Source organism: Rousettus aegyptiacus, unplaced genomic scaffold, assembly GCF_014176215.1.
Source record: "Rousettus aegyptiacus isolate mRouAeg1 unplaced genomic scaffold, mRouAeg1.p scaffold_m13_p_9, whole genome shotgun sequence".
Taxonomy (NCBI): Eukaryota; Metazoa; Chordata; class Mammalia; order Chiroptera; family Pteropodidae; genus Rousettus; species Rousettus aegyptiacus.
This window is the reverse complement of record NW_023416312.1, coordinates 87,332,171-87,476,349: the sequence shown is the minus strand read 5'-3', so window position 1 is coordinate 87,476,349 and position 144,179 is coordinate 87,332,171. Positions and strand designations below refer to the sequence as shown.

Below are 144,179 nucleotides of genomic sequence, written 5' to 3'. Positions count from 1 at the left end.
ACCTCCTATTCAGATGCTCCTACAATGTGTTTTACTATGGTTTACTTTTGAAAAAATAGAGATCATAGCTATCAAGAGTGGTCTGACAAGAGAAAGGAGGACATGAAGGCGATGGAAAAAAAATAACTTGATGACAAAATTGTCTTGGGTCAGTCCTGCAGATCATTAACAAAAATTAGAAATATATATAAGGTGGAGCTTATTTGTTTTGTGAATAAGGGATTAGGCTACTTGACTCCAACTAGCTACTGGAGATGTAGGTTTTGCTCAATCAGAATCCCATTTGGGGAAAATCTGGGAACCCTAGACCAATAGCCTGAGAGATGTTTCTTGGAAAAGAACCCTGCCCAGCCAAGGTCATCATAAGGGCACAGACTGCCTGAGAAAATTGAAAGAGGAAGGTGCTGAAGGAATGAGTGAGAGGGGCCACCCGTATACACTGCCAATGTCACCCACTGTTGTGGTTCAGGCAAGCCTTGGGTTTAGAGTGCTATGGGGGATTAGAAAGTGATTGCTGAGTCACCTACGTAGAGTTGCTCGAAGACAGAGGTGGGCAATTCTAAGTTTTGGTGGTCACAGAATGTGGCTTCTGGTGGGCCACAATCTAACTAGTCCGGAGTTCAACAACAAAGAGTGGAAAGAGAAAAGAAAAATACTTGGTGCACAGAAGTTTTAATTTTCAGCATCTTAATCTTCAACTTGCTGCTTCTATTTCGTCTATTTAGTAGCCTATCTATGGGCCAGTTTTTCTTCACTGGATGATTTCTTACTTGAATGAAGCAGTATAATAACTTACGTAGTGTTTTAAGTGCTTTACAAATAATAACTCATTTAATTCATTCAATGGATGAGGAAATGGAGGTACACAAAGGTGAAGTAACTTACCTAAGATTATAGCGCCAACAAGTTGTAGAGCCAAGATTAGAACCCAGGCAGTCTGCCTTCAGAGTTTATGCTCATCATGACTGCAACTTACCACTGCCTAGTCACTGTGATAAAAGAACAGTGGAAGGAAACAAGCCAAGCTATCTAGAAGCAACAGAGAAAAACTCTTTTAGAGGAGCCTATTTTCCACATAGGTGAAGGCCAGCACTTTATGTGTGGGAACTTACAAATTATAGTGTTGTTGGATAGAAATCTTTCTAAAGTGTTACTTCCCAAAAGAAGATTCTACACATATGGCCACATTTTCTAAAAGATTAAATGGCTTCATTATCAACATTATTCATGCATTCACTCCACATTTATTGAGTGCTTGTGTTGTTGTTGTAGCCATTGATGCCAATGAGGATTTTGTGGGACTATAGCTGAATGAGCTTTCTGGTCTGTGTAGAATGACAGATTCCCAATATTCTACCCAAATGCTGTAGTGTACTGGTTGGCACATCTTCAGCTGGAAACACAGATGCCTTAAGGTTGACTCTGGAATCAGATAGACCTAGGTGATTCATGTTTAAGTGTCTCTGCCACTTACTAGCTTGTGACCTTGGGCAAGTCAGTGAGCTTTATCTTCCTCATCTGTAAAAAGGGGATAAAGATTCCTTTTATTTTACACAGGAAACTAATCACTCTTAAGTACTGGGTATCGTCTCAGGGGTTCTGGTATTCCCCGCTCTGTTCATTTGTGGTTATATGTTCAAGTACAGCTTCTAGGCTGTCAGAGAAGTCTCTCCCAGTCCTAAGCTAAGAAAGCCCCAGATCTGTCTTGAATGGAGGAAATAGTATGGGTTATTGTTGACTTGGCTTAAGAATTATGTCTTGTTAAAAAAGCATTCAATGAGTGGCAACTTGAATAGAGAACACAATAGGCCAGGTAGTTGATTCACCTCGCCCCACCTTGTCTGTGCCTCACTTTCTCCACCTGCATATGGGCCTAATAATACTTGCCACCTACACACCTTATTGCTGCTGTGAGGGTTATTGTAGGCAAAAGCCATAGAGAGCGGGGGATCATTAGAAGATGTACATCTAACAAAGTGGAAACCTTTGAACTTTCAGAGCTGTGGGGTTGTCATGTGGAGACCTGTTATCTTCATCTTTCAAACTCCTCTTCAGCATTTCAATTCCGTTAGAAGTGAAGTGTTCCCTTCCGGCCTCAAGCTGATAGATACATATCCAGGAGAGTGTTCCAGCCTCTGGCAGCCCATGCTCCAACTTATCTCTTGCCAAAAGTCCCTTGAGTGATGACAGTGACAAAATAACTGGCGCTCCTTATCACTGCCACAGCCGTGTGCTCCTTACTGTACAAGGAGAATAGAGGGTAGTCTTATTTGCCCCATAAAAAATTATAGGGTCTAAATTATCAAAGGCTATAGAGAAGTGAACAATTTATTTTCAGGATAGCTTGCTTAAAAATCATTTCTATTCATTATTATTTCATTCTCTTTACACATATTTATTGAGCACCTATCATGTGGCAGACACTGTTCTTGGCCCTGAAGGATACAGGAGTGAACAAACCAGAAAAAGTCCTCGTCCTCATGTATATTACATTCTTGAGAAGGCAGGCAGACAATAGTCAAATAAAGAGATAAATTAACAAGATGATTTCAGATACTAATAAGGGTTATGAAGAATACAGAAAGGGGCAGTTGGTTAGATAATGATCAGGGTAGGAAAAATGGTTTGGTTAGGATAATTAAGAAAGGTCTCATCCAAACTAGCTCATCTTATTCTGGAGCTTGGAGACTAGAGGTCAAAGGGCTTATGTGTCCATCACTAAAGATTTCTTACCCTGACTGAGATTCCTTTCAAATTATAAATACTACATAAAGGGATTACACTCATGACTATCAATATCTTAATGTGAATTTGGTGGGTGTCAAATTCTTCCCTCCCCATCCAGAAGGATGAAGTATTTGTGGGCTGAGGAGACCGTGGGGCATAGGATGAGGTGGGGTAGAGAGAGAGCCCTTTGCAGCCTCTGTGTCATCGTTTCCGCCTTTACATCAAGGTGCTTTACCTCTCAGGAACAATCTTTAGATGACGAGTGACTAGAAATTGGTTTGGGAGGTTTCCAAACCAGTAGATATTGTGATCACTGTTGCCATACCTGCATTCTTCCCTTCCTATCAACAAACACTGGAAAAGCTCTGATTCATGGCATCGAGCTTGCCATGCGGGCTTCTTGTTCTGAGTCAGAATGGAAGAGCTCAGAGGCTTTCGGTTGGTAGGGCTTAGTAATGAGGAAGGAAACGGTTACTAGGAAATGAAGAGTTGCACTCATCAAAGTGATCAGTAACCAAAGAACGGTGACTTGGTTCTTTGTTACATGGTGGAATAGAAAAGAGTAGGTGTGTGACAGAACCAGACCCAGATGACCTCGCACTGCTCAAAGGGCCAATGCCAGCTTCCTAGGAAGTGGGCGGGGACGGCCCCAATTGTATCTCCATATTGTTTATTTTTGCTTTTCCCGAAATAAGCAATTTCAATCTTTAATTTCCATGTGGAAACACTCCCCACTCTCCTCTACCCCCAAAATGTGGGTGTGTAGAAGAACAAAACTTTGCAGGCGGTAATCAGTGACCTGAATTTGGAAGCTTTACTCACAGCAGCTTTTTTCTCACCTGCCTTTGAATTGCTCTGTCTTTAATGGCTGCTCACTAAACTAGCATAGCAGCCAAAGTCAGACGAACATTCTAGAAACATTTAGAACTCAGAAACGATAATACACGACACTTATCATGTGCATAGCTGTGTTGGAATTATTTTCTATATTATAATACATTGAACCTTACAATGACTCCATGAAGTAGCTGTCCTGTTATTATCCCCAGTCTACAGATTAGGAAACTGAGGCCCAAGGAGGTTAATTAACTTGCCCAGTTAATGAAATGGCATGACAGGATCTAAATCTGGGCAGCCTGCTTTTCCTGCCTGTCTCTTAATCATTATGTCATTCCTGTTTCTCCAGTGTTTCTGGCTGCTTGTGTTTGCTTAAAGTCTGCCTCTGCTCTCTGTGTTTCTGGCTGCTTGTGTTTACTTAAAGTCTGCCTCTGCCTCTGTTGCTCATTTGATGTATAATTTATCTCCTGCCCAACTACTGCCAGAAAAGATCGGAGGCAGTAACCTAGCCTCTAAGGATTCAACCCAATAAAAACAATACTTAACCAAATGTCTACCAGCTGGCTTATAATTGTTACCTACCCACACATTTCCCCCAAGTGTTTTTCATACCTGCTCCTTCCTCAGAGAATCAAGGCTGTAAACTTCTGAAGCCCAAATGAGCACTGTACTTTTATCTGGAAACTATGAGCTGGGTGGGCACCATGCCCAGAGATGGCCCTGGCAGACACTCTACTTTTCGGAGATGACTGATTAATTTCCATAAACTGAGCCAGAGCAAAATTTTGCTGAATACTGGGATGAGAGCCCAGAGCTTGGTTATTATATATAGCAAGAAATCCCGTCTGGTGCTCTTAGGGAGAGCAATCATGATGATGACGTGATTGGCTTAGTTGTATCTGGTTAGCTAGTTGAAGCAGTGTGCTTATAAAGATAGGATCATGAGTTTACTACTTGAGGAAAGGGCATAATGATTGGGGTGTAGTTTGTGTCTTGTCCCTAGGAATATATGCTAAGGGGGAGAATCTGAAATCTTCAAACCAAAGATCCATGCACACTCACAGAAGTACAGATCAAAAGTGAAAATAGGAACTGGAGAAGAACATCTGGATTGGCATTTGTAGCTTAATGAGACAAAATAATCTCAGAAAGGTAAGTGTCAAACTTGTACTTATTTACCATAATCCACAGGTCAATTTCAAGGTGCCCTCCCAAAAGAAAACACTAGTGCGACCTCAGATTCTATTTCCTCTTCCTCCACAGAGATCTCCTACCACTCAGGTCACCTGGCACAGTTATCTCTCCCTTCTTGACCACACTTTTCTTCTCAAACTCCTTTTTGAAATTCACTTATTCCATGTTAATAACCCATAAAAGAGTAATCTAGGAGAGGATTAAAACTTAACATTTTTTTCCCACTAAGAGAATAAGAGGAAATAAGCTTACATTTAAGAAAGGAGGATTTGTCTGATTACCACAGGCTCACTCCCAATGTCTCCTCTACTCATTAATTCAGTGCCATTTCAGTACTTGAATCTTTAATTTCCAGTTTACTACTTGACATGTGGCCATCCATTGCTTCATGGTAGCAGTGTCTGCTTTTTGTTTGCTTCAGTATTTATATTTCTTAACAAAGTCTTTTGAGGCTTCTCACAAACCTAAGTCAGGCTTGAAACTTTGAAAAAATTTGAACGATGCAAAATAAAAATCTAGAGGAGTTGTTTTAGAGTTTAAGTTAGAAAATGTTATGCAGTCCCATCTGAGGCGAAGTTGTGCCTAGTTTGTAGTAGCAGTGATTCTCCAGTCACATGGTAGCCTTTATAGTGAGGTTTTACACTGCTTTGTACTCCAAAACACAGAGAAGAGTCTAGAAAACCTGAGCTGCCTGAAGAGTGGCACTATCTAAAAGATATTCATCTTCACTGTGTAAGAACCACCCTCTTCACCAAATATTGAGGGCAAGGCTGTTCATTTGAGCACACCAAGAAGTCAAATGAAAGATGAAAATGGTCTCCATTTATTGATTACTTGCTGCTGTGTTCTAGGAACATCACGTGGATTATCTTGTTTTATCATCATAGCAACTCCATGAGGTAAAAAAAATGTTATAATCATCCTAATTTTATAGCAAACTGAGGATCGGAGAGATTTAAAAACTCTCCCAAGCTCACTTAGTTTCTAAGTGGCAAAGCTGGGGCCCAAATGCAAGTAATGAAAGGCCATTGTCTCTGCATTTTGCCACAGCTTCAACTTTCCCTCAAGCTTACCAATGCATGAAGATGAGACTGGAATTGGATTGTAGGCATAGTTTAACCAATACTTGGATTCCCTCAATTCTAAGGTGCCATTAGGTATCTTAAGAGGTACCACTGGTTTAGAAAAAGCTTTCGAGAAAGAACATAAATCCTGTGGTTGGGTAAATTGTATGAGAGTGTAATGGTTATAGTCATGACATTGCATACCTCTGCCCCTTGGAGAATTTACTTAACCTTTTTTATGCCTAATTTTCCTCATCTGTCAAAGAGGGGTTAATAACCACATTCAATTCATAAGATTACAAATGAGTTAATACAGATAAGGCATTTAGAATAACACCTAGCACACATGTTATATATACATTATAGTTATCATCATCATCATCGCCACCACCACCACCACCACCACCACCACCATCACAATACGAAATAATGAAATGTGAAAATGTGCTTTTTAAAAGTGAGGAAATAGAGTAACACTATTGATCTGATTCAATGACTGTGGTTATGGATTGTGTACGTTGTCTGATAATTTCATCGTTTATGTGACCCTAAGTATTAACCACGTCTGCCACTCTAAGGGTTACCTTCTTCTAAAATCCTGGGGAAGAAGACTTTTTTCCCCCACACTTACTCCTCAGTTAGATGTTCACTGGACAGCCGCTTCTCTGGGTTTGGATCCTTTCTGGCCACTTTAAGTGATACTTCTGCATAGGCCACTGCTCATTGCCAAGCTTATTACCATCTGGATCTCCTGGACAATGGCTGTTCCTGGTGTGCTGATGCTCCTCTGCCTGGGCCTCAGTTCCAAGTTGACTGTGGAGTGGGCTCTCCTTCCCTTGTTGTCCTTACAAACTTCATCATGCAGAGTTTTGTAGGAGTATCATACTTTATTAGAGAGCTAAAGGTAAGGGTGACTAGAGACTATTACAGTGGAGGAGAGAGGATGCAAAATTGTATACTAAAAGTGGCTTTTGCCTTTGTGTTGCACAACAGAAAAACATGAAAGAACTAACCCCTACGCAAGGGTTCTTCCTGGACATGTTTCAGTTCTAGCTTTGTTCTCCCCTCTTAAAGCTGCGGTATTCCTTTCTAAACAAGGCCTCCATTTTCAGGGTAGGAATTACTGTCCTCCTTTAGGAAAATCCCACCCCATTATAGCAAACTTTGAGCACTTGCTATATGCCAGGCCCTGCTCTAAGTACGATATCAGTATTAATTACTGTATTTCATCAATTAGGAAATGTGTACCTTTCACATTTTAACATTTCTGAAACCAGGATGTCACAAAATCAATAGTATATAGAGTTTAAGGGGTAATTCATTTTTTTTAGTGATACCTAAAATAATGGTCTATTCTACAACTGATAATGTCTTAGATTTGATGAGACATGGCAATCTAATCCTCAAGACAACTCCATCATATAGGGACTCTTGTTATCGACATTTTACAGATGATGTATTGAAGCTCGGAGAAGTTACACAACTAGTAATCTCAAGATTGCTCAAAGTCACACAGCTACTACAGTCATGTGCCTCTTAATAATGTTCTGAGAAATGCATCATTAGGTTATTTTACCATTATGCATTTATAGAACATACTTACACAAACCTAGATATGGTATAGCCTACTACACGCACCTGGGCTATATGGTATAGCCTATTGCTCTTAGGTACAAATCTATACAGCATGTTACTATACTGAATATTGTAGACAATTTTAACACAGTGGTGAGTATTTATATATTTAAACATATCTAAACATAGAAAAGGTATGGTTAAAATGTGGTATAATAGCTAAAAAGTGGTGCACCTGTTTAGGGCACTGTCCATGAATGGAGCTTACAGGCCTGGGATTTTCTCTGGGTGAGTCAGTGAGTGAGTAGTGAGTGATTGTGAAGGCCTAGGACATCACTGTACACTACTGCAGACTTTAGAAACACTGTATAATTAGGCTACACTAAATTTGTAAAATGAGAGAATCAAGCACAAGAGAAAACGATATGATAAACATGATATATAAGACTGCTGCCAATATAACATGGTATACTGTTTTACATCAAACTTTTCTATAAGTAGAAAGAATATATACTAAAATGACAATAAAAAGGATAGTGTAGTAAAATACATAAACCAGTGTCATAGGCGTTTATTATCAAGGTCATGTATTATGTACTGTACATAATTATATGTGCTATACTTTTAGATAACTGGCAATGCAGTAGGTTTGTTTACACAGTATCACCATGAACATATGAATAACACGTAAAAGCCACTATGTCACTAAGTCATAGAAATTATTCAGCTCTATTATAATCTTATGGGACCACAGTTATATATGTAGTCCATTATTAACCAAAACAACATTATGCAGTACATGACAGTCAGTAAGTAGTAAATGTGAAACTAGGCAGACTGACTCAAGAGCCTATACCCTTAGGAGATGATCTGATCCTCCTGGATCAATACGTCTCCCATGGGTCCCCTTTAATTATCAAGGAGGATCCAGTCCAATTCAAATTGATGAAGAGAAACATTTTACAAAGGTTCACAAACCTGCCCAGCAGGCCCTGTCACACTGTATAGTTATGCAAAGCAAGAGCCTGTGTTTTGTTTCTTCTGCTTTCAGACTGTGCCCTGGGTAGGTGGTGTGTGTGCTCCAAAGACATAATAAGCAAACCTATCACAGAGCTCACTACCACCAAGAGCTGGCAGAAGCTTTAAAATGGAAAGGGTTTTTTCTTTATTTTGGAGGCTAGGTCAAATGCCAGGCCAGGACTACCTCCTGCACTCTCTGAAAAGAGAATCTGGAGGAAGATTTACTATTTCTGTGCAAAGAGCATCTCTGGAGTAAAGAGGTGAGAGAAAGGGCAGTGGTAGTCCCTCCAGTTACATATATTTGTGATATTATTATTTATTTTTTCTTGTCTATTAAACGTACCTACTTCATCCACTCATTTCATATGAGCTTGTGACAGAAAGAGGAAAGTTTGACACCAGAGGCAGAGATTTATGTCTTTAAATGGTGTCTGCATTAAGCAAGCAAGAAGACAGAATACTTCAAAGTGAAGATTGGCCCATCTCAGCCTTATTTCTAAATATTAGGTGGAAAGAGCTGTAGAATATCAAATAATAAGTTTTAGAGCCATTTATTCTAAAAATTTCCAATGCTGTCAAATGTGTAGTTGGTATTCTTTTTTTTTTTTTTTTTTTTTTTTTTTGCGCTACACAGACCTTTGTAAAAAAAGATTTTCAGATCACCAGGCAACAAAAAGCAAGTTAAGGAATAAATGTAATACTACACCTGACATGGGGATAGTGGATCTTCATTCCTAATATAAGTGGGTGTCTTGGGAATTTTCTAAAGAGAACACCTCACTCTTCTTATTTTTAAATGTTTTATGATAAATATATTTAATACAAAACATAAATGTATATTGCTTTATCTTGTTATATGTTGTACTTTTTAGTGCTAATTAAAGTAATTTAATGTCTCTACTTTAAAATTCAGTAATAAAAGCTAAATCAGAATATGAATCTCATTTTGGTCATTTGTTTTTAGTACCAATTAGTTACTTTCTGCTATTTGCATAACTATCTGTGGGCCCATATTGATATGCTAGCAATAGGTTATAATTTTTAAAATATTTAATAGTTAAATATATTTGAAACTTCTAACAGAGATACTGAACTTTTAAATTGAGCACTGAGTAATATAAGATAGCCTCTCTGAAAGTCAGACTTGAAAAAGGTTGTCTTATGCTTAGTTCTTTCCTATATGACACATCCCTAAATTTCTTTTATACTATTAGCTTTGGAAACACAGCGCTGCTATGCTTACCTTTAAAAGTACTTTGACACAATATCCTGACGTTCCACAAAAGCAGCTGTGATATGGAAAATCACTCATCGGTCAGTCAAACAAGTTGGGCCACTCTCCGCTTTTCAAAATAAGTTCCGCCCTCCTGGCTGCCGCCTGTTCCACATCTAAATGTAACATTTCCCCCAAACAAAAGCAATTGCTCTCCTACTCTAACAACTCGTTGGCAAAGTCTAACACCATTATCCAAGCATATATCCTCTTTACTTTCATTCCTAAAACTAGTGTGGGAGAGTCGCGTCCTCTGAAATGGAATTTCACTACCACACTTGACTATCTTTTGCTGGGATTTGTATCTCTGTGTGTTTCATGAAGTTAAAATATCTAATATTTTTTCCTTCACTTGAACAATTTTTCAGTAGTCTAAGAAAAATTATTTTTGTAGTTCTGCCACTTTGAATTTTTTTAATTAAATTTATTGGAGTGACATTGATTAATAAAATTATATAGGTTTCAAGTATACAATTCAATAATACATCTTCTGTATATTGCATTGTGTTGTTAACCACCCAAAGTCAAATCTGCTTTCATCACCATATATTTGACCTCTTTACCCTTATCTATTTCCTCCGTCCCTGCTTTCCCTCTGATAACCATTAAACTGTTGTCTGTGTCTATGAGTTTTTGTTTGTCTTGTTCATTTTTTTGCTTTCAGTTTTATATCCCATATATGAGTGAAATCATATGGTTCTTAACTTTGTCTGACTCAAGATCCATCCATATTGTTGCAAATGGCAGTACAGAAGTGTTCTTTGATAGATGATTGGATAAAGAAGATGTGGTACATACATACAACGGAATATTACTCAGCCATAAGAAAAGATTAAATACTGCTACTTTGAGTTTTTGAGAGGTGTTTTTAGTATACTCACAGATATGTGCAACTATAACCACAGTTAATTTTAGAATTTTCATGACCTCAAAGAAAAACTCTGGACCCTTTAGCTATTACTTCCATACTCCCCACCCTACCCTCACCTTACAGCCTTAAGCAACCACTAATTTTTCTGTCTCTATAGATGTCTACATTCTAAAATTTCACATGAATGGGATCATTATAGTGTGTGGTCTTTTGTGATTAGCTTCTTTTTTTTCATTTATTTATTTTATTTATTGTTGACACTCAATATTATTTTATATTAATTTCAGGTGTATAACATAGTAGTTAGACATTTATATAACTTATGAAATGATCCCCCCAATTAGTCTCATACCCACCTGGCACTACACATAATTATTATGATACTATGGGCTATATCACCTATGCTGTACTTCATATCCCCTTAACTATTTCATAACTACCAATTTGTATTTCTTAATTCCTTCTCCTTTTTCACCTATCTTTCCACCCTCACTCCTATCCAGCAACCATCAGTTCGTTGTCTGTATTTATGAGTCTGTTTCTGTTTTGTTCATTCATTTATTTTGTTCTTTAGATTCCACATATGAGTAAAATTCATATGGTATATGTTTTTCTCTGTTTGGCTTATTTCACTAAGCATAATACCTCTCAAGTTCATCCATGTTGTCAGAAATGATAAGGTTTCATTCTTTTTTATGGCAAAGTAATACTCCATTGTATATATATACTTCTTTTTTATCCAATCATCTATTAATGGACACTTAGGTTACTTTCATATCTTGGCTACTGTAAATAGTGACTAGATTTTTTGGCCTTAGCATAATGTTTTCAAGGTTTCTCTCTGTTGTAGCATGAATCAGTGCTTCATTCTATTATATGGCTAAATAATAATCTATTGTGTGAATATACAACATTTTGTTTCAACAAAGGGACTTAAATAGAGGCAGTGGGGACCAGTGAAGAAGGGCTAGGACAGGAATCAGTAGGCATGATGAAGCTTAGGACCTGACAATTCTGGGAGTCTCCAAGGATACTTGGGGCACATGAATATTATGTAGGATTTGTAAGTCATCACAGGTGGGTAGAACCCTTTGGTCTAGGTTTTCATCTGACCAAAGTTTCCAGGCCTGCTGTAGTAGGAATGCTAATAATTTCCCTATCCACCCACAGGGAATCTGCCCTGCTCATTGTTCCTGTGACCCTAAATGTCCATGAGAGACACTACCCTTCCAAGTCTTGTCTAACTTCAGCAAGATTGGTGAGTATTTGGCCAATGATGACCCCTTTTTAGGTAGATTAGTGCCCTATGTAGTACTCCTGTGGCCTTGCCTAAGAAGATAAGCTTGAGCAATCAGATTCCTCTCTTGGGAATATGGTATTAGGAAGCTGAGAGCCTGATGCACCATCTAAGATGGGACTGAAAGGCTATAAGACAGACTAGAGGTTGAGTCAAATGTGAGATACTATCGAAAGTTAGGAAGAAACCAGTCAACAGAAAAAAGAGAATGGAGCAGATATGTAGAGAGGAGCAGAGATACCAAGAGAGGGATCTTGGGCCTCTGAAGGGAGAGGTAGAAATTGTAGCTGCCTCAATTCCTGTTCCAGGTCCCACCGTGATGACTTTCTTGGGACTGCCAAGATCTTGGTCTCCTTACAATAATCTGTGCCTTACCCTTCTGCTCCCTCACATATCTTGTGTTGAACCAGCTCGAGTGGGTCTCAGTTCCTCTCACATAAAGGAGCTCTGGCTGAAATACATGCAGAATAGGTACAGAGTCAGGAGCTGAAAGTGGGATGGAAAAGTGTTGAGGTAACAGAAGTTCAACAAGATAATGAATATTGGCCAGGCAGCACTGGCGTTATCTGGTGCCATGGGTTGAGTAAAAGAAGAGGTGCCTGTAACAGAGTAATATACAGGGAGTCGGAGGTACCTCATGAGCTTCCTGTCCAGAACTAGGAGGATGTGTATATACATATGTGTACACGTTTGTGTGTGCTAGGTGTGTGGGGGGCACTAAAAGCAAAATCTCAACCCAAAAGTGAGATATGCATGCAGATCCTGGAAGCCAGTGGCATGAGGGATGGTCACACTCATCTGGCAACATGAGCACTGCCTGGCCTTTTCGTCTTCTGCTTCAGCCACGTGGAGCTGCACCTTTCTTTTTAACTCATTGGTTTATATTGACAAGGACAAAATCACTCTGCTAAGAAATGCTTCTGTTGAGAGCAGCTGTTATAGGGCAGAGAAAAGAAGCTTGAGAAGATGGGTAAGATAAAAGTGTCTTATGAAAACATTTTTCTAGATTTTCTTCTTTAAATATATATCTATAGAGATGTACATAGACTATAGTTGTGAACTTGTTAAGGCTTCAAAACAACTCCAAACTCCTTAGCTAATACCTGGAAAATTCTTAGTAAACTGAACAGAGGTAATTCCACAACCTACTGACATTAGTAAGTTTGAATGCCTAGTTTATTGCCCCGAAGTTAGCTGAAGACATTTCTCTAGGGCTCTCCTGGGCTGGGCAATGCAGTAGAAAGGCCTTCTAAAATCTAGATCTGGAGCAGCATCCTTCCTGGGGAGGCAGGACTTGACACCTTTAAAAATGTTTCTTTTGAAAGATGAAATGCCTTTCTTTTCCCTATTCTACAAGTACTATATGTTCATCATGGAAAAAATAAAAATTACACAAAAGCGCAAAGAAGATTTAAAAAAAAATCTGTGGTAACCCCACGCCTAGATATAGCCACTGGTCACATCATGCTGTATGTTAATTGCAGCCTTTCTTTTTCTATATTCATCACTCTTGCTGGCATTCTGCCAGTGTGAGGCCAGCTTGCCTGTGGGCTCTAGTGCACACCAGCCTGGCAGAGAGAAGCAGAAGTTGAAACAACTATGCCACCTACTGCCCAACCCACTCTCCTAAGCAGATTTTTGTCTCTTTAAAGCTCTTTGTCTATTTAAAATCCCTATTTATATTTTTTCTAATTACAAAGCTAATGTGTGCTTTCTATAAAATGTCAAACAATAGACCTTTAACGATACCTCCAAGCATTCATTCTCCATTGAGGAGCCTCCCATTTAGGCAACTTATTTTGGAATTTCTATTGATCTTAGAATTGTTTAGGGTTCCATGGGAGTTCTGCTCTCAAGGATTCCAAATGGAGAGCCACACTCCCTGATGGTTTCATCATCACATGTACACAGGACCAAGAAGTAGAACAACATCGAGAAACCTCACAAAGACATCTGTGCAACTGGATGGATCTTCAGTGTCCCCTTCTGCTCTTGTATTCATATTGCTGGAATTGGAGTCACTCTCACATAATTTTCAACGTGTTTTCTCCAAAAATGAAGCAAAACTACAGGCTTTCTGAAGAATGTGGGGGGTGGCTGTTCAACTGCTATTGTGTTCTACTTGATTACATTTTGGAAAAGGTATCACGAAAACTTACACCCAAACTAAAATACGATGATGACTGAACTTAAAAAGAAGCAATGAGCGATGTGATGTTGAATTTAAGAGATGAACTTGAGGGTAGCATGTTCAGGTTTTGTTGATTAATCAGTTAGTGGATATTGTCAAAAGACGAAGAGGGAAGAGTTTAAAAAAAATCTTTTAAGGTTCCTTAGCCAGGTTGCCTGAGAATATAGTGATAATATCATCAGGCATAAGCTCTACATGAGTGAAATCAAGTTGTTAGGAATGAATACGCATGTGATTAGATATCCTGCTTTCAGATTAAACATATATTTTAAAAGTTTTGATTGTTCCCATTATTTTATTTTAAACATAAAATGACACTATTTTCCAAATAACTTTTTAAATCTATAAGAAATTTCACCAAAATCATTTTGACACTTTAGATCCAGGTTACATAATGAGTATCTATATAATTGATTTCATTAGAATTGTTGAATTTGCTAAGCCCAGATTTCTGCTTTTAAATGAATGTATCAATTGACTACATGATCCCTGGGGTGAGAAACAGCACAGTGGAAAGTAACAGCCACTATCTCAGGAGATAATATAGTATAGAGACTAAAAGCCCTGGCTCTTATATCAAACAAATCCAAGTTTAAGGCCCAACTGTGCCAAGTGGGTATGTTACTTAACTTCTCTCAGCTTTGTTTCCCCATATGTAAATTGGTGATGATGTATTGCTCACCTTATAAAATTGTTGTGAGAATATAATGTGATAATAATAGATTGAATCTTCTAAAATTCTCATTTCTTCAGGCAAAAATCAAATATAAGCATTTTTATGGTTCAACCTATATATGTGCATAGTGTACTTAATAAACACTAACAATGATTATTCAAGAAATATGGGTTCCAATTCCACAATGGACCAGTTGTGTGACTTTAGATAAAAGATGTCCCTCCTCTGGGTCCAAGATTTCATTAATCCACCGAGGAGGTTGAACCACTCTAGAGGCTCTTTAAAATTCATTCATGGTTTCACTTCCTGTGTTTTCACTGGAGGCTGATAATTTTCCCCAACACAGGGTGTGTATAAAGCTCTGGAGAGCAAAGATTTTTGTTTGTCTTGTTCATTGCTGTTTCCTCAGTGCCTAGAACAGTCAGGGCCCAGCACTTAGAAGGAGAACAATTAGTCATCGTAAGTAAAGGAATAAATGAAGGCACAGTCAAGGCCAGATAGTAAGTAACCAGTCCTGATAATCTGGATAACCCTTTTGCCTTTCCTCCTCTGAAGGCTGTCGAGACCAAGGTGAGGTGAAGTGGTCTAGATAGACTATCAACATGAACATTGGTTGGATTCATATAATTACTCCCCCTCCACTTCATTTTGTTTGAGGACATAGCTGGAGTTGTTAGTTACCCAGAAGAGTCAGGTACTCATTTTTTTCCCAGCTCAGTAAGTATTTAAAAGGAAAAAAAGGAAAAAGTTGAAATGGTGATTAGATCACTGTGTTGGAGAAGTGAAGGTGGTCTGCCATAAGTCTTATGGAAAAATCTGTATAAAAAACATTTCTTATAAAGATAGGAAAATAAATTTTCTATATATGAGGGAAAATGACAGTGTTATCAAGAATTAAATTACAGTTTAAATATAGTTTTTATAGTACTGTAATTTTAGGAAGGTTATAAAATATTTTGACAGGCATTAATTTTCTCCATGTCCCCAGAGAGGTTGATGGTAAAATATTGAATGCAAAATAATAAATGAGAATTCTTCCATAGCACAGACCCTTAAACCATTTTAAGGGGAGTCACTAAACTGTTATAAGCTTTTAAAGAAAACATGACAACTGTTTTGGGGTTTTTTTTAGAACAATACAAAGTGTGGTAGAAAATGTTCCAAGTGGGAGGGACTCAAGGTCAAGTATAATTCACTTAGAAATCTAACAGAAAACAAATTTGTTCTAGATCTATGACACTACTGCCATGGACTATTTCCTCTGTATCTTATTTCTTTCTATGACCAGCATGAGACAGGACAACTTTCTAAACCCAGATTGATTGAGATCAGATGTTAGAATGATGAGGTGAAGGAAGAAGGGAGACTGGAGAAGAACAAGGCTCTATCTATCCCATCCCACCTCTAGTACCCATCAACTATAAAATTAGATTAAAAAGAAAGTCAAGGTCAGCTTTAATAGAGGAGAAAACTTACAAAAGACCAGGGATAGGGAATGAGCCATGCTCAGGAGCTTGAGTCGACAGTGCATATGTTGACTGATGTATTTATATGTCTCAGGTTTTAGTTTTGTCTTTTAACTGCAGCTAGAGCCTTCTCTTCCATCTCACTGAGCAATGGCTCTGAGCAACTTGCTCATTTGTTGATAAGGAAATGAGGCCCAAGTCAGATACTGTTGAGTGCCTTCTCATTGGCTTCCCCACTCCATGTCATTCTTGATAGCTGAATGCCGATTGTGCCAGACTTTCAAGCCAAGAGCCCTTGATATCAGGGAAGGTATCCCCAGCTACTATCATTACTAGTCCAAGCCTAGCATGGTAATCCCGTTTCTCTTGTCACATTTACGGTGGTCATGTGGTTTAGTCTGGGTCAGTGAGACAAAGGGGAAATCCACTGGAGTCTTCTGGGAAAGATTTTTCTCTCTGATCAAAGGAGAGGCATATAGAGAGAAAGTCTCTTTCGTTTACTCATTTCCTGCTTTTGGAAGAGGTCAGGCAATCGTGTGATGCTTGGAACTGCTGAGTACACTGCTGAACAGGATTTGTTGCTTACTCACTGAATGAGGGATAGTAGAAAGAGAACTGGGAGCTTGAGCTGCAGTCCCTTCTCTGGAACTACCTATTTTCAAACTTCTTTTTAATGTGAGAAAATCAAATGTATTTGTTATTTAAACTAGTGTTAGTTACTCTGCTGCTTGAAGCCAAAAGCAACCTAACTGATACAAGACATAAACTAAATGACATGTCCAAGAGCACTTAGTTTATTGGAGTCAGTGTGAGGACTAGCTCTGGAATAAATAAGAAGTTTGGAATTAAATAGATTCATGTTCGAATCACTGATTCACTGTGTGTTCTTGAACAAGTTAATTTATCTATCTGGGCCTGTTTTCTTCCCTGTAAAATGAGGATAACACAAACATCTAACTCTGGGAGTTATTATGAGAATTAAATGAGATCATGTAATGTGGCTGATAGTCAATAAATGTTAGTTCTCTTCTGCTCTCTCCTTGACATTGAGTCTAGTGGAATATTTTTTAATTCAAAAATACATTTTAAAAAATTTAACTTTAAAAATTTTAATGCAGTAAAATTTTTAAAATTAATCTTATTATATTTACAAAATGCATTTGAAACAGCGCAATCTTTTGATTTTATCTTTTCTTTCCTTTAGAACTATATTAGCAGTTGGATTTTCATGATATTAGTTGTACACAATCTCAGACTACTTAGAAGATTAATTTTATTTCCTTGTAACATTTTTTTAATGCCTACAACACCTGGTATTCCTAGGTAGTCTCCCATTCAAATACTATCCAGGCCCAACCCTGCTTAGCTTCTGAGATCAGACAAGATTGGGCACATTCAGGGTGTCATGGCCATAGACTCACTGTAAACTTTTTAATATATTTACAACATGCCCCTTCTCTCAAAGTCCCCCAAACTGTAGATTACTTAGTACATTATCATAGACAAGAATTACTGCTGAAGATCTATATCTCTTTCTCTGAAAATAATAGACTTCCTGAAATTTGATGGATCATCTTGAAAAATCTTTAAGTGTTTTTAAAAAGTAACCCTTAAATCTGTTATTTTTAATGCTATTTTTAGACATCTATGACATAAGCAGATGAAAATAAAGACTGGCTCAGTTGTTCTTACCTATGAATATTGGAAAGAAAATTATATCTAAATAACAGTAATTTATAAAGTGGTCATAGTGTTTCTACAGCACAGATGCTAACATCCTCAAACATGAGCAAATGCACTATGCTAAATTCTTTCCAGTTATTATCTCATTAAATTGTGGCAACAACTCTATGTGGTTGATTCTATTACCCCATTTGAGAGATGAGAAGACTGAGACTTCAGAAGTTCGGTAATCTGTTTAAGGTCACATAGCTAGTTAAAGTGGTACAGCTGAGATTGAAGCCATGTCTTGTCATACTCGGGAACCCATGCTCTTAATTCCTACACTGTATTGCTATCTAAAATACCTGCTAAACTTTCTTGAGTTACCATACTTTCTTAAACAACTGAACATGAACATATGTCAGTCATTCATCAGAATACTAGTTAGCATTTATTGAGCACCTACTATATGCCAGGTAAATGATATTTCATTATGAGAACAACCCTGAAAGGCAGGTATTTTGTTATTATTTTAATAATTTTATTTATTATAATAAATATTTATATCAATGATAATAGCATTAACATCAATATTAGTATCAATAGTAATATCAGCTATTAATAATTAATAGTTACTATTAATTATTAACTGATTAATTATAGTAACATTTAATAATATTAACATCGATTTCTAAATGACCATATGAATTATTAATAATACTGATATTATTTATTAATCATATTATTAATAAATATATTATTTATTATAAAAACTTTACAGATGAGGAGAATGAGGAGCAGTGGTAACCTGTAACTTCTCCAGTAATGGTCATTCAATTCCACCACAGCCTGATTCGAAAGCCTGTGCTACTGCTGTTCTACCATGTAGCTTCCTATTATAACAAGAGTAAAATTCCATGGGGAAGCTGCTACAGGTTTAAAATGGAAAATATGTCTATAGCAATATATTTTAAGTGTGTCAGGGGCCTTATATTTTTTGTTCCCCCAAAACTAGAAAAATGATAAGTACCTGTGAGGTACTCAATAATTGATTGATCAATCAACTAATGGTAACAAACAATAATATCTTACTTGCACATTTTCTTTTGAAGAAATATCTACAGGCCTGATAATGATGTGAATCTCATCATGATTTCTGAAATACATGTTATATTTTCACAATGGCTGCAGGATAATTTTACAGCAATAGCAATTTCATCAGTTTGTGAAAGTCTTGAGGATACAATTGTCAAAATGAAAACTTGTCACATCATTTTTCACAGGCCAAATATAGCAGTAGTTTTCCAAGAGGAAAAACAAATAGACGAGAGACCTGATTCTTCATTAAACCTTCATGTCAAAGTTGAGAATTGGATATGAAATAAAATCGTTTGGAGAACTAAAAATTTAAGTGTCATAGCCATAACACTCCAGTAGCTGTATAATTTGGAATTTTGATGTTTTACATATTCATAAACTTGAAGAGATAGAATGAATGGGGGTAAAGGTTCTTGTGTATTTCATGAAGAAAATAAAATTTGTCATTTTTAAAAAATGCATTACAATTTTATTCAAATAATTTCAGATTAGGGGGAGGTCTGTGGAAAACTAGTGATGTGGAATAAATCAGGAAAACCAGAATCTTCTTCTGGCAGTGTTGCTAACTTACTGTGTGATGTTAGAAGCCTTGTCTCTTCCACTCTCTGGAGCTCCATTTCATCATCTGTACAATGAAGGTTTGACCGCGTGATCTATAAAAACCCTTTCATGTCCAAGTCAGCCCATTCTTATTTCTTTTACTTTATGGGTCATTGCCATAAGATGAAGAGTGGACATTCTTGATAAAAGCTTCTCTGATAAGCAGAAGTCAATTCTATTCCATCCTACAGTCTGTACTAGACCCTCCCATGTCTTATTTCTGTGTCATTACTAACCAAATTATGAATTTTAAGCTATAAATTAAAACTACTAATAAATATTGGTTGTATTTGTAAACTACTTAATTAATGTTTTCATAACTCAATAAATATACTTTTTAGAAAAAAAAAAGTTCCTCTGATAGAAAACACCATTTCATGAACCTAGCGGACATAATGCTAAGTGAAATAAGCCAGACACAGAAAGACAAATACTACATGATACTACTCATATAAAGAATCTAAAATAGTCAAATTCATAGAAGCAGAGAATACAATGGTGATTACTAAGGGAGGAGGAAATGGGGAGTTGCTACTCAGTGGGCTTAAAGTTTCAATTATGCAAGATGAATATGTTCTAGAGATCTGCTGTATATATTGTGCCTGTAGCTAACAGTACTGTATTGTACAATTATAAATCCACTAAGAGGGTAGACTTTCAGAGGTGATGGATATGTCTATGGAAGATTGTGTTCATAGTTTCAAAAGTGTATACTTATCTCCAAATTCATCAAGTTATATAGTTGGTATTTAATGTACAGCATTTTTGTCAATCATACCTTAATAAAGTAGTTTAAAAAAAGAAAAAAGAAAATACCCTGCCTTGAGCTGGAGATGCTTGGAGACTGTAAAGCTCTTCATTCATTTCTAGAGCTATTAGCAAATTTCATGTATATGTGAGTTTAGATTTTTGTGGTTGACAATGTCTTAAACCAAGCTAGAATTTTGATTATGCAATAAAGGGAGACTTATTGGTTCATGTAACCAAGCCATGGGAAAGGCACAGAGAACTGGAAAAAAGAACTTGAATACCTGACAGGATTCTCTCTGACTTCTTTTGCCTGCCCTACCTCTCCCTTTTTTTTTTTTTGCCAGTTCCCATCTCTGCCTCTTTTGAGTAGCAGCTTCCTTCTCTCAGACTAATTTCTTCCACACAGCTGGATGCATAGCGGCTGGCCAGTTCTGTACCCATCCTCCTAGAAATGCTGCCGGAGAAGAATTTCTACTTACTCTTTCCAATACTGAATACTAAAAGTCCCAGAAGTGATTTTGGTTGGCCAAGCTTGCATCAGGTGCATATGTCTATACCAATCACTGTTTCCAGACAACAGAGTTTTTTAAAGAAAATAACAGTAGTTCTTCAAATGCATGGGGTATGCTGCTGTGGGTAGACAACAAACTAGATAGCCACTGCAGGGAGGCTTCATTGTCTTTGATGGAAAACTGCGGAACAAAACCTAATAAAACACCCATAGATTCGATGACATTTTTGTAATAAAGAGATGCTATGGACTGAATGTTCATGTTCCCCTCAAAAACCATATGTTGAATTCCTAACCCTCAATGTGATGGTATTAGGAAGTGGGTCTTTGCAAGGTGATTAAGTCAAGAGAGTGAAGCTCTCATGAATGGCATTAGTGCCCTTATGAGAGAGACCCAAGATATCCCTTGCCCCCTTTGGCCACGTGAAGACACAGCTAGAAGACACTCTCTATGAACTAGGAAGTGAGCTCTTACCAGACATTGAATTTGCCAGTACCTTGATCTCAGACTTCCATCCTCTAGAACTGTGAGAAATAAATATCTATTGTTTATAAGTCACCCAGTGTATCATAATTTGTTATAGCAGCCCAAATGGACTAAGACAGCAGAATCTTGAAAAAGCAAATACATTGCTACATTGAATCTAAAGGACTGAGGAGTCGAATATATTGAATATGTTTTAACAATCTGAATATGTTCTACAATGTAGTTATGACCTGTGATTTGGTGACAGACATCCATTTTCTATAATTTCACTCAAGGAGTAAGCAACAGAAACTTCATCCATTTTTATTATTCATAACAATACTTGATACTTACATACTATGGCATTTTCATCAAAGGATCTCAGAACATACAATTAGCAGGTATTAGTCAATTTTCAGATGGGAAATCAGAGGTGCTGAGAAGGCAAAGCCAGGTATTGTGATTCTGCCTGGGACAGTGAACTTCTGGAAAGTACCTTTTCTAACCTTGGCCTAGTTGGCCAGTTCAAAGGTGACATGACCTCTACTTCAGAAGCACTATTTCAGTCAGAAGTAAAGAAAAGAGGAAGGTTTTGCTTTCATAGAATCAGAGACTTAGATTTAGAAGAGGACTTGGGGGCCAAGATACAGTCCAACTTCCCATCTGTGCATAACTTTTTTGTAGATCATCATCCATCATGAGTGAGCAAGTGATGTCAAGAGGCTGAACACTATTTATCTCACTAAGCAACACATTTTATCACTGGGATGAGAAGGTTATTCTTTACATTGAAATTCATCATCCCTAGGGTAGTCATTCTTTTTTTTTTTTTAATTCTCTCTTGAAGCCCTGTTCGGTGACTGGCACCCTTTTAGTGTAGGTGTTCAGAGGTGACTAAGAATTAGTCCCTGTACTCTAGGATTTCAGTGTCCAGTGGAGGAAACAGACATATCTGTCTATGGTATGCATTTGAAGATGTGAATGTGGAAGCGCAGAAGTGGAAATCCTTACCCCTCTCCAGACTGATCAGGGAAGTTTTCCTGGAGGGTTAACCCCACAGCTTATTTTTGAAAAGATGAGTAGAAATCTACCAGATGAACAAAATAAGAGGGGTGAGAAAAAGTATGATGACAAATTCCAGGAACAGAAAGGTCACTATCACTGGAGCCTAATGTGTAAAGAGAAGAAAGCTCAGAGATGAGGATGTAGACATAGGGTCAGATCTTAGAGTCTTACAGGCCAAATAAGGATCTCAGACTATATTGTAAGAGCAATGGGGAGTCATTGAAGGGTTTTAAGCAGGGGAATCAAGATGAATTAATACTTTAGAAGGGTCATTCTGACTGCAGAGTAAAAAATTGGATTTAAAAGCACCATGAGTGGCAACGAATAGACCAAGTTAGGAGGTTATTACAATAGTTCAATGAGAGATAATGATGGTTTGGACCAAGGTGGCAGTGGTGCAGGAGGAGAGAGCTAGATGGATTTGGGATATACTTTTCTTTAAAAACTAAGTTTATTGGGGTAACATTAGTTAATACAATTATATAATTTTCAGGTGAACATTATAATTTGACATCTGTATATTCTATTGTGTGCTTACCACCCAAAGTCCAGTTTTATTCAACTATCATATATTTCATCCCTTTTACCCACTTCACCTTCCCCTTATCTCCCTATATTTGACCCCCTTCACCGCGTCTACCTCCCCACTCCTCCTCTACCCCCTACCCTCTGGTAATCACTAGTCTATAGTCCATGTCCATGAGTCTCTATTTGTTTGTCCTGTTCACTTGTTGCTTTTAGTTTGATATCCCACATATAAGTGATATCATGTGATTTTCAATCTTTTCTATCTAACTTATTTCGCTTAGCGTGACTATTTCAAGGTCCATCCATGTTGTAGCAAATGGCAGTATTTCATCTCTTCTGGGATATACTTTTGAGTTAGAACCAATAGGACCTCCAGGTGGAGCTATTATGCAGGTATTTGGAAATATCTGTGAGTATCCCCTCTCTTTCCTGCTTCACCAATTTATCCCTTCCTGTTGCATCAAGGCCATCAGCATTTAAACATACTCATAATTTCTATCTTAAAACAAATTTTCTTTTGATCCTGTATACCTCTCCAGCTATTCTTTCCCAAAGAAAAATTCTTGCAAATTGTTGTCTGTACTCCCTCCACTTACTCAGTTCCCATTTACTTTTTTAAATAACAGCTTTATTAAATATATAATTCAAATAACATCATATAATTTATCCATTTTAAGTACAAAATTTAACATTTTTAGTATAGCCATAGTTAAAACATTTTCATCCTCAAAAAGAAACTCTGTACCCTTTTGCTATTACCCCCTTCACCCCTCTTCTTACCAAGAACTAAGCAGCCATTATTTTGTTTTCTGTCTTTATAGAATTGCCTAGTCTGGACAGTTTATATAAATAGAATCATATAATATGTAGTCTTTTGTTACTGGCTTCTTTCACTTAGCATAGTTTAAAGATTCATTCATGTTGTAGCATGTATCAGTACTTCATTCCCTTTTATAACTGAACAATATTCCATTGCCCAGATATGCCACATTTTATTTACCCATTCATCAGTTGACCCATTCACTCTTTAGTCTGCTCTAATTGGACTTTCATCCTCACTATTCTACTGAAAATATATTTGTCAAAATCACTAATGAGCTCTATATTGCTTACTTCAATAGTCACTTTTCTATTCTCATATTATTTGAACTCTTAAGAATTCAACATGATTGAACTTGCTTTCTTTCTTGAAATAATTTCTTCTCCTGATTTCAGTGACACCATATTTTTTTTTACCCAAGTGGTTGCTTCTTTCAGTTTTGTTTCTGGTTTTTCCCTTTATGCTTTAAATGTTGGAGTGTTCTAGATTTTGACCTTGGGCTCTCTCATCTGCCTACACTCTTTAAATAATTTCATCCAACCCCACGGCTTTATATGCTATCTATGTATGCTGATGACTCCAAAGTTTTTAATCGTCAGTCCAGACCTCTTTTCCAAGCTCTACATTTATATATCCTACCTTCTGTTCAGCTGCTTCCTTTATATGTCTAGCAGATATCGCAAATTTTACATGGCCAAAGCAGAACATTCGATTCCTTACCTTCTATTACATTCTCACAAACCTGATCCCCTCATAGTTTTCTCCATCTCAGTACATGGCACCATAGTTTAAAAGTTGCTCAAGCAGAAACCTAGGAGTCATTCTTTATTCACTTTTTTGTCATCCCTTACATTCAAACCATCGAAAATTCTGATGGACTATATATAAAATGGATATCAAAATTTGACCGCCTCTTATCACCTCCACCACTACCTACCTCCCTAGTTTAAGCATGGTCCAGAGAAACTAGTCATCCCTTTCTGGCCTACTGCAATAGCATCCTTATTGCTCTCCTTGATTCTTTTCTTAGGCCCATTCCAATTCATCTTTTCTATCACTACCAGAATGATCATTCTAAAATGTGAATTAGATTATGTCTTTTAAAATCCTTTTAAAGTCCTCCAATACCTTACTACCTATCTAAGTAAAATCCCTTAGAATAAAATCTAAAGTCCTGACTATGGCCTAACAAGCACCGTAGGACCAACTCCTCGCATTCTTTCTGCTTCCAACCCTTATTACTGGCCTTCTTTGCTCACACTGCTACAGCCACACTGATTTCCTTGTTGTTTCTCAAACACACTTAGCATGTTCCAATCTCAGAGCCTTTGCATTTCTATTTCCTTTGCCTTGGATGCTATTCCCCCAGGTTTTGGTATACTTAGATTCTCATTTCATCATCTCAGTTCAAAGGTTACCTTCTTTTGAGATGGCATTCCGTAACAACCTGATCTAAAATTGCACTCGCTATTTCATTTATAATAAAGAGCAAAGTAATTTTTTAAATGAGAATGGTATGGAAAAGTTATATAGGATTATTCCTCTTAGTCTATCAGAAAGATTGTCCTCTAAAATTCTTAGTTGAAGTGAAAATGTATTTGTTTACAGTAAATATTCCAGATGAACTGACATCATTTCATGAAAGCAACTGAGAGAAAACTGTTTTAGAGCAAACTCTGTAAGAAAATCTGTTAGTAAGAAAAAGGTATAAAGTATGCTGTTTAGGAAGGTATCATTTGCAACATAGACCAATTTTAAGTAGAAAGGATAAAATGTCACCATCAATCATTGTGAGAACATCTTCTTTAGTCAACATAATTTATCAAAATACTGGAAAATGAAGACAAATACAAAGTATTCAAAGCATCCAGAGAGAAACACAGGATTGTAGATAATACTATAGGGCCACCGATTTTAATGTCATTAGGTTTCTCATATGGCATGGAGGCCAAAAGGAAGTAACACATTTTTCAAGTGCTGAAAGAAAATACCTGCCAACCACAAATTCTGTGCCTAGTAAAACTATCCTTCAACAGTGAAGGGGAAATCAAGACATTCTCAGATGAAGGAAAACTAAGAAAATTTGCCACTAGTAAACCTACTCTGAAAGAACAGCTAAAGAAAGTTCTCTAAAGAGAAAGGAAATAACAGGTGAGAACCATCAGAAAGGAAGGAACATAGAATGTGTAAAAATAGATCTAAACATTATAGACCATCCTTCACCTCATGAGTTTTTTTCATTATATTTTGCAGCTGAAACAAATAATAAAGGACTATCTGATGTGGAGTTCAAAGTGTGTAGTGGAAATATTTAAGACAATTATATTCGAAAAGTGGAGAGGGTAAAGGAACCTAAATGGAATTAAGATTTTTATACTTTATTGGAAGTAATAAAATGTCAACATTAGTAGGCTGTGACAATTTATGTATGTGTATGGTAATACCTAGAGCAATCACTAAGAAAACTATACAGAACAATATACTCAAAAGCATTATAAATGAACAAAATGGAACTCTAGAAATGCCTCAAGTAACCCACAGAAAGGAAAGAAAATAGAAAAAGAGGAACAAGAAACAAAGAATAAACATAAAGCAAATATTAAAATGACAGACATAAGTCCTAAAAATTCAATAATAATTTTAAATGTAAGTGGTCTAAATTCACCAATTAAAAGATAGAGATTGGCAGAATAGATTTTAAAAATGACCTAAATGTATGTCGTCTATGAGAAATAAACTTTAAATACAACAATATAGTCAGTTTGAAAGTAAAAGGATGGGAAAAGATATACCATGCAAACATTAATCAAATTAAAACAGGAGAGGCAATAAGAATATCAGATGATGTAAACTTCAAAGTAAGAAAAATTACCATAGATAAAGAGGGATGTTACATAATGATAAAAGGGTCAATCCACTGAGAAGACCACCAAACAACAAAACTGCAAATACATGAGCAATACCTATAGATATGAAGGAAGAACAAATTCATGATAACAGTTGGAGACTATAATACCCCACTCTTAGCATTGATAAGACTGCTAGACATATAATTAACAAAGATATAGAAGATCTAAACACAATTAACCAACAGAATTGACATAATAGAACATTACACCTAACCACAACAGAATATGCATTTTTTTTTCAAGCACTCATGGAACATTCAACAAGATAACAACATCCTGGGTCATTTTTAAAAAATGTAAAAAAATTGAAATCTTACAGAGTATGTTCTTTGATAGAAGTCAAACTAGAAATCAGTAACAGAAAGATAAAATGGACACTTAATAACCCAGTCAAAGGAGCAGTCTCAAAGAAAAATTTAAAAATACATAAAACTGAATGAAACTGAAAATACCAACATATAACATATATTGGTTGCACCTAAAGCAGAGCTGAAAGCACTAAATGCTTACTTTAGAAAATTAAAAGGTCTCAAATCAATAATCTAATCTTTTGAAGAATCTAGAAAAAGAAGAACAAGATAAATCTAAAGAAAGCAAAAGGAAGGAAATAGTAATGATAAGAGCAAAAATCAATGACTTTTTTTTCAATTAGAGTTGACAACTAGTATTATTTGATATTAATTTCAGGTGTATGGCATAGTGACCAGACATTCATACAATTTATGAAGTGATCCCCCCAACCAGTCCAGCACCCACCTAGCACCCATAAATCAATGACATTGCAAAAAGGGACTCAATAGAGAAAACTAAACAAGAAGTTGGTTCTATAAAAAAAAACTCAATAAAATTGATGTCTCTAGCAAGTTTGAAAAAAGGAGAGAAGGTGCAAATTACCAACATAGGAATAAAATAAGGATATCACAGCACATCTTGTAGTCATTAAAAGGATAATAAGGGAATACTACAAAAAACTTTGTGGTCCCAAATTCACCTGTAGGAACTTATACATAAATGTTCATAGCATCTTTATTCATAGTAGCCCCAAACTGGAAACTATCTAAATATCCTTCAATAGGTGAATGGTTAAACAAGCTGTGGTACATCTATACTATAGAATATAACACAGAAATACAAAGGAATGCACCACTGATATATACAACTTGGATGAGTCTGAAGGGAATTACTTTGAGGGAGAAAAAGCCAATTCAAAATAATATATACTGTAGAAGTCCATTTATATAACATTTACATAACATTCTCAGAATGACAAAACTATAATGATGAAGCACAGACTAGTGGTTACCAGGGATGGGGGAGGGAATGAGTGTGGCTATAAAGGGGTAACACAAGAGAGTTTTGTGGACATGGTATAGTTGACTGTCTGAACTGTGGTGGTGGTTATACAAATCTTCACATGTGATAAAATTGTATGGAGCTACACACATACCCACGCACACACACATGAATGCATGTATATAACTGGTAGCATTTGAATAAGCTCTGTGGATTTTACCAATACCAATTTTTTGACTTTGATATTATACTATAGTTGTATAAAATATTAATACAGGAGTAAGCTAGTAAAAGTCTGCTCAGGACTTCCCTGTGTATTTCTTTGTAACCTCCTTTGAGTTTATAATTATTTCAACATAAAACATTCTAAAAAACATCTGGAGACCAAGTAAGATATTCCATATATGAAATCCTTTGTCAGCTGAGAAGGGCTGTATATATATATATATATATGCTCATTATTAGTGCTATTATTACTCACCTACCCTCCTGAGTCCAATTTTCCCCATTTATAACAGTCCCAAATAGTATTACCAAAGTGAGTAGCTTTGTCCATTGTAGTCACTCCAAAGAAAACCAAAATCCTTCTTTTAACCTTGCTAATGCATAGTCTTCTATCAGGCTGCTTCCTCCTAGTCCTTCTTCCTTGCTTCAAGACAGCAACATTTCTGGCTAGGTAATAATATGTATTTTTATTAGCACAGTAAGAAGTACTTATATAGGAGTGAGTATCACTTCTAGTCAGAACAAGAGTGAACAAGAGCACCAGCACTCTGAACTTTGGAGAGCATATGTGTATACGATTTGTATATAACTGGTGTGACATATATCATTAATTTACAGGAATCAGGACATAATAAGAACATTCTGTTCCTTTGTTTTGGAAATTGGCTTATTATTAGTTCAAGTATTTCTCAGTCTCCTCGACCTGGGTTAAGAACACAGTCACTGGCATAAGCTAAATGTGTGTTCATTTTCAGCTCTGACACAAGTTGTCAGAATGTGGGCTATCTGTGTAGACTTCTCTAAGCCTCATTTCTTCGTCTGTAAAGTGGGGTCATAATTACAACTATCTCAAAGGTTTGCTAGCATGAGCCAATGAAATTTTTATATACTTCTTTGTATATAGTAAAAGTTTAATACACGAAGATAGTAGTCATTATTGTTTTGTTATTATTGTTATCATTATTGTTATTTAACCATCCACCTCTAGTGGTAGCAAAGGTAGAAACCATAGTTTTAGATTTCACTCTTTATTATTCCAAGCGAGGATGGTCCTTTCTCTCTGTACCCTCTCAAAAACTTTTGAGAAAATCTTTAGTTTTCAAGTAAACCTTTTACTTCTTTGGGGTCTACACTGTGGTTTTAACTGAGTTTCACTTTTATATTTGGGTTCAGCCAAAAGTAGAGTTCAGCGTGAAATTTAAAGGGGATGGGCTATTTTATGCAACTATAACTGAAAACAGTTTCCGCAAAATGGAAAGTATTGAGTTTTGCACAAATCTTAGGTCAATTTGCTTTCTTAGGCCAGACAACTTTATCTGCACTGGTGGCGCTATAAACCTAGATGAGAGAAATGGCTATGGGAAGAGAAGAGGCCCCTTGTTCTACCCAATAGTTATCCCGGGTGTGACAGAGATGGTTGGAAGAAAGGTAAAGATGGGATACTGTCCAGTAGCTCAGTGTCTGTTGGATGTATCAAGTCACCTTAGGTGGTTGCTCTTAGAGGCTTATTTGATGAGGCTGTAGTGGCTGAGGATCAATGCAAATGCCTCCTCTCCAATTTCTCAGATAGGAAGTAACTGTGGATACATTATTGAACTGTCAAAAATATGTGATATCTGCTATGTAAAGTACGAAACACAAGTCAACAGTGTTACTAGTTCTACAGCACTATGAAAATAAATAGTTGTTGCAATAGACTGAATGTCTGTGGGTGCACACACATGTGCGCACGCGTGTGCGCATGTGCGCGCGTCACACACACACACACACACACACACACACACACACACACAGTTTATATGTTGAAACCTAACCCCCAATGTGATAGTATTTGGAGGTAGGTGTTTGGGAGGTGATTAGGTCATGAGGGTAGAGCCGACATCAATGGGATTAGTGCTCTCCTAATAAAAGAGGCCCCAGAGAGATCGATCCCTCACCCCTTCTACCATGTGAGAACACAGCTAGAACTCTGCAACCTGGGAAAGGGATCTCACCAGAACCAGACCATGCTGACACCCTAATCTTAGACTTCCAGTCTCCAGAACTGTGAGAAATAAATGTCTGTTGGTTATAAGCCACTCAGTCTGTGGTACTTTGTTATAACACCCCAAACAGACTAAGACAGCTGTTTGTGAAGATAGAGAATTAAAACTTTAAATTTAAATAACATTTTTAAATCATCAGCACTCCCAGAAATCATGCAGATTTTTTAATTCCCATGACTAAGGCCATACATTTACAAGTAAATTCCTTTCTGGGGTGCCTTTTGGGTATAAAGTTGTAGATGCACATATTTAATTATCATACTAAACAGCATTTTGTCAGTAGTAGCCAAGAAATACACCCCTGGGTGAATGAAAAATCAAGATCTGGGAACATAACTTAGCATTCTGGTTTAAGGATCCTTCTAATATAAAATAGATTAAATGGATTCTTTTTCTACCTTTTTTTTCTGAGTTTAAATTTTTCAATTTTAATGCAGATTTTGTAATTCATTACCTTAGGAAGAAAAACAAAGGTACCAAATATACCTCCCTCATCCTAGCTAAAAGACAAACTCCTGAGAGTTTTCAAGTATCACTTCTTTAGGGAAGTTTCTATTGTTAAGGGTAGAAAATTTTCAAATGACCAACTTCTGCTTCCATTGTTTAATGTTAAACAGGGTGTAGTTCTAGGAGATATTCTGTGCAAAGATATGCTAATGTTAAGGGTGTCGTTATCCTGTGTTAAGATATGTTAATGGCCAGCCTCTGCTTCTGTAAACCTGCTTGCTTGCTAGAGGGGGTTTTGGGGCTTTTTATGCTATTCCTTCTAGAGGCTCGGGGCTGATTCTCTTGTGGGGAGAGTCAGTCACAGGCCGACTAATAAAGGCTCATAATTAATCTCAATTGGCTCCGTGGGTCTTAAATTTGATCGCACCACAACACTATGACCTTCCTTCCAGCCCCACTAGGTTGGGACCCTATAGGATCCCACGGTCTCTCATTATTTACCCTCAGAATGCACATCATACTTAAAATAGCAAATTGTGTCATTGTGAGTTTAGGACTCGGTTTTTTTCTGCTACATGGTACACTAAAGGGGCTTGTATTCATCTTAGTCACTACTTATCAAAGACTCCTAGCTCAGAACCTGGCACATAGTAGATGCTCGGTAAACAGTGTATTTCTGAGTTAATTTAACTTCCCCACCCATCCTGTATCTAAACAAGCTAGATGGGTCTCTGCTCCTTGCAAACAAAAAAAAAAATTGAGTAGAATGCAAAGGAAATAATGAAAATGCAAAGTCTCTGAGAAAGCTTAGCCCAGGTTTCTTTTCAAGAGTTTATTTGCAAAGAGATTAATTCTGTTTGTAACAGGAAGGGCCTATATTTCACACTACGGTGCTTGGAGAGCTAGAGCTGCTTCCTTTTCTTAGTAGTGGGGTAAAATGTTATACTACTCCTTCTTTCCTCATCACCATTCTAGTTTCATTTTTAGATCACTAATCTGACCTTTAATTTTTTTTAAAGACACCGAATGCAAACAGAGTAGGTATTTTCCCCTATCACAAACATGAAACAACATCATTTTTTAGATTCTCTGTAGTTGGGGGCCCATTCACAGTTTAAGGTCCCTGTCCCTCACACATATATGCCAGAATGTAATCTGTCTTTATTCCAGGGCCAATTTTTCTTAAAAGCTAAGCTATAGTGTTATAAGAATGTATATTATTGAGGATAGAAGGGTGTGGTTTATTGTTTGTGCATGAAACTCAAGGGCTTAGCAAACGCCAACCTTTTGAATACAGAATGTAGTAATTACTCACCCAAAACAAGGGATTTGGTCAATTTAGTTCAGAATTTAATGAATGTACTCTCCCATCTCCCTATCCTCCCCACCCCACCCCCTCTGTATTCAGGCAGAATTTGCTTCTGGGCCTTCCTTCACCCCTAATCATCCTTCACAGCTTTGCTTAAGCCCTCTGTTATTTGTGAAACTTTCCTCACTGTTTTCCCACACTCCTCCACCCAGGACTGAAATTCTACAGCCATGTGGCCCACTGAATTTACTGTAATAACTATTTGCTAGTCTATGTCCAGTGATGTGCTGGTATATGCTTAATAGTTGGTTTTCTGGGGGAAAACATCCTCGTTTATAGTGATTGCTGATTTCTGTGGTATAAGCACTCCTATCGTGGCCAATTTCAAGCTGTTACTATGAGGTAACTCAATACCAAGTTGGGAAGAAATGCCCAGCAGCACAGCATTGTATAATATTTCTACTATACAGATACAGTAGATGTAGATAACCTCAAGAGTATAGACAGTGATAAAAAGCAGAATGATAATTAGAAAGTGATGTTTTGAGTTCGTATTATCTTTGTTTTAACTATATTTTATTTAATCGTAAGTTTATATAACAACGTTTAATCATTGTTTTGCAAAATTTCTGAATATTTATCAACTCTCATGAGCCAGTAGGAGCTGGTTTCAGCATATCACTGTCTTCCTGACTAGACTGTGAGTTATTCGAGGGCTGATACTGGGACTGTCTTTTTCTTCATTTTACCTGCAGCACCTAGCACAGAGGAGACGCTAATATTCACTGGTGGTAGCCAGGCAAATCTATTTTTTTGTCCTTCCTATAAAAGAAGTTAAGAGAGCTCAGGGTGTTGTTTAATCATAAAGGCCACTTGGCAAATCCTCTAGAGGAAGCCATACTGACCTCAGCTAAGAATAAGGTCAGATCTCTGTTATATATAGCACTTCATGACCAACTTCCTACACACTGAGCTAACGTGCCACTCCCTGTTGAGAAAATGAACAAGGCTCTGTCAAGGGTTTAAGAAACTCCAGCTTTCTTACTAAGGAAGCAAGTGAGGATAGTACAGTCTGATCTTAATGCAAATTCACACCAAATCTCAAACAGCAAAAGAGAACTCTTGCCTTTTCAAACCTCAAACACTGCTCTGTTTCAAGACCCATTATAGGGTTTACTGAATTCCAACCTAACAGGAGAATTTAGACATTTCCTTAAGGTTTCTTATAATGATTTTGACTACCCCAGAGCACCAGACTGGACACCGGCAGGACAGAACCACAGGAATAGTTACAGTGTGTTTGAGGCCAAATCCTAATCATAGTAAGCTTACTTTTCAGGTACTGGTGGAACCCCATGGAAATAAATAATCATAGCAATAGCTAACATGCAGTGAGTGCTTCCTACTTCTATGCCAAGCACCATGTGATGCCATAATCACAGAGAAATGAATGAAGCCTCACAAAAAGTCCTCAACCAGTGGTACCGTCATTTAAATTGTCAGTATGCTTGGGCTGTTGCCAATCCAGTAATATCAGACTGTGGTTGGGATCAAAGATTCTGCTTCATTAAGTGTCAGAGCAATGCTGTGTCTGTCTAAGAAATCACGGTTAGGGAAAAAGTCTCTCAGAGACTATTTCCCTTTTTGCCAAGATGGTGCCATTCAAACTGGCAGGAGATGTGGCTTCCTCAGTTAAGTGTGCCTAAATCACCTTCAATCACTCCTTTGAGAAGTATGGCAGGAAGATATCCCACTGGCTCAGCTTTGCACCTCTTTGACATCCGTTCAGAGAGTCGAAATTCGTTGGTTTTTCAGGGCAATGGGTGACTCTACCCACGGTCCCATATAGATCTTCAATAAGTTGACATTTCACATCATTTGAATAAATCAAAGTGACAGAGGTGTATTAAGCTGCTGAGTTGGAAAGATGATCATAGAGAAGTGAAAAAGACATTTTCATTTACTTGCTGATGAGTGAAATAAGTAAATTTTGAAAAGGAAGTGGGATGCTTTGTGGGAGGAACCTTCTCAGAGAGAGAGAGAGAGAGAGAGAGAGAGAGAGAGAGAGAAAGTGCTGCTATGGTACCTCTGTGTTGGCCAGTAAGACACTGATGGAGAAATATTTCAAAACCTTTCATCATGTGCACCCTAAAAACTCAATATGTAGTATGCACACTTTCTTTCCCTTAAGTTTTGACCTTGGAATACAAACTCTCAGTGTTACATGAAAATTAGATCCAGTTTCTTTTAAGTGAAACTTGAGCCTTGGTCCACCATGGCTGTTGATCTTTATCTTTTCCTACAAAAGAAAAAAGTAGTTTTTCTACCACTGGTACAAACACAAGCTTAGATTAGGTGCTCTTCTATTTGTGTGAAGAAACAGCCAAGCTCTTCTTTCAAGCTACTTTGTTCAAAAAGAGTTTCAAGAATTTGGTGAGTGGGGAAAAAAAGCAACCAAACAAACAAAAAACCCTCATTTGTTATGCAATTTGGGTCAGAAGTTGAAAAACAGTTGAGAGGCCTCATTCAGGAAAGATCTTTTTCATGCTAATTACTACTAATTATAAAATAGGTGATAGCAGGCACTGTGAGGAACTAAAAAAGAGGGGGTTGGGTGCTACTTCATAATTTAGTCACCTTTGATTGCAAAGTGGGCGTTGTAAGATTTGGCACCAAACCCCAGCGACTCACTCTGTAGCATGAGTTTCTCTCACTTTGGGCTTTCAGTTTGGACACCGAAAAAGTAAGCCAAAACTTAAAGCAGGAAGGGCTGATTTTAAAAGGCCACCTGCAAAGAAGAGAGAGTTTCAGTCTCCTTTGCAAACAGAGGTGGAATAATTGGAATAAACTCTCAAAGACCTGAGGGGAAGGAAATTCGTGGAGGTGGTAAGCTATCCTGCACAAATAATGCCTTTGAAGTAGCCTCTAAAATCCTGGCATAAAAGGAAGTCTGAGAGCGGGGACTAAAGCCATCTAAGACCAAGTCATAAAATTGCCAAGGTCAACTGCTCAGAAGTAAGTCATAGGAAATGTATTTGGGGCCTAGAAGTAAATCCAAGGCATGTGGTCTCAATGTTGCCTGAATATTAGAATCATCTGGAGAGCTTTAAAAACTCTTGATGTCTAGGCTGTACTCCAAATGAGAGAAATCAGAATCTCTGGGAATGACACTCAGGGATCAGTATGTATGTATGTATGTATGTATGTATGTATGTATGTATGTATGTATTTTATTAAGTAACTTTGTTGACTGATTTTCTTACATACAGTTATCAATATTTTTTAAAACTCCCTAGGTACAGCCAATATGCAGCCAATGTCAAGAATCATGAATTAAATAGCAATAAACCATTGCTAAAATAATAAAGTTTTTTTAATGTGTATATAGTTTTCTGTTTGTTCAAATGATGTGTTCTCTTATAGATGGCATGCAATATGGACACCAATCTTAATGTTAATGTCTTATTTATTTATTTTCATTATATAAATTTCAGGTGTATAACATTATAATTCAATGTCTGTATGTATACACTGCAAAGTGATCACCACCAAAAGTTTGCCTACTATCTAACACCATACAATTGCCTCTTCACCCCTTTTGCCCACCCTCCAACCCTCTTCCCCTCTGGTAACCACCAATCTGTTCTCTGTATCTATGAGTTTTATTTGTTTGTTTGTTTGTTTGGGTTTTTGTTGTTTTGGATTTCATATGTAAGTGAAATCATACTGTATTTATTTTTTCTCCTTCTGACCTATTTCATTAGCATTATACCCTCAAGGTCCATCCATGTTGCTACAAATGACAAAATTTTATTCCTTTTTACATTTGAACAGTATTCCATTGTATATATTGTATCTCATTTTAGTATTGAAATATATGTAAAGTAAATCCCTGATCAGGGGGCCAAGTCCGGGGCCTGATGTTGAGCAGACAGTAAACTGACAAAGCTGATGTCCTCTTCAGAGAGATGAACTTATAGGCTTGGCACTTGGTATGGTTGGCCAATCAGTTGCTACCAAGTAATCAAGGTGGAGCCAAGGTATAAGAGCCAGGCAGGCAGGTAGAGACAAGTAAGGGCAGACACGGTGTATCTGGGTTTCAAGGTTTAGACAGGTTGGGGAGGCATAAAAAAAAACATGGAAGCCCCAGATGGGATGGAACACTGAAATGAGCTCAGAGATGGAAGGCACTTACACCTGCTCCACACTAGAGTTCTTTATTCAGGCACAAGCAGTAGTTGCCCTCCTCTTTGGCAGGGGTTTTGAAGTTTTAGAGGAAGAACATGCTAAGGTATCTGCTTCATGGTAGGTCCTAGTTTGTTTTATGTTCGATGTGTTCTAGTCAAGAGCCACCTGTCTGGTTGAGAACAGAGTTCTGAGATGCCTCAGGTTCTCCTGGCTAGGGATGCTTTGTGCTGGGGTAGTGGGACTGGGTATATCAAGCCCATTCTCTATGGTTAAAATCCTTGTCTACTCTGGCCTAGTTGCCTTCAGGGTCTGATCATTAATATGGCACACAAAAAATATAGTATTGCAACTCATTCAAGGATATTCATTCATTTATTCACACAATAACTCTTTATAGAATGCATGATAAATTTCAGATGCTGGAGAGAGATGACTGAATCAGCTAAGGAGGGGGTTGGGCGGGGGTGGAGGTGTCCCAATCTTCTGGGGAAGACAATTCCAATAGAGCTCAAGGAGTACACAGAACAAGAGGAACGTGGTATAGAAAGAGGTCCTAGAGGTGCTGAATCTTAAAGAATGAGTAGGAACTTCCTGGGTGAAGAGAACCAGAAAGAAAATTCCAGGCAGAGGAGAGAGGGAAGGAAAAATATATTTCTGTTAGAAAACAATGTGCAGATCAGTATGGCTAGGGTGCTTAGTATGAGACAAAGAGAGGCAACAGATGCAAATGAAGAGGTGTGCAGGGGTCAGATGATGGACTTGTAGGCTATTAAGGAGCTCAAACTTTATCCTATGGGCAATATGAAGCCACTAAAGCAGTGTTTCTTCAATTTGGTTTCGTATTGGAATCACCTGGGGAAATTTAACACTACCGATGCCTAGATTTCACCCCTAGAGATTCTGATTTAATAAGCCTGGGGTGCAACCTGGGCATTGGGATATTTGAAAGCTGTCCTAGTGATTCTACCGTGGAGCCAGGGTTGAGAGCCACTGCATTAAAGGGGTTCAAGCGGCGAAATGACGTTGTCAGATGCCTGTTTTAGAAAGCTTATTCTGACAGCGGGTGGAGGAACAGTCAGAGGTAAGTGCCAGTTTGGAGGCTATTGCAATATTCCAAGTAAGAGATGACATGGGATTGACCAAAACAGTAGTAGTAGGACTAGAGAGCAAGGGACAGTTTTGAGAGATGTTTAGGATGTTAAATTGTCAAGACTTGGGTGATTGATCAGCTGTGTGAACTAAAGGAAGGAGGAGGAATCAAGAATGACTCCAAAAGAAATTTGATTATCATACATTGCTGGTGGGGTTCTAAAGTGGCATATTCATTTTGGAAAATAGTTTGGCAGTTCCTCAAAAGCTTAAACTAGATCACCATATAACCCAAATATTCTACTTCTAGGTATATACCCAAGAGAACTGAAAACTATATTCACACAAAAAGTTATATGTGGGTGTTCGTAGCAGCTGTATTTATAAATGCCAAAATTGGAAACAACCATTCAGCTGATGAATGGATAAATAAAATGTGGTACATTTATACAATGGAATGTTATTTAGCTATAAAACAGAATGAAGTTCTACTATATGCTACGACATGGATGAACCTTGAAAACATTATGCTGAGTGAAGCCAGTCACAAAAAACCACATATTGTATGACCTCATTCATATGAAATATCCAGAATAGGCAATTTTCATAGAGACAGAAAGTAGATTAGTTATTTCCAGGGGTGGGAGAAGTGACTGCTAAGGATACAAGAGATCTTCTGGGAGGTGATAAAATGTTCTGGAACCAGATTGTGGGATTGGTTGCACAACTCTGTGAATTTACTAAAAAAAACCCACGAAATTGTATACTTCAAAAGGGTGAATATGTTAATTATATCTCAGTAAAAAAGACCAACTTCCAAGTTCTTGGCTTGGCTGGCTGGCACAATGACAATGTCATTAAATGATGCAGAGAAAACAGGTGGCAGAGCACATTTAAGAGGGACTGGTGCCTGTGGGACCTCTGGGTACCCATGCCATGCCCAGTAGACAGGTAGATGATGAGTCCTGAGCTCCTAAGAGAGGTCTTGGTGGGAGATGGAGATTTTAAAGCAATCACTTTGGTCATCAATGGTTATTGATGTTATGGGAAAGGATGCAATCACTTAGAAAGCAAGTATAGTGTGTGAGGACTGCAGGCCAAGGAAAGATCTCTGGGGAACACTAACATTTAGGGGAATGTAGAGAAAGCAGAGCTCAGGAAGGAACCAAAAGAAGAGCCTCAGGAATGTTTGAGGAAAAACAGCAAAGTGGGAGGAAGGATTGTCATTGGGATCCCAGAGCACTGAGATAAAGATCCAATTGAAATACAATTATGTAATTAAATCTTAGTTCACATTCTCAGTACTAAATTATCTTCAAAAAGAGAATTTTTTCAACAAGAACATTAAACAATTTTCTTTTTTTGCTACAACACGCATTTATTTCTAACCAGATAAAATTCTCCAACTACATATATGGGTACATGTTATAAAGGTCCTTCTTTGATAAATGTCCCGTTAACAAGAGCTGTTTCTAATTATTAAAATATATGCCAAACAAACATCTTTGTTTCTTAAAATATAATTTAATTAAACTGCTAATAAGTAAACCATAAGTCTCATAATTGATATGGGCGTCGTGCGATTCTGCACTGATAAGTCCAGAGCAATATCGATAAGTCACTCCATAATGAGATTGTTTTTTACAGGAACATTTTAAACTTCTTTTTTACAAGTCCCTGTGTTCGGTTGCTCATGGGCACCATTACACCAGCGGGAAGACGGCTCAATACCTAAGATGGCCAACGTCTCACGACCAAAGTTATAGCAGAGACTTCTCAGGCGGCGAGATCAGCCAAACAGAAAAGTCTCTGCCCTGTAACCCCACCGACATCCTGAGATCAGCCAAACGGAAAAGTCCCCACCCTGTGACCCCGTTGACATCCTGGGCCAGAACCTTTAAAAGCCGCGCCTATACCGCAGACACGTGAGACTTCTCTGACCCCTTTCCTCAGGACCAGTGAGCCTCACCCGCAGATCCTAATAAAGCCTGTTTTATCCTAATAAAGCCTGTTTTATACTTCGCTTTGGCTCAATCACACCCTCATTTTCGTTTCCTCAGGTCAATCACCCTGTTGCTCTGACAATTTCCTCCCTTGCTCCCGACCCCTAGAAAGACAGATCACATCTTTGGGGAAGCATTAGTTCCTCCTCCACCCTCTGTAGCCCTGTTATTTCTGCAAGTACTCTTGGAGACAAGAGGAAGAGGTATTGTCCCTGGAAGACTGAAAAATTGAGCTATCAAAGTAGACTCTTCACACATGCCTGAAGTTGTCCGCCTCATGTGTTGATAGTAATATTAAGAGCTGATGTTTATTGTTTACTATATGACTGGCCTAAGCGTTTAGCTTATTTAGTTCTTAAAATAAACTTAGAAGTCAAATACTGTTATTTTTCTCATTTAAAAGATGGAGAAGATGAAGCAAAGAGGAGAAAAGTAATTTTCCTGACACCATATATAGCTAGAGAGTGGTTGAACTCTAGGAGCACTTGGCCTCAACCATTACTCTCAGTAGTGTTGTGCAGCAGTAATGGAAGTGGATTTGAAGTCAGACAGTCAAGTCCAAGCTCTGTAACCTAATAGCTAGTTTTGTTACATTTGGTAACTCATGCAACCTATCTGAGCCTCAGTTTCATAATCTATATCTTGGGGATATTAACATCTGCTTTGCATATCTCACAGGTTTGTTGTGATGACCAGTTGAGATATGTGTTAAGTGAATGCTTAAAACAATCAAGCTCTGTGCAAATGCAAATAGGAGGCATGTTTTGCCAGAACCTCACTTGGCAATTGACACAGAGTAGGAGCTCAGTACGGCTGACTGAGGGAACACTAGGATCCTGTTCCATGCTCTCTCAGGACACTAACTGCATTTTATTGTAATTCTCTGTTTGGGAATGTCTTCCTCATTAGACTGAGTTTGTCAAGGTGAAGGAACAAGACTTGTCATCTCTGTCTCCACCGCACCTATTTCAGTACCTCGCACAGGGAGGGTACTCGATACATGGTACTAGTTTGTGATGGTAATAGTTAGTGGTCATAGGAGAGACCCAGCAACAGCGCTTTGAATGAGTTACTTTCTCTGAAACTACAACACCAGCCTGTGGCCAGCAGAGAGCAGCAAAGACCCTCCCAAGCATAGACCTGTCTCCATGCAAGCCCGCGTAGCTGGGCCAGGTCTCCTTTCATCTCTAACTTTGCACAGCATTTGGCCTCTCCCCAAAGGGGTGGAAATTGTGCTCGGTTTGACTAAAATATTTCCCCAAACCTAAGCAGTTTGCAGATTTCAAACTGAAACTAGAACAACAGGAGCAGTTTTAGTCACCAAGGCCATTCCCAACGTTAACAAAGCCATGGGTATCCATGAGGTCTGAAACTTTCCAGGGAAAGATGACACTTACCACTTCCTTCACATAGAGCTCAAAGCATTTGACAAAAGGTCTTATCAAATTTGAAAAAGAATTCCTGGCTTTAGAAGATTAAGAACTGGAGGCTCCTGATTAAAACAAAAACAAAAACAACAAAAACAAACAAAAAACTGGAATTTCATCCTATTCTCTGTTTTTTTGTTTTTTGGGAGTTTTTTGGTTTTTTGTTTTGTTTTGTTTTGTTTGTTTGTTTTTTGTAAAGGCAATTAACTAGTCCCAGGAAGGATCCTTCAATTATATAAAATTTTGTTTTACGAAATGTCATAGCTCCATTTATAATTTTCTCCTATTCTTTCAACTGGTATATACAACTTTCAGAGCTCTTGTGTTTGGAAAGCTGAAAGGCCCCAGACATTGAAATAGTGTCTTGTTTTCACTGTTGTTTTTTGTTGTTGTTTGTTTGTTTTGTTTTGTTTTGTTATTAAACTAAAGCAATATAAAGCTTGCGGATTAAACAGAATAAATTTATAAATTAAAACAAAACAGTGATTTCAAAGGCCTTTAGAGAGAACTGCCTACTACATATTATTCTGATGTTCTACAGTTAAGTAGAAAACCAAATTAAAGCCCCATAAGTCCAGGTTGGAATTCATTAAAGTGATTAAATAGATGGTGAGGATTTTAGCTAGCAATAGGAAGAAGGGTCCAACATACTGGTAAAGTTGTCCCGCCCGCGGGACCGGTTATTTGGTGGGAGAACCGAGAACCCAACCTAAAGAAAAGAGGGGTAACACGGACGAGAGAAAAGAGTGGAGGCAAGACAGTGTTCTGATCAAGCCTCAAATTTTATTCTGAGCAGCAGTTGCTTTTATACAGGAAATAAGAGAAAGGGGTAGGGCTGATTAGGGAAAGAGGAGTATATGGCATGATCTGATTGGCCAGCTGGCATCAGCGTCGTTCTGTCCTGCGGGTATTGCGGCTTCCTGTTGCTTAGTTAGAAGGTGCTGAGTGACTTATGCAAAAAGAAGAACAAGTTCTTTCCGGCTACGTGACCTTCCTGGTAATTTATAATGGCGGACCTCTAGTCTTAAGATGGCTCCTGACATCTCCCCCTTTTTTATTTCTTAAAATGCCAAAGCCTTTTTTGCTGAGGCGCAGATAGACTGTGCCTGTCTTAGGCGACCCCTCACCAGTCTGGGCCTTACCCGTCATCGGCACATGAAAGTCATGCAATCATGCCCTGTCTTAGGTTGGTCCCAGCCCTGAGGGATTCTTACCCGTCTTTGACTACCAGCCTCTGCGTCTTGGGGGTGAGCTTTAACCGAGTGAGGGAGCAGTGGCCTGACTCCTCCCGAAGGCTGGGAGTGGCAGAGTGATGTCAGCTAACCTCTAGGTAGCCAGGCATGCTCTCAGGGAATTCTGGAGCAGGTCAGGTAAGGACCTTCCCTTGCACTATTAGACGTTGCACTCAGCTCGGTGCCCAGGCCTCTTGTTTTATATCGGAAGAGGCGGGCCTGTCTCCAGTTACCAGGCCGTCCCCGAAGGGCGGGAGCTAGGTCCTACGGATAAAGCGCCATATTCTGCTATACCAGGGAAGGTTTATTTCTTCATCGAGGAGGGAGAACTGCAGACCAGCAGGCGCGGTGGGCGGTTCTTGATTGTAGCTGTCAACCGGCTCCTGGGAGGCAAGGCGATGGTAATGGACTTCTAACGGTCTTTTGATTGCATTGTCAACCTGGTCTTTGATAAAGGTTGTAAGATGATTAAATGTCCAAGGCCCAAATGAGATTAGTAAGAAAATGCCTACAAGAGGTCCTAAAAGGCTAGGTAGCAAGGTGGTAAGCCAAGGGGAGGCAGAGAACCAGTTTTGGTACCAAGACTCTTGTTGTTCTCTAGCTCTTTTTCTATTTTCTAGACTCTTTTTTACCTTGTCAAGGCTATTTTGCACAAGGCCTGTCTTATCAGAATAAAAACAGCATTCTTCTCTGAGGGCCACGCAAAGGCCCCCTTCTTTGAGGAAGAGGAGATCAAGCCCTCTTCTGTTTTGCAAAACTACCTCTGAGAGGGACGCTACAGAGTCTTTTAAGTCTTGTATTCCTTCTCTGAGGTTATTAAGGTCTTTGTCAATAAGAGATTGAAGTTGTAAGTATTGGTTGTTGGAAGTGACTAAGGAAGCAATGCCAGTGCCTGCTCCTATGGCACTGACACCTAACAAGACAGAAAGGGTGATAGCAGTGAGAGGCTCACGCTTGTTACGAGACGTGGCATCTGGATCTATGAATTGAAGGAAAGTATTAGGGTCGTGGAAAAAAAATCGGGGGAATAAAACAACAACTACGCAGTAATCGCGAGAGGTCAAAAAGTGGGATGTAAAAACGTATGGGGTTAAGCCAGAGGAGCAAGCAAAATAAGTGCCACTAGCAGCAAGCACATATGAGAATGTGTGATTGATTGTCATGGTTTGGTTACATATGGGAATTAGGCTGGTCGGGGGACGCATTGCTGGTCCTATGAGACAGAGGCCTAAGCTGGAGATAGATGTTAGGGTGAGGGCTTTAAATCTCCGGTGGTCAACTTTAGATATGGGCGAAGCCAGTTGATATCACCTAACAGGCGTTGGAAATCATTGAGGGTCTGTAAAGAGTCTTTTCTCAATTCAACCTTTTGTGAAAGGACCTTAGAGGGGTGTAACTCGAAACCTAAGAAGAGGAAAGGGGGCTGTAATTGGACCTTTTCTGGGGAAATCTGTAGTCCTAAATCTTGAAGAGCATCAACTAATTTATGGCTGGTATCAAGCAAGATGGCAATATCAGAGCCTGCCAGGAGAATATCATCCATATAATGGACAATGTATAGGTCGGGATGTGTAAGGCGAAACGGATCAATGGCCTGGGCAACAAATTTTTGACAAAGGGTAGGACTGTTTGCCATACCCTGAGGCAAAACCTTCCATTGAAATCTTGGGGAGGGTCCTATGCAGTTAACAACTGGGAGGCTAAAGGCGAAACGTTTTCTGTCCTCCGGATGTAAAGGGATACAGAAAAAAACAGTCTTTTAGATCTATGACTATCTTATGATATCCTGCAGGTATTGCAACGGGGGACGGCAGCCCTGGTTGGAGCGCCCCCATGGGAACCATGGTCTTATTGATTTCTCTGAGATCTTGAAGAAGTCTCCATTTACCCCCTTTCTTTTGTATAACAAAGATGGGAGTGTTCCAAGGGGAGGTAGATGGTTCAATGTGGCCAGCATCTAACTGTTCCTGCACTGTGTGGCCGCTGAAAGTTTATGACGGGGCAAGGGCCATTGATCGATCCAGACAGGGTGGTTGCTCTTCCACGTGATTTTATCTGCCTGGAGTGCAGGGGGAGCAACGGCCCTCACGAAAAATTTTTGATGTCGTACCCTAAGCCTGTCCGTGGGGCCCTGTGTTCGGCCTCTATGGGAACGGTAATACCCTGATTATTTTTTCCAAGGCCCTTGCCCGGGATGAACCCTTGGTTTAGCATTTGGTGAGTAACGGTAGCTGAGGGACTGAACATTAAAACTCCCATCTGGCTCAATATGTCGCGACCCCACAGATTCACGGGAAGCCCAGGGACAATAAAGGGGCGGACCTGACCAGTGTTTCCATCAGGGTCTTCCCAGGTGAGGAGTTGAGAGCTTTGTAAGGTGTTTTGAGAGTGTCCTATGCCTTGAAGATGAGTAAGAGAGGGCTGGCAAGGCCAGGAGGAAGGCCAGGAGGCCTTTGCAAGCACTGTAGAGTCAGCGCCCGTGTCAAGGATGCCTTTGAATTTTTTGCCATTGATTTTGAGTGTGAGGTATGGGCGTTCTCGAGAAAGTTGTTGGATCCAAAAAATATCAGAGGAACCAGGCGTAGACGCCCCTCGGGAAGGCCCTAGGGAAGGATTAGATGTGTCGAGGGGTAGGGGTAGAGCCTGAGCAAGGCGTTGACCTTGGTGTATATAAAGTGGGCCTCTGGAGCTACTGGCTAATATCTTTATCTCCCCGGAATAATCACTGTCAACAATAGAGGGAAAAATGGTGATGCCCTGCAAGGTAGAGGAGGCCCTTCCAAGGATAAGAAAAAATGTTTTAGGGGGAGGGGGCCCAAAAACGCCTGTGGGGATCACCTGAGTCCCGCTATCGGGCTCTAATATGATGTCGGAGGAGGCACAGAGGTCCAGTCCTGCGCTTCCTGGGGTGGCCCTGTAAAGGGAATGGACTGATTTTGGGGAAAGGTGGGTAGGGGCTGAGTTTGTTCTATCTGGCTGTTCCCCGAGGCCCTGAGAAAAGGGATTGGCTGAGGGGCCCGGGGCTGGCCCCTCTGCCCGTTTCCCTGCTGGCGAGTGATGGGGTTACCGAGTATGTCGGTGGTGGAGCGGCAGTCTCTAGCCCAGTGTCGGCCCTTTTTGCAAATAGGGCAAGGTGTCGAGGGAGGAGAAGGTCCTTTATTATAAGGGCCCTGAACCCTGGGTTTGTCATGGGAACCGTGGCATTGACGGGCAAAGTGCCCTGGCTGACCGCATTTGAAACAATTTTTTTGTTGGCCAGGGTTGGCCTGGATTGCAGCACCAACCGCTAGATGAATGGCCTGAGATACCTTGGAAGTAAATGGATCAACGTCTCGGCACAAGCGAAGCATTTCATCGAGCGTCTTGTCCCGGGTCTTACCCCTGAGGACGGCCCGGCAGGAGGCGTTAGCATTTTCAAAAGCCAATTGTTTGACTAACCTGTCATTAGCGGCGTCGCTTCCTAGAGCGCGCTCAGCAGCCTCTAGAAGGCGACTGACAAATTCACTGTAATCTTCCTGGGGACCTTGGATAACCTTGGTGAGTGGTGTGGTGGGGGTGCCAGAACTAGGAAGAGTTCTCCAGGCCCCAAGAGCAGCATTATGTGTCTGAGAAAGGAGTCCAATAGGGAGATTTCGCTGTCGCTCTTCAGTGGCATATGTCCCCTGACCAGTAAGTTTTTCAAAGGTCCAAGAATGAGAGCGGGGATTTTTAAGATTATTAGCGGCTATAGTCTGGCAGCGGTCACAGAAATCAGCCCGCCAAGTTAGATATTGGCCACGGGTGAGGACAGCCTGGACTATGCGGAGCCATTCACAAGGGAGAAGGTGTCCCCCTCGAGACAGTGTTTCGAGGACAGATAAGGTGTAAGGAGCATTGGGTCCATAAGTCCTGACAGCTGTATTTAGTTCTTTTAAGTTTTTGAACTGTAATTTATGGAACTCTCTACGCTCCGGGGCGGGGGGAGGGAGTTCGTCGTCACTGCTTTCTTCTTCATCATTATTGTCAGCAGTGTCCTCTCCACCTTCAGGGGCATCAGGGGGATCAGCGGTGTTAGAGGTGGGAGATTCAGGTCGTTGGGATCGGGTGATGACAGGGAAGGTGAGGGTTTTTGGTTTGGGGTTTTTGGAGGGTTTTATGGGCAAGCGTTGGGCGGTAAGGACAGTCTCTTGTAAAGCAGCCTGAAGGGAGGCTAGTTTGTTCTCTATCTCGGCCATCTGTGCAGCAAGCTTATCTTTGGTTTGTGAAAGGTTGTTGCCGTTGGAGGCGGGGAATGGCAGAACAGGCGCACAGAACTGTGGATTGTAGGGTGGGAGCCAAGTAGAAGGCCAATCTGGGTTATGATATCGTACGGCCTCATCTCCTAAGGTGGCGGCATCACCAGGATCTAAGGGGTCATTGAGTGGTCTTTTAGTTAGTAAGGGATTGGTAAGAGGACTTTTAGGAGAAGGGGGATGTTCTGTGGGCAAAGAAGGGTATATACCTTTAGTTGGAGAGGGATCGCTCATGTCTATAACGACTGAGGGACATCTAGAGGGGGGCTTCTCAGTGGGAAGAGAAGCAACGGATGCTGAGCGAGACAGCGGTTTAAGGCAGTACTCCGCTACTGACAAGAGTTGTCGTTTTTCGGGGTCATCGGAGGCGGTTTCTACAATATCTCGAATTAGTCCCCAATAAGAGAAAGCAGAGATGGGGACGGCATCAGGGCCTTCCTTTTGTAACTTATCGTTTAAGTCTCTGCCTACCTTTTGCCATTTTTTTGGATGGATTTCGGGGCCATTTACTATGAACCAGGGACAGACTTCATCAATGAAGAGAAAAAATTTGACTAAATCCTTCTTTTTTACTCGGATTCCTCGTTCCTTGAATGAGCGTTTTAAGTCTTTTATGAATAGTGCTTCTCTGGACAAGGTTTGTCCCATCTTTTTGTTTTATTTATCTAAAAAGAAAGAGGGATAGGAACTGAGGAAGTGAACATAGGTATCAAGGCAAAAAGGAGGAGAAGGGAACTTAACTTCTCTTCCGCGTGGGCAGCCGGTTAGTACAATCCGCTAACACGGACCCCCTGGGGTGCGATGCCTACGGACGTCCCGCCGGCTGTGCCTTTGGGCATAGACAAGGCTCTTTTACAGAGGCGCCAGAGGAGGGATTATATCAGAGGTCTCGACGTGGGCAGTCGGTTGGTACAATCCGCCAACACGGCTTCTCAAGAGGCGAATCGCAGACCTACAGCTCTCTCCAGGGCGGAGGGAGAGGTCTACGACCGGGATGCCCTCTGAGTGGACGACTTCTGCCTTAAAGTCGACTGACACACTGTATTTTCCCAACTCAGAAAAAGCAGCCTCTAACCTCAGGGGTGGACGGCTTGTGCCGAGAAGCGGGCTAGAGAGAAAGGTCCCAAATCCTTTGAAAAAAAAGGAAAAGACAAGAGGACCTAGAGAAGACAGAGGGAGTTATGCTCAACTCTTTTCCCCGTTTAAAATTTGTTACTTATGATCCTAGCAGTCCGTGTTGAAACTAAATTAAGGCGGATGAACACTCACCGAAGACGGCGATCTCCGGTGAGCCGAAGACGAGGACCTTCCATGAGCGGTGAAAGGCAGTCTTCTCTGAAAAACTTCTCCTTAACGAGCTGCAGCCTCTGTTATTTCGTAGTCCGCCTGGGTAAGGGTTCTGCACTCGAGCCCCACGTTGGGCGCCACTTGTCCCGCCCGCGGGACCGGTTATTTGGTGGGAGAACCGAGGAGAACCCAACCTAAAGAAAAGAGGGGTAACACGGACGAGAGAAAAGAGTGGAGGCAAGACAGTGTTCTGATCAAGCCTCAAATTTTATTCTGAGCAGCAGTTGCTTTTATACAGGAAATAAGAGAAAGGGGTAGGGCTGATTAGGGAAAGAGGAGTATATGGCATGATCTGATTGGCCAGCTGGCATCAGCGTCGTTCTGTCCTGCGGGTATTGCGGCTTCCTGTTGCTTAGTTAGAAGGTGCTGAGTGACTTATGCAAAAAGAAGAACAAGTTCTTTCCGGCTACGTGACCTTCCTGGTAATTTATAATGGCGGACCTCTAGTCTTAAGATGGCTCCTGACATAAAGTGGCCAATCTTAATTGATGGGCCAATCTTATTATTTTTTCCATTTCACACCAAAAGGCTGCTAAAACTAATGATCTTTCAAGAGAAAGCAAAACCTTTCTATTTCTTTATCTCTGGCTTTTACAGGGTTACATTTTTAATACTCCTTAATTGCTCTACAGCAGTTGAGTGTAGGGGTTAAAGAATATGGGCTTTGGAGTCACACAAAACCAGGCTTGAATCCCAGCTCTACAACTCTTGAAAGACCATTAGTTTTAGCAGCCTTTCAGTGGTTCGGAAGTCATCGCTATTTCTTTCTGATATGTCTTATGTTTGTTTTCATGTACTTTTTTTATTATTTCTGCCCAGATGCCTCCTAAAAGTTCCATCCTGGAGCTTCCAACCCTGCATTTCCTCCTGAGACTTTGATTCTAAAATAGGAATCTGGCCATATGAACCTTAAAGATCAGAAAACAGTCATAATTCTGATTTTCCAATGAAATACAGCAGTGCTCTCTGATAGGTCTCTGGGTCATTTGGAAAAAACAACCACCATTAACTCAAACTGTGACTGTGATTCTGAACTTTCTCTCTAGGTGGAGTTTGGCCTTCCCACTTGGTAGGTTATCTAGAAACTTTTGTCCGAGGAAATGCTTTCAGCCTTCTGGTAATTTAGCCCTTTGCTAATGAATTTAATAGGTCTTAGAGATTAGCTCCTCTGTTTAGGGAGAACCCTGCAAAGCTTATCCACTTTGGAAAGCTTTAATGAACACCTTGCCTAGAATGACTGCACCAAACCACATCTTTCAGCTCTAGGCCAAGAAAGCTATCCCAATTTGCACTTCTCCTAGTTGTCTTAAATTCTTTCTGTTGTTCCTTGGGCAAGTTGAAGAATATACCCTCAATTTAATTTAATTTAATTTTTTAGGTGAGGCAACCCTTGGTTAACCTCACAGATTGCAAGGAACTTGTCATCTTACAATCTCTTCTTTTTTCTATTTTTTACACCTACAGCACCTGATCTTCTTAGGTGGTCTCCTATCCAAGTACTAACCAGGCCCAACACTGCTTAGCTTCCGTGATCAGACAGAATTGAGCTTGATCTGGGTAGCATGGCTGTAGGCTGAAGAATACACTTTCTAAAAGGACTTTGGTCCCCATTGACTGAGGCCGCCTGTCTCTTTCAGCTTTCTGCTGCTACAGTAGAGTGGAAATAATGCTGACTTAGGAGTCAGTCCATCCAGGGCTAGCATCATGACTCCACTACTTCTTAGCTGTGTGACCCTAGACAAGTGACTTAAACCCTCTGAGACCTCCATTTTATCCTCAGTGAAATGAAAATAATAATAGTACCTCCCTGATTGGGTTATTGTGAAGGGTAATGAGACAATGCATGTAAAGTGACATAAGGTGACCAACTGTCCTGGTTTGCCTGGGAATGAGGGGTTTCTTGGGACACTGAACTTTCAGCACTAAAACCAGGCAAGTCCTTGGCAAACCAGGATGGTCAGTCATTTGTGTGGTGAGGGCACTTATCAATTTCAAGTATGCAATACAATAGTATTAACTATAGTCACCATGTTGTGTGTTAGATCCTCAGAACGTATTCATTTTAACATTGATCAGTCCCACCCCATTTCCCTCAACCCTTAGCCCCTAGCAACTACTATTCTCTTCTCTGGCTCTATGAGTTCAGCTTTTTGAGATTCTACATATAAGTGATATCATTCAGTGTTTGTCTTACTGTGTCTGGCTTATTTCACTTAGGATAATGTCCTCCAAGTTCATTTATGCTGCTGAAAATGGCAGGATTTTTTTTTCTTTTTATGGCTAAATAATATTCTTGTGTGTGTGTATGTGTGTGTGTGTATCACATCTTCTTTATTCATTCACCTATTGATAGACACTTTTGATTGTTTCATGTCTTGTCTATTGTGAATAATGCTGCAGTGAACATGGGTGTGCAGATAGATAGCTTTTCAAGATCCTGATTTCATTCCCTTTGGATATACACCCAGAAGTGAGGTTTGCTTGATCATATGGTAGTTTTTAATTTTTTGAGTAACCTCCATACCGTTTTCCGTAGTGACTGTTCCAATTTACGTTCCTACCAACAGTGCACATGGGTTCTCTTTTCTTCACATCTTTGCCAACACTTGTTGTTTGTTGTTATTTTGATTATAGCCATTCTGAAAGGTGTAAGATGATATCTCATTGTGGTTTCGATTTGCATTTTTCTGATGGTTAGTGATGTTGAGCACCTTTTCATATTGTTGGCCAATTGTATGTCTTCTTTGGAGACACATCTATCCAGGTTCTTTGCCCATTTTTCAATTTGGTTATTTGGGGTTTGTTTGTTTTTGATGATTTTTTTGGGGGGTCACTATTGAGTTGTACAAGTTTTTCATATATTTTGGTTATTAGCCTCTTACTTTGTTTTATTGCACTCTGCTTTGTTGTGCTTTATAAATACTGTGTTTTTTACACATTGAAAGTTTGTGGCAACTCTGCATCGAGCAAGTCTATCAGCACCATTTCTAACAGCATTTATTCACTTAGTGTCTCTGTGTCACATTTCGGTAATTTTAGCAATATTTTAAACTTTTCATTATTATTATTATATTTGTTATGGTGATCTGTGACCAATGATTTTTGATGTTAGTATTGTAATTGTTTTGGGACGCCATGAACCTCACTCACATAAGACGGTGAACTTAATTGATAAATGTGTGTGTTCCATCAACCAGTTGTTCCCTCTCCCTGGGTCACAACAATATTGAAATTGAGCCAATTAATAACCCTACGATGGCCTCTAGATGTTCATGTGAAAGGAAGAGTAGCGCATCTCTCACTTTAAATCAAAAGGTAGAATTGTTTAAACTTAGTACAGAAGGCATGTTGAAAGCTGAGATAAGCTAAAAGCTAAGCCTCTTGCACCAGTTAGCCACATTGTGAATGAAAAAGAAAAGATCTTGAAGAAAATTAAAAGTGCTACTCCAGTGAACACAAGAGTGATAAGAAAGCAGTCTTATTTCTGATGTGGAGGGTAAAATGTTATCAAAAAGCATCGCATGCTACAAAGAAATTGTTCATGAAAGGAAGAGCAAATCGATGCAGCAAACTTCATCTCATCTTATTTTAAGAAGTAGCCACAGCTACCCAAAACTTCAGCAACCACCACCCTGATCAGCCAGCAGTCATCAACATCAAAGCAAGACCTTCTACCAGCAAAAAGATTATGACTTGCTGAAGGCTAAGAAGATGGTTAGCATATTTTAGGAATAAAGTATTTTTAATTAAGATATGTAAAATTTTTAGACCTGGTGCTATTATATATTTAATAGACTACAGTATGATGTAAACATAACTTATATGCAGTGGGAAAACAAAAAAAATCATTTGATTCTATTTGTTGCATTATTCACTTTATTGTGATGGTCTGGAGCCAGACCCATGATATCTCTGAGGTATGCCTGTATATGGTTTGCAAATATTTTCTCCCATTCCACTGTTTACTTTTCATTTTGCCGATTGTTTCCTTTGCTATGTGGCAGCTTTTTAGTTTGATATAGTCCTATTTGTTTATTTTTGATTTTGTTTCCTGTGCTTTAGGTGTCATACTCAAAAAGAACACTGCCAAGATCAAATCCAAGGAGCTTTTCTCCTATATTTTCTGATAAAAATTTTGAATAAAATTTAATGTACATATAGGAAAGGGCACAAATCTAAAGTGGCCAGCTCATTGAATTCTCAGAAAGTGAAAACATAAGAGTAATCAGCACCCAAATCAAACTATAGAACATTATTAGTACTATCAAGATACTTCTCCCTTATACTCGCTTTCAGCCTCTAAGACCCCACCTCCCAGGAAATCTTGACTTTTGTTTTTATCTTTATTATGTTCTTCCTTGTACTTTCTTTTAGTTTACCTTGCTCTTCCCAGTTTTTTTTTAGTTAAGAATTTAATTCATTTATTTTTATTCTTTTATTTTTATTAATGTAGGTGTTTGAAGCTATGAATTTTCTTCTGGCCACTGTTTGAAATGTGAACCATATGATATCACTTATATCATGGTGAATATAAAACCTAAATCAACAAACAAACAGAACAAACAAACAGAGACTCATGGACATGGACAATAGACTAGTGGTGACCAGAGGGTGACAGGGAGGGGGTAGGAGGGAGATAAATGGGGTAAAAGGGGTCAAATATGTGGTAACAGAAAGAAATCTAACTATGGGAGGGGAACACACACACACACACACACACACACACACACACATATATGCCTTACTGTTAAATTGTACACCTGAAACAGTGGATTTCATTGACCAATGTCATCAAATAAATAAATTAAAAAAATAATTTTTAAAAATAAATGAATAGCTAAAATTTAATATAAATAAATAGATAGATAGATAGATAGATAGATAGATAAATGTATCCATAGATTCTGATATATAGTGTTTTCATTACTATTATTTTTATTTGCAAATTATTTTTTTGGTTTAATTTTTATTTTATTTATTTTTCTTTTTTAAAAAATTATATTATTATTTGTTTCAAGCATATAGTATATTGGTTCGACATTTATATAGTTTATAAAACAATCCCCCTAATTGTTCTTTACTCTGGCACTCCACCTAGGCATTACATTACTGCTGACTGCATTCTCTATGCCGTGCTCCCCATCCCCCTGACCATCTACCAACTTGTACCATATATCAATTTGTACTTCTTTAACCCTTCATCCCATTCTCCCAATCCTCCAACCCCTCTCACCTCTGGCTGTCATCAGATTGTCCTTTATATTTGTGAGTCTGTTTTTGATTAGTTTATTCTTTTTGTTCCTTAGATTCTGCATATAAGTGAAATCATATGATATTGATCTTTCTCTGTCTGACCTATTTCACTCAGCATAATAACATCTAGGTCCATCCACGTCATTGCGAATGATAGGATTTCATTTTTTAGATGTCTTTTTCTTACACTTTCATTTTTAGGAGTAGATTTGCTAGGTGGTATAGCATATGTATGTTAAATTCATTAAAAACTGTCCTACTTTGTCCAAATGATTGTAATGTATTCACTTTTATCAGCAATATGTGAGAGCTCCAATTATTGAACATCCTCTCCAACAATTGATCTATCAGTCTTTTTAAAATTTTAGCCATTCTGGTTAGTATGAAATATTATTCTTTGTGTCTTTAATTGCATTTCCCTGATAATGAAGATAAATATCTTTTCATGAGATTATTGACTATTCTTATACCTTATATTTTGAAATATCTTCGAGCCTTTTGCCCATATTTTCATTAATTGATATTCTTCTTATTGCATAAATATATAAAGATATTTTTAAGTCTGTGTGTATTCATAAAATAAATATTTTCTCCCAGTCTGTGGCTTGTCTTTTCATGTTCTTAACAATGTCTTTTCATGAGCACACTTTTTTATGTGGAAATTATTTTTTTGGTTTAATTTGGTTTAATTTTTAAACAAACCTATAGTTGAACATGTTCTTAACATTCAGAACATCTTCGTAAACATAAACATGGCTCTGTTTATTCATTATTCAAAACTAGTATTATTAATAAACTTAATATTAATGGAAATAAGTTTATTAGTGTAGTTTCTCCTTTTGATTATATACTGAGTGACCAAAGTATATTTTTAAAATACAGTATCAAATGTTGTAATTTCTAGATGGGGGCTTTTTTAATACACTAGAAACCATACATTGCTCTAGGTGTTTATATCAAATCACCTACTGACACCCCTGCTTCAACATCTTAAACTCAGCATGTCTAAAATGTAACCCCGACTCCCCACTTGTTTCTGATGTGCTGCTTTCCTCTCCCCATCTCCCACCTGTTCCTCTCCTAGCCTTCTTCACTTCAGAAAATGCACACCCACTAACCTAGGTGCATAAGCCAGAATCCCGAGCTTTATTTCAGATTCTTCCTTCTTCCTGCATACCATCCATCATTAAGTTCTGTCATTTTCTCTCATAACTGTTTCTAATTTGTCCTTTCCTCCCCTTCCCCAGTGCAACCACAGTAGCCCAAGACACCATTTTCTCTTGCCCAGACCTCCACAATAGCCTCCTTTTCGGGACAATGCTTTCAATTTTGATGCCCACACAGCAGTCAAAATAATTTTTAACAACAATTCTTAGCATTGCACTTGAAAAAAAATTCAACACATTTCCATGGGCCACTGATACGAATGATATGTCATCTGCTAACCTGTCCCAGCCCATCTGGTGCCAATAAGCTCTAGCTACATGGTCTTCTTTCAATTCTTTAGCATACCAGGTTGAAAAATTGGGACATTCTATAGGACAATTGTCCCTGTCCCTGTCTCCATAGTTAGAAATAAATCTGATGTCAGAACTTCTGCACCTTTATTCCTTGTCTCATGTTCTTTACATATTATACTACCTTCTGAAAACCAAAGCTTAAAGCCACCATTACCATTGTTTTTCGAGAAATGTATAATTTCTGATTGTTTTCCTTTTATTTGAGTTGTTTAATTAGAGGCATTTTTTTTAATTTCCTATGAGTCTTTTTGTTTTTTAATTTCATTTTTAAATTCTAGTTTTATTTCATTTAGAACCTCAACATCTCACACCATAGATTTGTTCTGCTTATTTTTTGAGCTTTATATAAATGGAATCTTGTTACTTCCCCTTTTAGAACTCTAAAGCATTTCTCTTTTGAATATATATTCTCAAGGTATTGAGCTCTTCTAACCTACAATTGGAAATGCTTCTACCATAATTTCAATAATTCCAGAAGTTCCTGAGGTTAAGCCAGTTAGAGTAGACATATCACCATTACAATTAAGTTTGAGGACATAAAATGCTAGCCAAATGGTTGGGAAACTTTGAAAATATGTCTCAATTTTCTCCCCAAAAGTGCCTTTCTCTCATTAGCAAGCTAACTAACAGAATATGAGAATGTAATGTTATTTTCTCTAGTTATTTCAGTATATTTTACTTTCCAGCTTCTGTCGTTGCCTTCACAAAATGAGAAAATCATTACCAGAAAACTAGGTTTTTGTACCATCTAGTGGTGCATCCAAATATTGCTGACATGTAATTTTTTTTTAAGTTAATGGTTCTTAAAGAGATTCTTTAAGGGCTCAGATCCTTGTGGATTGTTCTATATGTAGATTACAGGTACAAGGAAATGGTCGGCTCCCTCACTCGGTTATTATGAGCTCTGTGCCTTTACTCTTCAGTTTATCATGAGTACCACAGATTCAGGTCTGCAATCTGAAGATTTTACGTCTACACTAACTACAAGGGTAAAGGCAAGCAACAAACTTACACTGTTAAACCAAAGAATATATTGTGTTCAAAGTCTCTCTCTCTCTCTCTCTCTCTCTCTCTCTCTCTCTCTCTCTCTCTCTCTCTCTCTCTCTCTCTCTCATTTCTTGGACTTGTTTAAAAGTCCCCAGAACTCTCTAATAGTTTTTTTTTATTTTAAATGTGGTAAAAAAAAAGCACATAAGATTAAATTAACTATCAACCAAATAAATGAATGGGACATCAAATTTAAAAAGATTCTGTTAAGCAAAAGAAATCATCAACAAAGTAAAGAGACAACAATCAGAATGGGATAATACATTTGCAAGCAACGCCTCCAATAAGGGACTAAGATCCAAAATATACAAAGGATTCATATGACTCAATAATAAGAAAGAAACAAATGATCCAATAAAAAAATGGGCAGAGGACCTGAACAGATACTTCTCCTGAGAGGACATACAAATGACCGACAAAGATATGAAAAGATGCTCAACATCGCTAGCTATTAGGGAAATGCAAATCAAAACCACAATGAGATACCATCTCACACCTGTTAGAATGGCTATCATCAACAGGACAAGAAATAACAAATGTCGGAGAGGCTGCAGAGGAATAGGAACACTCCTATACTGCTGGTGGGACTGCAAATTGGTATAGCCACTATGGAAAACAGTATGGAGGGTCCTCAAAACACTAAGAGTTGATCTATCATATGATCCAGCAATCCCTCTACTGGGTATTTACCCCAAAGACTTGAAAACCCATATCCAAAAAGCTATTTGTACATCGATGTTCATAGCAGCATTATTTAGAGTGGCCAGGACATGGAAGCAACCGAAGTGTCCTATGATAGATGATTAGCTAAAGAAGGTGTGGTACATACATACAATGGAATATCAATCAGCCATAAGAAGAGATAAAATATTGCCATTTGCAACATGGATGGACCTTGAGATAATCATGCTAAGCAAAATAAGCCAGACAGAAAAAGTTGAAAATTATATGATATCACTTATCTGTGGGATAAAAACCTAAAAGCAACAAAGGAACAAGACAAACAGAGACTCATGGACGTGGCCAACGGACTAGTGGTTACCAGACAGGTGGGGGAAGGGGAGAGGGGGAAAAATAAAAAAAAATAAAAATAAAGTAAAATGTTAAAAAAAAATTTTAAAAAGAAAAAAGAAAAAAAATCATCAACCATTTTAGGTGTACCATTCAGTAGTGTCAAGTACATTTACATTTTATGCAGCAGATCTCTACAGGAGGGGAGGGAAGGAAAATGGAGGTGCTCTTTCTTATTCCCAGAGACTCTAATTGAGTAAATCTAGAGCATAACTGGAGAATTCATTTTCACCAAGCTCCCCAGGTGGTAATGATGCAGCCAATGGAGCTTTTGAGAATCACTGATAGAACCACACAGGTTTGCAGAAGTAACCATATTCTGTTATGTAGACAGTCATTTGCTGGTCTGAAGGATGGCCCAAGTAGGTGAATAAAAATGTGGCTGGACTGACCTGGTGTTCCAATCTGGCATCAACCTTAACTCTACCTGCTGTGTGATAGTGTCATTCAGCCTCACTAATCTGAGCCCAAACTACCTTTCCAGCTTGATTTTCGACTAATTGTCAACCTGAATGTTTCACTCCATCTGGGCTAGTCTAACCACCATCTATGTAGTTCATTAGTCTTGAGATTTTTCTATGTCTTTGTTCTTAAAATACTGCTATATGTTTGCCAGCTGGGTCCTCCAGGAAGCAGGCACTAAAAGTTAGGGGTATGAGAAATTTATGGGGGCTTGGTGGGTAACATCTGAGAAAGATAAAAGTGGGAGGAAGCAGAATTGATCAGGAAAGAGACAGATTCTCAGACAATTTAACAGGAACCCTAGATCAAATATTGTCCATTAGAGGAGTACCACATTGAGAAGAAGTGGCCACACCCAAATACCCTAAAACGCTGTCATTGGTTGTGGGCTGCCCGCAAAGAGCATAGATTTAGCAAGTCCTGAGGCACTATTATGGGAAGGCACTAGACTAATTGCACTCCTTACAGTTAAATAGCAAATCCAGGGCTGCCACAGTTCCTCCTTCCATTCAGGTGTCCAGACCCTGTCCTCTAGTTTGAGCCCCAGAATGGTAACTGTTGATAAGTCTTGTCATAACTACTGCATTTATTTTAAAATGTAGGCGATTAGAGCTAGAAATGACCTTAGGGATTATCTCATTTTACCCAGAGAAATCGAGACGTGTGTGTGTGTGTGTGTGTACGTGTGTGTGTGTGTGTACGTGTGTGTGTGTGTGTGTGTGTGTGTGTGACTCATTCAGGATGACACAGTTAGCTGGTTGCAGAGCCAGGACTGGAACTCAAGTATTCTCTCAGTCCAGGTTTGCAGTAGCATTAAGAAAAGGCTGCTCATTTTGAAGGATTAGTAGAGAGTCACAGTCTTTACCTAAATATTAACTGTAACTACTACAAATAGACTCAGCTTGCTTCCAAGCATACAAAATCATTAAAATGAATAAACAAAATAACCCTTCTCTTTGAGATCTTTGAGGCTTAATTTAATCTTAATTTATAAAGTAATAAAACTATAATTCTTATGAAAATGCTATAGCCCTGTTCATTTCTATAATCCATAAAATTTCAGTGATATATTTTAAAATCTTATACATTAAAGGAATTGAAATGCACCATTGCATTATTGCTTCACATTTTAAAAATACAAATGGTTTACAAAATTATTTCCAAGTGATTATGTCAAACTAGAGAAACAATTACAAAAAGAGCAGAGGTTTAATATGGCAGAAAGATAATTTATATTCTAGTTAGCATTTATTTGTGGAGGAGTGACTAATTTTCAGTGTAACATGTGATACTTATTTTTAGCAGGGAAATGCGTTTGAACACAAGTCTCAATTGGATCTGCAATACATTCTTATTTAGAATTCTTAAAAGATAATCTTCATTACCAAAAAAAAGGGAATAGTCACTTTTTTTATTGTTTGCTTTTTCCAGACAAGAATCATTCAAGTATGTGAGAGTTAACAGCCCATATAAAACAATTCTCCTTCTTCCGGATTGTTAAATTCAGGAAAGGGTATGTGTCGGGGGAAGGGGAGGAGGCAACTGGTTAAGTCAGAGTCGGTCAGGCAAATTGTCAATTTTTTTAAACTGTAGAGAAAGATGTAAATGAGGTTTATGGACTCTAGCCCTATTGGGCTTCAAGTTTCCTATTTCAAATATTGATTGATTCAATTTCAAATACCCCTTCGACTAGCATCTTACAAGATCACCTAGTCGTGTAGCTGAAGACATGTAGACAACACACAGGGGCCAGCTACCCCACCTTTGTGTGCAAAGGGTGATACACATCTTGTGTATATATTTAATTGCCAGAGTAAAATGCTAAAGTGACTCAAAGAAATGCTTTTCAAGTTAGCTTTTTGGAAGCGAGGTGGGAAAGGAAAACAGGGTGGATATAGAAAGCCAGTAATCTAAGTCTGGGATTATGTAAGAGTTGATCTGGGCAGGGATTTACCTATGTATGTCAGAGGAGCAAGGGTCTCTTGGAGACCAGAGGCCTTTTCTTTCCTGTTTATTAAAGTGGGGGAAATTGTCTACTGCTTTCAGTTTTATCTGAGAGCTTCCAGGCAGAGGGATTTGCAGGGAAATGTTATCAGATTACTTCAAGCTGCAAAAGATGCCAGACCTCTTAGAATCACTTCTTTTCCCTAAATAGCATATTAAGAGAGTTCAATTCTGATGGTACATGTTATCTTCTTACACAGACGAGTCTTTCTAAAGTGAGCCAAGAAAAACACTCTTGTATAATTGTGTCACAAGTGCTAGAATAAGCTTTCACCCTGAATTTTTCTAACCATTCCCTAAAAAAAACATGGCTTTTGAAGGTAAATAACTTAAGATAAATAAAATGTACTGGATAAAATTCTTTTACAAATCTAAGAAACATATGTAACACACTGGAAAAACTTTTTGAGATAGAATTACTGTATTACTTCCAAGGTCACGAATTAGCTCATGCAATAGCTGCGGTCTTTGATTACATAGCAGACGGGAGAAAAAAATTTATCTAAGAGCCATCCTGATGTTGATAAGTATAATGGTGGAGAGAAATGAGCTGAGATCAGAGACCTGACTTTGCACTGGCTGGCCATTTATCAACTCTGAGGCTCAGTATCTACATTTATTATGTGAAGATAATAATGCCAATCCCAGTGTTGTTGAGAACTTTGCACGAGACCATGGAGATCATGGGTGTGAAAGAATTTAAAATTAAGAATAACGTAATTTGGAAAAGTAAGTTTTATTATTCACCTTCTATTACACAGGAACAAGTGGGGTATGAATGGGGAATATTGGCTGCAGGGGCTTCTGGGGTTGCCACAGGGTAAGTACCAAGCTCACAGTGGACACAAGGCTGTCTACCAGATCGGAGAAGTAAGCAAGTTTGGAGCAATTTGTTATTCTATCTGGAACAATCCAAAGGGAAGTCCAAGTGCCATATCTTGAACCAAGACTTCCATTTCACCTTTATTTCTTCTAAGATGGTTGGGTTATTATCCACATGGGTGGCCCCAATGGTTCTCTGCTAAAGGGAAGTTAATATTTCCCAGATGTCGCCAACAGTAAAAGAGCTAAAGAAATGGTTATGCTGTTTACAGAAGCAAGGTTGGCCCCTGTGGAAGGTGAAAAGGTGCTGCCAAGGTCCAGATGAACACTTGTGGGGTGTCAGATGCCAGAGTCTGCATCCTCAGAGTGAGGACAGACAGGAACTCATGGAACTGCAGCTAACAAATGCTTTGGATACAGAATTTACTTTAGGCCAGCTTGGAATGAGGCACTTTTCTCACTAATTACTAATAAACTAGTTCTCAGATTTCTCAGCAATTCCAGTTGGAATCACATTTTTTTTTAGAATTAAGGAATCACATTTTCCCAGCAAAAGTATTTCATCCGGGCCAGTCTGAGGCCTTTTCAGCTTGCTTACAAACTTTGAATATGCAGGGAAAGCTCAGCCTCAACCCATTCTCAATGTTCCTTGCCTGCCCCATTGTCACCGATTCTGGTAGAGGTAGAAGTGAACCTTGGTCACAGTCTAGTTAAGCATGGAAAGCTTCATGTTGATCCTGGTATCCCTATTTCATTGGAAAAGTGGGACAACCCCATAGGATACTTCACAGTCAGTCTTGGTTTGAAGGACCCTGCTGGTGGAGGATAAGGGGACTATGATTTCTAAGTAAGAGAGGGGCGAGTGCAGTGGCAGGGTGGGATGAGCAAGCAGGTGGGCCTCTATGCTGCCCACATCTAAACAGCTTTTCTAATGATTTTATATGTTGGGGTTTCACTTAACAAGATGGAAAATCCCTGCCATAGAGCACAGGTGCCAAGAAAGAGGAGAGTACAATCTTAGGGAAAACAAAAATTTGCTCCTGACTCAGTGTTCTTTAGTGGCAAAAAGAGAAAAAGACGGTGATGTCTCCAAACCCTCTAGATTCATAGTACAAAATCGTGAGCAGGTTTGGGAAAAGAAATTCTTTTTTAAACCGAAGTTCAGTAAAAGAACAGATCTTTTCTTCTTTCTGGAGACTCACCATCTGAAAAACAGAATAAGTGTGATGAGGAAGAAGTTGAGTCTGGGCTCAAAAGAGCCCAGGTTTGTACCCTGACCTCACCACTGCCTATCCGTACGACTCTGAGCTAGGTATCTAGCTTACCTGAGCCCCACTTTCCTCATCTGTTAAATGGGGCTACTAATGATACCTGCTTCATAAAATTCTGATAAGGATTAAGTGAGTTAACCATTTGTAAAGCCCTTAGAACAGTGCATAACATATGTGCTCAATAAATGTTAGCTATTATTTTGTCAAAGAGATAGTGACATTTTTTGTAGAAGAGTGTAATTATCATGCAGTCATGATGAAGCTCAGCTTAGAGGGGAAGATCAAGGACTTTGAAGTCAGAAAAAAACTGACTCTGGCATTTAATCACCTTTGCTTTGGGCAAGTTACTTGATCTCCCTAAGCTTCAATTTTCCCATCTGTAAATAAAGATAAAAAGAGCACCTGTGTTGTAGATAGATAGTGGTTGTTATTTTGCTTGACTTTGTGATTCTTGTCATTCTCCTCATTTCTAATGACCTTTTATTTCACTCTGCCTCAGCCAAACAGTCTCATGGTCTCATGTTATATTTTGTCATCACCTACACAGGTGGCACTCTTGTCATCTCAATTTGAAACATCTACTCTCCAACCATCACTTCTCATGTCATTGGCTTAAGTAGTCTTATTACTACATTTTAACATAACCTAATCCTACATTCTATCAACTTCAAATATCTATCATCTTCCATCTTTCTCCAGTTCCTTCTTTGTACAGCTTAGAGACCATAGTACCTTATGATAATCACTCACTTGCAAATACTCTAAACTCTTTTTTCTCATTCTTTGTTCATGCTCACTTGCCAAAACCTTAACCCTGCCTGAGCTTCACCATTTGCCTTATTTGAACATTACACTAACCTACCAGCATTGATGAAAATCACACAACCCAGATGACTGTTTCAATTTGAAACATGATCTCAGACTTGAGATCAGCACTCAGAAATCCTGCTCATGTTTTCTATAAGCAAGCTTGCTTTCCCAATACCAAAGATTTTGTCATACTTTTCCACTCTTTTCAACATCCCACATTTTCACTGTCAGCTAATCTTTCCCCATCCAATAAATTCCTCTGTGTTCTTATTTGATCTCTCAGAAGCCTTTGACACAGTTGATCACTCCCTGTTTTGAAACATTCCCCTAAGTTTCTGTAACATCACACTCACCTGGTTCTCCTCCTGCCTCACTGACTATTCCTCCTCTGTATCCTGTTGGTTCTTCATGTCCCCAACCTCTAAATAAATATAGGCACATTCTAGGATTCTGTCTTCTGCCTTTCTTTCTTCTCTATCTACACCCTCTGTTTAGGAGATCATGTAATTGCTTTAAATGTCATTTATATACTACTGATCAATCTCAAGTTTACCCAGACTTCCCTTCTGAATTCCACACTTACATATACAACTCTTTAAAAGATATATCCTCTTGGATGTCTTATAGGCACCTCAGACTTAATATGACAACAGAGCTGTGTCTCCTACAATCATCCTCATTTTAATACATGCACCACTATCTACCCAGTTACTCAAGCAGGAAACCTAAGAGCTAGCATGGATTCTTTCCTTTTTCTCACCATTCCCATCCAGGGCATTAGCAAATCCTAAGAGCTAAACCTTCCCAAATAGATATCAAATACTTCTACTTCTGTCTCCACTGCTGCTACCTAGTTCAAGCTACCATTTCCTCATACTTCTTGCCTCTTAACTGGTCTTTTTGTTTTCATTCTTGCCTTTCTTCAAACTATCTTGTCCACAATAGGTTATATGATGTTATTAAATGCACATTGGATTTAATAAAGGTGTACCAGGGCTCACCAAGTCACTTAGAATCTAAATTTCAAACTGCCAACATGACTCACAAGGTCCTGTGTCACCTGGCCCCTGTCTACCTCTCCAGCCTGGTCTCGTGCCATACTCTCCCTTTCTCTGTACATTCTGGGCCTTTGCAGGAGTGGCTTCCTCCACCTCCCTCCATCTTTACCCCAACTCTTCCTGAAGCTAGCTCCCTCACTTCATTCGGGTCCCTGCTCACACACCATTTCCTCTGAGAAGCTTTCTTTGACCATCTTATCCAGAGTTGGCCCCTGACTTTCTCTATTTCAACACCTTGTATGTTTCCTTCACAGCACTGATCATAACTTGCAAATATTGTTTTCTACTTTTTTTGGGGGGGTGGGGGAGGAGTTTCTGCCTTCCCCACTAGGCTGTTAACTCTTTGAGGGCAGGGACCAAGATAGATATATGTATGTATGTATGTATGTATATATATATATATATATATATATATAGATAGATAGATAGATAGATATATAGATAGATAGTGTCTAGACATTGAAGCAGTGCACAACCAGTATCTATTTATACAGACTAAAAAATATTAAATTCACAAAAAATTTTGACATCAAAGTTTTCGGGACTCACCTCCAGAAAGGTTTCTCTGATTACCCATATGGCTGATGACTCTTCTGCTTCACATAGTCACTGTCTCATAGGTAGGTACCTGACAGCCTGCATGAGGGGACTAGGCCATATTGAAGGGGCAGGAGACTGCGCTTCTTCCTTTGACAAATATTTATCTGAGTCCTCACACAGGAAATCTTTCAGAACTACCAAAATTCTTACCAAAAGGTTTATCCAGTTTACTTTGAAATCAGGTTAATTATGAAACCTATAAAGGACCAAACACATGGAGCAACTGAGCCACATGCCAAAATCTACAGAACCAGGAAGTAAGGGCTCAGGGTCTGTGCACTTCACAAGATCCCCCTGTGGTTCTCACTGTAAGGTGAGACTGGAAAACCAGCTTAAAAGCATAGGCTTTGCTGGGTTTCCTGGTCCTTTCCAGAGCCTAGGAAGTTAGTTACCCTTTCTAGTCCCTATGCTGTGCTGCCTTCCTCTACCCAGAGCCACGGTGACAGGATAGTCACCCCCCCCTTAACTACTCTCCACATAGTCCATGGAATGGTCATCCCCTGCCCCTTTCCCAAGGTAGTATTGCTCCTTTTTATGTTTTTCAAGCCTTCTGTATCCCTTTTCCATTATTCTAGGATAGTGTTGTGGCCAGACAGTGAACCCATATTGCCAGTTGCTAATTTTCACTGTTGTACACTTGATTTAAGATGGAATTCTTCTTGATGATTCATGTTTATTGTAAGTTATGATTTTGATTTTATGACACTATGAACAGAGATATCTCTACCGTTTGCTATGTGATCTTAAGGAAAGTCTTTTCATCTGTTTTAGACTCAGTCTCATCTATAAAATGGGAATATTTATTCATTCATTCAATCTCTATTTACCGAATACCTAATGTGTAGGACTCTTAGGATAAACTCATATACATATCACAAGGTCATTGTGGGGACTAAGCTGGATGTCATGTGGGATATCTGGCTCACCGTCACCACCCATACATGTGGTCATTGCTGTTATTTTTCGTCTATGAGCAATTTAAAGCCTCAAGTATTAAGTAATTCTAAAGCTTACAATTTAAAAAATGTATAAACTATTAACAGGTATTTAGGAGACTTTAAAATCCTGACTTTCATTAGAGGCTGGCAGAGCTCACTCCCTTGGGCAGAGTCTGAGATGAAGCCTGACTCAGCCATGCTAAGGTTCTTGAACCAGCCCTAAATCTATCTCCTCACTTGGGCATGGGCAATTAATCACTGGGGGTGTTTTTCGCCTTGTTTGTTTGTCTTACACAGGGATTCAAACAAAATAATTTACACTACATTGGCAGATATATTTGCACCATTTCCTTTATCAATGTTTTTATTGTTTCCAGCTTCACTCATTCATAAAATATGTATTGACCTCTGTGCTGGGCACTGTCACAGGTGCTGGGGATGTGGAGGCACACCCCTCAGTCTTGGTCCTCAAGGAACTGCCATTCTACTGAGCTCTCAATATTGGCTCCCCTGTTAGTGAGATCCCTGAGATCAGGGACTATGGTGGCAGCTGTTCCTTCTGTTCTTCTCAAACATACAACATGGAACACAGCTTGAGGTCCACAGGATGCTCTCAAAAAAGGCAGTTTTTGATGGTTTACTATGTAGCAGGCTTATCGTGTGCATTCAGTGGCTTACTTTTCATGGTTCACTCTGGCTAATTTACATTAGGATTTTCATCTTCGTTTTACAAAGGAGTCAACTGAATTATGGAGATGTTATGAAATGGCACCAAGCTCCTGAAGCTAGTAAAGTAATGATGCCACATTCAACCCCATGAAGAGCTTCATTTCATTCCCCCCACATTGTCTTCATTTGGAAGTTCCTACTAACACCACTTTCAAATTGAGTGTGGAGCCAACGGTCCTGGCCTTTGGACTTCAGTGGCACTTTCCCTGACTGTAGAGTCCTGGAGCGGCCATACGTTCTAAGCTGAAAACTGGACATCTGGGACAGAGCAAGCTAATCCTCATGAACTTGTTCATTTTTCTGAGTCACCGCTGAAAAAAATCAATAGCTTTTATGGCAAAATAAGAAAATTGTCAAGACATTTTATAAAATAATAAGTATGTGGGCTCTTTGAGATTAAGAATAAATTATAACTACTAAAATATTAAATAATAGAAATGAGGGTCTTTTCAGCTACTAGAGATCTTGGTTTTTATGCTACAAGCTGTTCTCCAAGTTTGTTCTCAGGATACAGAGATATATTATCAAAAGCAGAACCAGATACTTACTTTCACTTTCAAGGCTGGCACTGGCAAGTCCATGATCTGAGGGGAAATACATTTTCTTACCTAGAAAAGAAACATGATTAGAAATGATATCTTGAGGGCAGGGTTAAAAAGTGCCCAGTAGCAACTCAGGGGCCTCCAAATCACCTGCCCCTCAGTTTGTGGACACCTAGCATATTTTCTTTAAGATGCTACAAAAACAAGAGAAGCTTCTGTTTTTAAGGCAACCTAGTACTCATTCCTATCTTACAGGCCGCATTCCTGATTAAGGGTCGCTAACTTCATGAACAGATCCTGAACCATCAGTCACTGATTAATATGACTAAGGTCAACGTTAGTAGTGGAGTGTAAAGAGTTTGTAGCAGTTGAGTTTAGTGATAGACATTTGTTCGAGAATATGTCTACAGATTTTGGAGACTAGGATAATGCCTGCATTATAGTTTCACTGTGATGTACTTGTCATAGTATAAGCTCACTAAATATTTGCTTAATTGGATTTGAACTATATACAGTTGTTGTGTTTGAGAGGTGATAATTTGAACCATCTGTGTTCTAACCGACTGTTGAACGAGGCTCTGCTATGTATGCACAAGGCATATGTACAAACACAGTTGGCCTAATTTTCCCTCTGAATCTAATAGGAGCAGATTTTTGAAAAAAAAAGAGTACAGGGGTGGGAATTTTCATAGGTTTCTCAAGCATTACAATTTTATTATTTACTCTTTTTAAAGTACATTCTTAATCAAACTCTGGAAATTATGGAGTGGTATTTTAATGAGAAATTCGTTTTTGACATTAGGATGGAATACAGTGCCAAACTTAGAGAGGTTATGCTGAACAGGCCCTTTGCGTACTACATACTTAGTTTAAAGGCAATTTCTAGCAATTTCTTTCAGGCACAGGATCCTAGAACCAGATATATATATGGACTATGGAGCTATAAAGGAAAATTCACCCAGAGTAGAGAAGGTTAAAGGATTCAGACTTGGCCCAATCAAACCATAAAATATATATTATTCCAACATTTCATACGAAAAACATCTTGTAGCAGAGTGGTTTGCTTGTTTGCTTAAAGTATACCTCAGGCCAATTCTTTCCTTTGCTTTGTAAAAGAAAGTATTGTTTTGTTTTGTTTTTGATGGGTATTTTGTAACTGGTAGGCACTAATTAAATGTTTATTGAATGAGTGAATTAAAGAGCATTTTATTTCAGGGGGAGGGGTGATGGTCAGGGAACAGGAACCCCAAGGAAAACAAGCAGGACCTCAGTGTGCAGGCTCAAGGCACAAGCAGCCAGGCACTGTGATGGTCTCTAGGCAGCAATGGGGCTGCCTCTATAGTCATTTTGAATTTTAATGTGTAGAACAGATAGCTGGTATAGATTGCTGTTGTTTTTGCCCAGGAGCCTGGCATCATTGCAAGTTGCCAACCTGTTTGGAGGATAGAGTTTGAGTCAATAGGTATGCCAGAATTCTTGGTTTTACAAATGGATTATTTGGTGGCTCACAGTGAGGTGAATGCAGGGTGAATGCAGACCCTACAATTTTAGGCAGTAACACATCATTTTTCAAGAATAAGTCCAAGTCAACAGAATTGGTGAATATTCCCAGCCAAGTTCATCTGGCTGGCTCTCTATATGACCCTTTAGTCATTAGAATGTTAATGTCAATGAAGCCTAGCGAAGATATATGGAACATTCACGCAGAACATTCTGTCCCTCAGAAGCCCCATGTCCGGAGTGGCAGCAATTAGTCTTGACACCCAATCTCATGCCAACTCACTCTCAACCCCAACCAAACAGGGGTAAGCCTCCAAATATCCGGAGGCATTTTCTTACAGTGGGCCGAGCTGGAAGGCAGGTTGAAGGGCAATTCCGAGCTTCCAGCTATCTGAGCAGAGCTGAAATCCTCCCACATGGCAGATTGCTGAGGCTGGGCTACACTTCTGTCTTGCTGGAGGAGAGTTAGGAGAGACTCATATTTCTCATCAGGCTGGGTCTCTGGAATCAGATTCCCAGCAGAGAAGACATGAGCATAGTCAGGCTCTGAGGAACTGGGGCTCTCTGGGGAGGAGAAATGCCACAGCTCCTCAGGCTGAACAGAGGGGCTCCCTGTCAGGGACATTGAATACTGATCCATAGACATGGGATCAAACCCATTCATGCTGTAGTTGGTGGCATCATCTGCAAAAGATGTTTCTGGCTCTTGCTTTGTCCACTGAGAAGAGAAACGCCACTGATTTGGAGGCATGTCAATATCTGGGAAGGAAAAATTTAGAAGACATTAGATATTCATTTATTGTTTTCAAAATGCAAGTAACTTAATATTTTTCTGGTTAATACATGTTATATTTTTTAATGTGAAGAAAATGTAGAAAAGGTAAAAAAAAATAGTCACTTTAATTATAATATCCAGAGACCACCAATACCCAGCGTTAGGTGTACTTCTTTCTAGGATTTGTTTCTATTCATGTATGCATTGTTTTCATATCATTGGTTGTTTTTAAGGCTGCTTTTGCATCATTAAAATATTATGACCATCATCCTATAGCAATGAATTATGCCAATACCAGCTTTTTAAATGGCTGCACAGTATTTCATCATAGGTAGTAATGTGACTAACAAACATGGTGTTTGTGGGCAGCTCAGTTATTTTTGTTTTTCAATTATATTAACAACACTGCAATGAGCACCTTTGTATGTAAGCTTTGCACCTTGTCCAACTAGCCCCTCGAGGAAAATTTTCTAGAAGAATTGCTTGACTAAAAATGATTTGTGTTTGGTTGTTGCTATTGTGTGGCTTTCTTTTGTAGCTGACATTCTGAGTACACAGAATAAGAGGACTCCAGAAAAGGGTGTAACACTTGCCTGTGTCAGTCACTTACACAGGTGTAGGGGTCGAAACTCCATTTTCAAGATGGATCTGGGGCATGGGGGTATTACGAGACTGGACCAAGTTAGCAAAGTAGGTTAGCCAAGTAGGAATCGAAGCTGGACTGATAAGTAATGAAGGGGGGAAGTGGTTACTTGGACCTCTTTTTACAAAAGCAAAATGTTCAAAGTCAAGCAGTAACTCAGTTTCTTCTTGCAAAGTTCTTGTGGACTAGCTAATGGGATTGGAGTCTCCTTTGGTCTCAAAGACACTAATTCTAATTGTGCCTATAATAGTGGCTGAATCTGAGTTCTCAAGAAGTTTAGAATAGTTCATGACACAGATGGATATTTTCCCCATTCTCAAAACCCACTCAGGCAAGAGAAGATGAGGGAGGGAGCTCTGACAGATGATACTTAAAACCTGAAGCCTCTCATCTATCAAAGATAATGAAGTGGGGAGGGATGTTATGGGTGTAGAGACAAAGGGAGATCGGAAGCCTGGAGAGGCTGTCTGGTCTCCTTCCTCTCCACATGTGCCTCTCCTAGCTCTCTTGAATGTTTAATTTGCCTGGATTTGTACAAGATAAAAATGTCTGAGAAGTCTGCCCAGTAATACTGGAGTGCTTCCACCCACCACTATAGCTTTTCATGTCATACACATGATGAGGGGGAAAAAGCCCTAACCTATGTGGCAGAGACATTCTGCCCAACATTTCATATCGTTCACAATGAGGAATGGATGATAGCTGGCCTCTAGTAATGGAACCAAAAGCAAGGAAACATATATTAAGATTTGTTGCTGAGGGTGAATGCTACTTTTGAAAACTTATTATCTGCAAGCCAGTAGCAATTTAAGGCACTATATAGCACAAATGGACTGATTAAGTGGATAGTATAATCATTGTCCATGCTTCATATTCAATGAGGGTACTTCATGTCCTAAGCACAAATTAGAAATAATGTGTAGCCTCTGACAACTGGGCAGTTTCTTTCTAAACTGGCCTTACAATCTCATACATATGGCGTAGGTGCTGAATGCAGGGTCCTAGTGTGCTTTGAATATTTCTATTAACTGTTTCCCTTCCAGAATTCTGACTGAAATGTTAAGGGAAGTGGGCAGTGTACCACTGTTCAAGGCTCCATTTGGCTACTGAGTACACCAGAGCACAATTTAGATGAGAGCAAGTGAGGAAGCACAGAGTATCTCAATCCTAAATTCAATAATAGGCATTGGGTGGCCTTGGGAAAACTATCTTTCCAGACCAGGCTTGGGTGTTGGTATCCTATGGAGTGGAGACCCTGAATTTTGGTAGGTCATCCTTTCTCAGGCTTCTTGGGCCTACTGGTCCCATGACCTCAACCATCTACCCCATAAACCAATGAAGGTACCCTAAACCACAGCTTGGATTGGCTTAAGGTTGCTGCTGCTGCTAGAAGTGACCCTGGTGACACTTTCTTATTCAAGTTTTTCCTCTTAGTTACCTCTGGAGATGAGATAAGAAGCCTTAGGAAGACTCTGCTGCCTTCTAAAACCCCCAACTACATTAATGAATGGAGAATAGGTAAGGAATACTTTGGTTCTGGGACACTTGGGGCAAGCTAGATTTTTTTTCACAATATAAAATGCTTCCAATTCCACATACTCCAACTCTGAGCCTCTACACCCTGCCTCTTAGTACCATCCATGCCTCTAGAATTCCTGAAGCCTCTGGTCCCAAGAGAGTTCCCGTTCACAGAGTGCTAGTCTCCATTTCCCACTTTACCCTTTTTGGGTGAAACTCACAGGCCATTCCCCTTCTCTTAAGGAAACCCAGAGACAGCACTCACATCTACCTATATACAGCTCTGAGAGCTCCCAGAACCCTCTAGAGAAAGAGTCTCTAGGCACTAAAGAGTTTGCTGTCCACCCTCAACAACTCTCTTTCTCTCCTTCCTCCCTCCCTCTACCTTCTCCCTCTCCTCCTCCTTCTCTCTGTCTCTGTCTCTCTCCTCTATTCTTGCATAGTGGTCCTGCCTCCTTATTCCAGACAAGTCACTCCCTCAGAAAGGCTCTCTCTGAACCTCTATAATCTAAAATTTGTTATCCTGCTACACTCTGTGACTGTGCTATTTTCTTCATAACAGTAATCCTAACTGTAATTTCTTCATTTATTCATCCGTTTGTTTATTCACTCACCATTTATCTTTCCCACCAGCCAGTAAGCTTTGTGAGGACTGAGATCATTTCTCTTTTGTTTACTATCATATCCTCAGGACCTTGCATAGTGTCCAGCCCTCACTAAATATTATTCTAATGAATGCATGCATGCATGCACTCACATGCACACACATACTTACACACACATATACACACAAACATGTCCACGCTCTAAAAACACATGCGCGCGCGTACACACACACACACACACACACACACACTCCTCAACATTAAATCTTTCTATACTGAAGAGAGCAGCATGGAAAGTGGTTAAGAGCATAGACTTTGAAAGTCAGACAGGCTTGGAATCCCATCTCAGCTCTACCACTTCCTAGCTGCGTGAATACTTAGCGTGTTATCTTCCATCTTGGATCCTCTCAGGACTTTTATGAGATTAAGTGAGACAATCCACATAAAGGGCTTAGCACAGTGCCTGGTACATAAAGGTACTCAATAAGTGATAGCTGTTGCTGTTATTATTATTAATCATTGCTTTGATTTGTAAACCCAGGTTGGGCTCACATTCATAGGCTTCTTTCCTAGTTTGCAACACTCCAGGTAATCAACCTAGGGAAAAACAAAATGATAATGTAGAAGCCCAAGGAGCCTCCCTGCCATTAGTCACCTAGGGCTGAGAATCAAGGGGAGAAAGGGACTGAGTAAAAAAACCAGAAACAGCAGCAGTATTTCAGGGCTGATGTGGAGGATGGTGTAGATACTGGCTCTTAAAGAGATTTCAGAAATCTTTGCTCAGTGTGTGTCCACTCCCAAGGAAGAATACATCAGAGGTGGGCATGAATGACTAAATCTAGAACAGCTTTTGCTTATTGAGCACTTACTATGGAGCAGGCACCGTTTTAACACTGCATACATGATCTTATGTGATCCTCACAGCAACCCAGATGAAAACCAGAGTGGTTAAAGTAACTTGCCTAAGGCCACACAGTTAGCAAGTGGTAGAGCTGTCTGATTCCAAACCTCATGCACTTTCTGGCTATGCCTCTCCAGCATTGCAAAGAGCACCGTAATAAGCTGGGCACTTTCCCACACTACTTGGGTTAGAGGGATAGCAGGTCAGCATAACATTTCTGAGAAGCAATTTGTCAGTATATGTCAAAACCTTAAAATTTGTGTGTATCCTTTGACCCAGTCATTGTGCTGATAGCAATTTATTTTAAGGCTATAATCAATGATGGGTGTAAAAATTTATAATATAGCATGTATAATATAGCAATAGACTGGCAACAATCTAAATGTCCAAAAACTTTAATACAGCTATAAAAAGGATACTCTTAAGCTATTAAAATAATGTAGTAGAACATGTAATGGCATATGACTATTGTCAATTAAAAAAATAATTACAGCCTGTTATGTACAAAATGATGTTATGTTGTAAAGCTCACTATATGTGCATAGATGCACAAATGGTTTTGTACCCTGATTGCGTATCTGTTTTATAAAATTTTCAAAAATTAACACATCGTTTTCAACATTAGAAAAAGTTATTTTTAAGTAAAAAGTTAAGAAACCTCTTGACTCAGTGAATCTGAGTCACAGTTGTGAAACATCAATACATAATTGCCTGATTTCCTTCCATCTATTGTTTCTTCTTTGCTTCCTTGTCCTCTGTCTCTGCCTTTCATAAAATCCTGCTTTATGATGAAGTTGAAACCAAGAACCCTCAGAACACATACTCACATCTTGCACCATGAAAAGTCCAAACTTTGGCCTGCTCAATCCGCACACATTGACTCTCCCTTGTCTGCCTTCTTTGTATTATACTCTTTGTATGAGCTGAGGTGAAAATAACACTGGAGACAGAGGGAGAGCTTACAGGAGACAGTCTTCTTTTAGGGCACTGGGAGGGCCTGCTCAGTCCCACCCCCTCTTTTATTCACCTCCCCAGGGTACCTAGTGTTTTGATGATTACCCAGATTCCTTTTCCCAACTGAAAATAGAGATGAAATACAGGACATGTGCTAGTATTTGAAAGTGGCTAAGAGCTCAGGATCTGGAATCAAACTGATTTGGTTGTAAATAGCCGCCCCTAACTAGCTGTGGAATCCTAAACAAGTCACTTGACTCTGAGCTTTGGTTTCCTTGGGCACAATGAGAGTTAAGTAATAAGTTGGTGTGAGGATTCAAAGAGATAATCCGTGTGGCATCCCCTTGCAAGGGGCCTGGCTCACAGGATTGTGTGCTCAATAAATGTTAGCTATTGTAAAAAGTATTAGCAAGTTCTTATAGGCATTATTAACCCTCTCATTAGGGTGTTGTTAAGGTCTACAAAGGCAGGACAGTGAAGTAATCAAGAGGCTGGCTCTGGAATCTGACTGACCTGGATTTCAATCTCTATCACTCATTTGTTGTGATGTGCTTTGTCACTTACCCTCTCTCAGCTGCATTTTCCTCCTCTGTAAAGTGAGGATATGAATACTCATTGTAAAGTGGTTTTGTGAAGTACAATACACATGCAAGAAAATGCACAACTATAAAGTGTGCAGCTAGAGAATTTTCACAAACTAGGTTATGAGCACCCACATCAAGGAACAAAACATGACAGCCATCCCAAAAGCTCCCTTCATGTCTTCATCCAGTCAGTCACTAACCTCCCTTTTCCCTGAAGGTAAGTAACCACTTTCCTATCTTCTAACACCATAGATTCAGTTTGTCCATCTTTGACCTTTATAAATCACTGAAATGACTGCAGTAATTATAGCCTGGTATCTGGCATCCAGTATGGGTTCAGTATATGTTGGCACAGTTTCCTCTCCCTGACTGGAAAGGAAGACATCAAGTTGTCAGTATTCACAAGGGCCGTAAACAACTGGCCCTTGAATATTATATTATATCTCATATAATATTCGCACTAAAAAAGAAATGCAGAATTTATTCCTCACTCTTACTAGATTATGGAGGAGGGGAGAAAGGGGCTGGGACCCCTGAAACCAGATATAAAAAGCCTCTGGGCTCTCAGGTGTACACTCTCACCTTCTCAGCAGCCCCTGAGCAATTTTGTCAGGCATGGGGTTGGGCTAGGGGCCACACAGGAAGAATTCAGGGTGGAAAATTCACCCGGACCATGCCACTCCAAATGGTAACTACTGAAGCCTCTCAAGTTATCTACTTTGAACTCACCAATGTCCTTTTTTAAAAAACAAAAAACAAAAAGGAGATTAATTCAAAGATACCCTCAACTTGTGTTTTCTGAAGTACAGCCAGTATAAATTATACATAAGTAAATAGAAAAATAACTTTGATTTGCGAAAGGCAGCCAGGAAATTTGATGGCATTTCCTAGCCACATAGGTCTGTATTCGGCCTTTGCATATTTGGCTTGACAGGGTGCTCTTAGAATGTGGCCCAGTCGGTGCTGGGAGCCCATGAATGCAAGTCTGTTCTAGGCATGGCTCAGGGGCTGAGAGGATGCACACAGTAAGAAATGGCCACTTTATGAATTTCCCACTATATTTTTGAAGCTGCATGTATCTCATATAACGCCTCCAGTGAGAACCACTGGGGAGCCATTTTCTTTCATGGAGCCCTCCCCTGAGGCAGCAGAACTTCTGAGAAGCTTGACTCCTAAATTCGATAAAAGAGAGGCCTTGAGGAAGACAGGCTCTCTGCTTCATTTGCACAACCAGCCGAACAAACATTTTCCTAGCCCACACCACACTCTTTGTGGGAGACATCTTCTTAGTCAAGGGAAATGTGAGATTCTCACAGGAAAAATGCAACAACCAAGAAGGTAGGTAGAGAAGAGAACTGCCTCTCCGTTTGGCCTGCGAAGGCTGGCTTGGGCAAAAAACATGTCCATGTCCATGTTCTCTTAGTGGGCCAGGACTTTACAAAATAGAGTGAAGTCAAAAGGCATGGAAAACAGCTGCCACACAGCAGACGCCCCTGGAATATTAAAGGCTTACAGAAGGGGCCTGCTGCTCTGTGATCTTAATATTTTGAATGCAGCACTCACATACACTCTAGCCATTTAAAAACACATGTCAAGCTTTGGCACCACCACCACACAAATAATTAATATGGCACTTACTATGTGCCACTAGACATGCGTTATCTCATTGACTTTCTCTATAGTTAAATAATACTAATTTTAGAGATGAGGAAACTGAGGCACAGAGCGATGAAACAATGTGCCTGAGACCATATTGTTAACAAAAAATGAAGTTGGCCTGGCCCCAGATTGCCTGATTCTAAAGCTGTACACCACACGATACTCCCTCTATACGGTGACTCCATCTGTGGCACACAGGCAATACCTTGTAATTCAAATCACAATCTCATTCACTCAAGCAATATTTATGGAGCACCTTTCATATGTCAGGCATTGGGCTAGGTACTTGGAAAGCTGCAGTTAACAGACCAGAGTCTCTGCTGCCATGTAATTCAGAGTCTAGGGGGTAGGAGGAGACAAGAAAGAAACACATAAATACATAATATACCTAGTGGCGACAAATGCTAAGAAACAAAACAGGGTAAGACAGAGGGTGACAAAGTGAAGATTCTATTTTTTAAATAGATTTTTCAGAGAAGCCCTGTATGAAGAGTGGGCATTCAAATGGAGAATTGAATGAAGAAAGGGGAAAGTCATGTAATTATCTGAGGGAATGAACATTTTTGGGAGAGTGGAAAGAACATGAAAAGGGCCTGAGGCAAGACTGTGCTTGGCATGTCCTATATAAATAACAAAGAGGCTAGACTGGAGTGAGTGAGTTGGAAAATTGTATAACATGAGATCAGAAAAATAACAAGGGCCCAAATGAGGTTGGGCCCCATTAAAAACTTTAGATTTGATTCCAAGTGAAATGCTACGATATGACTTTAATTTTAATGGTATCATTCTGATCACTATCTTGAGAATAGACTGCAGGGGAGCAAGGGCAGAAGCAGTGAGACCAATTAGGAGGCTACTGCAAAAATCCAGAGAGTAGATTAGATGATGGTTTGTCACACCAAGGCAATAGCAGTGGAGATGGGAATAAGTGGTCAGATCTAGGATATATTTTGAAATTAGAGCTTACAGAATTTTTCAAAGGACTAAACATGGGGTATGAGATAAAGATGAGTTAAACATGACTTCAATTAATTACAAGGATGCAGCTGCCTTTTACTGAGATGTGGAGACTATGAACAAAGCAGGTGGAGGGGGAGATTAAGAGTTCAGTTTGGAATTTGTTTTGTTTGAGATTCCTATTAGATGTGTGAAGTGAAGGTATCAAGTAGGCAACTTGATAGACAGGTATAAAATCCATTCTGGACTAGAGCTATGCATTTGGAATCGATCAGTATACAAATGGTATTTAAGACCAAGAGACTGGAAGAGATCCCCCAGGGAGTAGGTTTAAGATAGAGGAATTGTCTGAGACCTGAGTCCTGTGGCCCCCAAACATTTAGAAGGTAAATAGAGAAGATCATCTAGTAAAGGAGACTAAGAAGGAGTAGTAACCAGGGAGATAAGAGGAAAATCAAGAGTATGATGTTATAGAATCCCAGTGAAGGAGGTATTTCCAAGAGGGAGCAATCTACTACAGCGAATGTTGCTGATAGGTCACATAAGATGAGGACAGAGAGGACCATTGGATTTGGAAAGTGGAAGTCACTGGCTAGCTTTGATAAGAGTGGTTTCAAGGAGCGATGAGGATAAAAGCCTAAGGAGTGGATTTTAAGGAGCAGTGGTGGAAATAAAGAGGACAAAGTATACATGGACACCTCTTTTGAGTTTTGCTGTACAGAAATGTGTCAACAGTTTGAGAGTTGGTTTTATGTCAGGTTAGTTTTTACTAGGCAAGCAGGATAGAGGAAGCGAGGGACTATAGATGGATAATACTTACCAGGGAGTGACTGGAATGAATCTGAGTCAATGTATTCAGATCTAGATCAAAGAGTCAAAGAGCCGAAGAGCCAAATATGGCAGACTTGTCTGTGCATGAAGAGCCTGAGGTTTTGACCCTTCTGAGGAGCTAGATAGATGCTCTGAATCCCATTTACCACATACCAATTCCCCAAATGATTCAAGATCAGTCATTCTTGCTCCTGCTCTGAGGTACTCAGTACACTCTTAGATATCACCTCCCCGCTTCTCCACCCACCTCTTTGTACCCATTTAAACAATATCTTCCATAGCATTTCCTTTAGTATGTGCTGCTACCATCCCCTTCCACATGTTTACTTAACTCAGAGCTCTGAGAAAATCACGTCATTTGCTGGTAAAAGAATTTCTAGGAAAGAAGTCAATTCTGCAAAGGTGAGTATAGATATCTACCAACTTCTTGCCCAGACTCAAAGATCAAAGACAGCATGATGGTGTCTGAAAACAGGTGATCTCTTCCCCTGCAGAGGCCTCACTTGGAAGCATATACATCCTCCAATGAGAGCAAGGGATTCAACATGTGTGCTCAGCAACTGCCATAAAGAGCTCTTAAAAAAATCAATGAGACCCTGGTCTATTTGCACATTTCAAAAAAAAACTGACAAGGAACCTTATCGACTCACATCCAGCTGGCAGGGTGACTTCTCCATTAGGCACAGCAGGCACAGACAGTGCCTAGCACCCATGAATAATTTTAGGTGCCTATGAAAATGTTTTAACTTCTTTTAAAATTGGAAGAAAAAATAAAGATAATAATGATGATAAATATATAAAAATGAATCCAGCTTGGGTTATATTTGTTTTTATACAAGTGCAGCCACGAAATGTCTTTTTTCATATTTTTTATGGAATAAGTTGGCCTACGAAGGCAAAAGTGTCTAGGGTCCATGAAAGCAATACTGCAGCCCTTCCAGCTTAATTTTTATGTCTTTCTTCAAACCTGGATATTTTTATGAGCACATTTTGACATAGCACTTGAAATAACTGTTTTGAGATGCAAGAATGCATTTTTTGTTTGTTTTTAATTACCAATTAGTGTATGAAATAGACAACCCCGATACTGTAAAGGATGAGGAGAAGGATGCAGCAAAACTTCATCTACTTCGTTCTGGCCCTGCCCCTGATCACCAGATCATCCACTATTAGTTGAGGAGTCTGCATGTACCTATATGGGACACACTTTTTCATATCATGAATACTTTGGTGTTTCCGCCCCTGTTAGGCCAGTAGTAGTAGTAGTAATAATATTGATAATGGTGACAATAGCAAACAGTCGTGGTGCTCTGATGCTGTAGTGAGCAATGAACCCAGCATTTAACACAATTGAGGAAACAATGACATAGGCGGTGATTTGATTAAACAGTGTTCATTTTCACATTAAACTTCTAAAAAAGGGGTGGCAGCTTCCAACTAGACAGTGTGACTTGCCTTCAGAAAATATACACATGTCTAAGTGCATTAAAAGCAGCAGAGAACCGTCTTTCAGTGATAGGGAATTTCAGCCTTCTTCCTCTCAACATGCTTACCATTCTTCAGGACCACATCTTCACTCTGGCTCAAGGGGCTCAATTCCTGGGGGTTCTTGATATTGCTCAGAGCTCTGGAGAAGTGTTCATCCACTACACTGCTGATGTCCCCTTGGAAATAGGTGAAAAGAACACACCGGGAATTCCACTCGGTCTTTATAGGCCCCTGCATCTGGGAGGCACTCGTCTTTATTTCTTCCATTGTGGCACAGGTGACAGCTATGGATTAAATGAAAAATATTACTGGCAATATTTTTCCAAGTGGCTTGGTTACAGTTTGGTTGAGCGGAGCAAACAGTTTGCTCTTATTGAGTACAAGGCTCAACAACCAGTCTGTGCTGGTCTGAGGACCAGCTTGTCTGATCAGTGTTCAGAGAACAATAAGACAGAGTTCTAAGAAGTGCTGAAGGGGTCCTTTCTTACAAAAGAATAGAGTTATCTAGCAACATGACTAGAAGAACATCAGAAAACAGAAAAGAAAAAGAGACCAAATTGCAAAGTAACCTGCCTTCTGGAGAAGCGCCTTCCCCCTCTCAAACTATATGTAAATCCCCCTAGACAAAGGAGTGAGCTCCCCTGTAGAGCTGACTAAGCGATCCAGTGGGTATTTACAATTTCCCTTTTCATAGTAAGCATTTCTTTTCACCTTAAGCACTTCCATGCAAGATAATAAAACACATCAAATTCTCACACTCTGCCAGATGCCAGAGATTATGTATAATAGTGGCCTGCTCCCACTCCCCACCACAACTTAGAAACTGGCTATTACTAACCACACCAGTCCTAAGGCCTCCAGACACACATTTTCTGAACCAAATGCAGATTTTGAAACACACACACACACACACACACACTTTTACACTAATATATTGTGGCGGCATTGGTGAAAAGCACCTGAAAGATTATCAGACTGTCAGCTCTGCTCACCACCATATCCTCTGCACCTAGAATAGGGTCTGCAATTGAGTAAGATATTCAATAGCTGTTTGCTGAATTGCCTTAAACTTGGCCTCCATCATTTTATCCTACCTGTGAGCTCTTTGAGCACAAAGGCTGTTCTTTTGCACCCAGGCCAGAAAATGGCACACAGCAGTCACTCAAGACATGCCGTGGCCTTCCTTTAACTAAAAAAGTAGTCCAACTGAATGCCCCTTTACTTTTGGCCACCCAATCTGACTTCACAGTGCTCAAGCTAAAGATACTTTTAATCTATTAATTATTTTGAATATAATAAAAAAGAGGAGAGTTAAATAGCCTGTCTCCCTCTGTAGTCTAGGAGAGATCCTTGGGGATGGAGGCCTGTTTCTTATTCATTTCTTTATCCTTAGCACCTAGAAGAATGCAGGTGTTTAGTAAACAATAGCTGAATAGCTGAACTCCATTTCATGCAGAGACAGCACAATGCAAGGAAATCATACTAATTAGGAGTCAGGAAGATCTGGGATTGTTGGCTTTTGAGAAAGGACTCAGTCTCTCTGGGCTTCAGATTCCTCTTGGAAAAAATAAAAGAGATTGGAATATATAAACTCTGCAGCCTATTCTTTTATGCTTTTGCTAGAAGCATCAACAGATTGTGATGGGCACATTAGGAAGGAATCTAGCAATGAGCAAGGGACTCTTTCTATCAAGTTTTCCTTTCAAAATCATTCTAGCCCCAGTCATAACTGGACTGTATTGTCTACAGCAACCTTTGATTGAGCACATCAATCTGTTTCATGCAGTCCATAGCTACACTAAACATAACCAGGCACTACCTGAAAAATGAATCCATTACATCCTTATTTCAAAAAATATATGAACAACCACTTTGAGAAATTGTTTGGCAGTTTCTTACAAAGTTAAACGTACGCTTACCACATCACCCAGCAATCCCACTTCTATATATAGTCAAGACAAAAGCAAACGTATGTCTGCACAAAGACTTGTACATGACTGTTCATATAGCTTTACTTATAATAGCCCCAAATTGGAAACAACTTAAATGTCCATCACCAGGAAAACAGACTAGCTGTGACATTTTCATACAATAGAAAGTTATTCAGCAATAAAAAGGAACAAATTACCAATCCACATAACAGCATGGAAGAATCACAAAGACATGTTAAGTAAAAAAAAGCCAGACAGAAAAGACCACATATTATGTGATTTCACTTATATGAAACAGGGACAAATAATCTCTGGTTATAGAGGCCAGAACAGTGGTTGCCTGTGGGGGGGAGATTGGGAAGGGTCAGGAGTGTTGAGAATGTCTTACATCTTAATAAGGGTGAAGGTTATATGTGGATGTTTATATTTGTCAAAAGCCGTCAAATTGTATACTTAAGATCTGTGTATTTCACTGTAGTTAAATTATTCCTCAATGAAAAAGCATATAATATATTCAGACACTCAGAGTTGTAGAAATAAAGCAAAGTTGTTATTCTTGAACACATTATGAGATGTCAGAGAAAGTCAAGCACAGTATGATATGTGTGTGTGTGTGTGTGTATGTATAATTTTAAGAAGCCAAACTTGTAAAAATAGAAAATTGGCGGTTACCAATGAGTAGGAGTAGGGGGATAGGACAGATGTTGTGTAAGGATACAAACTTGCAACAAGTAGTAAATAAGGACTAAAGATCAGGTGCACATTACAGTGAAATATAGACAACAATGTTGTATTATCATCATCCGTCAAACCTGCTAAGAGACTAGAACTTAATTATTCCACCTACTAAAAAGAAAGGATAATTATGTGACATGAGAGGTGCCAATTATTGCTAAAAATGGCAATTATGTTATAATATATGAATTTATAAAATTAACACGTTGTACACCTTAAAGTCACACAATGTTTTATGTCAAATATATTTCAAAAATAGCAAAAAAATAATAAAACAAAGGTGTTACAAATTATAAAGTAATAGTAAATGTGGAGGTAGCACTTTTTCTAAAGCTACAATTTACAGAATACCTATGACTTTGTGCCAGAAACTATACATATGTTTTCTCCAATCTTTACAACCCTTAAAGTAGATATTATTATCCCCATTTTAGATGAGCAAATTGGGGCTTAGAGAACGTGAAATAAACTGCCTGGTCACACGGCTAGGTGGTGGCAGACCTGCGATTTGAACCCACATCTCTCTTAGCTTCAATGTCTATCCTTTTCCCACTGTCCCTTACTGTGTATCTGGTGGGACTAATAGTTCTTTCCCCTCTGGGCCTCAGTTTCTCCATCTACCAAATGTGAAGGTCTGGCCTCTAGTTTCTAGGAAAACTTGAGCCAGGACTCTAAACCAGCAGCCATCAGGTTTCCTTTAGGGAATGCGGGCAGATCATCTGCGTGCTCCCTTGGGGCTTCTCCTTGAAGCCTTTCTTTGCAAGAGCCGCTTAGCGCCTTTGTAGGATTCTTATTCTCAGAATTGCCCATGGCCAGTGCTCTAGGCTTGGGCTTGACACAGCTTGCAATCTATCTTTGCAAAGTCTCCCTGAAGCCATGAGGGAAGCAGCTGGGTGAACACTTGGGACCTCAGGGTCTTGAAACATGCTCCTAGTCTCCTTGGGTAGAGACCACAGGCCACCTGGCCACCACAAGAAAGGGTAGAGATAGAGAAAGTCAGAAGCAACATCTCAGCCCCCAACACCGTGGAGGGCTCAGACCGTAAGCAACTGGGGATCCTAAATAAACCACAAGTATGCCCTGTTTTCCTCCCCAAACACATAGGAATGTATTTGAAGCAAAACCATGGGCTATTTTCCCAATTCAGCTCACAAGCAGTTCTCTGGGCTGCACTCAGACCTCATTGGACAAGATCTGTTTTTGAGGGATGTTAAAATTGTGAGAAATGTTATTGGGATTAATACTTTGCAGAACTGCATCCCGCTGCACCTCTGGAGAAACTTAAACAGTTTCATCCTCCGAAGAGCCCTCTGCGAAGGGTCTCTTTATTCATTAACGAATTGGTCAGGGTAGGTCTGGCTTAGAAGAGGATGCTGCAAAGCTGGAACTACGGGGATATCAGTAAGGCAGAAGAAATAATAGGACCTTCCTAGAGCAGATGTTTTTGTATCAATTCCTAGCTTGTAGTAAAAGCCTCTTGCCGACAGAACCTCAAGGCCAAGCTTTGCCAGCTGTGCAGTGAGAACAGCATAATTACAAAAGTACCTACCTTGCAATTTCTCCAACACACAAAATATACAGACACCAAATTCTTCCAAGTAGACCTTGAAATATTGCACAGCTATTTTAACAAATATTTTAATCTCCTGCACAAATGTTTTAACACAGAATCCAATGCCAACTCTTCGACCTCAACTCTACCACAGTCTGTCTGCACAGACACACTAACCACCCTTCCGCAAAACGGTACCCAGCACCCGGGGGTGGGGTGGGGAGTCAGAGAAGTTGTCACAATGATGAATTGGAAAAAAGCCCCAAAGGGACCAGATTGTATCTCACCGAGCAAAGTATGTGATGCTCACTGCTCCCCCATGCCTCCTCCCCCCTCCACTATGCCCCGACTCTTTCCCAATTAAATTTCCATCCTTCCCCTATCAAAAAAAAGTCCCCAGCTTCTCCTACCTTAGTTCTCAACCATCAGCTGAGACAGAGCAAGATGTAGATGCCCAAGCGATGGCTGGGCAAAAGTGCAGTTTTTAAGGCCAGAGCTCTCTGACCCCCTTTAGAGCAGCTTAGTGCTGACGGAAGCAGGGGTTGGGGATTTTGTACCCTCCCCTCTCTGTTTTCTGCCCCTCTGCAGGGCTATACGAGACATTTCCTGCTAGCTATCTATTAAGAATGCAGAAAATGCACTCCAACAAGTCAATCGGGTTGGGCACCTGCAGGAATGAGGAAAATAGGTAGCTCTTTTTTATTTCTTTCTTTTGCATTAAAAAAAAAAGCACTTAGCGACATTGTCTCTTAAAATAGGCGACCAATTGTTTGCCCGGAAACCACACACAGAGTCAATAACATCTGAAACATCAGTTGTGGGACTTGGATTAAACTGATGTCACTATTAGTCTCCGGAATTGATAGTCAGTTTAATCCATCACTAGTTTTTCCCTCTCTCCCCACGGTAAGAGAAGGGGAGCCCAGACCCGTAGGATTCTGGACTTGTCAGTACCTCTTTGAATCTACAATAGATGAAGCAGTTTAGGGACTCCAGCTAGAGGTTTGCAGCACAAGGTCCCAATCCTCATTTTGAAAAATCCTCAGTATTACCTCAGGAAGTGTTACCGTTATTTAGGCCCCAAACCATAGAGCCAATCTTTACTTCCTTCATTCTGTTTCAACAATATTAATTTAACAAATATTTATTAAATACCTACTGTGTGTCAGGCACTATTCTGGGAGCTCTGTTCTATAGGGAACACACAGACAACATTCCTGCCTTTGTGGAATAAATACACACACGTCCTATGTTTGTGTATACATACATATAGTAGATGTATATGTAGGATGGCAATAAGTACTACGAAGAAAAATCAATCGGGAAAATTTAGCCAAAAAAAGAAATAAAGAGTGCCAGGGTGAAGTGATAATTTATATAATGTGGTCAAGAAAATATTTTCTTATAAGACAAAATTTGAGCAGAACCCTGAGGTAAAAACAAACAAACAGAAAACAAACAAACAAAACAGACCACCAAGTTGATACCTGCTGTACTGATATCTGAGGGAACATCAAGTGCAAAAGGTGAAATCATGCTTCTTTGTCTGTTCACAGAAGGGTGAGGAGGCCAGCGTGGCTGGACAGGAGAGAGTTAAGCGGGGAGACTGGGGCCAGATCACACAGGGCCTCCTGGGCCATGCTAAGGCTTTTGACTTTTCCTCTAAGTGAGAAGGAAACCTTTTTAGGCCTCTCAGATCTCAGGTCAGGCGTTCTTTCTACAGGGAAGGCTCTGGACTAAGTCAGGGTTCCTTATCAGAGACTCTCCTAGTATAGTACCAGATACCGATTTATTACCATTGCAGTCATATGTTTATTTGTGACTATTTCAGTAATTTCTCTCTCCATCACTACTCATGCATTCACTTATTGATTTTGAGGAGTCTTTGAGCCATCTAAGAAGAGATGACTGTAGTCAGTAAGGAGAGAGGTCTGAGTTAGCAATATAAATCTGGTGGCTGATGATATATAGATAGCTACAGAGGCCTTGGGCTCTAACTCACCCAGGGAGAGTAAAGAGTGAGACACAAAGAACTAGGACCAAGCCTGTGTAACCATAGCATCTACTAGGCAGGTAGAAATGATGATCCAGCAAACATTACTAAGAAAAAAATCAGCAAGGAGGTGGGATAAAAATCAGGAGAGTGTTAGTATCTTAAAGTTCAAAGAAGAACATGTTTCAGGATGATGGAACTAGTCGCATGGGTCAAATGCTGCCGAGAAGGGGGAGAATCTGATGCCGGAAAATTTTTCTGTTGGATTTAGTAGCATGGAGGTCATAAGTGACCTTAGTGAGAAATTGAGAGATGTCTGCTGGAGTGTAAGGCCAGAGGCAGATTCAAGCGGGATGAGAGAAGAGGAAAATATTGGCAATGTGTAAGGTACTTTGCATAAATTTGGAAGTGAAAGAGTGTGAAAAGATAGAGCAGAAACTGGGAGTGGGAGTATGCAGGGTGAAATGAGTTGGCTGTTCTTTTTTCTTAAAGGGATGAATTTTGACATGGTTAAAGGCCAATGGAAAGAATCCAGTTAAGGGCAAGAGGTTGAATATACTACAAAATGAAGGTATTATTAATAATATAAAACTCTGGAGAAAGCAGGAAGAGAGGATGGGATCAAAGTCCAGGTGGAAGGATTGGCTTTAAAATAGGAGGGACAGTTCTGGTGTATGAGGAGGAAAGTCACACAGGACGAGCACAGAGATATATGAAATGTATAGCCTTGGTACCTGTGGTAGCTATTTATCTACTTATTTTTAGTGGTAGGAGGATCGGACTAGGAGGCAAGAGATCTTGATTCTTGTGTGCGATCTTCCCCTAAAAAGATTCATAACTTTAGGGAAGTTATTTCTTATTTCTTTGCTCATTTTTAAAATGAGAGTGCTCTGTTGAAGGAGCTCTAAGGTTTCTTACAACTGCGCAATTCTAAGCAAATTAAGAAAAGGTGAAATTTAAGACAGTAGAAAATTAACAACTTAGAATGTTCACTTTTCTTATTTTCAAATGCACGTGCTCACTTTCACTTCAAGGTTATGGACTGAGCCAATGTAGTTAATCTCATTTTCCTCCTAGGACCCCACTAAAATGCCAGAAGGAATATAAAAATAAGAAGGCAAAAATACAGAGTAGTTCTACAAAGCCAGAACAGGTATCAGCAGCAGACCAGAGGAATGAAATGTCTGATGGTTGGTTATTCAGTGCTCTCAATGGGCCAGCTACTTCACTAAACAATTTGCATGTATTAAACCACTTAAATAATTCTACAAAATAGGTATTATTATTATCCAATGCTAAAAATGAGTAGAGTCACAGAGAGGTTAAGAGCTCGTTCCAGCCAGGCAGTCTGACTCTAGAGTTGTATGCTAAACCACTGTTTTATAATCTTTAAGAAACAATAAGAAATTTCTGCAAGTTATGATGTGGAACCCACACCCTGCTAACACAAGAATAAGAGAAAGATATTGGAAAAATGATTATGAATCTTCCAAATAGAGCCCAAGAAAAAGCTAAAAATTCTTAGGGGCTAGGAGTTACAGTGTCATGGAGCAGAAAGCAGTGAAGTTAGTTAAGGGTCTGCCAAAGAACTGGGCTATTATCCAACTCTGTGCACAGTGAGAACCTCTTAATAAAGAGACGGAGCCCAGAGTGAACTTTGTCATTGGAGAGAGAAATAGGGAGTATGCCGATAATTTCAGGGCCACTATAAGGATATGGGGACAAAAGGCATCTTGGCAGTTAAATCCTCTAAAGCACTAATATGACACTTTCCCAACCTCTAGCTGCAATCTGTTCCCTATCCATGCTTCATAAATGGTATATTCCTGTTGGCACACCCCAACTATTCACCTGCACAGTTCTGCCACATTCAGAGAGAAAGCCTGTCAGGTGGATAGGGACCTTTACAACTTCTGAGGACCTCAAACTAGTTGCCAAAATGTAGCAATCTAATCTTTCATATAAATGGTCAATTACCATACATTCAAGGAAAACCAAGAGCATGATAGAGAAACACTAGGATGAACAAGCAAAACAACTGACTTCTGAAGGAAAAGTTGATGTGGACTATATTTAAAATTTCTAAGTAGTATCTTGAGAGCTGTCCAAGAGAATATTGCATCCATTGAACAAAATTAGCCTGCTATGGAAAGGAAATACTCAGAGAATAAGACAGAATTCTTACAAATTGAAAACAATTGCCAAAATAAAAGAGGTAAATAGCGATGGACATAACTGGAAAACTGTCCTGGTACCTCGGAAGCTCAAGTTATGGAAGATCAGTGGGACAGACTATAAAGTACAAAGAGGAATTTCATATTTTTAAAGATTTCAAATCAGTAGGGAACAGATGGATTAATCAACTGATGGTATTAAGATAATTGGCTGTTCACTTGGAAACAAATATTTTAAACCTCAATTATCCCCCTCCTCTCCCATTTCAATTTCTGCTTCTATGCTGAATCATTTCTATCATCATTCAAGTATGTCATGTATCTCTCATATTTAACAATCTGACCGCCTCCATTTCCATTCCTCTGTCACCCTTCACAGCAACACTTTCTAAACTTGTTGTCTGTGACTGATCACTCTCTTTACTTCTCGCCTTCACTTTTACTCCTAAACCCACTCCAGTGAAGTTTCCATTTTCACCATTCTGATGTATCGGCTCTTCCCAAAGTTGCCAATCATTTCGATGTTACTAAATTCAATGACTTCTCTCTGTCCTTATCCTACTCAATCTCTTAGAGGCATTTAGCAGGATTGATCACTCCCTTTTATTCTTCAAACATTCCCTTGGCTCCTTCTATGGCACTACTCTCTCTTGTTTTTCTCTGACTTCACTGGCTCCTTTCTAATCTCCTTCACTCAATTTCGAAATCTTGGATTGCCTCAGGGATTGACTGCTTCTGGGCTCTTTGATTCTATAAGCTCTCCTTTGATGATCCCAGCCCTAGAGTTTTAAATATCTTCTATGTAACTATGACTCTGATATATATCTCTAAACCCAGACCTCTCCTCTAATAGGCATCTCAAACCTAATATATTTAAAACTGAGCTCTTAATTCCCCTTACCCCAATTTGTTTCTCATGTTTTATGCAAAGATAAATACCATAAGATATAAACATACAAATTAAACTATTAAAGTACAAAAAGAGTGTATAGAAATGTACATGTGGGAAATATATTACAATACATATATTACACTGGGGAAGGTCTTCCTAAGCATGACACAAAGCTCGGGAGTCATAAAGAGAAAGATTTATCAACTGACACACAGAAAACCTGTGTGCCTAAAACCAACATAAAGTTACAAGAGAAAATGCAGACTGAGAGAAATCTCTTGCAGTACCTATAACAAATGGTTACTATCTATAATATAGAAAGAACTTTTAAAAATTGTTAAAAAAAATACAAGCCAATAGAAAACTTGACAAAGTCTATGAATAATGAGATGCAAGTGGAAGAAATGCAAATGATTGGTAAATATTTGAACCTCTGCTTAACTTCACCAGTTATTAGGAAAGTACACACTCAAATGGTATACTATTTTCAAGGATCAGATTGGCAATAAATTTAAAGGTCAATTACACATAGTATTAACAAAAATATGTGGGAACGGAACACTTTAAACCCTTTTTGTGAATGGTGGTATAAGTTCACCATTTTTGGAGGGCAATTTGGCTGAATTGATCAAGATTTAAAATACACATGGTTTATAATGCAGCAAACCTTTATGAAAGATATTTTAAAGAATACCAAAAGATATTTAAAATTAACTGGCATTTAACAAAAAATTTCTGATTTATAACAAGATAACTACAAGTAAGTTATAAAGTTTCAACATGAACACTGGTTTATCTGTGCAAACCTCTAGAGAGACTGACAACACTTGGTATTTACTTAATTTAAAAACAAAAATAAACCAAAATAAAGAATGTCAGTCTATAAAGAGATACAGTAAAATTCTCCTTTAATTGGATGGGTAGAGCCTGTGGCAATTAAATAAAGCAAAGCTTTCCTGAGGAGGGGGATGGGGAAGAGGAGGTGCTGGGTGAAAGGAACTTCTGTAAATAGGCTTTCAGTAATCCGGTGGTAAGGTATAGAAGGGGAGGGGAGGCATTCTATAGTCCTGTGATTAGGTCTCAGTCTTTCAGTGAGCCTGCGCCTCTGGAATGCCAACTTCACAAGTATTTCTCAGTTTTTTTTCCCCGCCCCACTTAGGTAGGACAGGGAGCTAGAGTTGGGTATTTCCCTTCCCCCCATCCGTTAGGCTCTGATAATGTCCGATCAGGTTAGGCTCTGGTAAACTCGTTTCTCTTGAGGGCTGGCATTAAGAACAATTCCTTTTCCCCTCCATCTGCTGGAAACGTGAGGGGATTTTTCTTAGATATTCACTGTGAGAACCTGATCGAGCTCCTGGAGGTAAACTCACAAATTGTGGGGACTCGCCGATGATTGGGTCTCCTGGAGTTTTTTCTCTATCGGATTTGTCTATACCCAATTACACTTCATATTTCCCTGCCCTGGCATTGCTTCCATTGGAGGTGTCTGCTCCAGTGAGTTGTGATTCTCTGTTTGTGTCAGTCTCTTCAATTTGGGGGTAGCGGTTTGCCCTGTGATGAGCCTTGCAAGAGATGTTGAAAGAATTTATTTAGAGAGAAGGAAGATGTTACTGGTCAGAAGTTAGGATCAACATAAAGAAGAGCATTGGAGAAGGAATAAGTGAAGGTTAAACAAACCTTTCCCTTAATCTCACATTCTCCTCCAGAATTTGTCCCATTCTCTGCTTTCCTTCATAGTAAAAGTCCTCAAAGTAGTTGCTATAGTTGCTGTCTCCACATTCTTGCCTCCTTCTCTTCTCACCACCCCCCATTTGAGCACTCTGTTGAAATGGCTTTTATCAAAGATCACCGACCACCTCTAATTTGCCAAATACAGTGGTCAATTCTCTGTCCTCATCTTTACCTACCAGCAGCATTTGTCATAGTTGGTTACACCTGCCTTTCTGAAATACTTTCTTCTCTTGGCATCCAGAAACTCATAGCCCCTCTTTTTCTCCCACATCCTCGATCATTCATTCTCAATTTCTTATTTCCAGTCCCTCCTCTTCTGTTTTACCTCCAAATGCTCACATGCCTGAGGGGTTCGGTCTAGTCCTCTTCTTTCCTACAGTCTTTCCTGAGGGCTCCTCATCTGGCCCCCTGCTTTAAATATCGTCTATATGTTAATGTTACAAAATTTAACTTTCTAGCTCTGACTTCATCCCTGAGTTTTACAGTCGAATCTCAGGTTGCCTATTTGACATATCCCCTTAGATGTTATGCAGACATCTCAAACTTAGTATGTCCCCAAATAGAGATTAATGCTACCTGTGAGCCTTGTTTTCAAAATCTTATTTCATCAGTTTCATATTACAGATGACTATTTACAACACATTCATGATGATTATTCCCAATACTGAAAATGTATTCGATGATTATGTGCCAGTCACTGTTCCAGGCACTGGAGAGAGAGCAGAGCCTAGAAGAAAGCCCCTGGCTATTATGGAGCTTACATGCTGCCACGCTGGTAAACAGAGGGGTTTGGGGAACAAGTAAGCAAATAAGATAATCTATTGCTGTGAAAACACTTCAACAGTAAAAATCAAGGGAGAGAGGTGGGTGGTCAGGATTCCTAAGCAAGTGATACTTAAGTAGTCTGAAGGATGAGAGAGATCCAGCTTTACTGGGGAAATGGCATTCCAGGCTGAAGCATATGCAAAGGTCCTGAGGTAGGAATGAGAAATCGAGAAAATAAGAGTGTGACTTAAGAGTGGTCCACTATGGAGAGTTCTGAGATGAGTCTGGAGATGCAAGCAGGGCAAGATAATTCAGAGTTTTGTGAGCAGGCCATAGTAAAAAGTTTGGATTTTATTCTAAGTGCTACTGGAGTATTTTAATAGAAAACCATCAGGGCATTTTAGGCATTGTTTGTTTAAATTTCCTTGGCTGTCACATAAATTTCTTGGAAGGGGACAAGAGGGCAAGTGGGGGGTGGTGGATTGGAAGCTCTTTGAGAGATGATGGTGGCTTATACTACTATGGTGAGTGGACAGGAGAAGTATTTGGAGTTAGAGCCAACGGAGCTTGGGGCTAAGAAGTGAAGTACAGAGAGAAATCAAAGATTCCTAGATTTTTGGTTTGGACACTTGGATTGCTGAGCTGGGAAGACTGAGGCAATAAACAGAATCATTTACTTTGATATTTAAATCATCAAAATGATAATGAGGTAGTGGTGAAGCCAATAAAACCTCTTCAAATGAATGAATGAGAATGTGCCAATATATCCATAGGATAAATTCATCCATTCAACAAATATTTATTAAGCCTTTATTATGTGCCAGGCACTGTTCTAGGCTGTAGAAATGGTATTGGTGAGTCAATGCCACATCTTTTTGGGGCTTGCCTCAACTTACATTACAACTGCCATTTGAAGAGGGCCCATACCTAACGCTGCCTTTATTCTCACTGCCTCACTTCATCTAACATATTTCGGGCACACAGCTACACTTGATAACTGACTGAACCAAATTACATTAAAAATATTCCATAATGAGCGTAAATACACTAAATCAATAGTCTAAGCCTACTGGTATCAATACGGTAATCAATATATTCCTAGCAAAAGGTGATAGAAAAGCATTGAATGACATACAAATATTTATTGTTCCAATATATAATTTCTTAAGAATTACCCAAAAAACGAAGCTGATATTGTTTATTTAAAAGGTAGTATTAAAATATTTTTAAAAGGTCAAGATATCAGGTTTTCAAACTTTAGACATAGTTGAGCCTAGAAATTTTTACATACATTCAGGCGTTGCAGGTTTATCATTATTAAGTCTAATTTCTATGAGAAGCCTGGAAATGGCAAATCAATAATGCTTTATTCGTAGAGCTTTACTTTTCTAGTATTATAGGTGCTATTTCAGCAGAAACATTAACAAGTGGTACAAAAAAGCCACCTTTGTGCTGCTGCTACTGCTGCTGTCCTAGATCTCTTTATCTGGCCCAGGACTCAGTGTCACAGCCTGGAAGTTCTATGGATAACCAAACTATAAACACAAAACAACCTGCTTATGCTTTCTATTTGAGGGTAACACATCTGACATACAATAACATCAGTATCCTTTTGGTTCCAAATGAAAAATCAAACTTATCTGTGGGACTCTGAACACCTAAAACTAAACTTTAAAATACAAAGTAGTTTTTTCAAGCAATCCATCCCTGCAATAATTGTTATCATTGAATTTAGGCTATTTGCAATATAGATTTGTGATTTTAGGAAGGAAACATTTTAATGTTTAGTTTTACAAAATTTTCAATTACAGTTGACATAATATTAATTTTGGATGTTCGACAGTGATTGGACATTTATATAACTTATGATCACCTTGATAAGTCTAGTACCCATCTGACACCCATGCAGTTATTACAATACTACTGACTACATTCCCTGTGCTATACTTTACAACCCCCTAACTGCCAATTTGTACTCCTTAATCCCTTCCCCTTTTTCATTCATTAACATTTTAAAAAATATTTTACATAGAAATGTGAACAAAGCTGATCATGTAAATGAGGTGTGATAAGAGGCAAAATTTGAGCAAATTGATTTTAAATGAAGTGACTGTCTTAAAAAAGAACAAAAGAGGCATGCAGTTTGTATCTAAGAGGCTTAATTAAGAAAAAAAAGCTATTGACAAATATTCAAATAGCTAGTCTGTAAGCCTTCTATTGTTCTCCAAGCCATGGCTTTGTTCAAACTAATTAAGAGCACTTCTCAGCATTACATTGAAATGTTTGGTTTACTTTAAAAAAATAAAATTCAGAAATTTGGGGACATTATGCTAGGTGAAATAAGCTAGTCAACAAAGGACAAATACTGTATGATTCTGCTTGTGTGAGGGAGCTATAACTAAATTCAGAGACAGAAAACAGAAGGGTGGTTGGTTGCGGGCAAAGGGGAAGGAGGAATGGGGAATTATTGTCGAGTAAATAGTTTTGATTTAGGATGATGAAAAAGTTCTGGAGATTGATGGTGGTGGTGGTGTCTAACAGAGTGGATGTACCTAATGCCACGAACAGTATATTTAAAAAGTTAAAATGGTAAATTTTATGTATATTCGCAATAAAAAAAAGTCACATGGGGTGAGGCACTTAAATCTCTAAGTGTCCTCTGGGAGCTTACTCAGGGCCCTGGGAGATGGTGGGGACGGTGGGGGGCAGAGGATGAGGCCTGTCTGGTCCCCAACCCCATCAGCAACTTCCTCATATTTCTACCTCACAACTGCCCATTCTTCAAAGCCCAGCTACTCTGAGATGGGATCTCCAGCCCTCACTACTCCCCACAAGAGCGGGTATTGAGCTGCCACTCCCTCGTGCTTCAACAGTCCTGCACTCCTTGTCCTGGGCTCTTTCCTCAAGGACTGAAGCCCCTCCAGGGTTGGGTCAGCCTCTATTCCCACATAACCTGGGGGAAGGCATGCAATAGCTGCTTCATGTCCTTGTCTGCAAAACGCGGCTTTCGAGATCCACCTCCCACCTCATAAGGTGGTTGTGAGCAACCGACATAATAAAGCTCTTAAGTAGAGGGAACAACAATAAAAATAAGATCCATGTTGAGAAAGGCATATTCAGAAAATCAGCTAACTCCTACCTTTTTTCCAAGCCTCAGAAACTTCAGATAATTTATATCAGGAAAATAGATTCCACTCCAAAAAGAAAGAGGTAGTGGCCCAAATGGACCAGATTTGGCAACTCCAGGCTTCAGAAAGAGCCCAGAGCCATCATTACTTGAGGAAAGCAGATTCTTGGAACGAATCACGCCAATTTTGCTGTCAGGTTTCTTTTGCAGAAAGCAGTAACCATTTCAAATATTTCATTAATATTGGCAAGATGAGTATTATTTTTATCTACCAAAGTTTCAAGTTTGTTCCTATACAAGGAACTTGTAGACTCAGAGAGCAGGCTATTCAAGCCTTGTAAAGGAATCCCTGAAGCCACTTCTGGTTTATGCATTAGGGGTTGGAAACATCATTTGAAACATAAACTATATAATCTTAAGGAGGCTTACATTTGGAAAATGCCAAGCAATTGTTGAACATTGCTGTGTACATTTGCTTCACAATAAACTTTTTTCAGAACCAATAAAACTTGATCACTTAGAACACAGGTGATTGGGTGTTGTGTATACTTCAGGACTCTCAATTTCTGTTTATCAATATCACCTCACAAATTATTTGCCAATTTACAATTGCTACTTTCCCTTCTAGGGTATTTATATGAAAAGAACATCAGTATTTATCAAACAAGTTAATGAACAGGGAAGTCAGAATGAAAACAACCCCCTTCTAATTGTCTTAGAGCTCATTTAAAACTTGTGGTTATACGTCTTAACCATTTTATATGGAAGATAAAGCTTTTTCTTTCATTTAGAAAAAAAACAATTTTGCAATAAATTTAATGTTTAGGTGCTTCTTTAAAGGAAACCCTATTTTAGTTTGCAATTTTTCTATTTAACTTTCTTCAACTCTAATTTACCCCTGGTGAGAAATCCTTAAGATTTTAAAAAATCCCAGACATCAACTATAAAGTCTCGGAAAGCTGGCTTGAAGTACAAGAACTCTTTTCTGTCTAAAGAGGGTAATGATTACACTTACAGACGATATAATGAAAAAGCATCAACGCAGTTTATTTTGATGTTTCTAACTTATGAGAGTAACTTCTTAAAGCTACATCAGAAGTCAATTAATACTGAATTTGGAAAGCACAAGCAAGAAAGACCCAAAATTTTATTGGGACTACACACTTTAGCACAGTACTAGGCACAGATTCTAGAACAAAAACAAAAACACAAAACTGAAGTATGCATAACAAAAGACATTCTCAAACTCCAGGAGATGCACGAACCTCCCAAAATTGTATACCAAAAGTTGTGTAGTGTGCGTTCTATTCTGGGAAGAGGTCCCACAACCCTAATCAAGTTCTAAAGGAGCCCGAATAGTACACAGTAGAATTCTAATCTTCTCTATGTTTTCAGTAATGAAAGCAGTGGACATTGGGAAGTTCACTCTTACATATCTAATAGTCAATTTTCATGGAAAGAGAGTAGAAAAAAGTAAAAGTAATTTGAAAGGACTGGGCAGGGAAAAACTTCAAAGTGCTATTAATCTTTTAAGTTTAGTAACATGTTCTTGGTTTAGAAAGGGGAAATGGGGACGTAAGTGGTAACATAAGCTGAAAGCAAGGAGCCTCCTACAGAATTTTTCAAATCCTTAAAAAATTAAATGTACGTATGAATAAAGCAACAGCAAGAATTTAAAATCCAATTTAACTCAAGTCCAATTTTCAGTTTCTGCATATTAACAACTTATTTTTATTTCTGAATATCACAAATTTCAATCAGAATACTTTAAAAAATATTATTCTGCATGCATTTAACAAATGTGACAAGGGCCGAGTATCCAGTTTACTTGCATTACGCTATGAAGTTTTAACTAAACAGCTAATTAACACATATTTAAAACCATTAAGAACAATTAACAATGAAAACATCAATGCATGAATCTGATGGTATCCTACCACTATGCATGTTTGTGTAACACTACTAGTAGTAATTACCCTGGAGCATAGGCAAACGTAGATGAAGGAACTGCCCTCAAAAGCAAGCTTAAGGGATTAAATATCATTATCATCATCGTCATCGTCATCATCATCGTCGTCGTCGTCGTCGTCGTCATCATCGTCATCGTCGTCATTGTTGTCATCATCGTCGTCATCGTTGTCATCATCAGTACTGAGGACAAAGCTGCTGCCTGTGGACTGGGCCCCTTCTTCCTGAACATTCCTTGTAACACCCACAGTTCCTCTCTCGTCAGAATCATCAAATAACTTCTCGCTGGAATTCTCTTCAAACAACTTCTCATTGGACTCGTCATCTTCGAACATCTTTTCATCAATCTCTTCATCCTCCTTTGCATCTACTTCATCTTCTTTTTCGTCTGAATCTTCAAACATCTTTTCATCTGCATCATCATCTTCCTCCTTTTCATCAGCATCTTCCAGCCCCTTTTCATCTGCATCTTCTTCATCCTCTTTTTCATCAGACTCATCGTCAAAAATTTTTTCGTATGTATCTTCCTCACCTTCCTTTTCATCTGACTCTTCGTCAAACTCTCTCTCAGAGCCTTCCTCATCAAACACTTTTCCAAAGCTGTCATCTTCAAATTCTGATTTTTCAGAGTAATTTTCTTTTTCGAGAACATTTTCATTAAACTCCTCATCAAACTCTTTTTTGAGGCCATTTTCTTCAAATTCTTTTTCAGAGCCATCTTCAAACTGCTTTTCAAAGCAGTCTTCTTCAGATTCTCTCTCTGAGCCATCTTCTTCAGACTCCTTCTGGGGGCCATCTTCCTCTTCAGACTCTTTGTTGGGGCCACCTTCTTCAGACTCCTTTACAAGGCCATTCTCTTCATAAACATTTTTGAGTTTCTTCTTTTTGCATTCTCTTTCGGGGCTATTCTCTTTAGACTCTTTTTTAGGACTACCTTCTTCAAACTCTTTTTTGGGATTGCCTTCTCCAGACTCTGCTTTGGGGTAGTCTTCTTTACACTCTCTTTTGGGGCAGCCTTCCTCAGATTTTCTTTCAAGGCAGCCTTCTTCACATTCTTTCCATGGACCACCTTCTTTAACCTCTTTTTCGGGGCCACCTTCTTTAGCCTCTTTTTCAGAAGTATCTTCTTCAAATGCTCCCTCGTCTTCTGTTTTTTCAAACTTATTTTCATCTATAGGTTCCTCAAATGCCATTCCAGTTGCAGCTTCTTGAGCAATCATTTTAGATGTGCTAGGGTGCTCTGAAAAATGCCTTATTCTAGAAGGCCCTGCCCTTTCTGAAGCACAGATGGAATTTGAACGCCGAAGACCTTTATTGGCCTCGGGAGCATTGAGGAATGACTCCCATCCTTTCAGCCTTTCCTCTCTTTCTCTAGTGGTCTCTTCCACCTGTGCATAAATGGAAACTTCCATTAAAATAAGTTTTAGACAAAGAGAAGTAACAATATCTCTGAGCACATAATATTGACAAAAGTACCCTAATTTCCTAAGGCATAGCTTCTTAGGAAATCAAAGTGATTCTCTATCTTCAATTTTCAAACCTTTACACCTTGATTTATTAGAGTTGACCTTATGATCATTTAAATAAATGCCTAACACCACAGTATTGCAGAAATGTCTCATCAATTAAAAAGTTAATATTTGAACTCTGCCTGTACTTTATAACACAAAAAGAAGATAAACATTTTGGTTTAATGTGTTCTTTTCTTATCATTTTTTTTGAGCAAGCCTCACATTTCAGATTTATAAACTGAAAGACTGAAACATTTTTCTATGCTCTGAATGCAAAGTGTTATTTAAAAGCGTTACTATTATATTACACAGATTAAACCAAATCCAAAACTTATCTGAAAGACTGCTAGATCAGTACTTGTTGGTAACAAACAATTTATGTGTCCTTGATAGTTGATGAATTTACCTGATAATCTGTAGTCCCATCCCACACTTGGGCAGTAATTTGACGGCCACCAAACCACCGTCCATCGAGGGTTTGAATGCAATAATCGGCTTCCTCTGGATCTCTGAAGGATACAGAGGCCACACCATCTGGGTGTCTCTAGAAAGACAGGAAGAAAAAAAGGAATAAATGAGAAAATTCAAAATAAAACATACACATTTGACAAAGTAGGTAAGTAGGACTGTTCTTTCTGATAATTTGAGATAAAAGGTTCTACGCATGAAGTCTTTCTTCCCTTTTACTCCAGGCAGAGACATACAACTAGCTGCTTCTTTAGCTTCATCTTTTCCAGCAAGAACCAAGCACAATGTCCTTGGAAACGTTTCTGCTGACAACACTATCTAGGAGAGGCAAGACAGTATAGTTGTTACATGTGGACTCTGAAGTCGAATAGCCTTGGGATTCAATCCTGGCTCTACCATTTAGCAGTTGAAAGACCTTGGGCAAGGTGCTCAATCTCAAAATTTCAGCTTTCTCATCTGTAAAATGAGTATAATAGCACCTACTTACCTCTAAGGATTGTGGGAATTAAATGAGATAACATGTAAAGTAACTTGTAGTGCTCAATCCATAAACGATGACTCTTTTAAATGATTATCACAGGTCAATTTTAGAAGTAAAAAAAAAGGGCGAGGAGGGGAACATACATCAGAATATTTTTCTTGACTGTTCTCTAAATACGGAGGAGAATTATTCAAGAGGGGAACATGTGGGCAAACAGGGAACCATAGGTCTCATATGTTTTTCTTGTACTTTATTGGATCATATGCTCTAGGGTAATGATAAAGGGAAATAATTACAGCATACCAAGTCTATCAAAGCTTTGACTTACAATCCATGTTCATCTAATTATTGCTAACAGATGACTACCACTAGATAGCAGACCTACTATATAAAAACATTAATTTAAAATTTGGGGCACACTGACATCTGACAATAACTTTTAACTGGAAGACTGACTGCTTCAGAAATCATTTGTTCAAGCCATGAACTTACATCAAAGAGAAGGAGTTTCCTAATTTGTCCAAACTTTGAACACTCTACTCGAAGGTCTTCTCTGATCTCATTCAGCACCAATGGATCATCCTGCAAAAAGACACATGATTCAAACAGGTTTGCCCCTTTAAGTACAAATCCTGAGAATCAAATTTCTGGCTTTGACAAACCGACAAATAAAAAAGGTTTTGCTTAAAGTTAGTTATGTTTGTCTTCAGTCTACAAAATTAAAAAAAAAATCAAATAAAGTCAAACTTCCACAGCTGCTGCTACTGTGGGTCTGCCCTGCCTTTAAGATGGAGAAAATGGACAAGCACGGTAGGCAGCAGCACAAGCGTGCAGTGGCAGGAGTGGGACGGGAAGTAGGACTGCCCAAATAATGGCAGCTGTAAGGGAAGAAGTCCTGTGGCACATACTAAGCCAGAGATTACTAATTCCTTTGTGCTGCATGAGCATAATAACTGTGACAATGAGAACCCTTTGCTTTCTATTTTGCATAGATTCCTATTTAAGAAATGGTATAATGGAGAGAGACATATTCTTTTCATTGACCAACTATTATAAGGTTGTTCTTTGTGCTTCCATGACTTTATTTTAACTCACGGGGTAAACCCCCCTTATAAAGATTCCTGTTTATCTGGTCTCCTACCACAATGCAACAGAACCACGCAAATCAGGAGCTGTTATTAAGCACACAATAAAACACATTCTAAAACAAACGAACGAACAAACAAACCCCACGTTCTTAGCTATTGCTTTCTTACAACTGCAGGTCTATTAAGAGCACTTGAATACTGGTGCTTGAGGTCAGATGGACTCCAAACTCCATGCCCCCTCCCCCCAAAAAGGTTTAAGGCTTCCTGTGGGAATTAACAAATCTTCCTCCAAGTCCCAATGCATGAAGGCTCATAAAGTTATATTATCAACTTGAATTACAACTATATGAGAATATGACCAAGGATACCCTATCTACAAATTTCTACTGAAGCAGACTTACAATTTTTAGGAAACATTAAATTCATCTAAGATTTTTTATCTTCCTCATCAACTAAAGAAGAACTCCAAAGATTACAAAAGGTGGCTTTTCCCTCCTAAAGTTCTCTCGAAAGCAGAAATGGTTTATTTGTTACTAAAAGTAGGCAGCTACTGGAATCAAATTTAAAATAAAAAATACCCTATAAATCTGAGGCTTCTAAAACTACAGCTGGTAGGACTCTATCACTTATAAAATCTAATTTTGGAGAAGATGCCCATTTGTTTAATATATAATTATCAGACCTGAAAGGACTGGGGAATGGATCAAAAAGTCATTTGGCAAAGTCATGTGGTGGCTTTTCATTGTGTGTGTGTGTGTATGTGTGCGCGCACATGCAAGTGCGTGGTGAGCCCCTATCCGATTATGTGCTTTTTGAAGGCAGGAATCTTGTTTGAATGAGTTTCATATACCTCCCAGAATAAAGTACAATCTTTTGCATATACTGAAAGTCACTAAAAGCTTTATCAAAGTCTGATAAACTATTCCTCATCCTTCTATTTTATTACCAAGGGAAATCAAGATTATATAAAAAACAAACAAAAATTGTTTCAAAATATTTAACAAAGCATGAGTCTATGGTGGGAGGAGGGGAGCACCTTCTTTATTTCTATATCAAGAAGTCTCAGTACTTTTCCTACAAGGATATCAAATTTTAGCCAGTCTTCCTAGACCTACCTTTGGATTTATACCAGTTTGAAAAATAATTAATGTATCTTCACTGCTTTACGGTATCCTGAAGCTTAAAGATAATAATGGCTTCCTCTAGGAAAACTCTTTAATATAGCTAAGTATAGAAATTTTCTAAAGATAACACTTTGCAACCAAAAGACCTGAGACTAAAAATCAGACTAATACATTGAGATCATCTGGGAGAAATAAACCACCTTTCTCCTTCCTTTCTAGACAATGGCCACTAACCACATGATGTGGCTACTGAGCACTTGAAATGTGGCTACTCCAAATTGAGGTGTGATGCAAGTGTGAAATAAATACCACATTTTGAAGACTTAGTATCAAAAGGGGAAAAAAAACAACATAACATAGCTCATCAATATTTTTGGTAATATGGAAATTATACTATTTTGGATATATTTGGTTAAATAAAATTATTAAAATTTTCCCTCTTGTTATATTTTACTGTGGCTACTAAAAAAAATTAAACATGTGGTTCGCATTATATTTCTACTGGACAGTGATGGTATACATAACAAGAAACCTATCTTTGCATCTGAGTTTTGATTCGTCTCTTGGCATTCAAATTTGCCAGGCATGCATTTTTAAATAAGGCTCTGAATACTGAAAATCCTCTGAAGTTACATTAAAAATATTAGCCTTTACATTTTTCACCCTGATAGGCAAGAGTATTTTTAGGTATTTTGCTTCCAACATTGGTCACCTGTTTGGAATAAAAATATATTCCATCTTCCAAAATCTGATTTCTTTCCAACACCCTGTGTAACCTGAGAATTGTTTTTGTTTTCACTAGAAAGCTCAATGTTGATCTCTGTTCTTTAGCTGAATATGGAATCTTCAGTCAAGTCAAACCCTACCCAAAAATGTCCAATAAAAGCAGGTTTTCCTGTTAAACATCTCTGCCATGAGTTTTATAATGCCTACACCAGCATTGTCCGGCAGAATTTCCTGTGGTGATAGAAATGAATATCTGCATTATCCAATACAGCACCTGTTAGCCACATGTAGCCAGTGCAAATGAGGAGTTGAATTTTTAGTTTTATTTCATTTTAATTAATTTAAATTTAAATATCCACACAAGGCTAGTCGACTACATAGAACAGATCTATACTGATACACTCTTGAGGTTCAGGCCCATAGAGACACTGAATAAAAAACAGGATTGTCTGTTGTCCCTCTGGCTGACAGGCTCTCATCGAGTTCAGCAGACAACACGAGACCAGGCAGGTGGGAAAACAAGGATTTTTCTGCCTGTGAACTCTGAAGCCCATTACCAACCTCCTAGCCTTGGTGGCATAAGCGTCTGAAAAGAACTGTCCTTCATTTGCAAAGATGCTAAGGAGAAAATGTTTTATCCATTGGGCAAACAGAAAGACAGCCTTGTGAGTAACAAGGTTTTTTTCATCCAATCATTCTTTCACTTTTTCTTCAAATAGATATTGAGGGCCTACTATGTGCCAGGTATAGTTCTAAACATGGACAATATAACAGCAGCAAATGAGGCAGAATGCTGGTTCTCATGGAGCTCATATTCTAGTACGGGAGATCCAATAATTTCAGATGAAACAAAGAAGAGTAATACAAAGGCTCTATTTATACTAAATGAATACCAGTTTTTAACAGTCAAGAATTTACAAGCATGAAACTTCTATCCTTAAAAATATCTACTGGAGGGCATTTCTACAAGTCAAGGTAGAATAAATGTAGCTTTTTGGATGAAAGAATATTTATGCTAGGAAGACATAAGTATGCCCAGGGTGATAGCTAGACTCAAATAAGGTGTCTCATGGAGTAAGACATGAGGCAAAAACAAAGACAAGTAATTACACAACAGACTTCTACTTGCAGAGGTTCCAGATATTTTAAGTTTGCATTTATATTCACGTTCAAGTATTAGAATGAAATGTGTGAATCAAGGATCTCAAGTCATAGACATCAACAGACCACCTAAAAAAGGCAATCATTTACCAGGGGGATAAAATGTGATGAATCATAGGCAATTCTGGAGTTGTACCTTGTAGACTAGATACCATGATCCATCTACAATTCCTTTCAAAGCCCCACCTGGCAAAGATAACGTTTCAAAAAGCATCTAGTATGCATGTGTACATGTGTGCTTTTCCAACATATTTCGTCATCACTTCAAATCTAAAGCAGCTCTAATATATTTCTAGATTCTTCAGGATTCTAGTCAGAAGGGATATCAAATGTCATAAATATACCACGTTTATCTTTCCAATGACCTTGAAAGATACACAGATGCCATAACTGCATAGTAAACCCTATCACATCACTATTTGCCCAAATGGAGCTCAACAGACCATCTGGGGGACCTAGTCTCTAAGGGGTATAAAATGATATTGCCATTCTGACTCTGTTTAAATGCACAAAAGGAACAAGATTGGACTTTGTTTTCAACCAGATCATTTGTCAACCTGGAATTTTACATTATGAACATTTTTTCTTATATATAACATCATTAATTTCAGAATCGAGGCAGATAATAAAGAACTGTTCTCCCATAAATTATCTCATTGGTGTGTGCCAACAGACAGAGATAAGAACAAGAGGCAGAATGTGACATGAGGTACTCTGATGGCAATTAACATCCCTTAAATCTAATAGCTCTTCTTCCTTTATTTGCTTTTATTCACTGTTTTTGAAATTTTACGTAGACATTAATATTATAAAGTCCTCCTAATAGCAACTTCAGAGTTTAGCAAAAATTAGGTCTTGAAAAACAACCTTTACTATTTAAACATTGGGGGCTGTATTTCATTAACCTAAGGAATTCTAAGGACCAAACTTTTAGTACTGAAGCGAAGTTTTCACTTCCAAGTGTGAAACTGGTCCTCCTCTTATACTTGTTGAACTGCACTCAAAATCCATAAGCAGCTCCCATATATCTTTTAATGGTTATATATTTTTGATGGTTTCCCATACCAAGTTGTTGCCATTTGGAGCCACAGGATGGGTATTAAACAGCTTCACCTGGGATATAATTAAAAGAACACTGGGCTAAATCAGGGAAAATCTGAAAACTTAATTGATTCTTGGCACCATTTTTCTATCCTGATGACTACATGAATGTGTAGGATGTGACATCACAAAGATGGTGGGAAGCAAGCTTTGGGCTCCCTTGAAAGAAGGCACAGCAATGTTTCTATCAGTAAGAACAGTCTCCTACCTCAAAATCCATAGGATGAAACATATTTTTGATGATGACAACTCGCTCGTGGCGCATTCGGGATGGCCCAGCTCTTCTCTCAGGTCTCCAATCCAACTGCCTAATACCATAAAGTAGAAATAAGCCTTTATTATGTATTTAATAATGATAATAATTTTATTCTAAAACAACAATGTATATTTTAGTTACAGTTCCATTCAGACAACTTCCTGGAATAAAAAGAATGGGCAGGTGAAAGATGGACCCAGTATCTGAAATCCCCAGAATGTATATATTTTTTCAGAACTGCTGTCTGGTTACAAATATTCCAATGAGATTCCTGAAAACTTGCTAATTATTTAGTGTGTACAATTAGCTAGGACTATATACTTTGAGGACAAAAAATATGTTCAAATTGTATTGGTTTTTAGACATTTTGTGATTATGACAAACTGCACTGAAATGCGTAAAAGTACTCATTCTTTGTTATAACCTTAACTTTTACTAAGTTTATAAAATTTGTATGTTATCTATTTTAGCTATTCCTGTACAAGCTATAGGACATCACAATTAAATGTTTTTATGATCACTTTATCAATAGTTTAAGCAGTGTTAGAAATGTTATTAGAATGCTCTCAGAAATACTTATCATTCTGGCTCATTTCTTAAAACTAGCATATTTCAAAGCACATATTAAATAAATGGATTAATAGAAACTTGATGACATGTATACACCTTATACAACTACACAGTAGGTATACTGATAAAACACATCATTTCTATTTCTAATTCCTATTACAAACTTGTATGTAAAAATCTAGCTCCTGCTATAGCTGATTTGAATCCATGTTGAAAATGAATTAATGGCTCTGGTATAGAAGCCTAAACTATCTTATTTAATCTAATGTTCAGCATTTTCTGGAGAGCAATCTTATCTCGTTTAAGCCCCTGCTGTATTACACCCCAGAAAATGATACACCACCACTGCCAAATCATCCTACAGTACAGATTACAGGTTCCTGATGACCTAATAAAATTCTTTCAAAATAATTTGTAGGTATATTTGATGAACAAAACTAAGTGGCTATCACCAAAAGCATACTCTAAGATGTTTATATAAAACTTCTGAAAAGGAAAAAAAAAGGGCACCAACTTTTGTTGCAGAGACAGCTTTTTCTTGTAGTCCTTGCACTTCTTCTTCTTCTTTGAGGCATCGTATTCCCCCTTTAGTTGAAACTTTGCTACCTCGACATGCAATCTGTAGCCTCTAATTTCATCTTCATCCAAAAGTTTTAATGCGAGATCCACAGATTCCCTCTTTACAAAGGTAAAATGACACATTGTAAGGTACACACTTAAATGAAACTTCAGCCATTTTTTGGATGAATGATGACTATACACACGATAATGACTTAAATATAATTACCTACTCTGGGATAAAAAACTTTAGAATGCATATCAGGAAACCTGCGTTCAAGATATAGCTGCTCTCAACCAACTATGTGAACTTGGGGAAGTTATTTAAAGTTCCCTGAGCCCCAATCTCTTCATCTGTAAAATGGGAATAGTAATGCCTTCATTGTAGGGTTCTTGACAAAATTAAATGGAATAACACACATAAGAGATAGTGAGTGGCATATGGTAGTTGTTCAATAAATTATATTACTGGAATAGTAGTTTTGTTTCTTGGAGTCTCAATTTCTCAAATATAGAATAAGACAAATGAACCTGCATGATTTCTGGGGTGCATTCCATTTTTAAAATTCTAAGCGATTCCTTCTTAAAAGACTAGATGACTCAAGGAACAGGGAATAACATAGCTGGTCTTGCATTTTTTTGTTCACCAATTAAAATGTAGATCTGTAATACACTGGGAAGTAGATGATTATCTGACAGCTTGTTCATTAGGCACATTTGTGGATTCTGGATCCTATACAAAGGGGAGAGTTGTCAGTCCTAGAGTCAAAAATCTAAAGACTTGAAGAGAACACAAAGAGACAACTGACCTAAGCTGTGCAATCAAGTATGAATCCTGGAACAATTAACTGTTCTTCTGGAATTCAATTTACTTTTTCCAATCTTGCACTTTTATCGGTTATAAATTATACACGTAAAGTGTCTCAAAAGCCCATTTTTTTCTTTTAAAATCCAATCAAACCACTTAAGAATCTGTCCACAGACTTTTCATAATCCTTGAAGAACTTATAAAACTCTCGGATCTTACATTTGAAAATTACATAACTATCTTCCTATAATGGTCTTATTCCCATCATGTTCAAGAGCCAGGTCAAAAACTTCTCTCCCAAAAAGCTGTCAACTTAATTCTACCCACTTCTGATTTCGCTGAAGTACTCACAACACACCCATGGTGCTGGTACCATTTTTTTAAAAAATCTTTTACTTTATAATTATTTTCAGATTCCATGACATGGGGGTTGTCATCATTGTGCCCATTTCTTTTACATTCTGCAATAATGGGTAGCACCTGCTCCTCAGATGATAGGTGTTCTAGATATGACAGCTGCCTTTAATATTGAGCTTTCCCTGTGCAATTTATGATACCATGAATACATAAAGTTAAGGAAATTTCTGTAAATATCACTCTCTTCTCTCCCACTAAAAGAATATTTTGAAGCAGGAAGCACAAGCAACCATTTCCTTTATGGTCTAATTCAGGGTCCAGAAAACTACTTCTGTAGAGAACCAGTTAGTAAATATTTTAGGTTTTGTGGGACATGTGGTTTTTGCTGCAACCACTCAACTCTACTGCTGAAACACATAAACAGTCATAGACAAATACCTAAGTAAATGAATGCAGCCGTGCCCTAAAAAACTTTATTTACAAAGATAGGCAGTGGGCCAGAGTTTGCCGATCTCTGGTCTTATTCGTTCCAATGGGAAAATGATGTCACTGGCTTTCTTTTCTTTGTAGGTTTTTAAGATGTATTCTGAATTGATCATATGCATACACTCTGAGAGATCTTGGCAGTGAGAATTCTTTTAAGACAAAAGAAGCATCAGTCATGTAACTTAAATAATATTTTGACCTGATACTGTATTTTCTTAGATGAACAAGTGAATAACCTTACCAATGTGATATGCGAAGGCACAATCTGAAATTTCAGTTTTCTTAACATCTTGTTCTGAATAGTTCTTAGTTATTATTTATACAAAATCATAGCCCTGCATCCTGGGTTAAAAATGGAGATCAGAGAAACTTATCTGACCACATGACTAACCTTTAAATAACAGCAAAGTCCATCTCCTTTAAGATTTCCTTGGTTATCTTTGTAAAGTTTGACCTTAAATTCTTCTGTTTGAGGATCTCTCATAATAATGCCAAACTTGGACATGAGCTGTATAAATTCATCCACTGTAATGTCTGGAGGCAAACCTGTAACAGGAAAAAATTTTAAAAAATTTACAAAGGCATCTAAATAAAGGTGAGGGTTACTTAGCATTCTGTCAATTAGAAAGTACAACTCAGATGAGCACAATTTTTATTTTCTCAACGAATGTAAAAATCTCACATCTATAGATTTGGGGAAATTTCATGTTTTCATGTATTCAAACAAACATTAAAATTAAGGCTTTGCCTAGACCTCATATCAATGAATCTGAAGGGGCAAACTGCCATAATTACCTAAAGCAGACAAAAAGGATGACATGTAAAGTTACATACATTTAATTTTTCTTAGTTTTGTAATAAACAAGAAATATATTCCTCACTAATGCAAACACCTGAACAAAAAATGACACAATAATGAAAAAATAGACTTTTGAGAAACTGAAAATCACTTTGTACAAAATAACAAAATCAAACATTTTCTACTCTAACTTTGTTTAAAAAGGTATACATACCAGACACATACACATTTGTATTTCTGTCTTCTTCAACATGAAACCATCCTAAAAATCAAAATGAATAAATAAAACACATGCAAGAAAAGGTAAAAGTAACAGTATGAAATCTTGACAATGTGGCAGTTTCTCAAAACTTCCAAGAAACTTTTCTTACCCTTAGAACAAGACACACTCAAACAACTGTCCAGCTTTCAAAGCATTTGGATCTTTTAACAGATAATTAGTTTCAGAGCCCTGTCTGAAAAAAGAGAGCTAGTTTATCTTGGCAATGATTTTGAGCCTACCTTTAAAAAATACTCATCCTTGCATTGACTTTAGGCCTTGGCATTAAGTTGCTTCTAGCTCCAATCTACTGTGTTAGACATGGCCAAGCTGAAGCAAAACTGACTTGAGTTCTTTTTAATTAAACTCAGAAAGTACAAAATAATAACCTTACGAACAGAACTTTTGATAATCCCCTAATAATAGCTCTATTTTGCAAAGAAAGCAACTGAGGCACACAACTGAAACAGCCTACCCAATGCCCACAACAAATTAGCGTGAAAGCCAACATATAAACCCAAATATAATTTTTAGAAACTCATCTCTATGATTCCTTTGAAGCCATTAAAATTCTCTAAAAAGTAACTATATATACACACACATTTTTAATTTTTATACTCATGTTTTGTAAGCTAAATCCACTTGCCTGATTCAGCCTTTCTCTTTTCTCCCCTCTTTTTGGGATCAGTGGGTTCAGGGGTTTTTCTTTGTGGAGGTTCCTCTATGGGCCTAGCACTGACATCTTGTACTTTTGCAGCAGAGCTGGACGCACCATCATTAGAAAAGCCATAATTAGCTTGATATGTAGCAATGAAATCTTCAGTGATCTGAACAAGAAATTCAACACACACATACAGAGAAATTAAAAATGATTTCCTTCTGTAAAAAGTTTATACTGTGCTAAATTAAAGTCTGTTGGGTTATACAGCTTAATATAGAAGTGGATAACGGTTGTAGTAATAAAATATAAATGAAAGAATAGTCACCTTATATAGAAAATTGTGAATAAAATGATTAAGAAAATAAGACACGGGTACTTGGATGATCATCACAAAAGTCTGAGATATTATTATGGCATTTTAAATGATGTTGGCACTTTTTCTAGTTGTTTCATTTATGTTACTACCTCTCCACAGTCTATCTAACTAAGGCTCCAAGTACATATAACAAAGGAAGTACCAGATAACAATAAAACAAAATAAAAAAAAATAGTCAACTAGTAATCTAACAACAGAATCAATATTTCTTTAACTATATAGATGTGCAAAAGTATATGTACACTAAATTTAAATATCTGTACACAAAGAGCACGCATAATGGAATTTTGGTGTATAAAAATGGGGCTAACGATAGTAAAACTAAATGCTTTTTTTAACTTTATCATGAATTAAACCACATCATTTAGTGTCATAACAAATTAAGAACAAATCCAACTCACATCTACCCTCCTGGCTTTAGGGGAAAAAGCACAATTGCACAACGAAAGAAATGCAGTTTTATCTTCATACCAATCAATGTTAGGACAGAAAGGAATGGTTAAAATTTTTAACTCCAAGTTTGAAGATGTATGGGCCTTCATAACATAAAAAAATAAAAGTCACAAATTAATCTGTTATCAGACTATTGTTAAAAGTCTTCAGAAGTCTGCACAATACAAATCTGCACTTGAGCTGGCACTACCTGTACCAGCTGAACCCTTAACAACACACAGGGGTTCAGTCGAATATCTACATATAACTTCTGACTCCCCCAAAACTTCACTACGATTGGGCTACTGTTGACCAGAGCCTTACCGGTAACAGTCAATTAATGCATATTTTGTGTACTATATGCATTATATGCTATAGTCTAACAATAACGTTAAGGAAAAAAATGTTAAGAAAACCTTGAGAAAAATATATTTACAATACTGTACTGTATTTATTGCTATGTGACTTTATGTCGTCTGTTTATCAGATGGAAAAAATCCATGTACAAGTGAACCCACACAGTTCAAACCCATGTTGTTCAAGAGTCAACCGTAGTAAATTTAACAATTTGGAGGGAATGGAAAATATAAACACCAAATGGGAAAGAAATATGTTGAAATAAAGAATTTTTAAAGTAACAGTCAAATTACACAATGGAGACAGTTTGTGATTACAGGCTTGAAAGTCAATTAGTGTGCTATTGGTATCCTTTTTCCCTACAAAATGCAATTTTGATTAATGGTACTTTAACAGAAAAGTTTACAGAATCAAGTTTAACACCAGTTATTTTACTTCCAAGCTGAAATAAGATACTTAATGATTTTCAAGTACTCTATATAAATATATACAGATCTTTTCCATCCATACTCTGTGCACCTCTAGTCATATACCTGTGGTTATATGGTTCAAGCCTGTGTGTCTAGGGACAAAATTTAATAGGAAAGTAAAGAGGTGCAGACAAAGGTCAATAAGTAAAGACATAACTGACTAGTTTTTTTAAAATAAAGATCAAGAAGCTGCATTTTGCACACAGAATATAAACTAAACATTTGAATTCCTAGGATAAGGGTCGTTGGCTCCCTGAGAGTAACAGCTACTAAGTTTGCTCTTGCTGTTTCTCCTTTTTGCAATAAAAAGCAGTTACGGAGTGATAACAATTGTGACCTTCGCAGATAAAAAAATAATAAGGCATAAAAAAAGAATTAAATTACTTTAAAGACATCTCCCTAAAGATTTTTGTTTCTTTACATATCGGTTCTGAGGCGGACACAACAACAAACGTCACTACCTGTGGGGGCTCTCATCCAGGACTTCCCAAAGAAAACGTACAAGGAGCGCCCCGCGAGGCTGGCCAGATGGGCCGGCTCTGCAGTGGCACCAGTGACACACTCTTACCTTGGGGAACCAAGCCTTCTTGTCCAGGTCCCACTCGTAGGGGGTGTCATCTGGCTGTTGTCCAAAAGAACCGGTTGCTCCGCCGGGATCTTTCTGGATGTCTCCGTCCTTCGTGTCTCCATACAATTCTTGCATTCGCAGCTGCTCATCAAAGTCGTCCTTCCCATCTAAGTTGTTGTCGCTCATGTTGCCACTTAGCCCAGAGACAGGGTCCAGGCGAGCTGAGAAGCCGAAATGAGGCTGGAGAACAGACAAAATGAGGTCTGCTGCACTCGGCCCGTGCCCCGTGGCCCCCCGGAGCGCCTCCCCGCGGCGCCCCAGCAGCCCCCCGGGAGGTCCGGCCACACAGCGGCCGCACCGCCCCCCACGCCGCCCGTCCGTCGCGCGCGCGCGCGCACCACGATGCTCCCGCTTGGGTACGCCGCCGCCCACCTTGTTCGCCCCGCCGGGTCGCACCGCCACTGCTCGATCCAGGGCGCGATGGGAGCGCGCGCGCCGCCGCCGCCGCCGCCGCCGCCGCCGCCGCCGCCGCTGCCGCCACCGCCCGGTACTGAGGCGAAAGCAGTTCCCGCGGCAGCGGCAGGAAATGACTTGAAAACAGAGGCCCGCTCAGACGGACGCAGTCGCCATTGACCGCACGTTGAGACGTCGCGGGTCGCGCCGACACGCCCACAATGGCGTCAACAAATGCCGACGCAGACCTGCGGCGCGGAGCCCAAGGGGCGGGGCGCTAGGGGGCGCGAGGCTGCGTTGAACTGGCGCCCACGCGGGCCGGCTAGGGGTGCGAGGTGCGGGCCCAAGGCGAGTAGGGTAGGAGCGGGGCCTGGCGGCAGCCCGAAGACGTAAAAATATTTGCACCTGGCGGGCCGGTTCCCGACGCCGCCATTTTGGGGGGAGGAGAATGGGGCGGGTGGAACAGGTTTGTATTGCTGAGAAGAGGCCGCTCCTCCTTTGCCCAAAGGCCCCACCTCCAAGGGTCCCTCCTCCACGTGGGAAACGAGTCTGCTTTTTTTCGTTTCCTTAGGGTAGGCGCCAGTTCTGGTTCATCTTGGTGGCGTAAGCTCCTAGCATGGGTTCTGATGTCTCGTGAGTGGGTGAGTGAGTGAGCGAACTAAGGACGTGATTGGAGTACAAGCAAAAACAGCAGCACCTGCTTTAGCTCTCTGGTACCTTCCTCCGTTCCTCAGGCCGAAGATGGACTGTGTGGAAAGGGACAGACTGCAGCAGTTAGTTGCCTACTGTTTTACTTGTATTCTGTTATTCATAGGTGCTTAAACTCCAAACCTGAAACATAAACATCCAAGCTTTACTGGCTAACTTTGCTGTTTTTTTTAAAAAAATTATTGGGGTGACCTTGGTTAATAAAATTATACACGTTTGAAGTGTACATTTTAATGATCATGTGTATATTGCATTGTGTATTCACCAAAATCAAATCTTCCATCACCATATATTTGACCCCTTTACCCTTCTCCCGTTCCCCCACCAATTTTTCTCTGTGGTAACCACAAAAGTTGTCTGTGTCTGAGTTTTTCTTTGTCTTTCTTGTTTGTTGCTTTCCTTTTATATCCCACATATGAGTGAAATCATATGGTTCTCAATTTTGTCTGTCTTCGCTTAGCATGATTATCTCAAGAGCCATCCGTGTTGTCGCAAATGGCGCTATTTCATCTTCATGGCTGAGTAATAGTCCGCTGTATATATATATGTAGCATCTTTATCCAATCAATTATAACCTTACAGTTTTTGTTCTTTTTCAAAAAACATGGAATGCTTTTCCCATCAACTTTTTTCCAGAAATAACACATCACTAAAAAGGAAGACATCTATAGTTTTTAATTGGATGGATATTCATTGAGTTACTGCTAAGTGCCAAGCACTTAGAAGTATTAATTCCTTTAAAAATAACACATCGTGTGTGAATATAAAGTTCATAACTCAGACTTGAGGGTTCGGAAGAGCATCCAAGAAGAAATGATTTCTATTGTTCCTTTGCTTCTAAACTTAGCAGTTGAGTATGGATTCTAGAAAATTCTAACTCCCCAAATATCAGCTGTGTGAATATGGTTTCCATCATAACAATTTTTAAAAAGTACCTTGGCTTTTGATAGATTTTTGTTGTCGTTACATTTTTTTTTATGAAGTTCTTGTGTTGGGAACTATTGGAGGACTGAATTTGCATGCATTTTTATAATATAGGTAAAGTGAGTTTTAGTAGGTTCATTTAAGCATTGCTAAGTAGTGCTTAGAGCCAAAAATGAAGATGAATTTGCTCTCGAAAAGCTAATGGGCTCTTTGTTCTGCTTCCGTAGATATGCTTGCTGCCTAGGCCTTACTCAAAAGCAACTAAAATCTCATCCTCCCTTTGGCCTGCTTTGTCTATGCAACAAATGTAACTGCCTATACCCCCTACCAACTCCTGCGCTTTGTAACTCTTTGCAACTGCCTGCAACCCATAGCAACTCCCGCTCTTTGTAACTCTTTGCAACTGCCTGCAACCCAACCCATAGCAACTCCCGCTCTTTGTAACTCTTTGCAACTGCCTGCAACCCAACCCATAGCAACTCCCGCTCTTTGTAACTTTTTGTAACTACCTGCATCCCATAGCAACTCCCGCTCTTTTTAACTGCCTGTAACTGCCCGTAACCCATAGCAACTCCCGGGCTTTGTAACTGTCTGAGGACAAATTAAGCAGTCAGCCCCTGCCAAACAAACTCTATATAAGCAATGTTGCAACTGAGCTCCTGGCTCAGATCTTCAGAGCGCTAGCTCCTCTGGGACCGCTAGCTGAGTTCTCCAACTCTCCAAGTGCTGCTTGGTTTCTGACGGGTCTGATTTTTGCAACTTTTCTGCAACAAAAATAGTGTGCATAGGTTTTCAGCAAAGTGTTATTGGGCTCACATTTCATTCCTGAGTGAGTTTTCAGTATAGGTGATAATAGCTACAGAGCTCTGGACATGACACTGAGTGCCTGCTGTAGTCCACAGGCCCCTCTGAATAGGTGGTCAAAAGGTTTCTTATGCCTAGGTCCCATGGGACCCGGCCACCCTGATCCAAAGGTTGTACAGAGGCCTGTGAAGTAACCTTTCAGAGTAACTGCATTCTAAACTGAATTCGATGAATTGAGCCACTGAGGGCCTCCCAGTGAGAGGAATGAGTATGGAACAGACAGGGACATGGTCAGAGTAGCACAGAAGCTGGCAGGCCCACGTAGGAAAGGTAATGAGTAGAACAGAGGCCTGTGAAGTTCCCCAGAGGTGAGAGGAGAAGCCGACACAGTGATAGAGGGTCACTGAGTCAGCATAATAGTGGAGCAGTAGAGCTGGGAGTTAAGTACATTTGTACCTACAATGGCATTTTGTTTAACCATGAGACCTGATAGTTGTTTTTTAAACAATGCTGTTGTGTCTGTGAGGCCTGGTTCCTGTTTGTTCTCATTTCCCTGTATATTTGTAGAATTGGTAACCGAAGTAATCTGGAAGCATCTCTGTCTTTGTACCTTGTTTTTTCAAGATTCTTTTGCAAGTCACAGAAACATTCAAGGTAACAGGCAAAAAGAGGGGACCCTTATTATAAAGATAGGGAGTAGCTCCTAAAACTCCAGGACTGGAATGTAGATGGACTGCATGAGGAGCAGGTGGACGCAGGAAGCCAAACCAGTCTTGGAACCCAGACAATTGGCTTCTTTCTGAATATCTTCTTTATTCTTCTCTCTTTAAACTCTGTAAGCTGTGATCGGTGCTGTACTCCTAGCCTGATAAGCCACAGCCTTCTTGGTGGATAAAAATATATTTATCAAAACCAGAGACTGCTTGGCCAGAAGAGTCACCTACCTGGCCTGGGAACTCTTTCTGGAAAATTACTAAACTATACCAAATGAGATTTTTTCATGGCCTATTCAAGCTATCTCCGTTTGGGAATTTTCCTGTCCCCACTTCCTCTAATCTCAAGTCTTAGTGGAAATAAAAGTTAACTCCTTGTGACAAAAAGGTTGATGGATCTTTGACCTAAAGTGGTCATAACTGCAGACATCCTTAAACCCACATTTGCTATTTTCAGTAGAGATGCCAGTGTTAAATGTTTTGTGATACTTAAAGCATCAATGACAAACACTTGCCCATTGGACATTTTGGTTATAACTAAGGTCGTGACTCTGTTTTCCTGCTTTGTAGCATATTATTATGGTCCATTATTCTCAGCCAGGGTCAGGGCAGACCATGAGCAAAATTGAGAAGTATACAAAATTTGTTTTTTATGTGTCCTGCCTCTAACCCCAATTAGGACCCTCTCCAAAGATAAGAAATCTTTCATCGTATCATTTCTAGCCCCACAATAGGCAGTGCAAAAGTGTGGATATTGGGGCCTACTTGTAAGGTTAGTCATGCATGACAAGGATAATCTGAAAAAAGACCACCCCCTCCAAAAAAAAATCAAAACAAGGCCATGAATTTTAATCCCAATTCTCTAACTCTGTATGGGAGGCTGATGCCCTATAAAACTATTTAGGGAATTATTTTATATCAGATCCTTAAGTCACCTTGGGATTACTTAGAACAAAGAAAATGAAAGTTTCTACAGCTCTAGTTTTATCAACTTCTAAAAGGTGCTCTCGGCATTTTTAATCTGGTACTTTTTTCAGGTTATCGCTAAAATTTTATGCTTAGGAGAGTAAAGATGTAATTTTTGCCTACAGTGAAGAGAATAGTAAAATATTTGAGAGCTTTGTGACTTGAAAATAATTTAAATTGGGGGATTAAAATGGGTTCTCAGTTATAGTCATCAGAAGTATTGTTTTTTAGAATATAAAGTTACACAGTCATTTGAAACTTTAATATTTATTTGTTTTTCCCCACTTATTACAATGTCCATCTTAAAACAATGCTAATACAATATTGACACCCCCACTTAAATAAACCAGTTTTATAGAAATGTGAAGTCTACTGTTGATATATATCCCCTTTTGGAGCCACACCATTAGCAGAAGTTCACAACTACACAAACCGTTTAAAGAAAGCTCAAAACTACCAAAAGCACACCCCTAAATCAAGTTTTTGAAAATGTAAATTGAACTACCTCTAGTGCCAAACATATGCTTTAAATTGCCCCTAAGAAAACTTTTTTCTGAAACCACAAATCTAAATCTGACATCTACTGACAACAGTTGTTTTAAATTACAATTACAAACAAGCTTATAGTGTTAGCAAGTAGGAGCAGAGGAAACCAGAACTTTCCATCAGATTTCCAAGGGCAGAAATGAATTAGGTCATACTCTTATAGGACTTAGGCACCCCATCTGGTTTAATGAAGTCAAGCAGGAAGATAATCTGATAACAACTGCACATCCAGGTGTTAGAGATTTCATGTGGTACTTCTGCATTTTTTAGAAAGAGGGCACTGCTTACCAGAAAGAAATTAATTTCTGTAAAGGAGGAATTTCAGGCATGCAGATTTTTGACAAGCGTCCTTCTCTGGGGCCCTCAAATGATACCATAAATGTAGTCGCTTATTCTGCCTGTAAATAAGGCAAGTTCTTCACAATATGTGTGAAAAGAACCTTGCCCAATTATCAATCAATGGTGGGTGTAAGTAGAACTACATTATGTCAGTAAGTGTTGGCCCAGTAAAATAAGCTCCTTGTCCCTGATCCTTACTCATTACTTTATTCTCGCTGACCTGAAAACATTTTCATTGCAACTGCAAAGCTTTAGTTATAATGGAATAGAGATTAATGGAAAAGAGCAGTAAAAAATACCCGTGAAGGTTTATTTTTTAGAACTTTGTTTTTTAAGAAAAGTGCAGAAGAGATGTTTTTTGATCCCTTTCTCGTATGTAACATATAATCTCTAGGTTTACACCACATAACAAACACAAACACAGTTTTATGCAGATCACGGGAATATATGAGAAATTAGAAGCATTACTGATGTGATGGAAACAGATTTTTAAGTGTCATCTTGTTTATTTTACCTTCTCTCCTATGCAATTTACCTTAGGACCAACTGACATATATAAATGTGTCTTTCTACACCTGGAAAGTGGAGCTTCATTTTATTTAGAAAGCCAAATAACGTTAATGTTTATGCGTTGAAGAAAATTATGGTTTGTCTTTTACTTGTAAGGGTTCTTCACTCCTAAGATTTCAACACAATTCGCAAACAAAAATCCTGACACCGTACACCTATGCACAATTCAGAATTGTATACACACTCTGGGAGGAAAAGTACCATTTTTAATTTAAAAGTTAGACTCTGTCATCTTCCTTCTTCACACTACACCCAGTGAACGATGTCACACTGATTTCAGACACCTGTGTGCTCCCAGCACCCGGGACTCTTCCCATCACAGCCAGGTTGTTAAGAGGGGTATCAGCAGAAGGAGGGTCAGGAAGTTCTGCCTTGCAACAGAATAACTGAGCTTTAAAATGCTGCTGGAAGGTTTTGCTCAGCCAGTAAAGAGCAAAGGGGTTTACACAAGAATTGCTGAAAGCCAGAATCCGAGAGAAAATGGTGGCAACAAAATGAATGGCGGAGGAGTCCATGTAGGTTTGATAAGTAAATGAGCGGTAGAGGTACAAGAGGTGATTTGGCAACCAGCAGAGAGCAAATAGAGCCACGAGCACCAACACTGTTTTGGCAATTCTCTTCCGGGACGCAATCTATAAAGGAAGAGAATAATGGCAAAAGGAGAAAATCATTTAGCTGGCAGAGATTTTAAAAAGCCATTCTCTAGATTTTCATAGTAATTTACAGTTAACAAGCTGGTATTCCCTTGAATATGTGGTTGTGAAATAACTGAATAGGATGTGTGGGAAGGCAGCCTGTGGCTATAGAATCCAGCAAATTAATTGGCATGGTAACCCATGATCTTGGTCTCATTAGCTCTAATTTAGAAACTCCTACCCCTGGTTTTGAGGTACTCTTTGGTGTCTCCAATTATCTCAAGGAGTGTTATAGAATTCTCAAAAATTTAATTTATTAAAAATAGAGATACGAGACTGTTTTACCATATCAACAGAGGCTGACTAGGTTAAAATATTCTTCTGAGGTTTATGAAAGTTGCCAAGTTGGTACCAAAATTATTTTTAATCTATAGGAATTCTAAGTATATAGTCAAAGGAATAAAAATATGTAAAAATAATCTTCCTATGTAAAAATAATAATAATAAGAGAAATAAACCAGATGAAAACATTGCCTGTGGTTACAGATAGAGCAAAGATAACTCTTTACATGGGCATTAAATATACAACTTCAGCCTCATGAGCACCACCATTGAACTAAAAATGGGCCATCTTAAAAAAGAAAAAAGGCACTGAACTCTTCAAGTACTGATCAAGAGGTGAATAGAATCGTCCCTCTTCCTGTTAGGCTTTTAAACATTAAGTGGAACAATGTTTTTGCAATAGTCTTTTTATTCTGTTCATATTTATAAGAGGAGAGCACACCTGGCTCTTGCAATAGTCTTAAACGAGTTTCTGTGAGTCACTGTGTTCTCTTGCCACTGGCGCTTCATCCCTGGAGACCTCAGTTTATTCATCGGCATGTAAGTGATTGGTTTGCATTAAATAATGTTATGGCTTTTGCCAGTGGTATCATCCTGTATTTTTATATCATCGTGTTATACTTTCTAAAACAAAGGATGCTTCACTTTATAGTCTCATCTTGTGCAGTTTCTCATTATTCCATGAGGTAATAATTTTGACTACTCTCAAACTTCAGCTGTCCCCTTTCTAATAATATTAGTTCTACCATTTGTTGAATGCTTACTGTGTACTAAGAACTATGCTAATCATTACACACACATAAACACACACACAATCCAGTCCCCATCTTCATTTTACAGATAAAGAAAATCAGGCTCAGAGAGGTTAAATGACTTGCTCGAAATTGCTCAGTTAGTATGTGATAGAGCTGGAGTTAAATTCTGTATCTGACAGAATCCAGAGTCTATGACCATAACAAAAGTAATATAGTGTTATTGTATTTCTTGCCCACATGTGATAAAGTAGGAATTTCACTTCTAAATTCACATATGAGTCCTGATTAATACATACCTGTTTATGGGCATGGCTTTGTTCTTCAGTAGGTATGTTCGAGGTGCTTTTGTAAAGAGTTCTAGCAATCAAAGAATAATAGACAGAGATAATAGAGAGTGGAATAATGTAGAACACTAAGAAGCACAGCAGAGAATGTATTTCTTGCAGGAGCCTCTCAGAAACAGGATAAAAGGCACATGATTCAAATGTCATATTTTTGCTGGGATCTCGAAAAGTATATACATTTGAAAATATAGCCTCTGGTAGAGCAATTATCATAGACATGATCCAGATGCAGCCAGCTTTGGCACAGGTCTTTAGGATGGCATTGGAGGGCTGTCGCTCCAGTGGCTTCACAACTGCTTTGTATCTAAAATCACATAAGCATAGGCAAAAGTCAAATAAATGTGAGAATTACAGAATCTTAGGGTTAGGAGTGGTCATCCAGTTCTACCTCCTATTCAAATGCATATAACCAAGCTAACATTAAATAACCGGAATTGATTATGGTTTCAAATACATATAATATACCCCAGTACTTTTTATTTATGCTAATCACCTCTTCCTTTATTCACCAATATGAGATATTCCGGGTTTTCAATTTTGTAATTTTATATGTAGGTTCTCTATTTAGGACAAGTACATTTTTTTTTCGGTGTGATTTTGTGTGTGGCTGAGAATGGTTCTTAAGTGTTCTAAAAGCCTTCCTTTCTGTACAAGTGACTGATGTTAAACCTAATTCTCCTTTCTTCATGAGTGAGCAGTCATCAACCTTCCTAAAAAAGAATTCCATGAGTGTATGGAGTAAAGAGAGGAGGATTAATTTCTTTCCTGTTCAAAAGTGCTAAGTTGTTGCCCAAGTTGATCCATAGGTAGATTTAGGGCAAGGCAAGGATGAAATTGGAAGCCCCGTGCCCATATAAAGATACCTGTTTATTGTGACAAATCCACCTTAAAATCTACAGCCTTTAAGTAAATCTACCCTTAAATAGAATATAAAACCAGCCAAAGCAAAGATCCTTAAAAAAACACAGGGAAGGCTTTTCCTTCTTTCGGATTCCAGAATTTGAAGAAGCTATTCCTTCAGATACTGCCAGGCATGCATTGATTACTTACAGGCTTCTTGCAGCCTTTCTTAAGCACCACTTTTAACATTTAGAGACTCAATTTTCTCATGCTTTCAGTTATCATTCTACAATAGACACAGTACTTAGACTGAAAATATCCTAACAGAGCCTTAATACCCTGACTGCCAGAGGTTCTCACATGTTCTATATATAGAGCTCTAAAAGACAACCATGATTAATTTATTTCTCGGGAAATTGAGAATTTCATTGAATGCCTATAGAGACAACAAATACAATTAAGTAATGACATTATGCTGAGTTACCAGGAAGCTGAAAACCTCACCATTTTCTGTCATTAATTAATTCAATGAATTTCAAATAAATTAGATGCATGTGTCTTTTTCTCATTGTTCCGGCAGTCAATAATGCATATGTGGTCAATTTCACACTTAGGCTGATGTTTTAAGGTTGACAATATTGCACCACTAGGCTGCACTAACGTATAAAACGTGAATTGTTTTTCTTTTACACCTGGAACAATTTGTCTTAATAAACTGGGGGTGGGGGACCGTTAGAATATTCTTCCAAGCAAACAATTACACTTCAAAGGGAATACATTATCCCTAAAGCACACAATTTTAACCTCTCCTCTCTGACGCTAACACAAGAATTTTAACATTCTCACACCAACTTTTATTTAAAATGCCCCCCGATTTTTCAGTCTTACACCCAGGTTACAGAGTGTGAGAAAAGCAGAATCATAGCAAGTATATGCTAAGTACAAGCTTTCCTTTCTTTTTGCCTCATTTCACATCCTGGCAAATACAACAGAAAAGAAACCCACCTGTCAGCGCTGAGAATTGTTAACGTGAACACTGATACACCAACAGAAGTGAGCCGGATGAAAGAAAGCACCTTACAGCCAATCCTTCCGAACAGCCATCCTTCTGCAAGGTAGTGAGTTGCATCCACCGGCACACAAGTTAGCAGAAGTAAAAGATCTCCAAAAGCCAGGCTAGTGATGAAAATATTTGGAACCGTTTGCATGGATTTGGTCTTGAAAAAGACTTTGATGAGAATAGCATTTCCAAGGATACCCACTGAAATTATCACAGCATATGTGATATAGATGGCACACAATGCTTCTATTCCTGGAGAGCTGTCTCTGGTCCATCCTTTATTTTTGGTATCATTAGGAACGACAGAGCTGGATGATTCTGTATCATTTGTGATTGAAATTAAAGTCTGATTAGGTGACTGAGGCTGTCTTTGAGGCATTTCTTCTGAAGACTATGCCTTTAATATTTCTTCTGCTCAGTTAAAATGTAGTTGATTGCCACATCTAATGCCCACGTCTAGTAATGAGATGTAGCAGAACAGAGCAGAATGGCACACAAATTCAAGACATCCGGATACTCCTTTCTTTCAGTTGTTCTGTGTCTCCCAGCATGCTTGGCTAAGTGCTTACGGATCTGGCACTGAAGAGTGGGAGGTGGAGGAGTTTTATTGACGTTTCAGTGACAGAAGGAGGGGGGTTGGGGAAATGCTCTGCAGTTGCTTGTTCTTCCCTTTTGGGGAATCTTAGGAATACCTAGATAGTATAGAATAATACCTATTGTTTATTAGAATCACTCTGTTTCCATATCTAACCACGAAAGATCTATATAGATCTTGTCACTTTTCTGCTGGAACTCATTCATTCTCTGCAATCAGAATGTGGTCTAATGCACTTTCTTTTACATGATAAATAAGTATGTGTCTTCTGAAGCACAAACTTGAATCCACTCCCCTAGATTTCATATCAGCAAGGCACCGAAGCAACAAATCATTCACATTTTGACAAGGCTGATGTCACTTCCAACGAGGGATAATTCAAGTGACCTGGACTTATTGCCTAGCTCTGACACATGGTAATTCCCAGCTCTGTGCGTATTACTGGGGCTGCACTGTACAATAGCTAACCAGCCTTTAAGAGATGAAAAATCCAGGCAAATAACCAGTTGCTTTGTCTCTAAATGTCCTCATAAAGCAGTTTTTACTGTTTGTCTGTTTTAATGTCATATATTTTTAAAATGTTATTTAAGGTTTCTCTCCTTAAATGATTAAAATGAACCTGCCTTGTTCCAAAACAAAATAACACAGAACACAGCTTGAGGTTCTGACACAAAAGGACTTGTAAGAATGAAAATCATTCTTTTCAAGTGAGAGGATGTCATAGGTTACTCCAGAGATGATGGGCATGTAGATGATGTTAACGTCAACCGAAGGAAGCAGAAAATTAAGACAGTTACATTAGTACCAGCAAGAAAAGCCCCTTATTACAGAAAATGTGTGTGATTTATGTGTGTGTATGTGGGGTGGAGGATGGTTTGGGAATGGGAAGCCCGTAGTTCGAAGGTGTTTAATAATATAACCTGTCATGAAATGTTCTCTGAAATGATCATATCCAAAGGATAATCTCTCAGCTAGGAGAAACTTTTTGTAGTAAGCTGTTTATAAATATATCTATATCAAAATTACTCTTGGAAGTACAATGAAAAGCAGCAAAGTATTTGACTAGCCCATGAACAAGAGGGGAAAAGATTGCTCTTTATTCTGACAGAATACATGCAATAAATTCTTCAGGGAAAGTAAATTGGATAAATTGAATCAATTATCTGGTTAATTTGAGCCTCCTAAACTGCACCTATCCTTTACTCTTTATGAAATTATTTCCAGAGTGTGGATTGCTTAACTCAATAACGGTTTTAGTGGGAATGAGGAGGAGAAATGTTTGGATAACTCCAAATTCCTTAGTTTTTAAGTATATATACGTAAGTAATTTCATGCACTGGGATGTCTCTTTCTGTAGATCATCTCTACAGAAAAAGGCTCTATAGAATTCATATCTTGTTGTCACAAAGCTAATGACAAAACTTTCTGTGGGATTCCTGCATTTCGTTTAGCAAAGACTATCTCCCAGTTCACACCTTGACTAATGGCCACATAGCACGAAACCAACCCTGCGTGTGATTTCCAAAATTATCTGGATTCCAAAGATTTCAGGCATGCTTTTTATCAGGCTGCAGCCACCATTCTGCCTTTCTTACTCCTTCTTCTTTCTGGTCAGGAGAGGTCAGGAGAGAGCAGTGATGCTGGGGCGCTGCTGGAGCAGCGGCGTTCTTACCTCTGGGATTCCAGAATCCTAGAATAACAGAGATGAAAGCAAACTTAGAGATGATGAAATCGAATCTTCTATTTTTTCCTGAGGCAGACATAAGGGTCAGAGGTGGAAAGTATCTTATGCAAAGTCACACAAATACACCATAGCTGAGGTGAAATGGATTGTCTCTGGGTTCTGAAAGGTTAAAAATCAGTGATAAGAGCTGAAAAAACATTCATTTCCTGACAGTGAAACATATTTTCTCATTTGGTATTGTGGACTTAGGTTTTCTGCATGTTTTATTAAAGAACGAGAGATTTCCAGGCTAACAAGCAAATCATGATAGTTTAAATGCATCTGCTTTTTATATCTACTTCTTTTGCCTTATAATTTACCCACAAAACATAACCGTGTCTAGTAATCTTTTGTAGTCAAAGGTGCAGGGCACTTAGCCTATACAAAATGATGAAATTCATTTTTTTTGTTTATTTGTTTTTAGTGTGTAATTGGTCAATATTATCATCCAAGGTTTTCAAAACCAACTAACTATTCGGCTTAAGATTAAGCAGTTGTCATACAATCCTAATGTAGCCCTTAACTTGAAGAAAGTATTGGATATTGAATAAATAAATTATCGGTGTGCTGAAATGGGGTTTCCTGGATCAGTCCAATACACTTAGTGTGGGTAACGTCTTTGTTAAATATCCAAGGAGCTGGGGATCCAAGAGTGCAGAAAAACTTTTCTCTGCTTCTAAAGTGGTGTGCAGAGGGATTAGAAAATAGTTGCTAGAAAGAGACTGCAAATATGGCTCTAAGGTTCTCAGCCATCAGTTACACAAGACAGTGGTTCTCAAATTTTTGCTTGCACGTGAAATCACCAGGAAAGCTTATTAAAACACAAATTGCTGGGTTTTACCTCCAGAGTTTCTAACTTTGTAGGTCTCAGGGTGGGGCCTGATTATTTGCATTTCTAATAAGTTCCCAGGTGATACTGAGAATCACTTATGCACTATGGAAACAATCCAGTTGTTCAAGAGAAGCATGGCTTTTTCTGATATTGAGGTCAAAGTGATATTTATGTGGCTCTCCATTAAAGAAAAAGGAATTTTGTGATGTGATGGATACTTCAAAAATGCTCCCTATATTTTTCACTCCCTGCTAAACCAGATCTAGTGAACTCTTGGATACCTATGCTCAAATCACCCAGGGTGTTTGGGGGGGGGTGTTGATCTTTTTAATGGGAGAAAGATGAAATGGGTAAACTTTTTACCTATGACTCAAGCACAAATTCTGTTTGTATATTTGAGAACTGAAAAAATGAATAACCAAAATTCTCTATAAGTTTCTAAGTACAGAGATTTCTTTATACACACACAACACACACACACACACACACACACACTCTTATGCTGGGAAACAAGATGGATTTCTTTGTTATTAATTAATTGGGTTAGATCAATTTTAAGAGGATACAATTTGACTTGTGGGTGTATTTAGATCTATGTAATAGTGATTCCTGTTGTCACAGAGTTCTCTGTTCTTCCTCATAATTTCCTGTTCCAAAACTTTATTGATACTGTTTTATATTTCAAGGGGAGATTACTATTCAGAATGGCCTCTGCAGAGACCAGGTAGAATCAATACAAACTATGTAATGATAGGTTCTATAAATAGTAGAAATTCCAATTGAATCTTTTAAGTGGAATTCTTTGTTAAAGCAAATCCTTGTCATGATTAAACTTAATGGCTCCCTAAAAGTGGACAATCATGGAGGCTGTTCGGATTTAGGTGCCTTTATATACCCAAATCACTGTACTTAACATGGCATGCTGTGGTCAATGCGAAGTTCTACAGTTATAATAGATTGAGGCAGATTTGCAGCAGACAAAATGTTTAGGCTTCCTGAATATTGAGGCACAAATTATAAAGTAGATGAATTTATCTCAGTGTATTTCTACCTCTTTTCTTAGTAATCTTTCTTTTATTAGAATTTTCTCACATATTCCTAATCATGTGTTTCATTCCCACAGGGTTTACTTTCAGCCTCCTATATGTTAATGCCCATTAAAATGTTTCAAATCAATAAAGACCATACACTTCTGTATGGTCCCACAATTACACTCCTAGGTATCCCAAGGTAAGTGAAAATATATATTCACATAAAGATTTGTATGAGAATGTACATGGAAGCATTGTTCTTAAAAAAAAACTGCAAACAACCTAAATGTCCATTGGTCAGCAAGTGTGTGTACAAAATATGGCTTATCCATACAACGGAATATGATTCTGCAATAAAAAGAAATAAACTATTTTTTAATCCAGTTGATTGGTTATTAATTTTACATTCTGTGGCTATTTAGTTAGCAACATGAAATCCTTTCATGATCTGTAATTTGTTGTAGGAATTGTCACAAATAAAAATGGTAACACTTGCAAATTGGAAATTGCATATTATCAGAGACACAAGTGATTAAATGAATTTTTATTATTCCCCTCTCACTTTCACTGTAAAATTGGAATAGCAAAAGATTTGGTTTTCTTACGTATTAACACTAAACTTTTAAGAGTTTAAGCCTGGTCACTAATCCTAAATAAGAACAAAATATTGACACATATTGCAATAAGGATGAATCTCAAACACATTAAATGAAAGATATCAGATATGCCCTATGACCCTTTGAAATGAAATTTCTAGAAAAGGTAAAACTAGGAAGGCGCATAAATGATTGGGTCTGGAGCTTAAGGCAAGGATGACTGTTGAGGAGCACAAGAGAAAATTTGGGCATGATGAAAATTTTCTAAAATGATGTGGTGTGATGATGGTTGCATGATTGTATAAATTTATTAAAACTCAAACTGTACACTTAATATAGGTGAATTCATGGTATATAAATCATATCTCAAGAAAACTGAAAACTGGGTAAAAAAAATAGTAAGCCCTGGGCTAAGTGCCATTGGGGGATAGAGATGAGCAAGACATTTCTGGTACCAGGGATAGTGGTGTGGGGGAGTGTCACCTGCACTGGGTGGGGTGGGGGGAGTGGGTAGGAGGAAGTCTGCTCTTGCTGCCACTGCTACCTCTCTACTGGGCATCAGTCTCTGCCCTGCAGCGTTTTACCCAGACTAGAGTTTTTGGAGATGCAGTGATGCATAGAACTCAGCACCTGTCCTAAAAGAATTTAATGAGAGAGTTAAGGTAAAGACACAAATAACCAGAAAACCTGAATTTCTCTGGCTCCTACATATACTTGCTCAAATAGGATCTTTAGCCTCTTACAAAGTCCTCCACCTCAGGCATTTATGGCAGCATGTAAGGATGGGGTGTGTGTGTCTTACCTGTAGTTTGGGGACTAAGGATATGCTAGAGTCAGTGGCAGTTGTTTAACTTTTCAAGGTCTTTCCTAGGGTCTTTCTTACACTCATGAACAAGTATATTCCCACTGGCACTAGGTGCCCCACAATCTGCCCTACAGTCTCCACATCACTCTACCAGGCCTAGTAGTCTTTCTCAGTGTTCAACCCAAGCACGGTAGTCGATCTCTAGTGATCACCACTCATCTGTGGGCACTGCCAGTATGCAGGGTATGACAAGCCTGCAAATTAAAAAAAATAATAATAAAAATAAGGTCTCCTTAAATCTTAAAAGTTTTCAACACAAGAAAAAAATTTTTTTGTAACAATTTAAGGTCACGAATGTTAACTAGACTTATTGTGGTGATCATTTTGCAATATATACAAATTTTGAATCATTGCGTTGTACACCTGAAACTAATATAATGTTGTATGCCAATTAGACCCCAATTAAAAAAATAAGGTCTCTTATCCTTCCATATCAAATTATAATGGCATTGAAGCCCCAATACACACCTACTTATTTCTAGAAAGAGCTCTAATAGTTCCTCACCTTATGTAGACTCAGGAATGTATAGAGTTGCTTCCAGTATGCATGAATCATTCCTCTATTTTATTTGTTTGATCCATGCTGCTAGGTTACTGGCAAGTTAAAGTTGCCTTTTGAAATGGACTTCAGAACTGCTAACATCAAGGTGGTTCCACTTGCTGCTCTCAGTTGACTGATTCAAATATTCCCACTTATAAACATGAGGAAGCTGTTGAACCCAGGTAGCTGGTTATGGAGTCTATGCTCCTAATCACAACCCCTATCAAACACAGGTGGCTCCAATCAAGATGCCAGCTTAACTGGTTCCAGGATAGAATGCTGAATAGGTCCATCTTCATCAAGATGGTCTCTTAAGGCATCATCTTTACTCTGTCAGACTCAGGTCATAAGCGTCTTACAGAAAGATGGCCTGGGCCCCTAAGGGTTTTAACTCTTTCGTGGATTAGATGCAACAGTTTCCTTTGAGGAACATCCATGGGATGTCCAGGATGACTGTATGTCCTGAACCAGACTCCTCCAGTGACCTGGACTCTGATTCTTAGTATGGATTATCCATTCTTCTTTGGAGAGTTTTCTCTCAGAGCACCCTCCTCTTACTCCTTCTCTGCAATTTGGCCTCATTTGGGACCATCCCAAGCCATTAGACATCATTTATGCCTTTGAACCACAGTGGGCTCTGTTAGGAAGAGGGGTTCAGGATCTCATTCCCTTTGCTGCTAGGAGAATCCTTTCAGGACACAAATAAGTCCTTGGATAGGACAGAGGGTGGGATGTGGCAGATTCAGATAATAGCCATTGTATTGTACTCCAGCTCACTGCTTCCTACTGCTCTGTCATACTTTATTTCCTCCACTCAAAAGGATTTACCTCCTCCGAGGCCCTCCATTTCACCACCATCCCCCCAATTTACTAGGCTGCCTAGTGTGTCTGAACCCCAGCAAAAGCCACAGCCTAGGTTCAAGCTAGAATCCATGTCACAAGCAAGGTAGAAAGTAAATTATATTATGATTCAGAGGGAAGAGAGATCACATCTTATTGGAGGAAGGTTGAGGGATCAGGAAAGGATTTATGGAAGGGCTAATTTTTTCAGGGGGACTCTGAAGGATTTCAGTAGGTAAAGATGAGGTACAGGGAAGAAGTCATAAATAAAAATAAACAGCAAAGAGACAGGTATGGAAGTGTTTGGGGCCATGTTCAGGGAATAAACTTAGTTGGAGTGTGGGTGTGAATAAGGAAGCAAGGTGAAGTAAGCCTGGCAAGGTAGGTTGAGGTCAACTTGTGGGAAACATGTATATGCTGTGGGCTGAGATTACACCTAAATCAACAGGCAATAAGTTCTTTCAAATTTTTGAGCAGAAGAGTGACACATGCAGATGCTCTCTCCATAATCTCAGGCTAGAAATCTAGGGGACATTCTCATATATTTTATTTGACAGTTTAGAGATACAGCAGTCACACTACACATTGGGCTGTACACTTGAGTGAATTAAAGTTGGTGTCTGGATTATCTTGGCTCCTTCAACAACATACAAAGCATGTTTTGTTTCTCAAGAAGTGCACTAAACCACACCTAAGGGGTATACTGTGGCAGATGGGCTATGTCCCTGGAATCATTTCTGATCACCTTGATCTACTCATACCTCAGCCTATCTTTGACCACGCTGTGTCCAAAACTTATTTAACTTTAAAATACGGTCTTATTTTCCTTTTCCAGTTCCCATTTTCTGAGTCCACCCAGTACAAGCAGTGCTTGTTAGATTGTAGTGAAGGACTGAAAATGGGTAGGAGCTTCAAAAGGGGGTTCCTAGGCCCATGCCAATTTTTTAAAAGCCTGTTTTTTGAAGCTTTTCTGGGGTAGAGAACCCACATGGTTGTGCATGGAAGTGCTTTGGCTAAAATAAAAATAGTTAGCTGTGGTACATATATACAATGGCATATTACTCAGCCATAAGAAGAGATGAAATACTGCCATTTGTGACAACATGGATGGACCTCGTGATAATCATGCTAAGCGAAATAAGCCAGACAGAAAAAGTTGAAAACCATATAATATCACTTATATGTGAGATATAAACCTAAAAGCAACAAATGAACAGGACAAACAGATTCATGGACATGGACAATAGACTAGCAGTTACCAGAGGGGAGGGGAGGGGAGAGGAATGAGGGAAGAGGTAGACAGGATAAAAAGGGTCAAAATGTGGTGACAGAAAGAAATCTAACTATGGAAGGTGAACACACAATGTAAATATATATATGCCTTACTGTTAAAATGTACAACTGAAACTTAACAGATTTTGTTGAACAATGTCACCATAAAAATAATAATGGTGACAAAATAAAAATAGTTGCTAGGTTCAAATATGAATCCCAGAATATGCATTTCCTTTGTCTTCTCATTTGATCACACGCAGGCTTACATTAGGTGGAATAGGTGCTGCCTCAATGGCTTGATCTGAGGTAGAATACCAGCTATGTTGCACTGAGCACCTACTGTGTGCTGGGTGCTATATTTTATCTTCATGTGTGTTATCTTATTAAATTTGAAGACAGCTCTAGGAAGTATATGGCAAGCTTTTGCGTTTTGGAGGAGAAGAAACTAAGGTTCAGAAGATAAAGAAATTTGCTTAAGTTCACACACATTTGTAAGTGAAAGAGCTAGCATTCAAATCCAGAGCTTTCTAGTAGCAAGGTCCATTTCCTTTTTTTCCCACTTACAAGGTCAGACAGAAAAGGAGGAAGCATAGAATGAGACGGAAGCAGGACAAAATCAGATGCAAGGACTTCAGGCTGCTAACTGCTGAGTCTGTGCTAGAGCACCCCTTTTCTGGGAAGATCCCTGGTGCACAGTCTAGGTGAAGCTGTGGCTGTTTAAAAGATCTACTCTCTAGGAGCCTGGCCTTTCTGATTAATGACCTGGATGATCTTTAATGTAGATTCCTTTGGCACTGCCTTGGGACCCCCCAGGCCTTTGAGGGCAGCTCTGATTAGCTGGATCTGGTCTGGTTTCTGTGGTCAGGCTCATATATAGTGGGGGGAGGGGTGAGCAATGAAGCTAAGCAGCTAGAGCTTCTTAAGTGACTCAAGGAGGAAGGGGAGGTATATAAGTCAGAGAAGGTGGGATAAATGGAGTGGGGAGTGCATAAATTGATGATTTCGAGGTGTTTCGGGGATTCTTCCAGATTCTCACAGTAACATTCAGATCTACAATTCGCCCACTTTCTCTTACCGATGAGAAACAAAAGAACTCCCCATCAAGGGAGGGATATGAGAGGTACTTTGTAAATTATCAAGAGAAGGACTCTTGATAATTTACAAAGTACCTCTCATTTCCCTAACTTTTCCTATCTTTTCCTATCTTAGGGTTGAAGACATTTAAGTTAAACGCAAAGGTAGAGCTACAAAAGTAAGAAAGGTGGCTTGAAGCTAATTCTAGAATGCTGGCCTGGAGCTCCTTATAAATCCTTCTGCCTCAAAGCCGAGGCTGATTTTATGAACTGGGCATTGGGACTGAATGCATGGGTGGGAGGGATTTCCACTGTCCCAGGTATGGGGACAGGAAGACATCATAGTCTGAGAATATGAAAAGATCTGCACTGCCCCTCTCACAGGCCATATAAAGTATTTTAGAATTTGGTGCAGGAGAAGAATGACTCCTGGCAGTGCTCCCTCAGAACATGTCTCTTTCTGAAGATAGACTTTCCAGCTCTAGGGACCATGTCTGTGGCATTTTTACTACTGAGTGTTATTTGGGTATCTAAAACACATTTCTAGTAGAACTGCAGAGGACCTGAAAAAGAAAACATCATGTACCATGAGACAATATAAATATCAATCCTAGAATAATAAACATGTAGATGAGCTAAGAGTTGTGAGTAATAAAGATAGTTTGAAGCTATAGAGAGCACATAGATAACAACAAGAAGTGGACCATGGACTCCTGACAAGAAAAACCGACTGCTATGACATTGTGAATTGGTAATTATGCTTCAATTCATATTTTCTTTCTTTTGTTACTCTGCGATGCTATTTCGCAGTTTTGACATTATGTACTTTCTTTCCAGCAGAGTACTGAGGTAGGTAAATAGCCTTCTGCACCACCTAGTGTCAAACGGAGGGCACTGGCACCTTTCCATCCTCAGGAGAGAGCACTGGTGTTTCGGTCCCCATAAGCATGGGTTTGGAAGGGCTGGGACTCAGCTGAGAGTTCCCCTCACATCTGGCTTTTACTACTCCCAAGCTGACCTCACCCAGGAGCTGGCATCCCAGGGCAGTTTGTTAAAAATGAACCAAAGTTTTCATTCTTCCTTTCTGTTTAGGATTCAAGTATGCCTGACAGAGCCTCAGAGGACTGGCCAGGCATGCTCCTTGAAGCGGTATGAGACCAGGGAGAACGTTCTGTGTTCCAGACTGCTTATCAGGATGGTTGTGTGGACTCAGATGCCATTTTGATCCTTATAGCCCTTAGCTAACTCAGGGCCCATGGTGAACATGAGGTTGGGAAACAAACATCTCCAGATTAACCTGAGGCTGGTTAACAGAAGGAGGATGGGGAAAAAGGCTGCCAAAAAAGACTCTCTCCCCACCTCCAATTTTCCTGTCTTCTTGAGCATATAACCAGCTTGCCTTTGTAAAAGGGTAATGAAACAAACTGTTTTATAGATTTCTCTCTCACACACACCACATGTTTGGGTGCACATCAATATGCAAAGTTACTTACGTAATCTCAAAAATGATCTCTTAGAAGACTTTGAAAAGATTGTATGATTACAATAACCATGATTACAGAAGGGCAATAAGTTGATGAGCATGAAACAATGATTTGCTAACATAGCTTTTCTAGAATCCTGTAGAGTCGAGATTCTACTTCTCATAGGTCTGGGCTCTTGGAGATGTCTGTCTCACTCTATTATTTAGCTCCCTTATAAATAAAAGCAACTGTCTTAGGGCCTTTACAAGGCTAGAGTGAGGGATTTAGATAACACTTTACTCTTTCTGCTGAATCTACTATGGACAAGAGAACACTAGCTTTCTGGGTTTCTAAACTGAATAAGCCAAGACTAATTCTTGAATCTTTGGCAGTGACTCAGTATAGTAAAAAGATGAAAGATTTGTGATCATGGCTTTCAGGAGCAAAAAAGCAGAAACAAGAAAACAAGGATTGAAATTTTTCCTGAACTAATTGATCTTCTTTACCCTAGAATCAATATACTCTGCACACTCTCCTCCACTCCATTTTCTTCTCTCTGCCCTGTTAAGTCTAGACTGCAAGCTCTTCAGACCTCGCCTTTCTCTTGGATAGACTGAGATTGGGCATCTGCATTTGTGCCTTTACGGAGGTTAATGACTAAAACAAACAAACGAACAAACAAACACCATCAGCTTTTCTATTTTCCTAGAGCCTAGTCTATTTTCAATAGATATTGTTGGACACTGATTATTAAGGGGTAGTTCGAGTCATATTCCCTCTGTTTGATGGGTAGGAAGACAGCCCAAAGGGATAATTAGAGGGAGCTCTGGTCCAGAGAAAGCAGGTAGCAGTGGAGAAAATGTTGCTGTTTTGTGAGGTCCAGAACCTCATCCACAGACCACTGCTTTCATGTGCCTATGGCCTCTGCAGACCTCTCCTCTCCAAGAGACTGAGATTGAACAGTTGACTTAGGGTCTCTACAGAGGCTAGAACTGGAGACACCATCAACTTTTCTGTTTTTCCAAAGACTGATTTATTCCCAATAGAAGTGGTGGTACACTGATCAAGTGGAATGGATCAAGAGACCTCCTCCCCTTGCTGAGTGGCCAAGAGGAAGCCCAGAGGGACACTTGGTTGGATGGCCCAGGCAAGAAGATTTAGTATCAGTTAAGAAAATGATGGGAATAGCAGAGACAAATTTGTTGCCCTGTCCACATTAGCTCCCCTTTTATAGGTGTTACCCCATGAAAGGGACCCTAAATGTGAAGACCCAGACAGGAAGCTCTGATACTGGTCCTCCAGAGTATGGTAGAAACAATGGAAGAACACATTTTAGCCTTGGACCAGCAGGTGTGGAAGATCTCTTTTCTGAGATACAGCAGCTGTATTCATGCCTGTACAGAGGCAGGTGCCTAGAATTACTCATAGCATTTCTATCATCCTTGAGCTTTAACTATGTAAAAGAGATAAGTGTGGGTGGTGACTTGTGATAGAATGATTTGCATCAATAGTGATCATTACCTCTTGTGGTGGGCTGGAAGACAGGTCGGACGCTGGTTTACCAGAGACCAGCTCTGTTTAGGAACCTCTGAAAGGATTCTGTGGAATGGTTGGAATAGGAATAGAAAAATTATTGCCTTGTCCCCACTAGAACTTCCTTTGTGAGACTTTTCTAATGTGCTAATAGACCCACTCACTCTACATCTGCCTGTCTTTCTCCTTTAACCGACACTTCTGGGTTTTCATATTATGGAGGCAGGGGCCCAGAGTACCTAATGCCTTTTTCACTCTTCTGCTTTGTCTTTGTTGGAGAGAAAAGTGTGCATTGGTTCATAAGGGAAATGGATTAGTTAGTAGATGAGTTCTTCTAGGGCTTTAAAAAGAGCCCAAAGGAGGAAAGAGCCCAGGGATAATTGAGTACCTCAGGACTGAACCAGCAGTGGTAGAATTGAAGTATAGACAGGTAGAGAAAGTTTGATCGATTTGTGGTGCACAGAGTCTTTTAAAAGTGTACTTCTAATAAAACAGCATAAACTACAACTATTTATGATACTAGCCATGTTTAATGGTGGCTGTGCTGCTCCTAATTCATTCTACTTCCCTTCACTCTCACCCCTATCCCATTTAGAGACATAAAGTGTCTCTAAAACTAAAAGCAGTCAAAAGTGAATGAGCCAGTGTTCAGAAGAAACATAATCTCTGGTTTCTGGTGAAAGCTTCTGGCCTAGCCTCCACTCCCCTTGCATTGTCATCGCCTCAAATGCCCTGACTCCCTCCTTTCTGCCAGGTAGTTCCAACTATGTCAATACTCCTACTGAAAGGAGGTGTGGCCTGGGGGCTTAGGCCAAGGCTTCCCATCCTTAACCCTACCCCATACTCACTCCTCTCTTCTTCCATGCTAAGTCACTGGGGAACAGGAAGGGAATCATTCACTGGAGGGGACACGGGGGCTAGTTTTGGGGCCCTTCTGCCCCCAAGTCTGCCCCATGGCCCCACCATCTCCAAGAGTTATTCGGCATCTTCTTTTTGGGGTGCAGCCCCTCAGCAACTAACTATTCACTATACATGATGGAAGAGTTGCCATCTCTCACCCCGTTGGCTGTCCTCTCTCTCCCCTTCTGCTAAGCCCCCCTCTTCCCTCCTTCCAGCAGTCTTTCCTCCCTCTCTTCCTCTCCCCTTTCCCCCTCCTTCCTTTCTTCTTTCCTTCCTTCCTTCCTTCCTTCCTTCCTTCCTTCCTTCCTTCCTTCCTTCTATTCTCCTTCCTCACCTTCTCTTCAGGTCTGTGAGGTTGACTCTTTCAGAACAGCAGATTGTGGTTCAGAATTAGGTGTTCTGGTGCTTTGCCAGGGGACTAGCAGATATGTCTCTAGGAGAGCAGCACACTTTGCCTGGTAAGAGTGGCATGTGCAGTCAGCCTTCGTTCCTATTGAATGTGGCTGGTAGTCTGGTCACATCACCCCAGAGCTGGACCTCCCATAGATGGGTTGGGCCTCTATGCTTTAAAGGGGGCCTTCTCTGATCACCTTCTTCAGAATATTCTCTGTTTCTATATTTGCTGAAAAAGTGGGTGAGGGGCCTTGGTGGGCCTGATATGTACTGACTTCTTGGGTGTACTTTAGCTGTCCCGAGATGTGAGGGTCTGAAGGGCACCATGACAGAGACACAATGGGATCAGGTAAGTCAAGAGACAATCAGGGGCAGATGATACTTGGAAGTGTTTGGTGTAAATACCTGTGCTTTTTTTTTTTAACTTCAGTTCTGGTACAAAGGTCAGACCAGCAGGCAAAGAATGACCGCAATAGGCAATTGGTATGGGTGGTGGAGTCAACATCCGTGCTAAAAGAAGCAGGAGGCTCTGGCAGGTAGGGGAAGAGAACATTACAACAACGAAGAATCTGGGGAGATACAAGAGAAATCCACACAGACTTACAGGAAACTGTTAGCAGGTATCAAAGTCTGAAAGTCAGATTATAGTTCCTAGAAGAGAAGCCAGCAAGGGCAAGCCTGGTGTTGTGGAATCATAAACAGGATGTCCAGACCATGATGAAGAGTTCAGGCTGGTCACAGTTCATTTATTTCTCTTAGATTACTAACTGAATAAGCACAATGACCCAAAAAGTTTGGAACTCCCTTAACTGCTGGCAAACAATTGCCTTTAACTTCTGGCAAACTACACTCTGCTGCTTGCATAGGATTTTACCTAGACTGAATTGTAGAAGGACAGCAGAGCATGATAGGCACCCCTGTTTAGAGTGAAGTAGCATTGTTACACCTAAGTTAGTCCCCTCCTAATAATCAGTTGGTGTTTCTGCAGGATGCTCCACCAAGGCAAATTGCTTATGGAAAAGGCTATTGAACAGTGGTATTGTGAGGCCCACATCTGCTTTTGGGAGTGTCTACAGAATACATTTCAAAGCCATAAAAGCTTATGCTGTAGTGGCTGCTTCTGCCTGTCACAAAGACCCAGAACCTCTGAGGTCTACTGAGATCCATCCTTAGAGCACTGTGGAAAAATATTTGATCAATCCGGCTCTGAATGCCTAAATCCCTCACTTCTGAAGGGGTCAGAGGACACCAGAGCATTTCTGCAAAGCAAAACTGACTATCAAGGAACTTGGGTATTATTAAGCACTCCAGCATTCCGGCATGCTAGGACTCTGGATAATTCTAAGATAAAATCACACACCCTAGTTGCCATGGCAAAATTGAAAGTCAAATATCTTAAAAGTTCTTATATGTGCTGCCACCCTTCGAAGATTTAAGTGAGTGAAAAGGAGGTAGAATTTATGACCTCTGAGCTGATCCATCAATAGTTCTGACACTTCTTCCTTAAATATGTGCCACTAGGTCTGTACAAGCTTGAATCTTCATTATTGAAAAATAGTTGATTCATAGTGTGTAAAAAATACTAAAGAATTGGCAAAAAACGTAAAATTACAGAGTTAGCAAGGTTAACAGATCAACACGCAAGATTCCATTAAATTTCTATATAGTAGCGACAAACATGTAGAATGCAAATTAAAAATATAATGTACATTTTAATCACTCCAAAGGAAATGTAATACATATAAATCTAACAAAATATGTATAGGATCTCTATGCTGAAAATTATAAAATGTTTATGCAAGAAATCAAAAATTTAAATAAATGGAGAGATATACCTTGTTCAGGGATTGGAAGACACAACATAGTAAAGATGTTAATTTTTCTCAAACTGATCTATAGTTTTAATGCATTTTCTATCAAAGTCCAGCTATAAACAAGATTATTCCAAAATATATATGGAAAAGCAAAATAACTAGAATAGTTAAATTAGTTTTGAAAAAGAATAAAGTGAAAGGAATCACTCTACTTAATGTTAAGATTTACTGTATAGCTACAGTAACCAAGACAATGTGGTATGGGCAGAGAAATAGACACATAAATCAATGGAACGGAATAAGGATCCTAGAACAGATGAACACAAATCTGTTCAAATTTTTTATGAAGATGCAAAAGCAATCCAGTGGAGAAAGAATAGCATTTTCAACAAATGGTGGTAGAATGACTGTACATCCATACACAAAACCAAAATGATCCTCAACCTAAACTTCACATCATACTCAAATATTAATTCAGAATGGATAACAGATTTAAATAAAAACATAAAATTTTTAAAATTTTAGAAGTAATTGTGGGAGAAAATCTTTGGTACCTAGGGCTAGGCAAAGAGTTCTTAGATATGACATTAAAGGCATGATACATAAAAGAAAAAAATTAATAAATTGGACTTCATCAAAATTAAAACCTTTCACTAGAAAGATCCTGTTATGAGAGTGAAAAGACCAGAGACTTGGAAAAAAATATTTATAAACTGTATTAGTTTTTTAAGGCTGCCATAACAAATTATTACAAATTTTGGGGTTTAAAACAACAGAAATTTATTCTCTCACAGTTCTGGAAATCAGAAGGCAAATATCAAGGTGTCGGTAGCTTTCCTTGAAGGCTATAAGCAAAGGATTCTTCCTTGCCTCTTCCTGGCTTCAGTTCTTGGTGTTCCTCGGCTTATAGACGCATAAATCCAATTTCAGCCTCTGTCTTCACATGGCATTATCCTTGTGTGTCTATGACTCTGTTTGCATTGACTTCTTATAAGGATACAAGTACTTGGATTAGGGCCCATCCTAATCCAGGATGACTTTATCTTAACTTAATTATATCTGCAAAGAACTTATTTCCAAATAAGATCACATCCATAGGTATCAGAATTTAAGACTTGAACAAATCTTTTAGGGAGACACAGTTAAGCCCACAACATAAACCATATATTCAACAAAGTCTGTGTAGCCACAAAATATAAAAAACCCTCAAATTCATAAGTAAAAACACAATCTGTTCAGTTATAAAATGGGCAAAAGACATCAGCAGGTATTCACCAAAGAGGAGATATGTATGGCAAATAAACACAGGGAAAAATGCTTAACATCACTAGCTACCAGGGAAATGCAAATTAAAACCATAAAGCTTTATCACTACACTCTCAGAACAGATAAAAATTTTTTTAAAAATGATAATACTAAATGCTGATGAGGATGTGGAGAAATTGAATCACTCATGGATCACTCACTCACTCAGTGGGAATGTAAAGTAGTACAGATACTCTGGGAAACAGTTTGGCAATTTCTCATGAATTTAGGCATACACTTACTATATGACCTAGCAATCATACTCCTGGGCATAAAGAAGTGGAAACTCATGTCCACATAAAAAAGTATACACTGTTATTCATGGCAGCTTTATTTGTGATAGCAAATACTGAAAATTATCCAAATGTCCTTCAATGGGTAAAGTCTAGGATATACATACAGTGGAATACAGCAGTAAAAATTAAACTATTTATACACAGAACAATTTGGATAGACCTCAATGACACTATGCTGAGTGAAAGAAAAATCAATCTCAAAATATTATATACTGTATAATTTTATTTATATAGTAAGTATTTTGAAATGACAAAACTTCTGAGACAGTGAATAGATTAGTGATTGCCTTGAGTCAAGGATGGAGGATAAATGTAAATTTAAACAGGGACCACCAAGAAGTTATTTTGTGGTAATGGAAACAGTTCTGCATCTTGATTGTAGTGGCGGTTACACAAATCTATAATTGGGGTAAAACTGCATAGAACTATACACATATAAGTGAATGCAGTTTTAAAAATTGTGAAAACTGAATAAGGTCTTTCGTCTAGTTAACAGTATTATACCAATGTCAATTTTCCAATTTTGATATTGTATTACAGCTATATAACATGTCATCGTTAGGGGCAGGTGAGTGCGGGGTATGTAGATCATTCTACTATTTTTGTAATTTCTTGTGAGTCCATAATTATTTTAAAGTAAACATACTTTTTAAATGTCTGAATGCAAAGTGTGTGGATTCTATTAAATTATCTTAATCACCCCTGGCAGAGTTATCATAGATATTATAAGCTCTGTGCAGTAATAATAAAGATTTATTGAGTACTAAGGATGTGTGAGCCACTGTGCTAAGCATTTTGCATTTGTTATCCCATTTGATCCATGCTACAGCCCAAAAAAGTAGGTAGTTTTTTTGTTACATGCCTTTTATAGATCAGGAGAATGAAAATCAGAGTTTAGTAACTTGTCCCAGGTCACAGAGCTATAAGTGGCAGGGCTAAGGCTTGAACCTAGTTCCATATGTCTCCACAGTTTATGATAAAAGGCACAATGTCACAATGACTCCATACTTGGGCAGCTGTGAGGCCAAAATGAGGCATCATATGTCAGTGGCCTAGCTCAGTGTTGGGAACATAACCATCATCCAGTGATTAGCACATTATTACTGTCATCATTTTTATCGTTATTTTTACTAATTGTGGCCTTAGCCTTAGTGTTGAGGGGCAGCTGGTCCTTACACTTAAGGCAGGGTGAATAGTGCCAGGAAAAAGAATCAGGTTCTTATGTTTACACATAATCATGAAAACATCTACCACACTGGGTTATTGTGAGTTTCGAGTAAAATTAAAAGCAATGGTATATGTGAAAAGTGCTCTGTAAACAGTAAAGCTCCCTGCATGCTAGCTGCATTACATTTTATTCTGTTACTTTACCTCTAGATTGGCAGCTAAAAGCTTTTTGCCTCTCAGCCATGCCACCATCCACAAGCTCATCACCCTGCTCACTCCCTGTGTGTTTCTATGGCATCAATCACCATAGTTTCTAAATTCTCTGACAGAAATATTAGATGAAAAGCAGTTTAACAGAAGGAATTGGTGAATTCGATTCAAAGAACTGCATCCTCTTCACCTTGAAGCAGGGTTTAGCTGAGCAGCGGCCGGTCACGTATTAATTGCTTCCCCATTAATTGCTTCTATACTCCTTTTTTTGTTTTTTGGTTTTTTTTTTGCAAAACTTAAATAAGGTGATGAATTTAGAGTTATTTTTGAAACTTTCAGTAATTGATAGGCTTCCCTAAAATCATCATTCCTCCTGGGATAAAATTTCACAGTCATTCCTCTACGTCAGGTGTTGGTAAAATATGACCTATGATCCAAATCTGGCTTGCCATCGGCATTTGTATGACTCTCAAGCTAAATTTTTTAAAACATTTTTAATGTTTGAAAAAATATAAAAAAATAAAAGAATAATATTTCACAACACATGAAAATTCCAGGAAATTCACACTTCAGTATCTATAAGTAAAGTTTCATTGTTCAGGCAGAATTGAGTAGTTTTAAAGCTGAAAATATTTACTATCTGACCCTTTACAGGTAATCCTTTCTGACCCCTGCTCTACATGATAAGAACATCAGTGATCTAATATGGAGGCCAACAAAAGCTAGCTAGGTCTCCATTTGACCTGCATTTAGCCCCACCCCTCCCCTCTACACACCACTATCCTCTTCACTATCCCCTTCACTATCCCCATATTTTTAAATATTTCCCACACTGTGTTGCACGCTCTTTGGAGAAAAGGATTCATTTTTTTTCTCTTGCATCTTTGTATCTCACAAAGTGCCTAGCACAGAGTTTACTCAAAATAGACAAATGATGAATGTTTTTAAACAACAGAGCTGAGTCAAATTTCCATGGCAACGAGGTTTCTGAAGTGTTGCCATGCAGTATCCTTTTATATCCAATCTATTCCATTCAGTGCTGGAGGTCAGATGTAGAGATGCTACAGGTAAAATAAAATAGTATATTTACATTCTATAAGCAGAAAGATTCATGAATCACAATTCTGTTTAAACATCTGTTGCTTTTACTCAGAGTAAAGAAGACCTTTCTAAATATGTCAGAAAACCCCAAAGCCATAAAAGAAAAGATTGATACATTTGACTACACAATAATAAAGAATTTCTTTTCTGACAGTTGCCAGAGGGAAGAGGGTGGGGAATGAGTGGAAAAGGTAAAGGGAAATAAGAGGTACAAATTTCTAGTTACAAAATAAGCCACAGAGATGTAGTGAACAGTATGGGGAATATGGTCAATAATATTATAATAACTTTGCATGGCGACAGATGGTTGGTTACTAGACTTAGTGTGGTGATTACATCGTAAGGTATATATAAATGTCAAATCATTATGTCGTACATCTAAAACTAATATAATACTGTATTCCAACTCTACTTTAATAAAATTTTTAAAGTTTTTTTTGCATGGCAAAAACCACCTAAACAATGTAAAAAAGACAAAGGAACTGAGGGGAAGGGGATTAACATCAGGTTAAAAGAAAATTTCCATAAACAAATAGTTTTTATGAATTTATAGAAAAAAGACCAAGAAGGCTTATAGAAAAATAGGTGAAGAAGATGAACAAGCAGTTCACAGATCAAATACAAATGGATATTGACATCTAAAGAGATGTCATTAATAAAAGAAATGTAAATGACAAAGTTTAATGACACATTTTATTGGCAAATGTATGGGGAAACAAGTACTCTCATGCATTGCTGGTAGAAATATAAATTTTCTCCATATAAAAATGTGCATGTCTAAAATAAAGAAAAGAAAAGAAAATATGCATGCCTTTTGACTAAACAGTTCCACTTCTAGGAATTTATTCTGCGGATAACAGCAAAATATTAGCAATAACCAAAATATTGATCAGTAGATGACTGGTTAAATAAATGATGTTAAACCTATACAAAATACTATGCATCTATAAAAATAATAAGAAAGTACTTTACATTGGGTGGTAATCACACAATAGAATATATAGATGTCAAATTATAATGTACACCTGAAAATTATATAATTATATTAACCTGTTACCCCAATAAACTTAATTTAAAAAAAAGAAAGTGCTTTACATATTAGGGACAGGAAAAATGGTAGAATTTTTCACATATATCTTTTTGTAAATTTTGAATTTGTACAATGGGATGCATTACTTATACAAAATTAAATTTAATTTTTAAAAAATATGTGTTTCTTAGTTCTCAATGATGGATATTTCAAGGTACGTTTTATTTTCACTCCTTATAACTATGCTATACATTTCTTTCTAGTCAGTAGTTAACAAAATCTATTAAAAGTAAATGTTTATTTTGAAGGGTAAGGATTTGTTAATTCAGGGAAGACTAGGCCATTGGTCATTAATGTTAGCACGTAAAAATTGAGTATTGGGTTTTGCAGTGAAAATCAAAGTTTGTGAAAATATAAACATATTTTAATTTAGTCATAGGCTCTAATGGTGATGAATATAGGCAAAACCTTTCACTTATAGTGAATCATTAATTTTGACAATAGAAGTATAAATAGGACCATAAATAGACTTTCCAATTATTCGCCTATGCCAAATATATCAGATAGGGTTTAGTCATGACACATATTTATAACGAGTGATATTTCTTCCTTATTTTCAGCACCTTGTTCCGAGCAGCTTAGTATTGATCAAGAGAAAATGAAGGATTCTGCCTCTTCCCAGGTTTGTTTATTTTGCTTTGTTATCCTTCCAGACAAATGTCCAACAAGTTGGGATCATTAATGGTTATTTCATACACTAACCAAATGGGAAAAATTCTTTTTTTTTTTTAGGGGAGATAACCCTTGGTTGACTTCACGGATTGCAAGGAACTTGTCAGCTTACAATCCCTTTTTTTATTTTTTACACCTACAGCATCTGGTCTTCTTAGGTGGTATCACATCCAAGTACTAACCAGGCCCAATCCTGCTTAGCTTCCGAGATCAGATGGGATCAGGTTTGTTCAGGGTAGCATGGCCATAGACGGGAAAAGTTCTTATTTTCTTTTTTTAATAGAATCATTTTTCTTTATTTGACCTTTAAATAGATAATATATCCATGCATTTGTTTCCTCAGGCTGCTATAACAAACTACCCTAGAGTAATTCTTTACTTTCTGAACGTATTGCTTCTACGGATGATTTGGTTTGAAGCACATTCATATGCATATAAAATTAGCTATTATAATAGAAGTTAATTTTACTTACACTAACTATAAGGTCTGAACTTCCTCAAGGTCCAATGTAAGTCTCCAGTATTTAAATAATATACTACGTGATTTTAAAATTCTAAGACTAGACAATGTTTTCCAGTGACGCTAATGATAACACTCTATTGTGTTATTGACTGTTTACTGGTTTGTCACTCTCAGTAGCTTGTGAGTTCTATGAGAGTAGGGATAGTGCATTTTTTTATTCTTTTAGCTTTGTCCTCTGGATGCCCATAATTGTTGTCATAGAACAGATGTTCGGTCGGTTGTCACATGAATAAATAGGTACCTCCTCACTGCTGTTTTCTGCCACACTTTTAAAAGCAAGAATAGAGACTTTATTATGTAGGTTTTGGGGTAGAAGTAATAGGCAGAGGGCAAACAGGACTCTCCAGTAGTGCTTTACTATCCTCATAAGCCACTGACCAACTATACCCTAAGCTGTATGGTTGACAACTACTGGTACTCAGAAAGAAGCAAGTATAAGAATCCAAAAGAATAAATAAGCACTAAGTGTGAACCACTGCACTCTTGGCTTCCACACCTATCTGTGCTTTGTTAACTTTGTTTTGGTCTTTGATGCTTGATTCATTTACTAACATGGATAAAGCAGATCCAGACAACATCTAAAACAAAAGCTTATAATTCAGATGAATTTGTTTATGAGTTAAACTTTCGCTAATTAGTTTAATGGAAATTAAATGCTTAAAATTCATTAGAGTACATGTTCCTAACTAGATTTATTGCTTTTATTAATTTTTGTCTCTAAGCCTCTTGCTACTCTATAAGCCAGGAGCTGGCGAACTATGACCCATGCATGGACTGGTCACCTGTTTTTGTAAATAAAGTTTTATAGGAACACAGACATATTCATTTGTTTATATCTGTGGCCGCTTTCATGGCAGTGTTGAGTAATTGTGATAGAAACTTTGTGGCCCACAAGCCTAAAATATTTACTATCTGGCCTTAATAGAAAAGCTTCGTTGACTCCTGCTATTTCTGCATGATGATATGACAAAGGATGTAAAAGAGGGTACTCAACAAAAAACTGGACTCCATTTAACTGAAATATTTAACTGAACTCTAATATGTGCAAGACAGTAGGAATTAAAAGATGACAAAGACCCTGAATAGTGTTTGTACCAGACATACTTTCAGCACCAAGAAAAGTACATATTCTCATTCCAGATGACAACGTAAACAATGCTACATTTGAAATCTAAATGTTACAGCGAAAAGCCACCAGACATAGGTTGAGATCTGAGGTAGGCTAATCTGTTCTACCTTTCACAGAAGCAATGATATATTTTATAGAAACTTGGATAATGTCATTCATTTCAGCTGAGAAATACATCAAACAACCAATGTACTTGAAAGTACCTTTTACTGAATGTAGGAAAACTCTTAACCTCACAACTAATAATAATAGTAGCTAATACATATAGCATCTATTAAATGCCAGGTACATATATTAAATTGTCTAATGCTCATATAAACTCTATGAGTTAGGGGCTATCATTCATTATGTCCAATTTACACATGAGGAAACTGAGGTACAGAGAAGTGAAGTAAGCGGGAGTAGGGATTTGAACCTATGTAGTTTGGCTTTGGAGTTTGGGCACTTAACCATTTATACTGCCTTAATCTGAATCTATGACTTTGGACAACTCACTCAACCTCCCTGAACCCAGTTTCTTTATCTATAAAATGAATGTGTTGGTCTTGATCTCTTAGATTCTATAGCTATAATGTTCCAGGATACTTGGTTTTAATAGACATTTACATATACCTAACACTGTGGGAATTACAAAAAATATATTAAGCACATTATTAATTAATTCAACAAATAATTAATGAGTATCTGCTATGTACAAAACTGTGTTCCAGGCACTTGAGATACAGCAGGGAACAAAGCAGGTGGAAATGCCTGCCCTCTTTAGGGCTCACATTTTGGGGGAATACAATAATAAAAATGACAAATATTTGTAGAGCAATTACAATGTATCATACACTGTGCTATGTAATTGACATGGGTTGTCTCTTTTAATCTTCACAGCAGTCATGAGCCCTGTTGTACAGATGAGAAAACTGAGACTTGGAGAAGTTAGGTACTTGTCAAAGGTCATAGCTAATAAGTGGCAGAGCCTGTATCTGTTTGCAGAGTTCATGTGCTAACTCATGTTACAGTACTTTCCTTATAAAGACTTTATAACTGATTAGCTGGCTAACATACAGTTATAGTGAACTGGCTTAAAAATAATCTCTTGGTATTTTAACAATTTTCAAATAGTAAAGCATGAATAATGGTAGGAGCTTAATCTGCAAATTTATATGAGAAACTCTGAGCTGACAGGCCGGAACGTAAAGATTCCTATCTATATGGTGACCTCTGGGTCTCTTGAGAGGAATCACAAAAAGGATTTAGAGATTGACAGTCTCCCATACTAGAATTAAAAGTCTGGGATAAAGTAGAAAGGTAGAGAGCGACCCAACTTTTGGCTATGGAGTGGGTGCATGTTTCAGGATGACAGAACTCACTCTAAGGAAGAAGACAGCAAAGAGAAAGCAAGAGAGAGGAGGGAGGAGAGAGGGAGGGAGAGAGGAAGGAAGGAAGGAAGGAAGGAAGGAAGGAAGGAAGGAAGGAGGGAGGGAGGGAGGGAGGGAAGGAAGGAAGGAAGGAAGGAAGGAAGGAAGGAAGGAAGGAAGGAAGGAAAGAAGGAAGAAAACTAGTGCCTTGAATCTTGAGTTTCAAGTCATCAAAAAATACATTTGTAACCCAGAGCAGTCTCAATCAAATTCTCTCTAGCTCAGATCTTGGAAGAGCTTGCTCCTCCACAGAGTATATTGCAAAGCAGAGAACTGGGAGTCTTGCACTTTCAGTATCAAA

The 144,179-nt window shown here is 38.7% G+C and overlaps 3 protein-coding genes, 1 long non-coding RNA gene and 2 pseudogenes across 4 annotated transcripts; all 6 read right to left on the bottom strand.

The window, feature by feature from the left end:
- Positions 1 to 17,489: 17,489 nt before the first annotated feature.
- On the bottom strand, positions 17,490 to 17,608 carry LOC118607910 (annotated as a pseudogene).
- Positions 17,609 to 41,839: 24,231 nt separating this feature from the next.
- On the bottom strand, positions 41,840 to 47,449 carry LOC118607843. Its single transcript, XR_004952878.1, has 2 exons — positions 47,399 to 47,449; positions 41,840 to 42,303 (listed from the first exon to the last, which is right to left on the bottom strand). It is a non-coding gene; the product is annotated as an uncharacterized LOC118607843 (long non-coding RNA).
- Positions 47,450 to 60,753: 13,304 nt separating this feature from the next.
- On the bottom strand, positions 60,754 to 93,846 carry VGLL1 (vestigial like family member 1). Its single transcript, XM_016127516.2, has 5 exons — positions 92,931 to 93,846; positions 78,084 to 78,302; positions 67,443 to 67,862; positions 65,610 to 65,669; positions 60,754 to 60,860 (listed from the first exon to the last, which is right to left on the bottom strand). The coding sequence occupies exons 2-5, from the start codon at positions 78,283 to 78,285 to the stop codon at positions 60,817 to 60,819; spliced, it is 726 nt and encodes a 241-aa protein (XP_015983002.1). The 5' UTR covers positions 78,286 to 78,302; positions 92,931 to 93,846; the 3' UTR covers positions 60,754 to 60,816.
- A 95-nt stretch (positions 93,847 to 93,941) lies between these two features.
- On the bottom strand, positions 93,942 to 110,144 carry HTATSF1 (HIV-1 Tat specific factor 1). Its single transcript, XM_016127515.2, has 10 exons — positions 109,936 to 110,144; positions 109,504 to 109,743; positions 107,286 to 107,466; positions 106,595 to 106,642; positions 105,973 to 106,127; positions 103,887 to 104,050; positions 102,755 to 102,854; positions 97,839 to 97,928; positions 96,804 to 96,941; positions 93,942 to 96,274 (listed from the first exon to the last, which is right to left on the bottom strand). Exons 2-10 carry the CDS (start codon positions 109,687 to 109,689, stop codon positions 94,952 to 94,954), a joined length of 2,385 nt encoding a protein of 794 aa, XP_015983001.2. The 5' UTR covers positions 109,690 to 109,743; positions 109,936 to 110,144; the 3' UTR covers positions 93,942 to 94,951.
- A 5,542-nt stretch (positions 110,145 to 115,686) lies between these two features.
- On the bottom strand, positions 115,687 to 120,021 carry BRS3 (bombesin receptor subtype 3). Its single transcript, XM_016127492.2, has 3 exons — positions 119,448 to 120,021; positions 117,555 to 117,906; positions 115,687 to 116,158 (listed from the first exon to the last, which is right to left on the bottom strand). The coding sequence occupies exons 1-3, from the start codon at positions 119,879 to 119,881 to the stop codon at positions 115,745 to 115,747; spliced, it is 1,200 nt and encodes a 399-aa protein (XP_015982978.1). The 5' UTR covers positions 119,882 to 120,021; the 3' UTR covers positions 115,687 to 115,744.
- Positions 120,022 to 140,950: 20,929 nt separating this feature from the next.
- Positions 140,951 to 141,069, bottom strand: LOC118608426 (annotated as a pseudogene).
- Between the last annotated feature and the right edge of the window lie 3,110 nt (positions 141,070 to 144,179).

Coding starts and splice junctions, on each gene's coding strand:
- VGLL1 (XM_016127516.2), bottom strand. CDS start 78,285: ATGGAAGAAATAAAGACGAGTGCCTCCCAGATGCAGGGGCCTATAAAG. Junction 67,863..78,083: donor AGATGTGGTCCTGAAGAATG/GTAAGCATGTTG, acceptor TTTCCTTCCCAG/ATATTGACATGCCTCCAAAT. Junction 60,861..65,609: donor TGCCAGCCTTGAAAGTGAAA/GTAAGTATCTGG, acceptor TCTGTTTTTCAG/ATGGTGAGTCTCCAGAAAGA.
- HTATSF1 (XM_016127515.2), bottom strand. CDS start 109,689: ATGAGCGACAACAACTTAGATGGGAAGGACGACTTTGATGAGCAGCTG. Junction 102,855..103,886: donor AAGCTGTCTCTGCAACAAAA/GTTGGTGCCCTT, acceptor TTATGGTATTAG/GCAGTTGGATTGGAGACCTG. Junction 97,929..102,754: donor TTCATCCTATGGATTTTGAG/GTAGGAGACTGT, acceptor GTCTTTTTGCAG/GATGATCCATTGGTGCTGAA.
- BRS3 (XM_016127492.2), bottom strand. CDS start 119,881: ATGCCTCAAAGACAGCCTCAGTCACCTAATCAGACTTTAATTTCAATC. Junction 117,907..119,447: donor ACAATTCTCAGCGCTGACAG/GTGGGTTTCTTT, acceptor ATGTGATTTTAG/ATACAAAGCAGTTGTGAAGC. Junction 116,159..117,554: donor AAAGCCATGCCCATAAACAG/GTATGTATTAAT, acceptor CTTCCTTTATAG/ATTGCGTCCCGGAAGAGAAT.